This window comes from Mustela nigripes, chromosome 3 (assembly GCF_022355385.1).
Source record: "Mustela nigripes isolate SB6536 chromosome 3, MUSNIG.SB6536, whole genome shotgun sequence".
NCBI lineage: Eukaryota > Metazoa > Chordata > Mammalia > Carnivora > Mustelidae > Mustela > Mustela nigripes.
Window position 1 is genome coordinate 155,477,456 of NC_081559.1, and position 144,179 is coordinate 155,621,634.

General features: G+C 38.0%; 3 protein-coding genes across 9 annotated transcripts; 2 read left to right on the forward strand and 1 right to left on the reverse strand.

Moving 5' to 3' along the window:
* The first annotated feature begins 7,511 nt into the window (after nucleotides 1–7,511).
* Nucleotides 7,512–37,195, forward strand: CIBAR1 (CBY1 interacting BAR domain containing 1). The gene is made up of 9 exons (XM_059394854.1): nucleotides 7,512–7,648; nucleotides 8,175–8,409; nucleotides 10,711–10,779; nucleotides 11,857–11,958; nucleotides 14,238–14,243; nucleotides 16,153–16,257; nucleotides 26,260–26,373; nucleotides 32,071–32,190; nucleotides 34,018–37,195. The coding sequence occupies exons 1-9, from the start codon at nucleotides 7,623–7,625 to the stop codon at nucleotides 34,105–34,107; spliced, it is 867 nt and encodes a 288-aa protein (XP_059250837.1). The 5' UTR covers nucleotides 7,512–7,622; the 3' UTR covers nucleotides 34,108–37,195.
* On the reverse strand, nucleotides 25,578–46,871 carry RBM12B (RNA binding motif protein 12B). Of its 6 annotated transcripts, XR_009403229.1 has the most exons (7): nucleotides 46,651–46,871; nucleotides 43,089–43,208; nucleotides 42,952–42,999; nucleotides 29,402–29,509; nucleotides 28,377–28,405; nucleotides 27,559–27,640; nucleotides 25,578–26,139 (listed from the first exon to the last, which is right to left on the reverse strand). XR_009403229.1 is itself a non-coding variant. In XM_059394849.1 (4 exons), exon 4 carries the CDS (start codon nucleotides 42,351–42,353, stop codon nucleotides 39,324–39,326), a length of 3,030 nt encoding a protein of 1,009 aa, XP_059250832.1. In that variant the 5' UTR covers nucleotides 42,354–42,381; nucleotides 42,952–42,999; nucleotides 43,089–43,208; nucleotides 46,651–46,870; the 3' UTR covers nucleotides 34,555–39,323. The 6 variants fall into 6 exon arrangements, 4 of the variants coding, with proteins under 4 accessions (XP_059250832.1, XP_059250835.1, XP_059250833.1 ...); XR_009403230.1 differs by lacking the exon at nucleotides 25,578–26,139 and having other exon boundaries at nucleotides 26,380–27,640; XM_059394849.1 differs by lacking the exons at nucleotides 25,578–26,139; nucleotides 27,559–27,640; nucleotides 28,377–28,405; nucleotides 29,402–29,509 and adding an exon at nucleotides 34,555–42,381 and having other exon boundaries at nucleotides 46,651–46,870.
* A 13,359-nt stretch (nucleotides 46,872–60,230) lies between these two features.
* On the forward strand, nucleotides 60,231–111,629 carry TMEM67 (transmembrane protein 67). Of its 2 annotated transcripts, XM_059394855.1 has the most exons (28): nucleotides 60,231–60,809; nucleotides 62,435–62,523; nucleotides 64,558–64,651; nucleotides 72,517–72,616; nucleotides 74,359–74,428; nucleotides 74,524–74,598; nucleotides 80,459–80,521; nucleotides 81,628–81,782; nucleotides 81,893–82,001; nucleotides 82,748–82,834; nucleotides 83,098–83,163; nucleotides 85,279–85,435; nucleotides 85,661–85,784; nucleotides 87,294–87,399; nucleotides 89,884–89,940; nucleotides 91,198–91,296; nucleotides 93,276–93,374; nucleotides 93,621–93,707; nucleotides 94,848–94,947; nucleotides 95,038–95,177; nucleotides 97,215–97,355; nucleotides 100,700–100,780; nucleotides 101,269–101,385; nucleotides 104,107–104,223; nucleotides 104,330–104,434; nucleotides 105,342–105,444; nucleotides 108,925–109,067; nucleotides 110,344–111,629. In XM_059394855.1, the coding sequence occupies exons 1-28, from the start codon at nucleotides 60,584–60,586 to the stop codon at nucleotides 110,422–110,424; spliced, it is 2,991 nt and encodes a 996-aa protein (XP_059250838.1). In that variant the 5' UTR covers nucleotides 60,231–60,583; the 3' UTR covers nucleotides 110,425–111,629. The 2 variants fall into 2 exon arrangements, with proteins under 2 accessions (XP_059250838.1, XP_059250839.1); XM_059394856.1 differs by lacking the exons at nucleotides 60,231–60,809; nucleotides 72,517–72,616.
* The last annotated feature ends 32,550 nt before the right edge of the window (nucleotides 111,630–144,179 follow it).

The following is a 144,179-nucleotide window of genomic DNA, read 5'->3' on the forward strand; positions in this document are numbered from 1 at the left end:
GATATAATACCAATTTATTTAAATGCCTCAAAATGGGTACCTGGAATTCTGGATCCTAGATTGCCTCTATTGCCCTTAGAGGAGGGTACAAATAATTAATCTTACCTTAGGATATCAAAATAGACCAAGATGTATCAGCAATCATTCCAGTTGTCTTATCCCTGATGATCAGAGATGGTTGGTTGGTGGACTTTCCTACTGATACTTATCTGACTAAAGTTCAGTTACATTTACTCTCTACTAAAGGATTCCTAGCCAATGAATATCGGGGTCCTAGCTATAACACAGCAGCACCCTCTATTCCCAAATGCAAACTAACACAAATATGGTCTGATGAGGGAATTCGTCCTTTATGGGAGGATTGTCGAGCTTCTCACTCCAGTATTGTTATTAATGATTCCTATGGAATTGTATGGGACTGTTCCCCTAAGGGAATGGCAGTCACCAATTGCACTGGGAGACTCTGCTCCTCTCATTGAAATTTAAAATGGCAAGTTTTTGATGATCTCCTCTTACCACAAACCTTAACCTCAGGAGATACACCTCTGTTCTGGCTTGGGCAAGGACTTTCTATGCCTTCCCCTTTTGTTAATTAAAAAGACAAAAGAATTTATGGAAGGTCACCACTGCTTTAAATCCCATAAGAGTTTGGAACTGTTCTTATGATCATCATCTAATGGCTATGCATTTTCTCTTTTCCTAATGGATAAAGAATGAGTAAAAGCTTGTGTTAGAGATTCCTATGTTTTTGTTATTGGAAAAATGACTTTTTATCATCGCAATAGAGAAATAAACTCTCTCAAATGTAAAATGTTCACCTGTGTATATGTGAATGTTTATACAGACAATTCTATCATTCTCATAGCTAGAAGAATAGGCATTTGGTTACCGGTGAAAGAAACACCAACGTGTTTGGGGAAAGCTCTCCAGATATACATACACTTTTAACAGTTTTGAAGGACTGGGTCCATAGAACGAAAAGATTTCTTGGGTTGCTTGTAACAGCTACTTTAGGAATCATAGGCATTACTGCTACAGCTACCACTGCGGGAATAGCCTTGCATCAAACTGTACAGACTACACAATTTGTACAGAAGTGGCACAAGAATGCTAGCAAGGCTTGGAATCAACAAATGGTCATAGATCAAAAATTAGATGAAAGTATCTCTGATTTAGGAACAGCCATGATCTATATGAGATTATCTTAAAAATATAAAGCTTAGACTTCATATGTTATGTGACTGGAATGTTGTTTCTTTCTGTGTTACTCCCCATGCCTATAATGAATCAAATATCTTGGAGCAAAATTCGCCGGCATATTACTAACCATTATGGTGATAATCTAACTTTAGATATTAGACAACTTCAAGATACTATTCTAAGTATTACTCACTCATAATTACAATCAGTTCCAAGAGTGAGTTTTACTCAAAGAATTAACGATACTCTGTCTGATTTAAACCCTTTCACTGGGATCGAACAAACTGGTCTCGCATTACAGGTGGAATGATGATTCTTACCGTGATAATCTTTTTATGCTTAGTCCTTAGATGCATGCGAAAATCCCTCCGATAACTGAAGAATCAAGAAGCTGCAAAACTAACTTTTCTACTTCTTCACAAACAGAAAGGGGGAGATGTAACTGCCCCTCAGAACAATGTATTACTTAAACTATAACCCCTGGATGATTTTACTAGTCACCAAGCACATTTAGATACGGCCTTAAGAAAAACATACACTGGCAACAGGTCTTTGGGGGAAAGGACGATATATGACCTTGAAGCTGCGCAGCTGGGGATGCCCGGCTAGCTCAGCGCAGAATGTCGCCTGCTTCCCTTTTCCATTGTCTCTCCTTTCTCCTCCCCAAAGCACCTGTTAGTTAGATGTGTCCTTTGAAAATATGCTTGTTTAACTATAAACTTTACCCCCACTTCTTGTTTGTCCACAAGACATGTGACTAATGTTTGAGCTTCATCGACTCTTCTGTTGGTTATGGTTTCTATCTAATAAAAGCGAGACTGAGGAGTTGCTTGGTGCAGCAGTCGTTTCGATTGTTGTCTCCTGCTCCCTTTCTCTTGCAGCTGACTTCTTTGTGCCTAATTCTTCTCCCGTTCAGTGACTGGAAGCGGCACTATCTAATACAGAACAACTATATCTGAAGTTACATTGTTTTTGGCATAAACAATGGCCTATAAATGCACTACATTATGGTTATTCACTTAATATTTCTAAAATGCAACAAAGCGGAAAGAGCTAAGATTAAGAAAAGAATAAGATGCCTACCTAGGTGGCTCAGTCGGTTAAGTGTCTGTCTCTGGTTTGGGCCATGATCCCAGGGTCCTGGGATGTCCTGCATCAGGTTCCTTGTCAGCGGGGAGCTTACCTCCTCCTGCTGCTCCCCCTGCTTGTGCGCTCTCTCTCACTCCCTGACAAATATATTTTATTAAAAGTGAATGCTCACATTAAAAAATGACATATAAAATAATCTAATTCAAACTGTATTATCACCTCAATAACAGATCCAGTTACGTGTCTAGCTGTCTCCTTCCACCTTACACAGGGCACTTGGGTTGAAGAATGGTAAATCCTGGTACATGACAAGTTCTCAGCAAACAGTGCTGAATAAATGAAGTTAATGTAACTCTTTGCCTCCACTGGACCTTTCTTTAACCCACTGAGCCACCCAGGGGCCCCTCCACTGGACCTTTCTTAGAGCAACCTCAATAAACTGGCATTCATTCAATGTTATGCAAACTAAGATTGTGCTATTTTCACTATGAAGATACATATATGTAATAGTCTAAGAAAAGTCAGTGAAAAGGCAGGTTATACTTCTTGTAGCTTGAAACAGTAATTCCAGAGATTTTGGAATGTTATACCTCTGACGTACTAATCACTGACATACACCCTCCTTATTCCATATATGGAATGTCGTTCATTGGCTACTTAAACTAATTGATGTAATGTTTCCATTTAAGAACTTTGAAAAAAAAAAAAAAAAGAACTTTGAAAAAAAAGTGTGTGTGTGAAAGATCGATTTCTAGAGAGACCAATCTTGGCACAGTGGAAAGAATGCTGGAAAGAGAAGACAAAGGACTTAATTCCAGCTTCTCTACGATTTTATTTTTTTCTTTACAATTTTATTATGTAACTATGGCCAAAGCCCTTGGTCTTCTCAGGCCCCCAGCTTCTCTTCTATAGCATGATGTGTACCAGGAGAAAGTATAGCCTATTCAAAAGTGCCTCCAAGTAGTGAAAAGATTTAAAAACAATTATGTTGATACATGTTTTGAAATGTCTGTTAACAAGAAAGTGAGACCAAAGGGCCTGGAGCTCAGGAGAAGGGTTCCTAGAACATAGTTATTTCATATGCTGGGTGGAGGCTGAACATATACATATTTGTTAAAAAATTTTACGTGAGGCATTTGCTAAATGATTTAAAAGTTACCTAATGAATAAACAGTGGTTGCTATAACATATAAATACCTTTACATCAATGCTAAGATAAGGACTGTGATCCTTAATTTGCCTCAACTTGACTGGGCCACAGGATGCCCAGACTTTTGGCCAAACATTATGCTGGGCATGTTTTTGAGGACAGTTCAGAATGAGATTAACATTTGAATTGATAGACTGAGTAAAACAGATTGTCCTCCTGAATGTAGATAAGCCTCATCCAATCAATCAAAGACCTGACTAGGAACAAACAAGCTGAGAAGGAATATTTCCCACTTGGCTGCTTAAACTGGTATATGGCTTTTTTTCCAGCCTTTTGACTCAGCTAGAAATATACCAGCTCTTCTTGGAGTTTCCTGTCTAACAGCTTTTGGATTGGAATTCATACCATCAGCCCTCTGGGGTCTCCAGCTTGCTGACTGCATATCTTGGGACTTAGCCTCCATTATCACATGTGCCATTTCCTTACAGTAAACCATACAGATAGATAATAAAAACACATATTTAGGGGTGCCTGGGTGGCTCAGTGGGTTAAGCCGCTGCCTTCGGCTCAGGTCATGATCTCAGGGTCCTGGGATCGAGTCCCGCATCAGGCTCTCTGCTCAGCAGGGAGCCTGCTTCCTCCTCTCTCTCTCTGCCTGCCTCTCTGCCTGCTTGTGATTTCTCTCTGTCAAATAAATAAATAAAATCTTAAAAAAAAAACACATATTTATACACACACTATATTTAGAATATATATACCTATACACTATTGGTTCTGTTTCTCTGAAGCAAGGATGAAATCCTTAGCATGGCTAAAAATGTCTTACGTGAGCTGACCTCTCCCTACCTCTCCAACGACATCACATATCTTGATCCCACCACCTCCACTCCAGCTTCATTGATTTTATTCCATTTCCTCAAACACACCATGCTCTTGCTGTTGGGGGGTTTCACTCATTTTTTTCATCGGTAAATTCAACGAATTACTGAGCTCCTACTGTGAATAAAGGACTTTGGTACTGTGGAGAATACAATGTGAACAAGATAGCAAAGTGCCTATTTTCATGCAGAATATATTCTAGTCACGGAGACAAAAATAGCCTATAAACAAACAGGTTAACTTCAGGGAGTGACATGTGCTTCAAAGGAAACAAAACAGAGTGATATGCTATAACAGAGTGACCAGAGAAAACCTCACTCCATGCCTACAGAATCCATGTGGTAAGAAGGGGACAGCCATGTGAAGATCGGAGGGAAGAGTGTTCTCGGCAGAGAAAATAACAAACACAAAACTGGTTCTAAAATGAGCTTAAGGGTGCCTGGGTGGCTCAGCGGGTTGAGCATCTGCCTTCAGCTCAGGTCATGATCCCATGGCCCGATCGAGTCCCGCACAGGGCTCCGTGCTTAGCGGGGAGCCTGCTTCCTTCTCTTCACCGGACTCGTTGCTATCTCTGTCACTATCTCTGTGTCTCTCAAATAAATAAATAAAATCCAAAAATAAAGAAAGAAAGAAGAAGAGCTGGATATGCTAGGAACAGAAAGATATTGTACCTCTAACAGTGGGGCAGTGAAAGATGATGTGTAGGCAAGAATGAGATAAAGGCTTTATAGCCAGAGTAAAGATTTAAAATTTGATTTTAAGCATAGTGGGAGTCTGTCTTAATCTATTTAAGCTGCTATAGCAAAGAAAACAAAACAAAAAAACACAAAACACTATTGTAAACTGGGTAGCTTATAAAAACAAACCAATCCATAACTTTTTACTTCTCACAGTTTTGAAGGCGCTAGCTGATTCGGTGTCCGGTGAGAGCCTGTTCCCTCCTGATAGCCTTTGTCTCAGTTAACAAGGCAAAAAGAGCTATGGAGCTCTCTGGAGTCTCTTTTGTAAAGAGCACTAATAAAGTACCCCTAAGGCCCCAACTCGTAATATTGTCACATTAGCGGCTAGGCTTTCAACATATGAATTTTGGGGAGACGTAAACATTCAGGTGATTCAGCAGAGGCTTTGAAAGGTTGACAGGATCTGATCTACATTTTTTATTTTGCATTGCCAGGTGTAACTGTGGCTGTGGAGAGACCAACAAGAGGGCTGCAGTAAAAGGGAATGGGGATAGTAGCTTGGATTACCGTGATGCCGAAGAAAAGAAAAAGGATGATTCAGGATATGTTTGGGAGGTGGAATAGATGGAAATTGTCAGTGTGCCTGGGGAAAGGAAAGGGTGATTCCTAGGTTTTTGACTTGAATAATCAGTGGGACGGTAGTTCTGTTTTCCAAGACACGGAAATTAGGGTAGATGGGTATGGGTTGGGGGTGGGAGGGAAGGAATCTGCCTATACTGTCCCTCTCTCTGGACTGGGTTTCCAACCTTCTTCACCTAGTTAACCCCTCCCCAATCTTTGGATCTCAGTTCCAATGTCACTTTCTCCATGAAGTACTTTCCCAACTAGCTCAAACCAGACTTCTCTATTAAGTATATGCTATCTTGGCACCATGCACTTCTCCTTACTGTGTTGTACTGCAAAAGTAGTCACTGACATGTTGCCTCTGTTGCCCTTCCTGATGGCCTTCTCACCCCTTCTCATCTCTAGTGAAACCATCCTTGCTCATCCAGTCACCGGCTGACCCACAGATGACCAGAAAGATATAAAAGAGCCCACTTGAGCCAACCAAAATACAAGAACCACCCAGCCCACTCACAGAAGGCTGATGAGTTAGCTAAAGAACTGCTGTAAGCCACTAGGTTTTGCCATGGTTTGTTACATAGCAAAAGTAGGTACAGGAGCACATACCTCAATTGTAATTTTACATCTATGTGTTTGATTAGTGTCCGTCCCTCTGAGGAGACCGTGAGCTCTAAAAGAGCAAACACTGTTTTGAGTTTACCACTCCACGATCAGAGCCCAGCATAGTATCTGGAATACAACAGGCATTCAGCAGGCACCTTGCTGAATGAATGCAAGGGCGAGAAGAGAGGAATACATTGTAACTTAAGAGAATAAGGGGAGTTTCCTGAGCGGAAACAAAGGACGGGAGACATCCATTTGTCCAAAGCAAAACTTTTTATCAGCAAAAGGCACTGGGGAATGTAAGACCAAAATTACATTTCCTCTGCTTCCAAGAGCTCTGTCTAGACTAGAGGAGGCAGTACAAAATCAAGAAAATATACTACCAAGGAGGAGACCCCTAACCCTGTCAGGATGACAGAAATGTCATGGTTGTCAGGAGAGGGTTCTTGAGAGACAGAAAGTTCGAATGCAGTACTAACAGTATTTTCTTGGAAGAACAGCCCAAGGAAAGGCCAAAAGAGCCCAAAGAACACGGGTGTTCAAAGGCAAAAGAAAGTCTCCAGCTCGTTATATATCTCAGGGTGTGTTGTTCAACCATTTAAGCGGCTGTCACCTCATCGAACTCTAAGGTCCTTCAGAATGAGGGTCTCTTCTCATCTGTTAGTCCAGTGTCTAACGCGATCTTTTCCAGAATACAGGAACTCAACAGATACCTGCTGAAAAAAAAAGAAAGAAAGAAAGAAAGAAAGAAAGAAAGGAAGAAAGAAAGAAAGAAAGAAAGAAAGAAAGAAAGAAAGAAAGAAAGAAAGAAAAGTTAAAGATGAGACGTAAGCATTGCTCCTACCAAAGGCAGCTTTCCAAAGAGCCCACATTTTCAGATTCAACACAGGGAAGCGGACACTCCGAGCAGATGTTCTCAAGCTAAATGGCGCAGAAGCAGTAACTGGGCCCCATTGGCGTTTAGTTTTACGTCTCCGTCCTAGTTACTGGTTATTGGCTTTTTCCCTCCGTGGCTCACAATCCAGGCTGGAAGGACTGCCCGGAGGCGGTGTCTGGTAAGCGGCTCTCCGCCAGGATCAAAGGCCTGGCAGCAGGCACCGGCCTCCGCGGCGCACCCAGACACACGCGGCGGGAGGGAGCGCGCCAGGCGAACGCGCCGGCGGGTCTCGGGGTGGGCGCCGCGGCCCCCGGCCCTCCCTCGCCGCGCTCCCGCCGACTCCGGCCCTGAGCGCGGGGACGCGCCGCGTTGCCGTAGGAACGCCGGGGCCGGCGCGGCGGCGCGCGGGGCGGGCTCTTAGGCTCCGGGAGGTGGCGGCTCGCGCCCCGGCGCACGTTTGGGCGCCTCCGAGCCCAGGTCGTTGGGCCCAGCCGGGTTCCCCGGCGGTGCGCAAGCCAAGATGTTGAGGCGCAGCTTGGAAAACCGGTAACAGTCCCGGGGCCTCCGCTGGCCAGGGCCCCCCCACACGCGAGGGCTCGGGTGGGGGAAGTGGCGCCTCTCTCCGGGGGGCCTCCGCACCGAATTCGACCCCCGGGCGGGGTCTGGACCGAGACCTTTGCGCTCTGGGGCCTACCTCCCCGGGCCGCAGCGAGCCCCGCAGGCCAAGGGTGGGATGGGCGATCGGGGCGTCACGCTCCCGGGGCCCCGCACTGCCGCGGGCTGTGCAGACGGCTGGGAGGCAGTCGGGCGTCCAGGCCTCGCGGAGCAGCCTGAGCCGCCGCCACCCCGGCGCGGCTGGCCAGAGCCCGGCCTCTTGGTGCGCCTGTACTGTCCGGATATTAAAGCCAGGCCCCGAAGGGAGACCTAGAGGACCAGAGTCCAATCCCCAGAGATGGTCTGTGCCTTCGAAGCTGAAAAATGCCCCGGGAATGTTTGCATATCAAATTAACGGATATGAAGCCGTCTCATCTCGAATGAGAATGATTGGCGTTTTGTGTCCTCTTTTCCCTAGGGACTCTCAAACCAGACAACTGCAAGATGCTGTCACAAATGTGGAGAAGCATTTCGGAGAGCTGTGCCAAATCTTTGCTGCTTATGTAAGGAAAACTGCCAGACTGCGAGACAAAGCAGACCTACTGGTGAATGAAATAAACGTGTATGCCTCTACAGAGACCCCAAATTTAAAGCAGGGCCTGAAAAACTTTGCCGATGAGTTTGCCAAACTTCAGGATTATCGACAAGCAGAGGTATGGAGGTCTCAGCGTCATTGTTAGGAATGAGCCCTGAAGTAGTGGATGAAGGACCGGTGAAGACTTTCACTTGTAATCCACCTAACTGCAGTAGCGAACGCACCCTTGATGACAAACGTACATTTTCATGTAACGTTGTGTGAGTCTATTAAAGGGAAGATTCCTGTGATTTGTGATTTTACCGTTTTCAAACTAAACTTCAGGGTATCCTGAAGTCCTCAATTTCCCCACTTCATTTGCCAGCTTTTGGCCAAGGGGTGGCTATTAACAGGGGGTAGTAAACATAGTACCCATGGGGAAGAAAAGGAGCATGACTTGTGTCTTGTATGCACGTAAGTATATTTTCAGGTATGTCTGGAGATGGTTGAGTGGTAATGTGAGTGGATAAGTAATAAATGGACAAGAGATCTTTGTTGCTTCAGTGCTCTGGAAAGTTGACCAATATGGCATTGACAAAAAGAATATCAGCACTGATGTACTGATTTATATCGCAGATACTAGTGAGACTTTGTGGGGTGCTTTTGTTTTGTTTTGCTATGGAAAGGAGGGAAGAAGGTGGTGTAATTGCTTTCTTCCTAAAACCTCATTTTTTTTAATACCTCAGAAACACCTTCACTTATATTTATTTTAGGTTTCAAGATACAGATTAAATATTAGAAGTTTCCCAGTTAGAAGCTGCATTACTTCTCTTGTGCTCCTCTCATGAGTGCTTTTGGTACCTTTAAAAAGCCGAATACAGAAATTTCAGGCATCAAAAAACTCACAAAAACAAAGTGGAGATAATGATCTTTGAACCTATACTTGCTATTCATACAGAAATTTGAGTAGTAATTACATTTGGAGGTACTTTTTGAGAAAAGTTGAGTTCTTGTCATAAGATATTCTGTAATAAGAAACTCAGTAACACATTCACTGGAGACTTCAAAAAAAATTTATTCTCACTGATAACCCTAAAATCCCATGTCACGACAATAATTTCAGTGCCCCCTTTTAGAAAACCTTTATGCTATTTATCAAATAGCAAAGTGAATTGATTTACATTTGTTCTCCTTTTTTATTTCCCTTGCTTACCAAATGGTGGAGGTGCTAATGAACAATGAGCAAAAAGGTAGGCGACAAAAAGGAGAACAGGAAAAAAAGACTTGAATAATCCTTACACTGAATAATCGGTGTGTGGATTATTTGAAATGGTATAGGCTAAACTATCCTGAGTATTCATGGTTTTGATTTTAGGATTCCTAATATTTATAAATGCTCAATGAGAACTTGATTTTTTTCATTTTCCTAATAAGTGAAACAATCATATACATCTTGTTTATAGAAAAAATCAGTATGAAATGAAATGTACTATATAAACATGTATCATCCAAAAAAAAGCCTTCTTCCTGCTGCAAAAATAATACATGTTCATTTTAAACAATTAAATAATGTCATTCTGTATTACTTGTCCTGATGAAGAAAATATTAATGTCCAGTAGTTATTTTTCTTTTGTTATATTTGCCTTTAAAAAACTCATTTCTTCATTGCCTTCCACTAGTGCTGTTAATTAAAGGAAATAATTACTCAAAATGTGATAAAAATTGTAATGTATAAGAAAAACAGTTTAATTGTAAATAAAAAGATCAACCATGCAGTTTGACAGCTCAGCAACACTGAGACCATTTATCTTTTTCTCCGAACTTTGGTCATATACAGTGGCTTCCCAGAAAAGAATTGCAGCTAATACAATTCTTTTTCGCTTTTGAGGATTGTGTTGCTTAAAATTTTTCCAATATGCTGTATCTTTCAGCTTCAATTTTCTTATCTGGAAAGTTAGACTGTTACATTTCGGGGATAATTTATGTAAAATATCTGACGCCGTCCTAAATACACTGCAAGTGGTAGTAGCTGTACTAAAATTTGAGATGTCTTGAAACTTACGCAAAAGCTACTATAATGAAGAAAAATAATACAGAGATGATCGTGTGGCAGAGATGAATTTCTTAGAAACCTGAGATTGTTTTCTTTCCATATTCCATACTAGGTACTTTTCTGCTTGTTTTTTTTTTTTTTTAACTTTTCTGCTTTCACTGTTACTCTACATCTTAACAGCTTTTATTGTGTTTGACTTTAGATTCTGCGTTTTATTAATTTCTGGTAATTCTTTTATTTATTAACTGTGATATTTTAAACATTTTAAAACACTCTATGTAGTAATTAATTATGTTCAGGTTAAATAGCCCAGGTTTTATTTCAGAATTTAAATTTTGATATGTCTATGTTTCTTTACAGTTACATTTTATAATAATTTTCAATAGGTTGAAAGACTTGAAGCCAAAGTAGTTGAACCTTTGAAAGCTTATGGAACCATTGTAAAAATGAAACGAGTAAGTAAATTCATTTTTCCTGCTATTATTAACTCTTACGGCAAAGAATGTGAGGTTTCTAATCTGTCCTCTTGATAAAAAGTACAGCGTTGTTACCCAGTTTTATTTTTACACACTCTGTGATGCATCATTTCTTAGAACTTTGAGAATAATGGGGGCACCTGGGTGGTGCAGTTGGTTAAGCTTCTACCTTCAGCTCAGGTCATGATCCCAGGGTCTTGGGATCAAGCCCCGTGTCCCCACAGCATCCCTCTAGCTCAAATAAATAAATAAAAAACTTAAAAAAAACTTTGAGAAAAATGAAATATTTTTAGTGAGCTTACTAAGTAAACCATAGCAACATGAAGCAGTACTTTATTACAGAAACTTTAAACTATTAATATTTATAAACATGAAGAACTTATTTTACTAAATGAATATGTTTATATTTTTCTTTTTAGAGCAGGCAATAAAATGTATACTAAAAGTGAGTGTGACAAAGTTCTGTGGGTTTTTTTTGAGGTATAACTGACATATTAGTTTTAAGTGTACAATATAATGATTCAATAGCTGTGTATATTGTGCAATGACCACCATAAGTCTAGTTAGCATCCATCACCATACATTGTTAGAAATTTTATTTTCCTTTGATGAGGACTTCTAAGATGTAATCCTAACAACTTTCAAATATGCAATCCAGTGTTAGTGACTATAGTCACCATATTGTATGATACAACCCTAGATTCTATTTTTTCAACCAACTTGGACATATAATTTACAGGCAATAAAATTCTCCTGTTTTAAGTGTTCATTGAGTGTATACACATACATATGTGTATACATATATACATACAACTACCACCACAGTCAAAATTTTATATATGTGTTTAGAGGTTTGCATTGAAATTATCTTGTCTGTGTTATTATTTGAGAGGGTATTAAAGAAACACACATGCACACACTCACACAAAGACACAAACTAATTTTGCAGTAGTAATAATGCCTGGACCAAACAGTGTTCTCCCATTCTTAAAACAGAGTATGTGTATTTTATTTCTTAAATCAGAGATTTTCATTAATCAGAATGCTTATTTTCAGGATGACCTCAAAGCAACATTAACAGCAAGGAATCGAGAAGCTAAACAGTTAACTCAGTTAGAAAGAACACGTCAGCGAAACCCATCTGATCGACATGTCATTGTATCCTTTGACTTTTGATCTTTAAAAATATGCTTTGTAAGGTATGCCGTACAAAAGTAAATATGTATGGAAATTAGCATTTCTACTTTTAAATGTGCAGAAAATTTGAATATAATGGTTGAAAAACACATGCATTTACAAATTCTAATTATATAAAAATCAACTAATTTTAAAGAGAATAACACCACGTAATTCAATTCCCTCATACTATTTTCCATAATAGATATTTTAAAAAATAAAACAGTTAAAACCAATGATGTTTGTATAAAAAGTAAGTTCAAAATTCTGGGTTTTTTTTTCACATAGCTGAATATTAATTATAAAATTAACTTAAAGATCTGTTGTGAATCCTAATAAATAGATCAATGCCCTGTCTGCCCCACTTTTGAGAAAAAAGAGTCATTTTGCTGCAGTATAATTCCCTTTACCTTTAAAAACAACAACAACGTGAAACCGCAATTAACAACTAGCAGCCAAAGACCCCTAGGAGATTCTAGAGTAAAATTGAGGTTCATAGCTGGACACAAAAGGATCTAGATAGGACTGTCTACTGTAACAAGGTGTTAAGAATGACTGTTACCTAAGCTAGAATGTACCCTGTTCATGACTAAAGAAAAGAATAGAAAATAGTGCCTGGCTAATTGCCAGCAATTGGGGTAAGTGCAGTTGTATAGAAAGTACTTGTTTATCCGCTGCCTCTCTTTCCCATTCCTTCTTACATCTCCTTCCTACTTCCTGGAGGTTTTTACTGCCCAGCTCAGCCAGAAACCACATGAGGAGTGGCTCTGTGGGGGCATTTGAGGTTCCAGAACACCTCTGTTCCTGAGGGGAATCCCTTGAGCAGTGATTTCGGGCTGCATCAATTGCCTGGTCCTTCTTCCTTTGGACTAAAGGTACATATGCCCAACCTTGCAACAAACAAAAATGGGCAGCCATAGGTTTCGGAGTGCCCAATGGAGTTTGGGGCAGGAACATCTCATTGAGGCTTAAGATCTACAACTAGATTATGGAGTCTGGGTTTTAAGCAAGTCAGGCAAACCAGAGAAGGCTGGAAAATTTATGACTGACAACTAGGGACTAAGGGAGAAACCAGGTTGTCACCAGTTTTTAAGAAATCAGAGGTCAAAATGTTATTGTTTTGTTTGGAGGGAAATACATAAAGGCAGGAAAAAGGTCACATCTGGTATCCTGAGCAGGTTGGTAGGATTGAATCAGGGGTACTGGTCTGGAGACTCAACACAGAAATGAATATCCCTAAGACAAAAATGTTTCTGACTCAGATGGTCTGTTGTGAACACTGCCATGGAGGAGTCTTATACTGTAGATGAAACTAGATTTGGGATCATGTGGGGAAAAATAAATACAACAAAGGAACAGAGAACTGTAGGAGAACTGCTGTGCTCACTGGGGAAACGAGTGGATTTTGACAACCTAAGACTAGAAAATAAAGGACAGTCTAGATATAAACATACTCAATATAAATATAAAAATGTTCAGTCATTGCATTACAGAATATTTACCAGGATGGACCCTTAAAATTCATGTGACAATTCAAAAGAAGCATGTTAAAGTTCAGTATGTAAAATAACATGGAGTAGCACTGCTAGAAGAAGATGGGGTAAAGAAGAATCTCAGGGCTCTGGCTCAAAAGCCCTTTTGCAGGGGCGCCTGGGTGGCTCAGTGGGTTAAGCCGCTGCCTTCGGCTCGGGTCATGATCTCAGGGTCCTGGGATCGAGTCCCGCATCGGGCTCTCTGCTCAGCAGGGAGCCTGCTTCCCTTCCTCTCTCTCTACCTGCCTCTCCATCTACTTGTGATTTCTCTCTGTCAAATAAATAAATAAAATCTTTAAAAAAAAAAAAAAAAAGCCCTTTTGCATTCAGGACTAATTTCATTAAATACACTGACACCTCTACTCATAGAGTTGTAGCATAGTATCATAATCAAAAGCATTTCCTACTCAACTTGATCCATTATAGGATTTTGAAGAATTTTCAGAAAAAAGAAGAAATAGAAACCCATATCCTCTTTGCTAAAAATAGCTGTGTAATTTTGGGTGAGTTGCTATCCCTAAGTAAAAGGATTTGAGACTTTCAGAAATGAGTAGTAGTTGCTGGAGGGTCGTGGAAGATTAAGATGGCCCAACTGTAGCTTCTGCTTCCCCACTCTCCCCTGGTTTAGCTAATTCTACCTACCTGTCTAAATTTTAAAACTTTTTTTTTTTTAAATGTGAAACTTCTGATAAAATGGGGAGGGTAAAGACATAAGTCAAAAGGAAGTAGTCACAAGTAAAGAACTGTATGGGTCCCATGTAATATTAGTAAGAAATTAGTCTGCTAGAATATTCTCATTAGTAAGGTAATGAGTATCAAATAACTTAGAAATTTTTCATGCAGATCTATAAAGGAGCTCTATTTTACTTTAGAATTTGCTGTGATAGTTACATTTTTAAAAACCTCAAGCCCAGTAATAATAGAAAATTATTATTATATTTTTTAAAGGTTTTATTTATTTGAAAGAGAGAGACACAGCAAGAGAGGGAGCACAACTAGGGGGAGTGGGAGAGAGAGAAGGCAGGCTCCCCGCAGAGCAGGAAGTCCGATACAGGACTCGATCCCATGACCCTAGGATCATGACATGAGCAGAAGGCAGACGTTTAATGACTGAGCCACCCAGGCACCCCTAGAAGATTATTTTTGATTACTGGGTATGGTTAAAAGTTTATATGATTTTAAAAAACTTTACACCCTATATGGCAAATGTACACATACAAACGTGTATTAAAATGTTTTTTTACACCTAGTATCTTAAAATCGTTCATTTGAGTTAATCTAAATGTAAGAATAATCACCATGAAGCTATAATTAATGTATAATCTAATTACAAGATTATATAATTCAGTGAGCATATGATTTTATTTTAAAAAATTGTTCTCCTTGAAATGTATTTTTTCCTTTATGAAAAATTTCAGTCACAGGTGGGTAATAAAGTGGTGTGTCAAGAAATGGATCCTTAGAGTAAACCCTTTTACTTATTTCAATTTATATCTTTTCTTGAAAGCAAGGGCTAGATATTAGAATAATATGTCACTACACTTTGATGAGAAATGCATATTTTCCCCATGGATTAATTATTAAATGATGATATTTGATACTTTTGAGTAAATATACTACATAAGTATAGGAAACAAAACTATTAGAATTTAATCAGATAATTAGGCTATGTTTTTTAAAACCTCTACTGTTTAACAAAATATTTTGGGGCAACAACTGTTTTAAAGTAAGAGATAATTTTTAGGAGAAATACATGGGTAGATTGGAAGTGTTCTGCCCTTTATTATAGCCACTAGCAACATATGGCTATTGAGCTCTTGAAATGCAATTAGGATAAATGAGGACAGAGTTTTTAAATTTTCATTTAATCTTCATGTAAACAGCCACATGTGGCTACTGGCCACCATAATGATTATACAACACAGATCTAGGTAGTATGAGTGCTTGTGGTTACAATATATGAAGCAAAGCATTAGACTTGCCATCTAATTTGTTGCTGGTCTGTATATTTTTTGTACTAAGCACTAACTAAATGGTAATAGTGTAATACTATGAGCTTCTAAGAATATAAAATATACCCTGTGCTGAAATAAATATTTGTAGTGTATATTCTACTATATCTGATTAGGATATTACAAGATTAGAAACATAATGCATTTGGAGAACCAGAAAATTGAAAATAGTTAAGTCACAGGTCCTTTTTTGGAGAGAAGAGATTAAAGGGGAAAGAATGAGAAGAAAGAGAACAAATGATAAATGGCATAGAAAGTGAAATAGGTGAGAACAGTAGAAAATTGTTTTACAGTAAATAATCCAAAGGTGAGAACAGTAGAAAATTGTTTTACAGTAAATAATCCAATAATGATACAGGAGAAAAAAATCGTTTTGTAGGAAGAAAGAGGAGTTTTATTTTCTTTGGTTTGAAGTCAGGAATCGTGTCACTTAACAGATTTAAAGTTTCTTTATTCTGCACATGCTTATTACATAGATCATCTTATTTTATATGGTGAAATATATTACTGAACAGTTTACAGTTGTTGTGCCAAAAAGCCAGTAGTGCGTTGATAACATTTACGAATAGACTCAGTTGAATGGATTCTAACTTGAATTTTTTTATATCTTTGGCTGGGGAATTCTTTTGCAGGCAGAAACTGAATTGCAGAGAGCTACAATGGATGCTACCCGAACAACTCGTCATCTGGAGGAAACTATTGACAATTTTGAAAAGCAGAAAATAAAGGATATAAAGGTAAATAAAGTAACTGTTAAAGTTCAAAACATGTTTTCTAACCTTTTTTTTTTGTTTTATTTAAATGTATGAAAAATTTAAACTACTGATTTTTTTAGCCCATAGTCTATATGAAAAAGATACTATAAATAAAAAATAACAAATGTTATTTTCCCATTTCCTCAGATATTCAGCTTATTACCACAAGTATTATTTAATCAAAGGAAACTAACATTTATTATATTTTTGTACATCCAGTGCTGTTACAGGTACTATATATGTATTATCTTTTAATCTTTATAGTAACCTCATAAGAATTAGGTACTATTATCCATATCTTATGTGAAATCTAAGCAGAGATATAATTTACCCAAAGTATCACGGCCAAAAATCTGAACTAAAAACCAATAATGTATTTTAAAAATCTGTGCTTTCCATTATAACACACTCTCATTAAGTGCTCTCTTGTAACTACACGTTACCAAGTAAATGAACAGGTAAGAGTAGCCAGTCACATAAAGTTGCATCTGCCAAGCTGCATCCACCATGATATGGTATCACAAGAATTGCCTTGTTTTATTGTAAAAAGCCAGTAGATTTGACACCTTTGGGATCATGGACTTCAGAAGGTCTTCAGTGACTTTGTCATAGGTGCCTGGACAGATTGGAGGATTGCTTGTGACCAAATTAAATTAAGTCCTTTAAAGCAAGTCATCTAGGATGTGTTTTGGCTCACTGCAGATTTTCCAGGATCAAGCTTTAAAGAAAAGTATTTTATCATTTTATAACTATTAACAAAGAACACATCCTTCAAAAGTTATGTTCTCATCAATAAAATAAGCATCTGCCACTTAATAATCATCATTCCTTTTTATACTCCGTTAGTCAACATTCATTTGCACTTTTTCTCCCCCCATCATAGTTTCAAACAATTTCAGAACTTTGATATTTCTGATAGCCATGTTCAGAGGTCTCTGGTTTGGTCCTGAAGACGCAAACCCTCTTTCCTAAAGCCTCTCGATTCACTTGGTACTCTGCTGTACACTGCATGAAGAGCATCTCAGAAAGCTGCCCTGCGACAGACTCCCATTTACTGAGGTGGGAGAGTGTGGGCAAGGTAGGATGTTTTACACTTGCTGACATCATATCTTAACCTGAAGGAGAAAGGAAGGAAGGTTATTAAAATAATTAGCTTTAACCTAAACGATGAGAATGGAGACCTGTGAAGTATGCTTGATTCCACTGCCACCCAAGGGCTTTGTTCGTGATGGCAGTCCGATTCCCCTCTCCTACTGCCCCGCATGCCTGCAAGATTGTCTTTCACACGTGGCAGTCTGTGTCTCTGATCTTTGGGCTCACCTCAGGCTCGGACTACCTCTACAGATGTTTTTAATTCCCTGTGCAATCACCAGTTACAAAATGGGCAGAGAGAAAGTGAGTGCAGAATTCCCAACTGCAGTTCTACTACCTGGGATTGGCTGAAGCATGAGGACATAGAGGGACTGCACAGTGGAGGATGCACAAAGAAGAAAAGGGTTTTCAAGCTTTTCTTTTTGCCTACTGTATTATGCCCCTGGCAGGAAGTCTTTTAGTGGTCACCAAAAGTATAAGACTTTTTAATAAATTGAGATAGAATTCATACACCATATGGTTCACCCATTTAAAATGTACAACTCAGTGGTTTTAATGTGTTCCAGTATGTGCAGCCTTTACCACTCAATTTTAGAACACTGTTACCATCTCAAAGTAGGACCTAGTACTTTGCTGCTTCCCACACCCCTACCCTCCCACCACCACCCCCCCCAGCCCTATGCAACTACCACTAATCTGAAGTCTCTATGGATTCAGCTACTCTGACCATTTTATGTGAACGGAATCATAACATGGTTTTTGTAACTGGCTTCTTAGCATAATGCTTTTATTATTAGCTATATATATGTGTGTATGTGTTGTATATATATTAGCTATATATATGCTTTCATATCATAGTATGTATCCTGTGTCATGCATTCCTTTTCATGGCCAAATATTTCATTATATGGCTATTTATAAGACAAGAAGTCTTTGTTTGGATATATATTTTCATTTTTTTACTCATGTATCTAATTAAATTGCTGGATTCTATGGTAACCCTATCTTTAATCATTTGAGAAACTTTTTGCACCATGTACATTCCAACAGATGGTATATGAGGGTTCAAATTCTTATGCATCCTCACCTGTTCATCAGTTTCACTACAGCCATCCTAGTGGGTGTGAAATGGTATCTCATTGTGGTTTTGAGCTGCATTTCGCTGCTAATGTTTATTGGCCATTGTATGTCTTCCTTGAAGAAATGTCCATTGAGATCATTTGCCCATATTTTAATTGGGTTCTTTTTTGAGTGGTAGTTGTTCTTTTTCTATCCTGGATACAAGTCCCTTTTCAGATCTATGACTGGAAATTATTTTCTCCTATTCTTAGGGTTCTTTTCAGTATCTTAATCGTATTCCTTGAAGCAGAAAATTTGTAATTTTGATGAAGACCAATATATGTCTCTTTTGTTGCTAATGTTTTTAGTGTCAAATATAACAGTCCACTGCCAAATCTTGAGATCTCCCTATTTTCTTCTAATAGTTGTATAGTTTTCATGGTTCAGTTAAGCCTTTAATCCATGAGTTAATTTTTATGTATGGTGTGAACTGAAGTTTAAACTTCACCTCTTTGCATGTGACTGTCCAGTTGCCCAAGCACCATTTGCTGAAGAAGCTATTCTTTACCATTGAATAGTCTTGGAACTCTTTTTGAAGACTGGTTGACATGATTTTGTTTCTGGTTTGTCTTCCATTGATCTATATATAGGTCTCTCTTTATGCTAGTACCACACTTATCTTTATTAGCATTGCTTTATATGAATTTTAAAATCAGAATGTATGAGTTTTCCTTTGTTCTTTTTTAAGGTTGTTTTGCTGTTCTGGATCTGTTGTAATTCTGTATGAATTTTACAATCAGCTTGTCAGTTTCTATAAAGAAGTCAGGTGGGATGCTGGTACAGATGGCATCAACTCTGTACATCAGTTTGGGGAGTATTACCATCTTAAAATTTTTCCAATCCATGAACATGGAATATTTTTCCATTTATTTAAATAGTCCTTAATGTATTTTCAACCATGTTTGTAGTTTTCAGAGTGTAAGTTGTGCTTCTTAAACTTTTTCTTAAGTATTTTAGAATTCTCGATGCTATTGTAAATGGTGTTTATTTAATTTCATTTCTGGAAATGTTCATTGCAAATGTACCCAGAAAGAATTTATTTTTGCACACTGACCTTATATCCTGCAACCTTCCAGAACTCACTTATGAGCATTGATAAATTTTTAGTGGATTCCTTAGGATTTTCTACATATAAGATGTCATCTGTCACAACCTACACTTTATTTTTTTTTTTAAGATTTTTTTATTTATCTGACAGATCAGAAGTAGGCAGAGAGGCAGGCAGAGAGAGGAGGAAGCAGGCTCGCCGCTGAGCAGAGCCCGATGTGGGGCTCGATCCCAGGACCCCCGGGATCATGACCCGAGCCGAAAGCAGAGGCCCTAACCCACTGAGCCACCCAGGCACCCCACAACCTACACTTTAAATGCAGACTCCCGTGATCTAGCAAACTTCCAGAAATGGTTTCCAGAAGTCAACATTAAACTCTGTTACGGTTCTAAATCTCCATTCTATACATCTTTCCTCCTTAGTATCAAATTGTTTCTTTTCCAAGTCAGGCCTCATTTGAGATCTTTTATGATGAAGAGGGATGCACAAATCCCATACCAGAAGCTTCAAAGACAAGTCAAAAAGAGTTAGATTACTGCCTGCCTTTGTTGTTGTTAGTATGTGTCACATTTCTATTTACAAGAAAAATTCTTAGAAAAGTAAAAATCATGAATGCCACTCATAATTTTGAGAGAAACATAGAACATTCTTATTCTTACCTGTAATCAGGCTACTGCTTCAGATGGGAACAGACCTTCTGGCTCCTTCCTTAACCTCTCTGGGGGTAGAAATGAGTGAGTATGTTCAGGGTGGGTTTAATTTATAACTCCATCTGAATTTTGGTAGTGTTAATTGGCAGGGTAGCACAATTTTTAGATACTTTTCATAGGAACCTTGCAAAATATTTGTCTGAGAAAAGTTATGGAACTTACTACACACAATGTGAATGAAAAATCAGTCCCTGGGGTGCCCAAGTGGCTTCCTCAGTTAAGCAGTTAAAAATCCCCACTCTTGATTTTGGCTCAGGTCATGATCCCAAGGTCATGAGATGGAGCCCCACAGTGGGCTCCATGCTGGGCATACAGCCTCCTTAAAATTCTCTCTCCCTCTCTGCCCCTCCCCCTGCTCATTCCTCCTCCTGTCTTTCAAGGAAAAAAAAAAATCACAATCCTTTTGTTTCCCATGTAATTGGAAAATGAATCTCAAGGGAATTTCAGACCTATAGAAACGATCTTGACCAGGGTTCATGCCTGCAACAGAGAGGGACAGGAATGCAGTATGTGGCAAAGTAGCTGACATGAGTGAGAAACATCTAAATTTAATTTTTAAAAGCTTTATTTTTCTTACAACTGAATATAAAGTCACCATAAATTTTTTATAGAAATATTGAGAAAAATGCAACAATCCTACCAGTCAGAAATAATCAGTTAGCATTCTGGTTTATAGCATTCCAACTTTTGTTTTCTATGCATATATACACAAGAGATAATAACCAGTTTTCTTAGATATTGACTATGTCACATATTCTACACATTTTATGTGGATAAACATTGATTCCTCAAACATCCTTTTAAAATTTAATATATATCATGGACATATTTGCTAAGAAACCGATGCATATCATTCTTTTTGGTATCTTCATAGTATTTTGTTATGGATATATTATTGTATCTAACCATTCCTTATTGGTGGATATCTAGGTTACTTTTGCAATTATAAATCTCATTGTATCATTAAACATTGGCCTTTTTTTGATCCAGTTATTCTCTTGAGATAATTATCAGAGTAACACTTCTGACTCAAAGAGCATACATCTTTTAAATTTTGATACTCTGTCCACAAAGCTTTAAATTTCTGTCCACAAAATTTTAACTAGCATTTCTATAAAACCTTGAATGAGCAGCTTAGTATACCAATGAAATGTAGCAGTATTTTTAATAATAACTAATCCGACAGGTGAAAGAATCAGTGTCATCTTAATTTATAGTTACTACTATTAAGACAAAATTATTTTCATATAATGACACATTTATTTCTTCTTTAGTAAATTGCCCACACTTGCCCTTAGCTTGTACTAATATTGGTAGTTTTCTTATGAATTTATAAAAAGTCTTTATATTGAGAAAATTAAACTCTTAAAGAGAAGCTATGTTGGAAAAGTATTTTCTCATTTTGTTGTTTATGATGTTTTTTTGCTTTAAAGTTTCATTTTTGTAGCCAGATCTGTTGGTCTTCTCCCTTTTGATTTCTGGCTTAGTGTCATGCTTACAAAGGTTGTTTTTATCCTTAAGATTATATAAATGCTTGTGTTTTCTTCAAGTATTTGTGATATCTAATAATTTTTAAATATTTAAGCATTTTATCTGGTAGCTGTGTTTTGCATATGGTTACGAAGTATATATCTAATTTCATTCTTTTCAAGTAGATAAAACTAACTCTTGACATCATTTATTGAATAGCCTCTAATCTGGAGAATCGTTACTTCCCCTTTATTTGCCAAAATGTTAGTAAAACCTTTTATGACTTTTTTGCTAAAAGTCTTGCTTGCTAATTAAATCAGTTGGAGGCTTTAGTATTAGGAAAAAACGTTTTCTAACCTAGCAAGTGTACTTCTTGAGTAATAAAAATAGCTACTTGCTTTGAGCACCCAGTTAGTTACATACTAGATTAGGTTATCTCATTTAGTCTTTAACCCCAAAATCTATGAGGTTGGTACTGTTGTTATCCCCATTGTACAGATGAAAAAGACTAAAGAAAAGAATAGATAAATTGCTTAATATTATATAGCCCTTATGTTTGCATGATTGGAACCCAGATTTATCTTAATCCAGAGCCCATAGTCTTTACTCCTATACTCTCCTGTTTTACAGAACATTTGTCAACAGGTAAGAATTTCACATCAGCTCTCCCCCTACCCCCACCAATGAAAATTGAGTATGTGCCCAAATTGCCTACAAGTCACACAAAATAAAATTGAAGGGACGCCTGGGTGGCTCAGTCGCTTAAGCAGCTGCCTTCGACTCCCGTCATGACCCTAGGGTCCTGGGATGGAGTCCCACGTCGGGCTCCTTGCTCAACAGGGAGCCTGCTTCTCCCTCTGCCTCTGCCTGCTTGTACTCTCTCTGACAAATAAATAAAATCTAAAAAATAAATAAATAGGGCACCTGGGTGGCTCAGTGGGTTAAGCCGCTGCCTTCGGCTCAGGTCATGATCTCAGGGTCCTGGGATGGAGTCCTGCATCGGGCTCTCTGCTCAGCAAGGAGCCTGCCTCCTCCTCTCTCTCTGCCTGCCTCTCTGCCCACTTGTGATCTCTGCCTGTCAAATAAATAAATAAAATCTTTAAAATAAATAAATAAAATTGAAAAGGGGAAAAAATGATTAATGCTTCTGTCCCTGATCATACTGACCCATTCCAAGTAAGATTACATGAGATCACTGAAAGTTAGCTATATTTATTTGAGGAAAATTATTTCTAAATATAATGGTTCTTAGAAAGTTCCACCACCCTTCTGGTCATTCACTGAAAATATTTTATTTCAAAAACATGCTTTTTATATTCTTTCTTACTACATTAGTTGTCATCTAACTTTTACTGTTCCTTGCTGTTACTCTCCTTCTGCCTATTTTCAGATATTTTGTGAAATTCTAACTAGAAAGAGTATGATTGGCAGTACTCTCTTCTGATTATACTTGAGGATTTAACTTTCCTCTGTGATAATCTTTAGGCTTCATGACTCCTGAGTCAAAAGTTCCAAGTCTGGATACCAGATTACCGTACTATTGATTTCCCATTACTGTTTCTGACAAAAATAAACAGTATAAACAATCAGTAGGGCCATTCTCCTCTTATTTAGGTGTTATAATACAGGTTTTGTCAAATAAAAGTTTGGGTGCCTGGGTGACTCAGTTGTTAAGCATCTGCCTTTGGCTAAGATCACGATCCCAGGGTCCTGGTATCCAGGCCCACATCAGGCTCCCTGCTCAGCAGGAAGCCTACTTCTCCCTCTCGCACTCCCCCTGCTTGTGTTCCCTCTCTCGCTGTGTCTCTCTCTATAATAAATACATAAATAAATAAATCTTAAAGAACAAAAAGTTCAAACCATAGAGGATTAAACCAAAATATCACAAAACTGGAGAATGATTCCTCCCACCTTCCACATAATAAATAATACCCATTTATAAAGATAATTTGTAAAGTAATTATTGTTAATTGAAACTAAATTTTGAGATTGGAAAATGGTAACAGACTAAAAGCTGATCAGTGTCTTAAAATGAGAATGTAGTAGTTTCTCTTATCAGGGATAATGAATAAAGAAAAATAATGTATTGCCAGACATACCTACATATTTTTCAGGGCTTATGAACTAAGGAGACTATAAATCCTATAAAATGCAGTATTAAATAATTGTTAGTTCAGAGATGACACATTCAGAAATTCTGGCCATCAGGAATTTAATAACTATGTTCACATATTTGAAAAATATTTTAATATGCTGGCGTATTCTACAAAGTTACCACAGTGGAATAGATTTGAATTAGACCTAAATCTGCAGATTTAAGTGTAATAAGGTTGTAAATGTTTAGATTTCATTAGTTACTAAGCAGTATGTCTGTTAAAGATTTAGAATATACATCTGTGAAAATATTTAAAAATAGGAGTAACACCTCACTTGATTAAGCTTAAATCCCTTATTTGAGGCTATTCTATTTCTCAGATACTTTTATAGCATAAGATAAATACCTTCTCTTTCTCTCTCCACATAAGTAAACAGATGGTCTGTAAATATCCAAGAAAAACTAAAACATAGTTGACTATGTAACATTATAAAATCTGCTTCTCCACCTCTCCGTACTTACCTGAAACAAGTTTAAGGGTTTATTGTATAATTCTAAGCGTAACTAAATGAAAAAGGTTTCTGTTCCAGTCTTGAATAAAAATAAAGTCCAACCGGGGCACCTGGGTGGTTTAGTGGGTTAAGGCCTCTGCCTTCCGCTCGGGTCATGATCCCAGGGTCCTGAGATTGACTGAGCCCCGCATCAGGCTCCCTGCTCAGCGGGGAGCCTGCTTCCTCCCCTCTCTCTACCTGCCTCTCTGCCTACTTGTGATCTCTATCAAATAAATAAATAAATAAATAAATAAAATGAAGTCTTAAAAAAATAGTCAAACTACGTATTTTTTATATAGTTCTTTATTGACTAAATGTAGAAAATCTCTAAATTTAAGATTCAGAAGGAAAGATGCAAGGTTGTGCTTGATTGTTCCATTACCTAAAATGAGCCACAGACCAAGAACCAAGTAGGAGTCTTCAGTGTTTTGGCTTATCATTGACTATTCCACCGTTTTCCCTCTAGGAGTTTCCACACTTCTAAAGGGCACTTGATTCCTTTCTAGCTAGGCAGCTTTCTTAGGAAGACAGACAACTAAGTAAGTCTCAGTCCTAATCAAAAGCCAGTTTACCTCGAAGGTATCTCCTGGGTATCTGGAGATTCTTAGGCATAATGCTGTTTATTAGTTGCCATTACAGTATACCACAATCCTCTGTGACCTATAGGAATTGACAGTAAAGGTCACTGTTGAGTCATAATTGTGTCTCACTTCTTGTCTTCCCAGAGCCCAATCTTTGTAGACCAGAAGGGACACTTTTCAACTGTTTATATTTACAATGTTTACATTGAGTAGCGATCAGAAGCTTATCAGTACTCCCTAAAATAATTCTTTTAATCCTTAAGAAAGAATGGGGATAGGGGTGGGGGAAATTAAAGAACACTAAAGGATATCTGTGACACTGTCTTCCAAAGTGCAGGACCATTTCTATTATTTGACCCTTGTCTTCTATAACCCGTCTCTTCTCTCTTGCCCCTTTAAGGACAATGCTTGAGTACTCATTTTCTACCTCGTCCACTTCTTTAGGTGTTATAATACAGTTATTATTTTGATAAGGGACAAGTTAACAAAAAGGAAAAGATCCTATTTTATTGAAAACTTGTCTGGTTTGTATCCTTTCCTTACCTACCGATGATCTCACCCCTGCTTAGATCAACATGTACATCTTCATTCATTCTCCTGGTGCATCATCTTCCTTGTCATAAGTTGTTATCAAGCTTAGAGGGTTTACATGCAGTTTATTTATGAAAGAAACGATTGATTCCAGCAAAAATAGCACAGTACAATAAGTACGAACTGTAACCACTGAAGAATCAGACCCAAGTTTCAACATTCTAGCTGTGAGCAACACTAGACAAGTCATGTTGTAAACTAGAAGGCTATGCAAATGCATGATACTATCATCAGTGGTAACAATAGATTTACCAAGTAATTCCTTTGTGGTTAGAGAGTACAAGAACACATAGAAATATGATGGGATAAAATTCCTGTCTAAAAAACATTCTATTGTTTAAACATCAGTTGGAATTAGAAAATACCAGGTTTAGAACTGACCTGCTTTATCTAATACTTATAGACAAATGATAACAGTACATAATGGTATATACATTTCAGTCAGATCTTTTTATCACAAATGTCAATTACAAGGTATACAAAAAAATAACTTAATAAGTGGGAAGTAAATAGTGAGATAGGAAGTATTTTGTATAATTTCAAGGCTGTGCTGTAAAAGGTCTTTGCAACTGTTTTTATTCCTGTTCTCTTTTGTACTTCATTCGCCCTGTGGAAAGAGATACCTCTGTATTTCATAAAATGCCAAGACTGCAGTAAGGAATAAATTGACTGATTTTACAAATTGATGATTGTTTAAACTCAAAATCTTTGTTTTTTTTTTTTTTAGACTATATTTTCAGAATTTATCACTATTGAAATGTTATTTCATGGCAAAGCTTTAGAGGTCTACACTGCTGCCTACCAAAACATACAAAAGATTGATGAAGAAGAAGATCTGGAGGTAGGACTATGTCTATCCAAGTTCAGTTCTTCTATTAAGAGGGAATTATTTAAAAGAAAGCATTAGGTTGTGTGGATAAAAATACCTTAAATTTGAACTACAGTGGTTTATATTACTGTGTGCAGTCCCAAATAGCTAAACTTCTATGATTTTCTAAGTATGCTTTAACTTTTCAAATTAACCATGGTCAAGTTCCAAGAGTTGATTTATTAATAGCTAGTTAATAAGGCCATTATGTGAAACAGTGTATCATTTTTGACTGGTGATGTCACTTAAGTATACTAATCATGACACTGATTTGTGCTAACATTTGAGTGCTTATGCTATGCAGAATACCCAAAGCTTCACATGCATTTTCTCATTCACTCCTCACACAATCCTATCAGAACAGGTTTAGAGGCTTTAAGTAACTTAACTTGACCATAGCTGCTTAGCTATAAATAGTAGAATCAGGATTCTGACCAGTTTTGTGTGATTTAATCAGTATGCTATGAAATAAATGTAGATTTATACTAAAACTTGCTTCATACTGAGAGTTCAGTACAAATCCAGCTGACCAGCTAATGTCAGAACAGCTAAATATCTAAACCTGGCTTCAGCAAGCACATCTGAAAAGTAAATATCTTACCCTCCCACATTCTAAAAGGGAAGAAAAAAGAAAAGTATTTTTGCTAAAACAGATAAAATATTGGAGACATACTTTATCCATATTTTATCTCTGTAGTAGAAGTGGAAAAGGCCAGGTAGTTTCAAGATAAAACCGGAATTCTATATTAATAAGTGACAGAATTTGGGAGTGTCTGCCATTTGACAATTGTGAAGATTCCCCAAGTTGTTTATTTATTAACTGTCCATTATAAAGCAATCACCTGGGCCTTCTCACTACTCCAGTGGTTCCAGGAAACTAAAACAGACTACAGCTTGACTAAAATGAAGAAAGGCACATTTTTTAATATGTGTATAAATGTTTTCCAGTGCCAACATCTCATCTCCCAGTTTCAGTTATGCATATATGATATTTCTGTTTATCAATAGATGGTTTCCTAAGTGTCCATTCTTTCCAAATACTAAAGCTAAGGTTTCTTAATTTTCACTCCTTTCATGTACTATGTTTTTAAAAAAAAATAGACCGAGCTTCTGTCATTTGTAAAATAATAAAATAGAAAATCTTTACACAGTGATTACCTGGACAGCTACTGATCTGTGCATTTTAATTATATTTTATTTCTCCCATCAACTTTGATAGAAGTACTTATTGTCCTCATATCTATGGAAGAGAAAAGTGAGGCAGAACGAGGTTAAGAAACTTCCCAGATGGTCCCATAACTAATAAGTAATAGAGCTAGGACTACACCCGGAAGTCGGACTACTAACACTGTTTGTATTTCCCTTTCTGCCCTGTGCAGAGTGTGCTTCTTGGTGAGTGATGTGCACCATTCCCTACAAGAAACAACACTGCACTAAATGGCAGGTGCAGAACTGATCCCCCACTTTTCCTCTTCACAAGTATTTTAATTCTCCTTTTTCTAATGCCCTTGACGTGCCACTTGTTAACGGTCACTAAAGTTCCTTCATTTCCTTTAGACCCCAAGATCTTCCTTCTCATTCCAGAGGTCCTAGCTAGGTTTTTTTGTCACACTATTTCTCTTACTAATATTAATCAGCTAGCGAGGGAGCTCGAGAGAGGAGATTCAAGAAAACCTAAGGATCTCAGGGCTGTGTGGTAGATATATTTTCAACAAAGTATCAAAGTCCCCACTTCATAGTGAGGCAATATTGAGTAAGTTTTTCATACTTCAGCTTCCTTATCCCTAAAATGGAGATAAAGTATTTGCCTCATTAAATGTTCATTGAACAACTATTTATTGAGCACCTGCTATATGGCAGGCAGCATTCTAAGTTCTGAGGATTTAGCACTGTAAGTTAGAAATGATCTGATCTGTCAGAGCAAAAACTTAAAAATCTACCTTGGAGTTCACACATTAAAAAACATACAGGCATACCTCAAGAGAGATTGCAGCAGTCCAGACCTCTGCAACAAAAGGAGTATCACAACAAAGCAAGTCAGATGAATTTTCCAGTTTTCCAGTGCTTAAAAAAGTTATATTTATACTATACTACAATATGTTTTTTAAGTTCTTAATTTTAATTCCAGTATAGTTAATATATGGTATTGTATACTATAGTCTCTTAAGTATCCAACAGCATTAGATCTTTCAAAAAGTATACAAACCATTAAATGTTTTATGGCTAAAAAATGCTAACCATCATCTAAGCTTTCGGTGAGTCATAATCACTGTTCACAGGTCACCGTAACATACATAGTTGTAGTGAAAAAGGTTAAACTATTACAATAATTATCAAAATGTGATACAGAGATACGAGGTGAGCAAATGCTGCTGGGAAAATGGCACTGACAGACTTGATTGAAGCAGGGTTGCCACAAACCTTCAGTTTGTAAAAAACAGAGTACCTGAACTACAGTAAAGTGAAATGCAATAAAACAAGGTATGCCTGTGCTGTGCAACTATTTAAGTTTTATAATATGACCAGTCTCATAAAAAATATAGTATATTTTAAGCATATATGATAGAGGATTCTAAATAGTGTAGAGAAATCAAAGAATGATTTCTCAATGAGAAGTTTGAGGGATGTGTTAAGAGAACCCCTGGCAATACCGTTCAGGCAAAGGATACAGAGAGCTACACAAAGATCCTGAGGCATAACAGACTATAAGCAGAAAATGTATTGTGGCTATCGAGACTGGCATGGAGAAGAGAGGAGTTAAGTCTAGGGACAGCTGTGGGACCAGGGGAAGTAAAATGATACCAAACAAGTACCAAGGAGAAAAGTATCCTTTAAATAAACGTTTCTTGGAAATAAGTAGAGAAAATATCTGAAGAAGAACAGAGAAAGAACTTGCTATTTTTCTTAGGTAGTCCATGCTTTACAAGAACTGCTGAGACTTATTCTGGTAGCAGCTAATTTTTTGCAGTTGGGCATCTAGTTATATTACAAACCATCTTACCTTATTTGTTCTTCACATAAAAAAGCATTGTTGGGCTCATTTCCCCTTCAAAAGATCAGCTCTGTGCAATCACTTCAGAACATCTTGAGACTTACTCCTAGAAGAGATCTTGGACCATATTGGGAAATGCATTATTGCCAATAAATATTCCTGTAAATCCATTGTTTTGCACTGAGATTTTCATTATTTACCTGGTTTGAACTTTAGTCTCGTGAATGTATACTGTCTTCCATTTCCCACTTTGAACCTCATCTTTGCTAGGGCAGTTAAAAAAGGAATGTTTTTCTAACAAAAATATATCCTTTCCAAATACTAGTTGATTAATGAGTCACCTAGTTTTTATATCATACTTGGGTGCCAGTGTTCATATCTGGCACCAAAACGTTATTCAGTCCTCAGTAACATGTAAATAATCTAACTAGCATGGCTGAAGTGCCCTAAAACACAAGTCTCACCTGTGGAGCTAGGTTTCATCCGATTTCTTTGGTGTCTTGCACTGCTCTAAGGTTTAAAGAAATGTGCAGAGACATCCGTTAGTTTGAGGTTTTCCCCCCCAAAACATGAGGATTAAGGTCATGTTAACATCATTGACTTATCATGTTACTGTTTTAAGCTGGGAGGAGTTGAAAAATCAAATAAGGCTCCTTGCTCTAGGGTTACTTAAAACTAGTAGGAGAGATAGATATGTAATTACAGAACAATGAAATGAAAGCGGTGTTGAAAGTATGAACAACAGGAGCTAGAGAATAGGAGAAATAGACTGGCTAGAGGAGAGGAGAAACTGGAAGATGGTGTTTGACTTGGCTCTTGAATGGTGAGTTTCTGGGCTGAGAAGTTCTGGGCTGAGAAATCAGCATTGCAAAGGCAGAGTAGAATATGTTCTACATGTAGGTTCATAGGCTAGAAGTGAAGAGTAATAAGTACGTTAAGTGGTCTTAAGCCTTGGATATCACATAAAGAATTTGGATCCTGGGTAGTCAGGAGCCCAGAAGGTTTTTTAATAATAGATTTTGGTCCTCAGTAAGATAATTCTAAGTAAGCTACAAAGAAAGATGTGTAAAGTCAATAAATTAAAATAGAAGTACCTCAGATGAGAAATTGAGGGACAATGTCCAGGGTTTAGTTTGCTTTACTAAATGTATGGTAACATCTTTCATTGTAAAGGTTAATGTAGAACTACACTGTCCAGCACAGTAGCCACTAGGCATATGTGGCTAAAGTTAAACATTCAGTTCCTCATTCACATGAACTACATTTCAAGGGCTTAGTAATCCCATGTAGCCATTTTGGATGGCACAAAATAGTAAGCATTTCCATCACCTCCAAAAGTGCTACTAGACGGTATTGGTCTGTGAGAACAGAAGGTAGTTGGGCACAGAAGTATGGCTACCAGGAGAAAGCCTATAGAGAATTCATTGAAAGGTGGGTATTAAACACTAAATAGATAAGATCTTTCAGAGAAAGGTGTAAAAAGAAAAAAAAATTGCCTAATATTTAAGGTATAAGCAGTAGAAAAGGAGATGTGAAGAAATAGGGCAGCTACCACATGAGGAGTTTAGAGATGGCATGCATGGAAAAGAAGTTTCATAACCAGTAAAGATCAAGATGTCCTTGGTGATTTTTTCAAGAGCCATCTCAGTGGAAGGTGAAAGCCTACTTATATGTTTTTGACAAATAAAGATGAAGTAGAGTATTAAAAAAGACGATGTTGAGCTTGTTTGCTGGGGGAAAGAACTTGTGGAGAAAGCAAGTGTTTTTGGTTTCAAGTTTTGCATACAGGAACTATGCACTGTGAAAGAATCAGAATGACATTTGCTTAAAAGGGGCGGGAGGAGGGAAGGGTGAAGAGTTGAGGAAAAAGGGAGTGAAGTTGAAGAAATTCACATATGGTAACCGTACCTATTTGTATGTTAGAGAAATGGGAGAAGACAAAGGTATAGACAGGCTTAAGAGAGTGGTATTTGGAACTGCTGCGTTAAGGAAAAAAACTGACAAAAGTATTCCAGTTTCTAGTGAAATTGGAATGCATAAATTATACTGGCTCCAACTTAGGTGATGTACTAGCAGAATACTGCAGTGAAGTTAAATTGGTAAGAGTTGAGATAGGCAGAAGACAAAGAATCAAAGGTATGACTGAATTGAAGCCTCAGTACTGGCAAGAATCCTGAGGGTAGCAACTTACACATTACCTCAGCAAAAGCTCTCATGTGATGGTTTTAGGACCCATTGTCACTTTACTTGGCTCAAATAAACTTTTTAGCTTTCATCTTTACAACTGAAAATAGTTTGTTTTGGGGTATCTGGGTGACTCAGTCAAGTGTCTGACTCTTGATTTTGGCTCCGGTCATGATCTTGGGGTCATGAAATGGAGCCCTGAGAAACCAGCTTCTTGCTGGGCATGAAAGCTGCATGGGATCCTCTCTCTCCCTCTGCCCCTCCCTTGCTTGTGCATGTACTCTCTCTCAAGTAAATAAATGTTTTAAAATATACATTTTTTTGTATTTAATTTTTTAAATTAACAGTAATAGAAATTTTGTCCTGGGAGGTGGAAGTGGGTGGGTGGATGTGGTTGCTTAAAAAAAAAAATCTTAACTAAGAGGAACTTAATGTGGCTTTCTGGACTCCCAGTGTTTTGTATCTGTTATAATGTTGCTTTATCATCCCAACAGGTTTTCCGAAATTCTGTGTATCCACCAGATTATTCATCCCGTTTAGATATCGTAAGAGCAAATTCAAAGTCACCTCTTCAAAGATCACTCTCGGCTAAGTGTATATCTGGAACAGGACAGGTAAGCTAGAAACCATACATAATTTTAAAGGAATTTAAGCAGCTGCCTTTGTTGTTCAGTACTAAAAATGTTTCCCTTAAGTTCTGATTTAATATTTACCCTCCTACCTTCTTATATAAAATGATGGAAGATTATACTAGGTGCAGCTGTCTTCTTTTTTTGTATACTACAGCACATAATACTCTCCAAAACAGAATATTTGAGAGCAGAGGTGGAGAGGACAGGAGAATGCTAATCTAGATTTGTTCTGCAGTATAATATGAAGAGCCAGATTCTGAAATCAAACTGCTTAGGGTTTAAAAATTCCACTATCATGACTTACTAAAAATTATTCCTAAAAAAGATCTTTTTGCTGAACATTATCTTAGATACAGAAGCACATATCTTTAGGTAAGAGACAGTTTTCTCATTTCTTCCACATCAGGAAAGCCTGAGTTACCTGAGATCTAAAACGGGGAGGGCTGAACAACCTTGCTTTCTAAGAAGCTGTAGAAAAAATGGGCCATATGGTCTATGTCCCTAGTAAGGGCAGCCATAAACAATACGTTAACAAGTCAGCGGCTGTTATAGTAAGACTTCATTTACATAAACAGGAAGGAAACTGGGGTGTAACGCTTGTCAACTTCTGATCTAGAGATCTATACCCTTTTTCATATCCAGTATTCAGAATTAAAATAGAGCAAAATACTTTCAAAATTTAACTTTTTGGTAAACGGGACCCAGTACCTTCTATTTTCATTTGGTTCTCCTCTACGCATTTATTTACTGCTTTATATGTATGCCTCTCTCCCAGAACCAACTTACATTTTTATTATTCCAGCGTAAAGTTTCTTACATGTTGAGTTCCATATACCTAGTATCATAGTACATACAAAGTTTGTTTCTATTTCCAGGTACTAATGTTACCAAAATGAGCTAACATCTGTGTAGTACTTTAAAAGTACATCATTCTAGGGTTTCTTGACCTCCCACTATTGACTTTGAGCCAGATAGTTTGGCAGGGGAATGGGGAGTAATGTCCTGTGCATTCTAAACATGTTCAGCTGCATCACTAGCCTCTACCCACAAGATACCAGTAACATACACAAACACACCCCCCTAGATGTGACAGCAGTGACTCCAGACATTACCAGATGACCCTCAGAAAGGTCTGAAGCAAGACGACCCAAGTGGCAATGATCAGGACTTAAAGCCAAGTAGTGAATTCAGATTCTCAACTTATTCCATTTAAATCACAGTATTAAGTTTTTTCCTATACCTTTGATGATTCTCACTGAAATGCCGGTTTACAAAAACCTTGTGACCGAGGAATTACTTAACCTAAAATATATTTGACATAATATCCTGAATCTGTACCCTTTCTCTGAAGTATTTTATGTTATTGAAGTGCTGGTATCCAACTGAAATGGAATGGTTAATTTCCTGTTTTTGCTCAAACATAACATGAAAAATGAATGAAGAAACTCTGTGACTGTTTTCAGCTTTAGAATACAGTAATTTAGGGGCACCTGGGTGGCTCAGAGGGTTAAGCCTCTGCCTTTGTTTCAGGTTATGATCTCAGGGTCCTGGGATCGAGCCCCTGCATTAGGCTTTCTGCTAGGCACTCCCCATCCCCTGCCTGCCTCTCTGCCTACTTGTGATCTCTGTCAAATAAATAAAATCTTAAAAAAAAAAAAATAGAGAGTAATTCATAGGAAAGCTTCATTACTAAAAATTAACTTCCTGAAATATGTTCTATGTGCCCTTCTCTGTAGGGGCATATTAAAAATATAAGCATGTGAAAATATTTTAAGTTAATATATTTTTTAATGTGTTAACTTCTAACAGGTATCCACCTGTCGACTAAGAAAGGATCAACAGGCAGAAGATGATGATGAAGAGGATGAAGACTTAGATGTCACAGAAGAAGAAAATTAATTTTCTTAAGTAAACTCCACCTTTCAGTTTTCATCTTAAATGACTTGGAATCCAGAATTAATACAATGTAAAACTTTATACTGGCTTCATACATGATAAACCTCAAAATGAAATCCCACTGGAAATGAAAATTAAAGGAAATTTGTGCTGACAAAAACTGAAGGTTTTAAAAAATATTACACACCAGTCATTTCAACATCCTATCCAACAGTATGTGATTTTTATAGGTTCCATTTTTTAAAAAATTATGTATTTCAAAAGTATTTCATATTGATGCACTATACGTAGTTGACGTTGCAATATAACTAGGTGACAAAAAAACAGATCTAACAATTTGACTTGTTTCTTTTGCTTTCATTGCCAGAAAAGGGTCTTTAGTCATTCTGATTAAATACAAATTCTATTCCATAAAGCCTTAATAAAAAAGACAAGGGTCTTTTTCCTTTCCTCTTTTTCACTTTTACTATAACCTTAAGTTTCATTGTTTGATAATTTACTTTTCAACAAGAGTGTTATTACTTCTGATTAAAGGTAATGGGCACTAGGATATCAGTGTCTTAAATTTTAGGTGAAAATTTAGCATAAATTTTAGATTGACAAAGAAAGCTACATTCAGCCTGATTCAGGTTTCAGAATGAAAATGCTATCATACTACAGAATTATACACAAAACTGCAACTTTTGGAAAGCTGTAATTTGGTAGAATGTTGCTAAGAAAACATCATGGAAAATCATTAAACCAAGCCACCATCTAATTAATGAAAGAGGATAGAGTTACTTTTATTCCTGAAAACAATTTAATCAGAGCCTTTCAGTATGCCCATTTGTTTCTTTGGACGGGGACTGCACTTTTGATATTTCATGGATATTAGGCATATAAAAATAATGAAATTTTTAAATCATTTGGGATAACACAAAAAACAATTATTCATAAGAGACAAATAAAGACTTTACAGAAAGCTTTTTGACTGTTATTCATGGTTCTGTTCTTAACAAAACATTGCTTCCTGAGAATAGTCCTAAGTGATAAAATTACTTTAGTACTTTTTAAACAAAATATTAAAAATGTTTTAAAACCTAAATGAATTAAGACACTCAAGCTATTGCATTTTTATTTTTTTGGTATGCAACTGTGGTGTTGTAGCTGGGAGGAATAAAAAAGTTACAGTATTTCTTGTTTGTAATAGCAACTCATGTCTCTTGAGCATTAGTTGCCCTATCTATAAAGTTAAAATAGTGCCTGATACATAAAGCAGTCAGCAAATAGTTCTGATATAATATGAATTCTCTGCCTACTTCAATGAAATATTCTAGGGCACCTGGGTGGCTCAGTCAGTTAAGCGTCTGCCTGTGGCTCAGGTCACGATCCCAGAGTTCTGGGATCCAAGTCCTGCATCAGACTCCTTGCTTGGTGGGAAGTCTGCTTCTCCCTTTCCCTCTGCCCTTCCTCCCTGCTCGTGCTAATAAATAAAATCTCAAAAAAAAAAAAAAAAAAAGACAAAAGGATTACTATACATAATACTTCCAGCAATGTAAAGTTAAGTTTCTTGTAGATCAGATTTAGGTTGGCAAACTTTTTCTTAAAGGGCTGAAGTATTTGTGTGCTGAGAAAACATAATCAACGCTATTACGTAGGTACTTATGTAATCATTTAAAATGTAACCACCTTTATACCCTAGGTGGATAGGGTGGATGTCTTTTATGATAATCACCTGTGACCAACAAAAAAAATAAGCCCCTAAAAAGGAAGTAAGCCATTGAAGGTGTTATCAATGAGATGTTAAAAAAAGATCCAAGTTCCCTGGTTATCTTTCTATAGAAGAGGCAACCCTGTTGGGACACCTCTCACTCTTGAGAGCTTTTTCTGTATCTTCACTTTAATAAACTTCTATTGCTTTACTCTCTCACACACACACACACACACACACACACACACACACAAATGTAACCACCTTTAAAAACGTAAAACCTCTTTCAGCTTCCTTGTTTAAAAAAAAAAAAACAGGTAACCTAACCAGTTACTTTTGGGGTAAATGGCCCATAAAGGCCTCCATTTCTTCTCTCCAAAATAATTATTAGGGTTATTGAGAATAAATGATAGTTAATTCATAACTATAGATCATAAATATGTAGTATCTAATGCAGCTCAGTAATAACTAACATTTAATACAAAGATGGAGGTAATGGGGTCACTAAATAGGTGATACCAAGAGCCACTCCTCTACAGTATTCTCAGTAAGTGATAAAAGTGTACTCCCAATGTAATGATTAACTACCTGTTTGTTTATGGGATTATTTTTACTTTCTAGACATAAACTGTATTTTCCAGATACCTTCTGACAAAAACGTCTGGCTTTAAGATAATTAAAATGCTGCTGGATATTTAGCTGGAAAACCAGTATGGTCTTAGTGTACCTGATATATCTGGGAGTAGGAAAGAGGAGGCAAAACCGGCTGATATTTGAACTATGCCAGGGTCAGGGGTACTGACCCTGAAATCCACATAACTTTTGATTCCCCCCAAACTTAATAGCCTACTCTTGATCAAAGGCCTTACCACTAACAGTTAACCAATGTGTATTTTGTGTATTATATATTGTATTCTTACAATAAAGTCAGCTAGAGAAAACAAAGTATCATTAAAATCATAGGAAATACCTAGTGTTACACTGTATTTATCGAAAAAATTCTACGTTTAAGTGGTATTTGCAGTTCAAACCCAGGTTGTTCAAGTTAAACTGTAAAAATGGGTGTGTAAGAACTTAGCACAGTATTCTCTTCTATGTGTTTGAAATTGGTGGTGTGCTTGGTAAACTGGCTCTCCAACATGGAAAATGCCCTGATTTGTTGCATTTGCCAACTTCCGTGGCATCAGAACTCCTACCATGGCCAATTTAAGTCACTAATATACCACCACTGAAAGCAGAGTTGGGAAAAGATATGCAAAAATGGTTCCCAACCAGCAGAAGCCAGTTTTCTGTAATTAACTTTTAATTTTTAAAAGTTATGAACTAAATGATTATGGGGTAATGTTAACTGTTCCTATCAATTCATTTATTTTACAATCAAAATACAAAGCTTGTGTTTACTTCTGTTGACCTTTTATTTACTACCAGCCCATATTATGGGGTATTTCACTGTTAGGCTTCATCTTAGTTCTTACTGATATTTATTTGAGAAGTATTTTAAAGTCTTCCATACATTCCCCAAGAAGACTGACTGATTCATCTATATAATCTGAGCATTCAAAAATATAATTTCTTCCTATTTTGATGTTTAGTTTATTTATCATTCTAGCTATTTATAAATTTACTAAAGACCCATACTGATGTAATTTTACCAGTTTATTCATTCTACTAGAAGTTACATTCACTAGAATTAAACACACAGAAACTTGAGTTGGTTTCTCTTAGACTTCTTAAATCACTGAAGATTCATCCAAAATGGTAGTAAATAGCTAAGTGCTGACAGTATTCTACTTCTGCTATATCCTATTATTAAGTGACTAAACTACCATATGTAAATTCAAATTTTATTCTTACTTGCTCAGGAAATAAGAATAAATAGGAAACCTCTGGATCACAGAACTGAGAAAAATTAACCTGATTTTATGTAAACTAAAAGGCCAAAGCCAAATCATATTTGATAAACAATTTTTAATTAGAAGTCAATATCTAATGTTACTATCCAAGAGAAGCCCTGGATACATAAAAACTTTTAAAGTTAGTTTGTCTTTTATGAACAATGAGCATACTAATTTTGCTTTTAATGCTATTTTTAAAGCAGCAATGTATAAAGAAAATACTGATTTACTCTTCAAAATATCTTCAGCATGATCTTACTAAAATTAGAAGTACCACTTAAAGTTAGTAGGCAAAAGTGTTAAGAGCATGAACTGGAGTCAGTGGTCTGGGTTGAAATTAGCTCCATGATTTACTAGCTATGACTTTAGGCAAGTTACTTAACCTCTAAACTTCATTATCTCACTTGTTGAAATAGATATAATTGTCCATACTTCCTAGGGAATATTTAAACTGAGATTATGCATGTAAAGCACTTTAACTGCCTAGCATACAGTAAATACCTAATAAATGTTAGCCATTAATATTATTATGGGCTATTAAAAAAAGCCAAATCCAGTGTTTATAATATAAACACCCACACTAAATATCGAAGAAGTCAAAATTCAGTCTCATAAATGTCTGATTATATTTAGTTATTGAGTCTTTGGATTCAAAGTCTTGAAATTTAAAAATGAGAACCTAATAAAAACTACCAAAAATAAAAAACCTACTAAAGGACTAAATTCTAAATTCTTCCTAAAAACAAACTATATCCATTTATCAGATTCTTCCCCGCAGAAGCCTGAATGTCCTTTATAGCTACAGTTACTTTTTGTCTTCTAAGTATTTTGAGTAAAACTTAGCAGTTTGGTTGATGAAATGTAGAGGAAACCACAGATATACAGATAGCTCTCTATGCTATTATTATAGGATGTTTGGTCCATTCTATTATAAATACTAAGGTAGCTGTTGAGAACTTCACAGAAGCAGCTGTAATTTTTTTTATATGAATACAAGTAAAGTTAATTAGTGGTCTATACATTTGCAATTTTTTATTTTTATAAAACTTTGCAAAGTTATGAACATGAAAACTTCAAGAATCTCCTAAACTTTTTACATAAATAAACTTCAAATTCACAGTCTGTCTATTTTCAACTATTTATAATTAACGGGAGGCTAACACAGTAATATCTTGGACAAAGAAGAGGGCATTAATTCTGCAGGCAAATTAGCAATAAAAATGCTAAACCTGAACAATCAGTCACTGACCATTTCCTTATACAGTATAAGATGTAGACTACAGACGGGAAACGAAAAGTGAATATAAAATGTATCTTCCCCAAATACAGCTCTACTATACAAGTTCTGAGGTTTACCCATGACATCAACAAAAATTAATGCACTTGTAATTTTCTCCCCCACTGTCCAAAAAAAAAAAAAAAAAAGCCATATATAATTGTAAATGAGGAAGAGTGGCAGTTTGCAAGCAAAAGAAAACCAGATTCACATTGTAATATTTACATTTGTTCTACTCACAAGTCAAACTAAAATGTTCCTTTTCATTAGATCATTAAAAATAAACACTTAAAAAAAAACAAATGCATTTTACTGCATCAATACTGTGGGGAAGTAACTCTGAATTTAGAAATGCTCTCTAGAGCAAAATTAACTTAACTTTGCGAGGGCCAACTGGCCTATCATTTAGATCTTTAATAGCAGCCATAGCTTCATTATAGTTTATCATAGCAACAATGGCTTCCCCTGTAGGTAATCCTTGCTCATTATACTGTATTGAAACTGAATCAGGTATGATTCTATAACCATGGAAAAAGTCTAGAATTTCATTAACATTAGCTTTAAATGGAAGATTCATTATCTTGATAGGTGTTACTCTACCTGAACTACAATTTAATTTTGGATCAGGCATAAATCTCCCCTCAGGAAAACTTCCCATACTGCGCTTTCCAAAATCAAACTTGCCACCTTCTGGGCGACCAAAATTCACTAAAGGGCGATGACTTCTAAAGTCATCAGGTGGGTTCCTAAACTCCTCACCAGGAGGTCTAAAACTGTCAGGAAGTCTAGGGTCCTCCTCTGGAGGTTCCCTGAGGTCTTCCTCCGGGAGCCGCCTGAAGTCCTCATCAGAAGGGCATCTAAAATCTTCCTCCTGGGGGCTCCTGAAGTCTTCCTCAGGAGGATGCCTAAAGTCTTCATCAGGAGGGCCTCCAAAATCTTCATCCGGTGGGTGCCTGAAATCTTCCTCTCGGGGGCGCCTGAAATGTTCCTGGGGTGGCCTGCGGAAATGCTCCTGGGGCGGCCGGCGGAAGTGCTCCTGGGGCGGCCGGCGGAAGTGCTCCTGGGGTGGCCGGCGGAAGTGCTCCGGCGGCGGCCGCCTGAAATGCTCCGGGGGCGGCCGCCTTAGGTGCTCCGGGGGCGGCCGTCTGAAGTGTTCGGGGGGTGGTCGCCTGAAATCCTCCTCGGGAGAACGCCTGAAATCCTCCTCCGGAGAACGCCTGAAATCCTCCTCGGGAGGTCGCCTGAAGTCTTCCCCTGGAAGTCGCCTGAAATCCTCCTCAGGGGGCTGCCTGAAGTCCTCCTCAAGAGGTCGTCTGAAGTCCTCTTCAGGTGGTCGTCTGAAGTCCTCCTCAGGTGGTCGTCTCCATTCCCCTTGAGGAAGCCGCCTGAAGTCCTCCTCAGGAGGCCGCCTCCAATCCTCTTCAGGTGGCCGCCTAAAGTCTCCCTCCGGGGGCCTCCTCCAGTCCTCCTCCGCGGGCCGTCTCCAGTCCTCCTCAGGGGGTCGCCTGAAGTCCTCCTTGGGAGGCCGTCTGAAATCCTCCTCAGGTGGCCGCCTCCAGTCCTCCTCTCTAGGGTACCTGAAGTCCTCCTCCCGAGGGTACCTAAAATCCTCCTCCCAGGGGTGCCTGAAATCCTCAAGAGGCCGCCTGAAGTGTTCCTCCCGAGGGCGCCTAAAGTCTTCTGGGGAGTGCCTGAAGTCCTCTGGGGAATGCCTAAAGTCTTCTGGAAGGCTCCTATCAAGCTGTCGGAAATCCGCCTGGGTTTGCCTGAAATTGTCCAGTTGCCTCAAGTCCTCTTGCTGATGCCTAAAGTTTTCAGATGGGCCAACTGAGTATATTGGTAGATCACTTGAGTCAAATGAATGGGAATGGTCATCTCTATCACATGACTGTGAATGGTCTTGCATTCTCTCAGTGGGCATCAAGGAAAAATTTACACCAAACTCCTGCATTTGTGCCTCAGATATAAGTCTTAACAATACCTCTGTCCCCAAGAATCTCCGCCGGTTTAAACGTTCAGCTTTCATGGCCTGTTCTTCTGTTTTGAATTTCACCAGTGCTTCTCCCAGACCAACTCCTTTGTCGTCATAAAGTAAGTAAATGTCCTCTTCTCCAAGAGAAAAGTCTGCAAAGAACTTTTGCACTTCCACTTTTGTAACATCAAAAGGAAAATTTCTTATATATATACACAGTTTCTGGCCAGGGTAGCCTTCTTGAGGGTATTTTTGTGAAATATGTCCAAGCCTTTCTTTCTCTATTGACACTGGTCTTTTCTTTTCATAACATTCGATGAATTTCAGCATTTGTTTTCTAGAAACAGGATCAATATGAACAGGACGATACTGTAAGACAGTCTTATGTAAACCCAGAGCAGTGTTATAGTCTTTCAGAGTTTTGAACATCACAAAGGCGTATCTTGTTCTTCTTTCATCTTTATATAAAAACCTAATTTGTTCATTAGTCAGATCAGTATCTCTAAAGAAATTTCTTAAATCTCTCTTGTTAATACTTAGGGACAGATTTTTTAAGTGAACATAAAATCCAAGAGGAGAACGAGAACGTGTTCTTCTGGGAGATTTTGAATGAGATCGTTTTCGAAAATGTCGATCATTAATTCCTCTTGGTGGAGAATGTTCTTCAGTTCTCACAGGAATGTCAACCTCCTTAATTACATTACCACCAAACTCAATCCACTGTTGTTCTGAGCCTTGCATTACTTCTATGAATCTTGAACCCATAAAACTTCTATGACATTTAAGACCGCCTGAAGCATCAATACATGAAGCAAATTTTACTATGGCATCACCATTATTTCGGCCATCATGATGTTTCAAGAAAATCACGCCATCCACACACAAACCAGAGAAAAAGACACGTACATCATCTTCATTTACTAAGTAAGGCAAACCTCGCAGAAACAAGTAAGGATTCTCTGCCTTCAATGGCCGTGTCTTTCTTGGCCTTAAATCACCATGTCCTGTACCATTAGTATGAAACCCAGCATCTTGATTAATTGGAGAGCCATATCCAGAATTACTTGCTTCTTCTTTAATAGCCTCAACAAAGTTAGACAAGCTGCCAGCCCCCGACGCCCCAGATCCTGGTCGCTCTCTTCCTATGCGATCAGTTCTTTTCATTTCTATAGTCTTCTGCATTTCTGCCTTACTACTAAGAAAGAGCTCTACAGATGAATCCTTGATAAACCCTCCTGAACGACTTATGGCACGTCTTGCATCTTCATCTGTTGCAAAAATAATAAAAGCCTCCCCAATTTCCCCTCCAATTATATGCACTCCTCCATCAGGAATAGTCAATCCCGTGAAGAAGTGACGAATATCCACAGGCCCCGCAATAAAAGGAAGCCCCAGTAAACGGATGACTACAGCCATGCTGAGCTCAAACCACAGCAATAATGACCTGCAGACAGAAAGGTACACATAATAGCAAGTCTTATTTTTGAAGTACCTTATCCCAGACTAAACTTAATAATTATTTGGTTCCTACCTTCTTCAGCATTTATAAATGAAAACAAGGTACGAGTTCACAAAAAATTAACTATATCTAATTTCTTAAAGAATAAACCTTCTCCCATCTAAACATACAAATAAACCAACTATTTCAAAGATCTTTCATATCACCTATCCTATACAATATGAGCATCAAAAATATCAACTCTTCTTTGTAAGTCTGCCAAGCACTGCTTCACAACAAGACCAAACTATTTTTCACTTAGAAGCGTATCTTCTACTGAAGCATGAGAGAGAGCTTCGCGGGTTAAAGAATTTTACCAACCAAAATGAGTTTTACATATTTGAAAAGCCATCTATGGTCAGTATATAATTTTTGCTTATGATTATAAACGGTCTACCACTAGTGCATTACTGGCCAGAGGTAAAGTACAGAAACCACGTGTACCTACATGTCCTACTCTACTTTACATTTTTTTGTCAAGCTTCTGTGAAAAGCCTTAAGCTCTGAATATCTTACCTTTTTAAAATTTCTTGGAGACCTGTTAATTCTGTAAAAGCAACTTAACTGTGGAAAGAAAATGAAATATAATTAATCCTCGGACTCTGTAATTGATCTTAAACAACGCCAGATTAGGATATTCACTTCAGAATTACCTATTAAAAGTGAAGCAATAATAGGAACCACAACTATGGGCATTACAAAATGGTCTTCTTTGTTCCAGAGGAAATTAATCATCCTTCAGCAAAAACGAAGTACAAATTCCAAGTAGACATCTGCAAATTATTTTAAAACAAAAAAAAATTCTGGAAATTAAACAGCTCCTTGATTGGAAGTAGCAAAAGGAAAAGGGTGATAGAAATGTTATACATTTTGATTAGAGTGTTGGTTATATGGGTAAAAACTTATCAAAACTAAAGGAGCACTATTCTTAAGGTTTGTGCATTTCATGGTATATAAATTTTACATCCACTTTAAAAAAAAGGGCAGCTGTTCTACATGTAAGATGACAATTTAAAGTTACCAAAAATTCCCCAAAAGCCTATCACTTCCACTCAGGAAAAGAAAGACCAAACACCTAGCTCATTAAGTCCTACTCTCTTGCAATTTTCCTCCCTTTTAAAATGTAAGACCAAATCAAACTAGTAAGGCAACGATTCAAAATGATACAATAAATGAACAAGACACTAATGTTTTGAATTCAAAAACCAATTATTTTAAGCAATATATCCAAACCAATGACTACCCCTTTGGATACAATTTTAAGTTCTACACATACAGCTCACACTTTCAAACATGGAACCAAGTCTCCGGATTCTAATATAATTAAGGCAAATACTAAAATACCCCTAAAATTGGGGCACCTGGGTAGCTCAGTAGGTTAAGCATTCGACTCTTGGTTTCAGCCCAGGTCATGATCTCAGGGTCATAAGATCAAGCCCCTCATTGAGCTCTATGCTCAGCATGCAGTCAGCTTGCATTTTCTCTCCCTCTGCCTCTCCCCATTGATCTCTCTCTAATAAATAAAATCCTTAAAAAGAAAATAAAATACCTCTAAAACAAACAAACAAAAAAATCTCAGCTACTACTTCTTATCTTAAACTCCTAAAACAATTACTATTAAAATTCACTTTAAGCCAAATAGAGTGTTCCAATATAGAATCTTACTATGCTAACAAGTATTCCATTTCAAACAGTCCTGCATTGAGAAAATCCAAATGACATATAGAAAATAGAATAAAAGCACATTTATTTAGAATGTTTAGGTATTATCAGTATTAACTGCTGAAAAATTTTAACTTAGTATTTCCTTAAGGAAATTTATATCTAATATTTTCAGAGATATCCAAAGTAACAATATGCAATACAGTCTTAGTAAGTCTTTAAGAGGTGCTAAATAATTATAAATGTTTTTGATGTGCCAATAAATGTTGCTTTAATTCAGTATTTACACTTAAGTATCAGTCTTCCACAAAGTGTGGTCCAAAGACATATTCTTTGAAGTCTGCAAGGTTTATTTTCCTTTGAAAATGGCCCAATGATTCAACTTTTTAAACTACAAGCTAAACTAACAAAGATATCAAGAAAATGCTTGCATATTCTACATCTGAATTACCAATGCCAAATTGGTACTGAAATATTAATGACATTTATTATTAAAATATTTACATGAGGGGCGCCTGGTTGGCGCATTGCCCCGCGTCTGGCTCCCTGCTCTGCATGCCTGTCCCTCTCCCACTCCCCCTGCTTGTGTTCCTTCTCTCCCTGTGTATCTCTCTGTTAAATAAATCTTTTAAAAATATATATTTACATAATACACGTGTGGGGGCAGGGGTACATGGGAAATTTATGTATCTTCTGCTCCATACTGCTGTTAACCTAAAAAATTGCTCTAAAAAAATGGTCTCTTTAAAAAAATATGTGCACAGTACCAAAAATAAAAAATGAGTACAAGCCTGTTTCCTTCAATAAACCAATATCCACACCAACATTTTAAAAACTATAAATGGCTTCTATAATAGTCCCCACTAAAGTTTCAAGATTCCTTCCTATGCAAACTGACTTAGCTCCTTTACTTTTATATTTTAGAAAATAAGATACACACCATTTTCTCTCTCCTAAACTTTTTCAAAGATTTAAAAGGGATTTGCCCTGAGAACATATATATATCTACAAGATACTTAGGGATGTTTGAAGGAATATGTCAAATTCAAAAAATTTCAAAATTTCTTCTTCTCCCTTGCTTACAAACAGTATTTTAAATAGTTCCATGAGTACAAATCTCATGATTCCTATTCAAACAGACAATATAAAGTATTTTTTTCTAACTTGTCACGTATAACTAACACCTAACTTTTCTGCCCTTTGGATGGGAGACACACCTGAGAGACCACCTATAAGAGACCAGTTCTCAAAATGAGCACTTTTCCTGTGGTTCCATGTTATCTCTTTAAGCAAACTCCTCAGCAATTCCACCCTAAGAACATTACACAAAAATCGAAATACACAAAATACCCAAAGGTCACTGCACTTAAAATTTTTTCTACTTATGAAGGCAACACACGTATTCTTTTGACTGTGTTGATTTAAAGACCATGATGTTAGAACTACTAACCTATGAAAAGATAGAAGTGAGTCCCTAAAAGCTCCTTTAAGGGCAAGTCACTGAAATTTTTAAGTTCATTTTAAATAATCTTGCTGATTTTATCCAGGATTCATCCCACTTGATCACCATTATCCACTAAACAATACAAAATGTGCATCTTCTAATCAAGTCTGAAGGGCACAAGAGACTAAATTTAATAGGTATTATTATCTCAGACCTATCTGATTTTAACTAGTGAATAACAAGTCATTTTCCAGATATGGTGGGGGAAAGAAAATGACTGTTCTTTAAAACCCAAAGTTATGATGAAATCCTAAACACAGGAGTTTCCCCTGCCGAAAATAATCTGGCCCAGTCCGCAATTATTCTTTATGAAGATCTGCCTTTTATCATTTTATAATGTAGATGGTTAAAATAAAAACCAAAGGTATGACGACACAGAACCATAGTCCTTAACGGGAACTGGAAATGAAGACGAATCCACACGGCACAGGATTTCCCATAATATCCATCATCCTCAAATGGGGATCATCCGAAGGCATTGCTTCTATAGCCCAAAGCCTTTGTCCATACTCCCAGGGGTCAGAGCTTCCTTCTTTCGCGCCAGGCCAAAGTTGCTACGTGGGATCCGATGCTGTCGCCAGACCTTCAGCCACAATCAGCCTTCAAATTAACCTGGACCGCCCAACCTCCGTGCCTTTCCGTTACGCCGTCCCAAGGGCAAACACTCCACCCTAACTCGCCACACGGTGTACTGCCCCATACCTAACTCAAACACTTTGGGCCACTCTCATGCCTAACAAGCTGGGCCTTCAGCGCTTTTCTGCCACCACTGACTACGATGACATAGCAAAGAAAAAAAATACCTATGAAATCCTTCGATATCTTCACTCTTAAGAAAACTGGGCAGCGCGCACACAACACCACATGGGGACTGACGGGAGAGTCGGTGTTTAGCAAGGAATGAGGGTGCCCTAACGGCAGAAGCTACGCTAGCTCCTGGCGCGGCTGCGGGCCCCGCCTTTCCCTGTTCTTCCGTCCCCATCGCCAAACCCCTCCCCACCCCCGACGCCCGAAGGGTAACTGCTTCGCACTTGGTAATAAACACACACCACTGCTGCCGAGTCGGACACACAAGGCCGGAGTCGGGGGACACTCTTCGTCGCAGCAGCCTGCCCAGGTGGAGCCCTCAGTGAGCCTAGAAGAAGATGGCGCCCACTCTCCCCTCCGCTCCGGACAAACGGACGTACAGTTTGTCTGCCCATGCGCTCTCCAGGCGTAACCCACCGCCCCGGCGCCCCGGCCACGTTTGCGCAGGCGTCTTGACGCTCACCCGCTTCCCGTTGTCAGGGGAAGGGAGGCGGAGCCCGCGAGCGCGCCGTCCCGCCCTGGGTTTGGTGAGCTTTTGCGCATGCTCAGATTCCATCCAATCCGGGAGTCTCCACCAAAGAGAGGCGATATTCCTAGACAAAGTTCGGAGTCGATTCATTGTGGTAACGAGAAGCCTCAACAAATAACCCTTGAGGTACGTTGCACAAACGTTCGTGATTTCCAGCAGTTAAGGAAGGAGATACAAAAGCAGAGAAAAGTTGACGATTTCTTTCCGTCTTCAGCTCTGCAGTAATCGTGTGGCGCAAGCATCTTCTGAAAGGCTCTTTATAAAATCTGAAAGGGGATTAAAAATGTTTTATTGCCTTAGATGTTTGGCAGATACGATGCCAACACCCAGGGAGCTTAATAAATGCATGCCTATTTATATTATAGTAAATTGTGCCGAATTTATAGACACTAAGAACTTTACGAAGCAATTTTTTTTGTTTGTTGTTCCTACTTCCCAGTTTTTTGAAACATGAGACAGACCAATCTTGAAAAAATGGTAAGTGAAAAGCCTAATTACAGAAATGTTCTGTGATGCCGGCTACGTAATGGGTGGTGAACAACCTTATGTTTGATTTCATTTTTTTGCAAATAAGGCAGCCTACCAGTTTTCATTTTTTTGCAAATAAAGCAGACCATCAGTTTTATAACTACATGATGTATTTATGGGTGGAGTCAAAGCTCCCTAAGAAAGCAGAAACGATATCTTTAGAACACTTTGGAGATGAAAAAAATGAATTTTCCATCTCTCTGGTAGGATTGTGAGAAGAGATCATCTAACAAGTGAATAAAAGGTGGTTCCTGGAATGAGAGGGAATGAGAGCCACCATTTACTCACTTGGGTAAATTTTTTAGCCTCTACATGCCTCAGTTTCCTCATCTGTAAAATGGGGATAATAGTAGCATCTACACCATGGGCTTGCCATAAATATTAAATGAGTTAATATGCGTAAAACCTGAGACTAGGTAAGTATTAGTGGTTTCATATGTTAGGGTGATCCATATACAAGCAAAGGATAGCACTTGGGGAAGCTAGTTTCATTGAGTAGATAGCATTTGCCTTGATTATTCCCCACAGTCCAGGGTTTGGTCCTAGGGGAACCTGACCTCAAAAGCTAAAGTTTATGGAGGGCTTACTATGTGGCAAGCCCTGTGCATTATCCCATTGTATTCTTACAACTACTTTCAGAAGTAGTTACTATTATTTTTCCTATTTTACAGATAGGGAAATGGACATAAAGGATCACATAGCTTGTTCAAAGCTACAGGGATAGTGCAAGGTAAAGCCAGGAATTGAACCCTGGTCATTTGCTCCCAGAGGCCACAGGGGAGGATTCTGTCCTTGGAGGTAGACTCCCTTTAAACAAGCACACAACCTACACTCCAGGATGTGAATATTGTCAATATTAATTCACAAGAAGAAACACTGGCAAAGTGGACCTGAGGTCAGCTCTGGCTTTTTCTGACCTGTGTATGCTCTCTATATGAAGTCAAATGCTCAGAGAATTGTTTGCTAAACATGAAAATGGAATGAGGAGATACTTAATCTCAAAAAGTGGTTCTCAGTTAAAGGGTACCTGGAAACATTCTCACCTACATTAACAAAAATAATAACTATCATTTATTGAACACTTACTATAAGGCTAGTCCGAACAAGTGTGCTTAGATCAGACTGCCTCTTTTGGACAAGCTTAGACAGGTATTGCCAGCTTTTTTTTTACTGTTTTGGGATGACTAGCCCCTTCTACTCACACAGATTTTCTCCACAAACAAGACATTATAGTGAATGCCTGTCTTTTATAGTCTGCCTTCTGCCGTACTCAGATAACAATACCATTACAATCAAAGCCAGAAAATTCCAGCAGAAGTAATTGGGTTTAATTACATGGTATTCTGGTTATTGAATAGTTCTTGAACCTTTAGTATGTCGACATGGAAACCTAGTCATTTTAGAGAACAGAAAGAAAAGTAAGTTTCTGGAACAACAAAACCAAAGACTATCCTAAAATATGGTAACCACACTGAGCCGTGAGCATTCCATGGCTCTGCCTGGGCATTTAGCCTCTTCAAGCTTTTTGCCATATCTACATGACTTCCTACCCTCCTGAATGATTTTGATATCAGACGGTTTTTAGCTACCCTTCTAAGCTCTTCAACAACCACAATAAAAGCCTCTGTCACTGGGGTGCTTGGGTGGCTCAGTGGGTTAAAGCCTCTACTTTCACCTCAGGTCCTGATCCCAGGGTCCTGGGATTGAGCCCTGCATCGGGCTCTCTGCTCAGCAGGGAGCCTACTTCCCTTCCTCTCTCTATGCCTGCCTCTCTGCCTACCTGTGATCTCTGACTGTCAAATAAATAAAATCTTTAAAAAACAAACAAACAAAAAACCTCTGTCACTTGGTCTTAAGAGTTCCTTGATTTTCTCAATTTCAAGGACCTTTCCTCCTCTTGCACACCTTGATTTCCATTCAATTCCACTGGCATTTATTGAGCACAGACTGTGTATCAAGCACCTTGCCAAGGTTCCTGAGAGATTGGGGTGAAGAACTCACAGTCCCCTTTTCTCAGGATGCTTATACTATAGCAGAAGAGACAGGGCACATGCCATCACACACAGGAGGACATGTAGAGAATGGAGATTAAGAACTGGGTTTCTCAGTCAGGCAGATCCAAGTTCAGATCTCAGCTCTGCCATTTCATGACTGTGAATGAGTTCCTTATCCTTAAACTTTTCCATTTGTAGGGTGAAGATAACAGTACCCACCATTCAGGGCCATTTTTGAGGACTAAATGACACAGTGCTTGTAATTCCAAAGACAATGTAAGAAGAAAACCAAAGAGTAAAATAAAATAATGTAGAAGGCTCTGTGTTGGAAGTCTCCTGCAGGCAGTCTTTCAGCCCCCACTCAGCTGCACAAGAATGAGCCTTGAGTCTGGAACCCTTCCTTATCAAGAGTTAAAGAGCCCACACAGACTGCACCTGGCCTGTCACCTTATGTGGGAATAGCCTTCCTTGTTTTGGGCTCACTAAGTACTCTTGTATGTGTTTCAAAACATCTATTATATGTCACTTGGTCAACCCACTGTTGTATCTGTCCCCTGAGGAGAGGGACCAGGTTGCTTCCACTGCAGCATGAGAGGGGTATGGCACATAGGCCAGTTGCCTTGTGTCAGTGGCCAGGAGAGACCCACTGGCCACCGGGGACTGACACCTCTGTTGAAACTGATCCTGCTCTCTCTTTTCTATGTAAGTAAAGTGTTGTGGCAAACTTTTTACTTAGTGACTCCAACCTCAAGATGCAATGGGTAGAAATGTTTGGAGTCCTCCATGAGACTGGTTACTGGTGCATGTAACAAAAAAATTTTGTGGACACAAAAAAATTTGTCTCATGACTGGCTAGTGCCTACTCCAGGCTTAACCCACATTACATTGGTCCTCTGCCCCCTTTGTAGGCATCAAGTGAGAGAAGACAGCATTGAGATCCCCTCAGAGTTTAGAAGTTGGTAATAAACTAGAGAATGAAGGAATGAAGCAAGTTTTGATTTAATCTTTTCCATTGCAGCAAATTGTATTAAATGACAATGTATAATGCAGAACTCCAGATGCTAAGAGACAATGGGGAACAAAATTGGACATGGTTCTTGCTCTCATAAATCTGGTCATACAGGAAAGGACAGGAAAACTAGTGAATTATTCAACTGAATGTGAATTTATAGCAGGGACAAGAGCTATAAAAGGGAAATACATGATGCTGTGAGAGTATTTCATAAGAGGGCCTGGCCTGATCACAAAAGGTAGGAGGAGTTTCTTAAAGAAGTGGCAGATGAGTTGGGAAGAAAAGGGTGAGTTAACAAAGTAAATAGAAATTCCCAGGGAGGGGGAGGAAAGAGGGGTGGTTCATGCAGAGAGGTGCACTGGCTTAGCAGCATTTAGAAAACCAAAAGAAGACCAATGCAGGCAGAATGCATGAGAGTGCACAGGACAATGAAAGGATGAAGGAAGAATCAGACCCTGCTGGGAGTTGGGGTTCATGCTCAAGACTTTGAGCTTCCCCCTGGAAAAAACAATGAACTATTTTAAGCAGAGAGGTGATATATTAGACTTGCATTTCAAAAGATTACTCAGGCTGAGGTTTGGAGAATGGATTAGAGGGTGGCAAGAGTATGTGTATGAGGACAGGTTAACAGGTTTTTTTGATTTCCAGTTTAAGGTGACAGTTTGAATACAGGTGTTTACTCCTATTCCTTCCAGAAATCCTAATGATAGAAAAGGAACTTTTGAAAGAAGCAAAAACATGCAAATGAAGATAACAAGAGTAGGAGGCAGCAGTGATAAAACTTTGTGAGCAGGAAACAGATGGATAGGTCCTAAGTTCTTTTGTGAATCCAGGAGGGCTGAATCTTAAATTGACATAAAAGGTAAGAAGCAATCTGATGTGCACCAAATAAGTCCTAAAGGCCTTAGAAGCCCTCAGTATCTTTTGCTGGGGAAGGAGGTGAAAAACAGTTAGCTGAACATTAATTTGTAAAGCACTAAAGACAGGCACTTAAGACTCCTTCTTTCTTTCTTTTTTTTTTTTTTTTAAAGATTTTATTTATTTATTTGACAGAAATCACAAGTAGATGGAGAGGCAGGCAGAGAGAGAGAGAGAGGGAAGCAGGCTCTCTGCTGAGCAGGGAGCCCGATGTGGGACTCGATCCCAGGACTCTGAGATCATGACCTGAGCCGAAGGCAGCGGCTTAGCCCACTGAGCCCAAGACTCCTTCTTTCTAGTACCAAGAAACCTGTGTCTCCCCCACTAGAGCAGAAGACTGAAAGCTTATTCCCTGGAGAAAGTCTGACTAGGGGACAATGGGTACAAATGAGATCAGGGGTTCTATTATATAAAAGAAAGACAGTATGTAAATGATGAAACTGAATGATAAAACTCACACCCTCTTTCCCCACTAAACTGGGCAGCCAGGCTTTTCTTTCTGGGGAATCTGATCAGCACTACAAGAGAGAAGAAAGAAAAAATACTGACATGGGGGGATGCCCGAAGAAAGCCCAGGCAAATCAGGGTACACATTGTAGCCCAGTCAAGGAGCCCCACCTGTCCTTCCTTCACTTGATATTAGCCAAAAGGCTGAGAAGCGATTCCCGCTTGTCCTTAAGCTTCCTATTAGCTTTTTTTTTTTTTTCCAAGATTTTATATTTATTTATTTGACAGAGAGAGAGATCACAAAGAGGCAGAGCAACAGGCAGAGAGAGTGGGGGAAGCAGGCTCCCCGCCAAGCAGAGAGCCCAATGAAGGGCTGCATCCCAGGACCCCGAGATCATTACCAGAGATCACCACTGAGGCGCCCCCTAGAGCTTCCTATTATCTTTTAAGTGTGCCCCACTCTAATATGCATACATTACATATATATGAACATATGAACATACATATACATAGATATAATACACATATACATAAATAACAAAAACAACATAACTGAAAAAACAGAGATTGTGCAGAGAGAAGAAAACTTTGAAACACTATCAGTTAATGTCCTCAAAGAGATAAAATATTGCATTCATGAATACCGGGATGTTATAAATGAGATATAGTCAGAAAATAAAAAAGCTCTTAGAAATTGATTAATAATAGTGGAAATGAAAAATTCAAGTGAATGTTTGACAGAAAAATCTTGGAAATTTTTCCAGAAAGTAGAGCAAAACAAAATAAATGGAAAAAATAATATAAGAAAAAAAGCAAAATAGTCTAGGAGGTCCAATATCTGAAAATAGGGCATCCAGAAAGAGAGAATAGGAAAAATGAAAGATATTCAAAGGAACAATTAAAATCAACAAGTGCTCAACAAAAAGAAGACAATGACACAACCGTGGAGTTCCTGGGTGGCTCAGTGGCGTCTGACTCTTGGTTTTGCCTCAGATCATGATCTCAGGGTTGTAAGCTGGGGCCCCACATCGGAGTCTACTTGAGATCCTGCCTCTCTATCCCCTGACCCCTCAAATCATGCACATGCTTTCTCTCACTTTCTCTCAAATAAATACAATAAAATAGAAAAAGGCATTGAAATACCCCAAGACACAACACGGTAAAATTAAGAAAAATGAATACAGAGGAACAACCTTAAGACTTCCAGAAGGTAAAAAACAAATTTAAACACAAAAGAATCAAAATGGAAGATTTTTCAATGGCCATGTAGAAATAAAAAGAAAAAGAAGCAGTTTTTTTTTTTTTAAGATTTTATTTATTTATTTATTTGACAGAGATCACAAGTAGGCAGAGAGGCAGGCAGAGAGAGAGAGAGGAGGAAACAGGCTCCCTGCTGAGCAGAGAGCCCAATGAGGGGCTCAATGTGGGGCTCGATCCCAGGAACCTGGGATCATGACCCAAGCCGAAGGCAGAGGCTTTAACCCTCTGAGCCACCCAGGTGCCCCCAGTTTTTCTTTTTAAATACACCGCCAAAATTCTGAGGGGTATTTCCAAACTAGAACTTCATACCCAAGAAAACTATTAAGTAACTGTGAGGGAAGAATAAAGATACTTGCAAATATGCAGGTCTCAAAAATTTACATCACATGCATCTTTTTTCAGGAAGTTGATGAAGTATTTATCCAAAGAAAGAAGTAAACCAAGAAAGAAGAGAATATGCAATACACTTAACCTGAGATCTCTCTTAAACACTCATTTTCCCCTTCCAGTTTAATAGATTGCATAGTCTTTTCATTCTTGGTTTATGTGTTTAAGAGCATAGATGCCTGAGGGGCACCTGGGTGGCTTCTCAGTTAAGGGTCTCCCTTCAGCTCAGGTCATGATTTCAGGGTCTTACGATCCAAGTTCCATGTTGGGTTCCCTGCTCAGTGGGGAGTTATCAGCTTTTCCCTCTCCCTCTACCCCAACCGCCAGCCATCCATACAGTATGCATGCAAGCATGTACACGTTCTCAAGTGATTGAATAATATCTTTAAAAAAAAATAGATGCCTGAGGCAACTGAAGCAAAAATCAACAAGTTGGGCTACATCAGATTAAAAAGCTTCTGCATAGCAAAGAAAACCGTCAACAAAATGAAAAGGCAAACTACTGAATAGGTGAAAATACATACAAATCATGTATCTCATAAAGGGTTAATATACAAAATATATACACAACTATTACAATTCAACAGCAAAGAAACAATCTGATTAGAAAGGGGGCAGAAGGTTTGGATAGACATCTTTCCAAAGAAAACATACAAATGGTCAATAGGTACATGAAAATGAACTCAACATCACCAATCATTAGGGAAATACAAATCAAAAACCGCCTGGGTGGCTCAGTTGGTTAAGTGTCTGCCTTCAGCTGGGGTCATGATCTTGGGGTCCTTGGATTGAGCCCCAATCAGGTTCCCTGTTCAGTGGGAAGTCTGCGTCTTCCTCTCCCTCTGCCTGCCACTCCCCCTGCTTGTGCTCTCTCTCTCTCTTTGTCAAATAAATGGATAAAATCTTAAAAGAACACACACACACAATGAAATCTTACCTCACATCTGTTAGACGGGTTATTATAAAAAATAAAACAAGTTTTGGTGAGGATGTGAAGAAAAGGAAACCTTTGTGTGCTGTTGGTGAGAATTTAAATGGGTATAACCATCACGGAACCTTCCACGGAGGTTCCTCTCAAAACTAAAAAGAGAACTATTATATGATCCAGCAATTCTACTTCTGGGTATTTATCTGAAGAAGATGAAAACACTAACTCAAAAAGATATGTGCACCCTCACACTTATTGTAACATTATTTATAAGTAACCAAGATATGGAAACATTGGAAACAACCTAAGTGTTCATTGATGGATGAATGGATAAAGAAAATGTGATTATATGCACATACATAGGAATATTATTCAGTCATAAAAAAGAATACAATCTTGCCATTTGCAACAACATGGATGGACCTTGAGGCATTACACTAAGTACTTAGAAATAAGTCTGACAGAGAAAGACAAATACCATATGATCTCACTCAGGTGGAATCTATTTTTTAAAAAATGACAAACCCCTCTCCCCCAAACATAGAACAGATTGGTGGTTTGCCAAGGTGTGTGTGGGGGGATATAGAGTGGGTGAAATGGGTGAAGAGAGTCAAAAAGTATAAACTTCCAGCTATAGAAAAGTCACAGAGATGTAATATACAGCATGGTAACTATAGTTAATAATACTGTATTGCATATTTGAAAGTTGCTTAGAGTAGATCTTAAAAGTTCTCCTTACAAGAAAAAAATTTTGTGACTATATGGTGATGGATGTTAACTAGACTTACTGTTATGATCATTTCTCAATACATACAAATACTGAATTATATTATACACCTACAACTAATATAATGTTATATGTCAATTATACCTAAACAAAAAAATAAAATAATAATGCCTAACACTGAAAAATTAAGGTCTAAAATAGGTAATGGCAGTGATTCATAAGGGAGAAGGTAGCATTTTAAGGTGATAGTGATGTAGAGGTTAAGAAAAGTGAATTCAAGGGGTATTTGGGCAATTAATTCAAGGAATATTTAGTAGATTAAAAAAAAACAAGAAGTCTAGACTGAAATGGGAAGATAAAGAAAAGCATCGAAAGTGACTTTTAGATTTTTGGTCTGTATTTCAGGTAGGATGATGGTGCCATTAACTGAGATATAAAAAACTGGAAGAAGACAATGTTGGAGTTGGGGGAGTGATGAAGTTCGTAGGTTGTTTTAGAGACCTTGAATTAAAAATACTTCATTCCAGAGTGGAAATTCTGTTCAGAGCTCAGAAAAGATCCTTGGATATATATAAATACATAAGTCATCTCCCAAAACTGGTCAATGATGTCACAGATATGGTTGACATCATCCACAGGGAAACCAAAGTTTGAGAAGAGAAAAAAAGTCTAGGACTGAGCCTTTGGGGAATCACCATATAATATTTAGGTGAAGGAAGTTGAGCCAACAAAGGGCAAAGAGCAGGAATAACCAGAAAGTTTATTCTAGGAATAACCTGGAGAAAAGCTGCCTGTTCCATCATGGAAGCCAAGTTCAGTGTAGAATATATTGAATGTGATGCAGCAGTTCTAGTACAGACTAGAGTAACACCAAGAGTCTGAAGACTGGGAAAGAGAGCGGGGCTTAGCACACAAAGTGCCCTGATTTTAAGATCATGATTGCACTAATTCCCCTTTCTGACCACAACCTCCATTTCTGCACTTTGCATTTTTTCCCATCACATTATTTGTAATATTTTAATTAATTAATCCCCCTCATTGACTTACTTGCCTTTCCCCTTTCTTTATTCATGCCAAAGAAAGCACAGCCAGGGATTCAAGAGCAGCAGTAAAGAATCAGTGGGCTCTGGTATCAAATTACCTGAGTTAGAATCAAGATCCGAGCATGACCTTAGGAAGACATATATTGTTTTCTAAGTCTTGGTTTTCTTGTCTGTAAAGTAGAAGTGATTATAATGGTCCAATTTTGTTAAATGAGATATTACAGTGCCTGACACATGAAAACAAGCAATTAATATCAATTGTTTAAATTATTATATGGGCCCAACTCCCACAAACAGATAATTCCTATAACTTTATTTTTAAAAAAATTTTCATCCATTTATTTGAGAGAGAGAGAGAGAGATTGAGGGAGAGAGAGAATGAGCAGGGGTGGGGAGGGCAGAGGGAGAGGGAGAAGCGACTCCCTGTTGGGCAGGGAGCCCACGGTGGGACTTGATCCCAGAACCCTGGGATCATGACCTGAGCCAAAGGCAGACACTCAACCAACTGAGCTACCCAGGCACCCCAATTCCCATAACTTAAATTTCTACCTATATTTTTTTCTATATTCAGTCAGAAGATTTTATCTGTTCCCAGACCTTTCTATCTTCCTATAATGTCACAATCCACCTAGCCATCCTAGTCAGAAACTGAGTGATCCTTATTTTTGTTTCTTCTGTTTCTTTGTCCAAGTCATAACATTCTCATGATTCTTCCTCTGAAACAGCTCTTCCATTCATCCTCTCGTGCCTCTCCCTCCACCATTGCTTTAATTTTTTAATGTAGGTAAGGCATGGTGCAGCACCTATCTCATTATAGGTGTTCAATAAGCATTTGCTATCCCCTTTGAACTCATCCTCTCATGGATTTTGTAAGCTGACATTAAACCATGTTATCCTAGTTTCATCCATTTCTGTGGATAATTCTCTCACATTTTAGCTGAGTGATACTGGGTATGTCCTTAAACCTGGTAAATGCACTGTCTATTCATAGGGTTGTTAAAAAGATTCAAATAACGCATATAAGAAGTTTAGCACTATACATGACACAGAGAAAACATTTGCTTTCATGTTTTAAAAGAACCAGTGGAGGGATGCCTGGGTGGCTCAGTTGGTTAAGCAGCTGCCTTTGGCTCAGGTCATGATCCCAGCGTCCTGGGATCGAGTCCCGCATTGGGCTCCTTGCTCGGCGGGGAGCCTGCTTCTCCCTCTGCCTCTGCCTGCCATTCTGTATGCCTGTGCTTGCTCTCTCTCCCTCTCTCTGACAAATAAATAAAATCTTTAAAAAAAAAAAAAAAGAACCAGTGGAAATATCTCTGGTTCAGCTCAGCTCGTCTTCTTCCTGTCTTAAATCCAAATGTTGGTATCTGGTTTGAGGGAAACACACTCAACTAATAGGAAAAGCCAATGAAACTGCAGTGATGACTAACTGACATTATTGAAGGAAGACCAGGGACCACCTATCTCCAGACTTCTCATGTTTGTTTTTGTTTAAACCATTGCAAACTGGCTTAAACTATGTGATCTATTTACTTGCAGCAAAAATATCTCTAATGATACAGTCCCAATATATGTTTACAGTTTTAGCTAACATTCTTTCTGCTATCCTTGTATAAGTAGTTTATACAGTTGAACCCACAGTATCCACAGTTATGACAAACCTAACTGTATTTTGAATCTTTTCACTACAACTAAGGTCTTTATTTAGCTCTTTGGAGCAGGTTTTTTTTTTTTTTTTTTTTTTTAAGATTTTATTTATTTGACACAGAGAGAGCAAGAAAGAGAGATATGCAGAGAACAAGCACAAGTAGGGGGAACAGCAGGCTGGGAAGAAGCATGCTCCCTTCTGAGCAAGGAGCCAGATGTGAAGCTCTATCCCAGGACTCTGGGATCATGACCTGAGCCGAAGGCAGCTGCTTAACCAACTGAGCCACCCAGGCGCCCCACTTTGGAGCAGTTTTGTTAGGTGTAATGCCCAAAGGTCTTAGACAATCACAGTTCCAGTGTCCCTGGTATACAATGTCAGTATCATCTTATTAACTAAAGGCAATAGGTTTGTCCTACATGTAGAATGCCAACATTTTTCTCTGTCTATTCCACAAAGAACCCACTTAATAAACTAAAAACTTAACAGGCTGTGGAGTTGACTAGATGGAAATAAATTCTAGTTCCACCACTTCCTAAAATGCTTTCTTTTTTTTCCCTTAAGATTTAATTTATTTGTTTATTTGAGAAATGAGAGCAAGTGAGCAAGAGAGGGGGAAGGTCAGAGGGAGAAGCAGACACCCCACCACCACCACCACCTCTGAGCAGGGAGCCTGATGCGGGACTTCATCCCAGGACTCCAGGACCATGACCTGAGCTGAAGGCAACCAACTGAGCCACCCAGGTGCCCAGAATGTTACTTTCTTGATCTTTAATTTCTTTCATTGTTGTTGTTGTTCTTCTTCTTCTTCTTTTTTCTTAAAGGATACAAAAAGGGATAGTATTCCCTCAAAGGGTTATTATGAAGAATTAAGATTAATGCTGCCAAGAACTTAATATAGTGCACAGTGTGGGACACAAGGAAAACCATCATGAATGGAAGCTCTTTTATTGCTTTAATTACATTGGAGGCAATGAGTAAATATTGCCACAATCCCTTCCACAAAACATATAACAGTATGCACTTAATTAAAGAAAACTAGAATTAAAAATCATCCATACAAAGCTTTTGTAGATTAATCTCAACTATTCTGACCATAACCTTTCTGAGTCTGCATTAACATTTGTATAGTCACATGTTTTTTAAAAATCTTATTCAGATAAGTGATTTTTCACTATCAACTAGACACTCCAACAATGCATAATTACCCCAAAACGCTTTTTAGAATTCATCTTTAAGGAAGAGTTTTCAGAACATATTTTTCCTGTGTCCTCTACCATTGATATTAGTGACTGGGTTAATGCTGGTCTATTGGGGACAGCCACATGAGAAATACTAGTCCTGATGGGGGTTAATGGTTAAAGTTATCTAACTTTACTTAGATGTATTTTCAACAAGCATTAAGAATTGTGTATGTAGGGCGCCTGGGTGGCTCAGTGGGTTAAGCCGCTGCCTTCGGCTCAGGTCATGATCTCAGGGTCCTGGGATCGAGCCCCCCATCGGGCTCTCTGCTCAGCAGGGAGCCTGCTTCCCTCTCTCTCTCTCTGCCTGCCTCTCTGTCTACTTGTGATTTCTCTGTCAAATAAATAAATAAAATCTTTAAAAAAAATAAGAATTGTGTACGTATGTATTTTCCTTAATAGTGACAAATCATTTTTACTGCAAAAACATTGAGAAAGCCACATTTGTTTCAAGCTACTACTGATGACTAAGGGGCTAAAAATTACGCTGGGTGATTGTATTGGGAGAGTGGAGGGTGTGAAAACAAAATAAACAAAATGCAACAGAAACAGACGTGAGATTTAAATATTAAGACGTAAAATTTTCTTATACAATCTGTAAACTGGCTCTAAAGGTAATTCTAAAATATTTTTGTGGTAACAGCCTCCAAAGGTACTTGCTTTGAAAGGCAACATTCATGTATGCATAAATTAGGTTAAAAATTAGATTCCTTCTTTATTGACAAAAAACAATCTCATTATATATGCATGATTTTCTTGATCCAAAACAAGGAAACTAGAAACCCAAACAACAGTCTGCCAGGAATGATCTTGTTTTTTTAAGCCAGTCTAGCATTGCATATTTCAAATCAGTGGGTTTTCCACTACTTTTCTGACAAACGTGTTTTGACAAATACAGTGTTGTAATGTCTTCTTTCATGCGAAAATGGCTTGGTCTGAATAAATTCTCATGTAAACATCATTCAACAGCGAAATGAAACAACTCCACTCTTAATTTGTGTAATAAACTCAGACACTGCCTTTGCTGTGGTATTCTGTTTACCGACCTCCTAAACTGACAGCGCATCACGGCAATGGGTTTGAAACACATTTTTATTTTTTATTTTTTATGTTATTTTATTTTATTTTTTACAGACAGAGATCACAAGCAGGCAGAGAGGCAGGCAGAGAGAAGAGCAAGCAGGCTCCCCGCTGAGCAGAGAGCCCGATGGGGGGCTCGATCCCAGGACCCTGGGATCATGACCTGAGCCGAAGGCAGAGGCTTTAACCCACTGAGCTACCCAGACGCCGGAAACACATTTTTAAAAGCCAGTTGCGGCCCGCCAGCCTACAGGATTAGCTTGCCTCTGTAACCCATCCTTTCAGACCCGCCGGCTTCCCGCGGCTTTGCTCACCTAGCAACCAGGCAGCAACTTCAGACACTTCCGGATCCCCAGACGGAGTTGTCCAATCGGCTCTACAGATTCGCCGCAGCGGCTGATGGGACGCCACAGACTGCGCGGCCGCGGGCGTCTGCACCATGGTGACGGGCAGCGGTGGGCCCGGGGTAGCCATGGCGGCTTGGTCTGTCTCATCCGTGGCTGCTGCGCATGTATTCCTTCTGCTGGTCTTCCCGCGAGTCTCACACGCCCAGACCTTCTCCTTCCCATTCCTGCAGCCAGAGTCCTGCGGCCACAACCAGTACTTCGATATCTCCGCGCTGTCCTGTGTCCCGTGCGGAGCCAACCAGAGGCGGGATGCCCGAGGTGAGATCGTTCAGGGTGGGCCCGAGCCAAAGCTCGAATACTCCGCCTTGTTGCTGCCCTCAGTCCCTGGCACGTGTCTCTGAAACACCTTTTTCCGCCCGCGGGAAGAAATTTTCAGGAAACTTAACCGCCGAAGCGTAAGGGATGGGTTTCCTTGGAGGATTGCAGCTTGCACCCAGTTGAGGTTGGGGAGCCCAGAGGAAGCTACGCCGTGAGCCAGCGCCAGTAATGAATTTCTCCGCGTCAGTCCCCCGCTTCTCATCAGAGGGGTCTTTCGGGAGGCATCTGGAAAGTCGCCTACCAGAGACAGAAAAGAAATAGGGAATTAGCGAAGTATAAAGGAGGAGGTCACAGGACGGGTCGGGGAGGGAACGCAAAGGAGCGCCTATAAACTTTGTTAACTCTTTATTTTGCTTTTCTAATCCTAGAGACCTAGAGCTATAAGGGACCTTAATCAGGATCAGGTCCAGTCTCCTCATTTTACGGATAAGGAAACTGAAGCCCAGTTGATGTTGTAATATCTTATTTGTCACCTAAATTGTGGATCGGAAGAACTTTTGTCTCCTTGCCCTCAGTTTCTACCCGTGTATTTTCCCACTATATCGTGTGTCCTTAATATAGATTTCCTTAGGACTTATACCTTTTATTATCGAATATTACTAATTGCCCTTGAAGTCTCTTTAGATTAAGCTTATTTCTTTTTTCTTGAAACTTCCACCATTTGATCTTAGTTCTCCTCACTGAAACTGCTCAGAATAAGACTTTTTCCATATTCTAAAGTCTAGGATGTTTTTCAGTCTTGATTTGGTCACCCATGGTGTTAACTTTTTGCCATCTTCAAACTTGATTGTCCTCATTTAAGTCATTACATAAGACTGGTCAAGGCTCCCCAGGTGAGGAAATATGAATGAGAAAACGTTTCACAGAGTCTTAAAGTGTAAGGTGGTAGCTTCGTACTTACGAACCCAAATATCCTATGCATTCTACCACATAGACTCCTATGGGATCGGCTTCCACTTGATGTATCCTTAGAGAATGCTGACCTTACCTATCCAGCAAGTTGAATAACGGTTATAAAGTCTACTGTCTGTTTAGAGAAAAATAGTCATTTATTTGAATCAGGATGATTTCGCTAATTAAGTTTTGTTTTGGTAAAGTAAATTTGAGATCATTTAATATATGTGTATGGTTGGATGAAATAGAACTGTAAAATTTCCCATAGCAGTTAGTGAATAGTTTGATTATTAAAATTAAAGTTCAGTACTTTAATAATTGAGTTCTGCTTGCAGTTAAAGTGGTAGGAAACAAAATACCTACTGTGTGCCATACACATTCTAAGCGCTTTCCATATAATAACTAATTTAATACTCATACCAAACGTAGGAGGTAAGTACTGTTATCGTTCCCATTTTGCCAAAGCGGAAATCTAGGCACAGAGTTCAGTAACTTGCTGAAGATCACACAGCTAAATAGCAGAATTAAGATTAGAACCCACATAGTATGTTTCTGGATTTGCTCTTAACAGCTATACTGCTTTTTAAGATCTTAAGAATATTGAAAGTTTACCTATTTGGAGTTTTATTATTTTTGTTTACCAAGGTCAAAATTGGCTCTTTTCTTTTTAGGAACTTCATGTATGTGTCTACCAGGATTTCAGATGATCTCTAATAATGGAGGACCTGATTTTATTTGTAAAAAGTGCCCAGAAAACATGGTATCAAATATTTACTTTAAAATAATTTTACTGTAAAAGGTAGTAAATTGAGTGTCTTTATTTTTTTTTAAATATTTTACTCATTTTAGAGCACAAGTTGGGTGAGGGGAGAGGGAGAGAGAATCCTTGAGCAGACTCTCTGCTGAGTGCAGGGCCCCATGCAAGGGCTCAATCCCAGGACCCTGAGATCATGACCTGAGTGGAAATCAAGAGCCACCTGCTTAACCACCTGAGCCACCCAGGCACCCCTTAACTGTCTTTATTTTTTAAGCTATGTTTTAATGCCATACTCTAATATATTCCCCAACTTTAAAATTATTTAAATTATTTTTATTTTTACTAGAGTAAATTTTGGGCAATCAGTGAAATTTTATGCAAACTTGGAAAAAACAAATGTATTGCCTTGGTTTTTAAAATCTGAAATTAAAAATGCAAAGCTGTGAAATTTGTCTTTATATTTTCTCACAGAGTGACTTTTTTTTTTTTTAATAGATGAATGATACATATAAAGAGCAAGTTGGGATGTGTGTATATTTTGACTGGTACAGATTGAGTTCTGTCTTGGACCTGTTGTGTCAGCAGTCTTATAACAATTCATGTTCATAACGATACCTAAGGTGTAATAAGTTCATGAAATGCCAGTTGCATCATTAAATAGGTTAAATAATATCTGTTGCTGTCTTGTTAGTCATTATATCATAATTTTTGGAAAATTAGTGAATTAGTTACTATATATAATGATTTTTAATTAATGCAAATACATTTTGCAATCATTTTCAAAAATTAGGAGTCTTTGGATCATCTGGTGGCTCAGTCGTTTAAGTATCTGCCTTCAACTCAGGTCATGATTCCAGGGTCCTAGACTGAGCTCCACATCAGGCTTTCGGCTCAGTGGGAAGCCTGCTTCTCCTCCTCCCTCTGCTTGCTGCTCCCCCTGCTTGTGCTCACTCACTGTCTGTGTCAAATAAATACAATGTTTAAAAGAAAATAATTAGGAGTTTTATGAGGCAGTTATTTTGTAGTAATGTTTCTTCTCATCTGGATTAAAAAAATGAAATCTGGCAATTTAATAATTTAAAATACTATTAAATTAATTACTATTAAGTTGATAGTTTAATTTACCAGTTGTCCTGATTTTATGGCTAATTTGATTTAACTTATAAGTTTGATTACCACTTAATACTTATTTTATGTTTTTGGAAATAGTGACCATTGCTGAATTATCAATCATAAAAAGCTCCTAATATGAAATGGGTACAAAGCAAATTTATTCTTCAGTGAAATTACAAAATAATCATAATTTTTAAATAGTCCTCTCTAAATGTACTGCCAAATTTAGGAGCATTTCTTGATATATCCAGTCTTTTCAACCAAAATTAAAAATAATTTCTTATTGTTTTGTTATTACCATTTGTTCTTTTTGGTTACATCCATATTTGGTTTTGCCCCAGGTTAGGAAAAGCCATGTAAGCCCAATTTTGAATGATACCATATTTTATCAAAAACCTTTATTAATACAAACAATAGATAATTTATAATTTAACTTTATAATTATAATTTAACTTTAACAACTTATTTACATATTATTTGTATACCATAAAATTCAACCATTTTGAATCATAGTTTGATTTTGAAAAACTAATGTATTTGAATTATAAAAATTAGAATATGTTAGAAAAGGTAAAACCAAACAATTAATTGGCTATCTTTTGATTAAATCCTTTTGAATTTTGTTGTGTTTTACTTTTATAAATTGAAAAACTGAATGACAGTATTACTTTGAAAGTAAGGACTCATTTGAACTGAAAATCATGAAGAAGAAAGCAGTGTTGCCCAGAGTTAACAGTAGTCAGTACATAGTGATCATATGTAACTTGATTTTAGAATGTAAGCACTGTTTGGCTGTCCAGGAAATTTTTATGTAACTCATATGTGCATGATTTATTAGAATATTAGCTACAAATTATATACTATTGTGGCTTTTTGGAATTACATCACTGATCAAGGAGAAATTTTACTTTTGTTTTAATTTAGAAAGGTATTACTGAAGATGGCTGGAATTGCATTTCTTGCCCTGGCGGTATAACTGCAGAAGGAAAATGCCACTGTCCCACTGGCCATATTTTAGGTAAGAAGTAAATTCTTTATGAAAAAGTAGTAATGAATCTTCACTTAGCTGGTTTGAAAAGGACATTAATTGAAATAGCTAGGTGAACAGTATTTTTTTTAATTGTCTAAAATTTAATGATGTTTAAGACAATAGTAGCCATTGAGAAGAGAATAAAAAGCCCTCCTTAATTAAAAAAAATAAATTCTCAGGACACTTGGCTGGCTCAGTCAGTTAAGTGTCAGCCTTCAGCTCAGGTCATGTTCCCTGGTGTTCTGAGATCAAGTTCTGCATCAGGCTCCTTGCTCACTGGGGAATCTGTTTCTTCCTCTGCCTGCCTGCTTCTCCTGCTTGTGCGCACTCTCTCTCTCTCTTTCTCTGACAAGTAAATAAATAAAATCTTTTAAAAAAATTAAAAAATATTCTTTTTAATATATGATTAGATTGATACTTCCTTAAAATAACATGATAAAGTATATATGTTTCAATTCAGAAGCCAACATGATGCTTAATAGGGACAAATGATAAGCATTTCTATTAATGTCAGGACCCAGATAAAGATGTAAACTGTGCACTTAGGTAAGTGAAAGAAATAGATGATAGGGTAATTAAAAAGGAGGTAAAAATCATTAAAAATTAATTTTTAATGATTTGATTATATGTTTAGAAAACCCAAGGGAATTACTAAAAATCACTATAAATAATAAAGGTTTTATTTATTTTTTTTTAAAGATTTTATTTATTTATTTGACAGAGAGATCATAAGTAGGCAGAGAGGCAGGCAGAGAGAGAGGGAAGCAGACTTCCTGCGGGGCAGAGAGCCTGATGTGGGGCTCGATCCCAGGATCCTGGGATCACATGACCTGAGCGGAAGGCAGAGGCTTAGCCCTCTGAGCCACCGAGGCACCCCATAAAGGTTTTAGATACAAATTTATTTTCCAAAAATTAGCAGCCGCCTTCTTTCTAAACAATTCTTTAAAATGTATGAAAGAGGAAAAAATCTCATCTACAGTAGCAACAAAAAGAAAAAAATGCCAAGGCATAAATTTTAAAAGAAATGTATAAGATTAATCAATTGAAGAAATCTTAGAATGCTCCTGCAGGATACAAAAGTAGGCTTTAGTAAGTGAAATACGTAGGGTGTTCTTGAAGGGGAAAATTAAATATTACAAAGATGTCAGCTCTCCCAATACTAGTCTATTTATTTGATGGAACCCTGGTAAATTCTACTAGGATATTGTTTGTCTGTTTTAGAGACTACACAATTAACTCTAAAATTTATCTGGAAAAAATATGAAAAACCAAGAATATTATGAAAAAGGAGAGAGGAAACAACCCTATCAGGTATTATGCACATTTTATAGCCACTGTAATAACATGTATGGCTGGCATATAGATTACACATACTAATGGGTGGAACTTAAAGTAGAGAATCAAAATAGACCGAGTCTCAGTTGGAATGTGATATGTGATAAAAGTGGCATTTCTTGTCAGTGGAGAAAAGACTGATTAGTAGATGGTGTTGGGGAAACTTGGAAAATACTTAGTTGGGTTTCAAACTTATTTCTTAAAGAAACATAAATTCCAGGCCAGTCAAATATTTAAATACTAAATATGATTCTATAATAGATTATGAAAGGGGAGCCTGGGTGGCTCAGTCGTTAAGCATCTGCCTTTGGCTCAGGTTATGATCCCAGGGTTCTGGGATTGAGCCCGCATCAGGCTCCTGGCTCTGTGAGAAGCCTGCTTCTCCCACTCCCCCAATTTGTGTTCCCTCTCTCACTCTCTTCTGTCTGTCTCTGTCAAATAAATACAACCTTAAAAAAAAAAATCATAAAAAACAGGAAACATTTTTTTAGTCTTGGGATGGAATAGGCCTAAGAATAAGGAGAAACCCAGAACCTATAGAAGGAAATATTGGCAAATTTGACTAAATACAAATTCTAAAATATCATGTAGAAAAATAATAAAGAACATAAGGAAAAAACCTACAAACTAGAGAAAAATTTATAATGCATACAATTAATAGAGGTCTAAGTTCTACAATATATATATAAAAAACTTCTATAATAATATATGAACAAGAGGAAAAGCTAAATTTAAACAATGGCCAAAAATCATGAATAGACTGAATTCACAAACAAAAAAAACATTAAACAAGAGAAACAAGTTCAACATTGCTCAGAGAATAATATTAAAATTTTATTTATTTTTTTTTCTTTTAAAGATTTTATTTATTTGTCAGAGAGAGAGAGCGCGCAAGCACAGGCAGAGAGAGTGGCAGGCAGAGTCAGAGGGAGAAGCAGGCTCCCTGCGGAGCAAGGAGCCCGATGTGGGACTCGATCCCAGGACGCTGGGATCATGACCTGAGCTGAAGGCAGCTGCTTAACCAACTGAGCCACCCAGGCGTCCCTAAAATTTTATTTTTAAAATAAATTTTATTTTTAACCTACCAGATTTTATTATCAACTTTTTTTTTTTTTTTAAAGACTTCATTTACTTACTGGACAGAGAGAGACACAGCGAGAGAGGGAACACAAGCAAAGGTGGTAAGAGAGGGAGAAAGCAGGCTTCCTGCCTAGCAGGGGGCCTGATGCAGGGTTTGATCCCAGGACCCTGGGATCATGTCCTGAGCCCAAGGCAGATGATTCGCGACTGAGCCACCCCAGGCACCCCTCAACATTTTTTTAAAGATTTTTTTAATATGACAGAGGGAGAGAAAGAGAGTGTGTGAGAGAGCACAAGTAAGGAAAGCAGCAGAGGGAGAAGAAGCAGCAGCTTTCCTGCTGAGCAGGGAGCCTGATGCAGGGCTCCATCCCAGTACCCAGGATCATGACCTGAGCCAAAGGCAGATATGTCATTGACTGAGCCACCAAGGAGCCCCTATTATCAACCTTTTGAACTTTCATAGTGTTTGCAAGGATACAAGGTGGTAGTTATTCATATATTACTGGGGAATTATAAATTGGTGCACTCTCTGTGGAGAGCAACTTGACAGTATTTATCCGATGCAGATCATCACCCAGGTAGGCTTTATCTAGGAATTTCCTTTTCTAATGCAGGAAGATACATGTCTGAAGAATTATATGCATGGCTTCTTATTGCAACTTTCATCCTAAGACAAAATAGCATACACGATGTCAAAGTCTGTTAAGAAGATGTTAGTCAGATAAACTGTCATACGTCCATGCAGGCATGTAGGATGCAGAAAAATATGGATTATTATATAGAAAAATAATGCAGTTCTTCAAGTATTGCTAAAGAAACAAATCCAAGATACATTAAAAATGAAAAAAAGCATAGAAAAGTTTCTATGTATTCACTCACAAACGTTTATTTGAGTACTTGCTGTTTATTGGTACTGTTTTCTGTATTTGGTGAGCTACCATTTATGCTTTCTAAAAATTACAAATTCATATGTGCTATGCATACCCTATTTCTGGAGGAATTTACAAGGAACTGATAACAGTCTTGCCTCCAGGGTAGAGAATTGGGTATCTGGGGGAAAAGGGTAGGAAAGAGACTTCATTTTCAAATTCTTCTGTGCCTTTTATTTTTTATTTGTATATTATTTATTCAAAAATAATTTTTTTTAAAGATTTTATTTATTTATTTGAGAGAGAGAAATTACAAGTACACTGAGAGGCAGGCAGAGAGAGAGAGAGAAGGAAGCAGGCTCCCTGCTGAGCAGAGAGCCTGATGCGGGACTCGATCCCAGGACCCTGAGATCATGACCTGAGCCGAAGGCAGCGGCTTAACCCCTTGAGCCACCCAGGCGCCCCTATTCAAAAATAATTTGTAAAAGAAATAAAAACCCAGGCCATCAATTTATTTAAAATCTAGTTAGAAGACAGGATATGCATATGGAAAAATAATTTGCAGAGCAAGATAGCAGCAACAAAATATTTTTATAGAAGCACATATATTCAATCATGAAATGAACATTCTAGACAATAAATGTAAGGAAGAACTCACTTCAGCCAGGGTTGTCTGCGAAAGTGGGCATGAGGAGGCAGTATAATAGTGAGACCTTGAAGAATTAATGATATTTCAAAAGATAGCAAGAAAGAAAACATTTTGGGCAGGAGTAAGAGTACGAACAAGAGCAATGTTATAAATATAAACATATTGTTATATATATGAACATATTGTTACAAATATAAACATCCAGATTGAATATGAAGGGATTATGGAAATAACAGTTTGCTGAATTTAAAGGTGCATTGGTCCAGATTGTGGAAGGCCTTGAATGGTAGGGTGTTCTGTAGGCATAGGGGTTTTGTTGAGCTCCTACTAGGTGCTGGCCATGGTCCAGGGGGATGAAGGGTAAAGCAGTGAAGGAAAGACTGAACAGGAATGCAGTCCCTGTCCTCGTGAAGCTGATTAATTTAAAGAGTGGGGACCAGAAATAGAGCTGTGAAGAGGCTGTTGGGGTGCTGTAGACAGGTGGTGACAAGGACCTAAACCAGAGTTAGAACATGTTGTACTCAAAGGAGTAGATCCCAGAAATATTAAAAGGATGATAATAACTTAGATGAGTGAAGGAATATGGGGATGAGGAAAAAGGAAGTAAAAAATATCCTTGGAATTTCTAAGTGGGGATGAAGGCGATGATGTTCACAGATTCAAATACAGTGTGGAAGTCAGAATGGAATGAGTTCTGAAATGACTTTTGACAGTCAGAGATCACTGATGTAGAAGCTTCAGTTTTAATGAGTTTCTGAGAATGGAGTCTAGATGCCAGGGAGGCCAGATGGTGGCTCTGACACCTAGTAACCCCTTAGAGTTGGGTGACCGCCATGAAACCAGTATTTCACTGTTTTAGAGGTTATATTACATACTTAAAATTTTCCATGGTGTGAGCTCCTTAGAGCCATCTTGAACTTTTTCTCTTAATTTGTTCTGTGGCTTTGTAAGAGGCGCTGAGGGGGAGAGGAAGAATAGAAAGAGGGTGCATCTTACTTCTTACACAACTTCTTTCAACTCTTCCCATTTCTGACATAAGAAGAAAATGCTCAGATAACCAGGTAAATAATTTTTAAAAAATAATTAATACAGACAGTACATATCATTAAAAATATCAAATAATTCATGAGGCTATAAGATGAGAAATGAAAGTCCATACTCCCTACCTATTCCATTTCCCAAAAATTACCCTAGATAATCAATTATTTTTTTCTCTATCCTTTCCAAGTTTCTTAATGTATTGCAAATATTTTGGAGTGTTTATTTGCAGTGTATTTTGGAGAGAGTACCATAAGAGCACATGTAGATTTATTGCTTAAAAGGTCATTTATTTTTCAACTTTAAAATTTTACTCTTTGAAATGAAAGTCATGTATGTATATGGCTAGAAATTTAAATGGTATAGAAAAATAGTAAAACTAAGTGCTTTCCCTTCTTCCCTCACTCTCACTCCTATTCCTCTAATGTAGTCATTATTAAGTTTTGTGTTCTTACAAGAAAGCTTTTTTCTTTTTTTTTTTAAGATTTTATTTATTTATCAGAGAGAGAGAGGGAGAGAGAGTGAGCACAGGCAGACAGAATGGCAGGCAGAAGCAGAGGGAGAAGCAGGCTCCCTGCCGAGCAAGGAGCCTGATGTGGGACTCAATCCCAGGACACTGGGATCATGACCTGAGCCGAAGGCAGCTGCTTAACCAACTGAGCCACCCAGGCATCCCCCCAGAATGCTTTTAGTACTTATATGTCTCTATACAGTCCTGAAAATATTTATATGTTGTCATACTTATTTATAAATATTTGTTGACAAAATTAAAATAAATGTTAATAAATTTTTGAAACTTCATTTAACAAAAGGGCAGTTAAGCTAAAAGGCCATAGCTAGCCCCAGTTCAGTACGAGTAGACTGTTGTCATCATGTAAGAAAATAGGTCTCTATGAAATCAGACTTTCCTCTCCAATTTTAAGTTCTTCAAATTAAAAAAATGTTTATTGAGCACTAACTGCTAGGTGCTGGGATACAGCAATGAATCAAACTTAGGTTCTAGTGGCAAGAGGAAGACAATAAGCAAATGAATAGTGTATGCCAGGGGTGGTAAATGCTATGAAGACAAGGCAGGGCAAGAGAGAGAGAGCAAGTGTTATTTTACATGTATGATCATGGAAGACCTCTTTGGAAAGGTGATATCTGAGCATAGATTTGAAGGAAATGAGGGACAGAGCCATGTAGATGACCAGGGGACTCAGGCTAGCAAGTATGAAGATCCTGAGATGGGAAAGTGTTCAAGGAGCAGCAAATACCCCAGTGTGGCTGAAGCAAACAAGGGTGTGGAAAGAAGCGGATGATTCTGGAAAGTTGGGGTGATTGTGTGCTGATCATGTAAGGCCTTTTAGGCTGTGATAGTGACCTTAGAAATTACCCCAAGTAAGATGGAAGAGTATTGGAAGGTTTTGAGGGGATTGAAATGATCACACTTAGTATTGAAAAGCCTCATTCTAGCTCCTGCCTGGTGAATAGAACCAGGGCTCCAATTAGGAAGCTGTCATTAAAGTCCAGGTGATAGATGATAGCCCTTGGCCTGGGGTAGAGTTGTGAAAGTAGAGAGAATAATTCCGTTTCTGGATATAATTTGAAAAAAAGAGCTAATAAGATTTGCACATCTATTTTTTAAATTTTAATTTTATTGTTTTTAACATGCAGTGTGAAAAGAAATAAGGAGGCTCTAAGGACTGGGGCCTGAGTAAACGGTCCAATAGAATTGCCATTTAAGCCTGGGATGACTATAGAAGAAACAAGTCATTTACCTTTACTTTGGTTAAAATCATTTTTACCACTTTGTGAAAACTGAAAGTGTTATGGATAAAACATTATTGATAGCATTATGATTTGGACTAATGATCTTTGACTCATTTTCCCAATGCTGGTTCTCTGTTAATTCCCTTAGCCCCGAAGTAATTGTTGATCATTTTGATGTGTGTGCACATACATGTTTGTATGTCTGTTTCCTTCTAGAACCCTTTTTTCCTGTTTTTAAAATATACATTATAGCCACAAGAAATATAACTGGCATTTTTATATAAATGTTTCATACCAAAAATATTGTTCTACAGCATACTTTTTTCAGTTATCAGTATGATCTATAGATTACCTCATTCTTTCTAATCTACTCCATAGTATTTCATAGGTTGAATATACCATCATTTTGCTATTGTAAATGTTTAGGTTTTCCAACAAGTAACACTTTAGTAAATGTCCTTATGCACATGGACAAGTGTTTCTGTAGGTTGGATGTCTAAAAATGAAATTGTAGTGTTGAAGGTTATATGAATTTAAAATTTTAATAGGTACTACCCAAAACCCTGAAGTTGTAGAGACATTTCAGCTGTCTGTGAAACTACTACTTGTTTCTGCATACCCACTGTAATAGAAACATGCAGGTAAGAAGTAAAAAACAGGGGCGCCTGGGTGGCTCAGTGGATTAAGCCGCTGCCTTCGGCTCAGGTCATGATCTCAGGGTCCTGGGATCGAGCCCCGCATCGGGCTCTTTGCTCAGCGGGAGCCTGCTTCTCTCTCTCTCTCTCTGCCTGACTCTCCGCCTACTTGTGATCTCTCTCTCTCTGTCAAATAAATAAATAAATAAAATCTTTTAAAAAAAAAAAAAAAGAAGTAAAAAACAAACAAAACAAAACTAGAGAAAAAAATACTAATTTATTATTATGATTTGGAAAATTCGTTTTTGTGTTTCTTTATGTGGGAATGAGGAAGTCTTCACTTTTCTATACTTTGTTTTGGTGGTGTTTAACATGCCTCTTCTGCAGATCAGGTATTTTGAGAATTATTAGAACAATAATTACTAGTGGGCTTTACAAAGTATGTAGAAACTTATTTGCTGACTTTGAGTTACAATTTTGTTTCTAAATCTTTAGTGGAAAGAGCTGTTAATGGAACGTTGTTGTCTCAAGCAACTTGTAAGCTCTGTGATGAAAATAAAAACTCTTTTACAGTGGCAAATGCTTTAGGAAACAGGTAAGCCATGTGCTGGGTGCTGACTTTTTAAATATCATCTTACACTTATATGGAATCTGTACCTTTTAAAAATACTTCCTATGATACCACTTTCCTCACAATAACTCAAAGAAGGATGGAAATAGACATTGACACATAAAGAAGGTGAAGCCTAGAGAATGAAACTGATTAGAGGTCAAGGCTTGGCTCAGTCTCTTATCGGTTGTTTGACCTTGGCAAACTTAGTAAGTCAGTCCTCCTGTCTTTAGAATGGAGATAAACCACCCACTTCATAGGCTTTTATCACAGCTCAGAAATCGATATGGGAATTTTTAGCATAGTGTTTTAGAGTAAACGCTCAGTAAAAGGTAGCTGTTTTTGTTTGTTATTATGTAATTTGTACATAATATATTTTATATATATATATATATATATATACATATATATATATATATATATATATATGGCATTTAAGTATTAACTTCTGTTTATAGCATACTAGCTATGTGCCTGGAACTGTGCTTTGTAATAAAGTATATAAAGAATATATTACTAAGTAAATGATAATTATAGTAACCCAAGAACCCTGATTTATAGCCCTATTCTCTATCACATCCTGTTTCCCCTTCATACATGCATACCACATACACAAACACACACACCCCTGTCTCTCTCTAATTCAGACATAATATCCCTATTTTAACCTCTTCAAATTTTTTTTTTTAAAGATTTTTATTTATTTATTTATTTGACAGAGAGAAATTACAAGTACACTGAGAGGCAGGCAGAGAGAGAGAGAAGGAAGCAGGCTCCCTGCTGAGCAGAGAGCCCGATGCGGGACTCGATCCCAGGACCCTGAGATCATGACCTGAGCCGAAGGCAGCAGCTTAACCCACTGAGCCACCCAGGCGCCCCACCTCTTCAAATTTTTGTTGAGAGAGCTACATGATGACTTCCCTCTAAGCATAGTTTTCTCTTCAGTTTCCAAGATTAAAATAGAAAATAGTTGAGTAGCTTCTGCTGGGGATACTTAGTGTTGGATCACTACTTATCTTAGGTTGATATGGGCTGTGGTGTCCAAATATTGACTACTTGGCTGATGCCCAAGCCTTCCCTTCCAGTACCAACTCAAGCCTAGATCTGTGCCATGCCCCATTCCCTCCTTCCTGCTCTGTCTTACAAGTAGTGAGTACAACAAACCATTCAGTGTCCCCACTACTCTGGTGGATCCTCTTCCTCCCTGTATATCATACATTAATGAAAAATATATTTTCCTAAAATAAATAAGGGTAATGAATGGACTTTGAAAGTGTTTATTGTAGGTTTGGTGAAGGAGTAGATACACATATCTTTTTTAGCTTATGTTTCCTTTTTTGCGTTGTGACAGACAAAATAAGGAAATTAGATTTGATATAACTACATATGAAAACAGATTGGGTTTCATTTGTATGAGTTTTTTGGGCTCTTAATTGAGTGACTTAACCATCTTATTCAATATTATTTATGCCACTTGATATAGTTTCAAAAGAATGCTCTCCTATTATTGGTTAATTTTACTTATTTATTTATACCTTGCTTTGAAATAGAAGGAATGGTAATAAAATTAATCAAATCAATTTAATATTTTTAATTTATTTATTACAAGTTATTACTTAGCTGAATGAATCTATTCTAATTCAGCATTTAAAAGAAGACAAGTGTTTGATGAAATTAGGTCTAGCATAATTCATTGACATTTAAAAATTTTTTTGTTATGTTGACAGATGTGTCCGATGCGAACCAACATTCATCAATACCAGCAGGTCCTGTACCTGTTCAGCACCGAACATTTTAGTAAGGCTAATCAAATTAATAAGGCATATATTTTAAAATTAAGTTGGTAATACCTTTCCATAAACTATTTTCTTATTTATTTTTTATTTATGAAGACAGGGGGATTATGTTTCAGCAACACAGGGAATTTTCCTTCACGTGTAATTTCATCTGCCCGTTATGGAGATCTTGTGAGTATGTTGTAGTTTTTTTGTTCCATCCTTGTTGCGTACTTCCTTTGCTCATTATTCTGGGACTAAAATGAGAAACAGTTCTGATTAAGTCACTTTAAAACAGAAATTATCAATCTGAGAAACATTAACAACTCAGCGTTATTATTTTAAGTACCGTTCCTCTCTTCTCTACCTTGGCTCATCCTTTTTTGGTGATCTCCAAATGTGTAAGCTGGAAAGTTCTTTTATAGATCCTATAAAGATGCAGCAGTATTTATTAAGAGCACCAGAGACTCTTGGCTTGAACCCTGGATTTGCCAGTCATTAATTATATATCCTTGGACTTAATATTTCTAAACTTCAGTTTTATGGTCTGTACATTGGGTATATTAATCAGACTTACCTCATAGTACCTATACATGGTAATCACTGGAGAAATGAGGGTTATTCGTATCTGGCCAGGTTCTTTATTTTGTAGTCGAGAGCATGAGGCCTAGGGTTAGAGCCTTTGCAACAGTTGCTTGTCTATGTCTGCTTTGTAAAATGGGAAGAAGGTGAATGAACTTGAACTGTGGAGATCATGAATCCAAGGGAATAGGAATTAGATGACTAACTAGAAGTTAGTTAATGAGCACTGAAAATACCAAGTATGCCAGCAGAGCTGGGGGTGGACAGGCTAGGATCTGGTTGCTCAAATCATTCTTAGATCAGTGGGAGTGGTTAGGAGGAATTGGAGGACAACCATGATGAAGGTAGAATCTGGGCTCTTGAAAAATAAAGCAAAACTTCCACTTCTCCAGTATTGTCTTATTGGTGTGATAGGCAAGTACCAAATATTTGCAAAACAACAAAATAAACTAAGATAGGGGTATAGATACAGAGCTCTGAGATCACCCCAAAATTAGCTCCTTAGCAATAAGATAGATATCTTCTGCAGTGTTCTTCCCCAGTCTCAGGTTATAGTGACCTTCAGTATATCATTGTCAAAACTTGTAGACCTTTATTTTTATTTTTTTTTCTTTTTTCCCTTTTTAAAATAATTCTGTCAAAAGTGCCAATAAATTTCCTTTTCCTCTTTGGTATCAGATCAGTCATACAGAGCTCCCCTCTCTTTCAGTCTCTTGATCTGGAACATGTCTTTAGTCTTTTCCTGCCTTACATGAACTCAACAGCTTTGAAGGTTATAGGCCTTATAGTCTATGGGATGACCCTTGGCTGGGTCCATCCAGTTTTTCCTCATAATCAGGACGTGGTTGGCAGGAAACCATAAAAAAAGTCTTGCTTTTCTCAGTGCATTGTACCATAACAGAAGGCATGCAGCATTCATATGTCCTTTCCCTGGTGATGTTAACTTTGATCACCTGCTGTCAAGCTGCCATGTCTGCTCTAAGGGTACCATTTTTCCTTTTATAATTGATTAGTATTTTGTGAGGAGAATTTTCAAGATTATGCTTTGTCTTCACCAACCATTAACAATAAGTAACAGTAAGCTTTAGTCTCCTTTGGTGATGCTTGCCTTTATCAACCACTACTATGAGGTTGCCAAATGTTTCCATCATTCTTTCTACATTTATTAATTAACCTTCTACTTTAAGGAAGTAGTTCCCCTTCTTCCCATTTATGTATGTATTTGTTTATTAATGGCAGTATAGATTAGTGGGTTCCTATTTTATTCAGTTGGTTGTAATTCAATACATGCATTGTTTTGATATTCAGGTTGTCCTAGTTTTAGCCACTGAAGGCCCTTCAAGTTGGCTCCTATACCTTTTTGATATATGTCCATCATTCCTTGAGAATTTCTTTCCTTTCTGGCAATTTCCAGGTTCATTTTGTACTTTTCCTTCATCATTCCTGGAATCAACCATTCCTCTAAGAATTTGTGGAGGATAATATTTAGAAACCAGGATTACCACACTTAGTACACCCTTTTAGGAGACATAGCTAAAATACACACACAAACACACACACTTATATACATATATATATTTATAACTATTTATTTTATATATATATATTGAAGTAAATGAGTTCATACTGATACTTGCAATTCTAAAGCAGTTCCTCAGTGTTCCTTCTAACCTTTCATTTTGACAGATTTTCAGTACCTTCTCCAGTAGTGAGAAATCTGGGTCTCATCCTCACTTAATTTGTTTGTTCAGTCTAACAGTCTTTGAACCATACTGCTGTCTTCCATACCACCTCCACATCCTCCCTTCTTCATGCCACTGTGCAGTAGATCCAGTGCAGACTTCTCTGTTAAGAAAAGGTGGGCATGGGCCCCTGGGTGGCTCGGTTGGTTAAGCAACTGCGTCAGCTCAGGCCATGATCCTGGAGTCCCAGGATTGAGTCCCGCAAAGGGCTCCCAGCTCCACGGGGAGTCTCCTTCTCCCTCTGACCTCCTCCCCTCTCATGCTCTCTCTCACTCTCTCTCTCTCTCAAATAAATAAAGTCTTAAAAAAAAAAAAAAAAGGAAAGGTGGGCAGAGAAAGGCAATTCCCTTCTTAAAGTTAATCTGATTCAGTTAATGCATTTCTTCTAAACTTATCAGTCTTGGACACTGATGCTTTCCTAAGGACAAGTTTAGATACCTTGGTTTTAAGTCACTTTAAAACGAGCATTGAGACAGGGTCTGTGTAGTTGTAGGAGACATGTAAACAAATGTAGTTAAGATTATGTGACTATCTTGGCCCAGTCCTCAGCCTGGCAGGTGTAAGAACTTGGTTTTAGCGGTGCACCTGGAGGTTAGTCATGGCCTAAGGGACCACTTCAAAATAATTCAGCCCACAAGAGACTAGATAGATTGAAAAACCAGAATGCATGTTTATTAGTTTATGTTGACACTGTAATTGGCAGCTAGACTAAAGTACTTGTATGACCTTGATAATTTACACTTTTCGTAATTGGATAAGTGTGATTAGAACATGACATATCAAATGTTTTCTTGAACAGTACAGAATCGGAACATAATTAGTTTTGTATAAATTTATGAGAGGCATTTATACCTGCCAATCAATAAAGAATTTTCTGTGTACATGGGTCAGTGTCTTCCCATTATCTTTCCCCAAAGATAGTAATAGTGATCTAGCATCTTATATGTTTTTGTCAACTTTTATTTTGAAAATTTCAAATTCACAGAGAAGCTCAAAGTACAATACCATGACTGTACATATATCTTTCACCTAGGTTAACCAGTCATTAATGTTTTTCCATGTGCATGTAAAATGCACACACACACACACACACACACTTTTTTTTTTCTTTCTGAGCCACTTGAAAGTAAGTTGTAGATGTATGACACTTTACTCCTAAATATTTTACTATGTAGTGCCTAAGAACAAGGGGGTTTTCCCCTGGTATCACATCAAAGAAATTTAAAATTAATGTAATAGATCTACCTGATATATTGTTCATTTCCAAATTTCCCCTTGTTCCAATAATGCCCTTTATGCTCCCTCCCCTTTCTGCAGGGACAGGAGAGGGGGAGGTGAGAATCCAAGAATCAATTTAAGTATCCCACACTGGGGGCACCTGGGTGGCTCAGTGGGTTAAAGCCTCTGCCTTCAGCTCAGGTCATAATCCCAGTGTCCTGGGATTGAGCTCGGATCTCAGCTCCATCTTGGGCTCTCTGCTCAGTGGGGAGCCTGCTTCCCCCCCTCTCTCTGCCTGCCTCTCTGCCTACTTGTGATCCCTGTCTGTCAAATAAATAAATAAAATTTAAAAAAAAAATGATCCCATACTGCAATTAGTCTTTTAGTGTTCTTAATCTAGACCCTACTCTGTTTCGCTTTTGTGGTTTTTGTTGTTGTTTTTGTTTTTATGCCATTGACATGCAGAGTCAAGGCCAGCTCTCTTGTGGAGGGTCCCACAATGTGGACTTTTCTGATTGTTTTCTTATGATTAGACTCAGTGAAACATCTTTTTGCAAGAATATGATAAAGTGTTGTGGGCAGCCATTGCATCGTAACAAAGAGCACATGTTAGGTGGTCCAGTTCCTGGTGATGCTAAATTTGATTGCCTGGTCACCATGGTTATATGCCACTTCTCTTCATTGTAAAGAGACTGTGGTTAATAAGTTAGTCTGAGGTTTTACTTTGAGACAATGTAAATATACATTTAGTGGCCATTGATGAACGAATCTTGCCTGAATCAAGTTTTAAATTGGTCATTTCAGAATAATTTCACAGTTCTCTTACTCCATCTACATTTATTAGTTAGCAGTCTTCTGTAAAGAGTGCTTTCCTTTCTCTCTGTGCTTTTTTCTTTTTACTTTTTTGTGAACTCATGAAATCTTTGTTTATTCAGTGTGTGATAATTGTTTACTGTTATTTTTCTTTTTGAAGCTCAAATTGTCCCACATTTTGAGATAAGCTCTTGTGTTATTTTGACATGTCTCCTTCAGTCCTTTTGTACTTCCTTGGTTTCTCTGTACCACGCTCCAGGCTCACCCAATGTAATTTTTAATAGCTACCTAACACTCTCATTAATACACTGAAATTTATATAATTGTAGTGCCTTTGAATATTTAGGTTTTCTATTATTAATAATATTGCTGTCAACCATTTTATGCAAATAGGTATGTTTTTCCTTTTGGAGAGATTATTTCCTAAAGATAAATTTCCTAAGTGTTTTAAAATTCCTGGTTTAAAATGTGTGGATATTATTTTATGAGAGGATCATGCAGCTTTAACACTGCTGCTAAAATTGTCTGTGGGTTTATTTTACATGAATTTCTGAGCACTGCTTGGAAAATCATTGCTTTCCATTATTTTACTAAAAAACTAAAAAAACTAGTTTTTTTTTATGTTATCTTCAATTTTATACGCAGATGTGGAGTTTTTTTCTTAAAAAGGGAAAATTTTTCCTCCTTAAAGAAATGAAAATAGTGGGGGCGCCTGGGTGGCTCAGTGGGTTAAAGCCTCTGCCTTCGGCTCAGGTCATGATCCCAGGGTCCTGGGATCGAGCCCCACATTGGGCTCTCTGCTCAGCGGGGAGCCTGCTTCCTCCTCTCTCTCTCTGCTTGCCTCTCTGCCTACTTGTTACCTTTGTCTGTCAAATAAATAAATAAACTCTTTAAAAAAAAAGGAATGAAAATAGTGACTTATGATTTTATTTTAGATTTTTTGGGTAGCTATGGTGCAATGTTCCTTATAATTTGGCTTTATCTCCTCTGTACATGTCCAGTAAATTACCCTGACTGGTGTTTCTTGGTGTGTCATTTTTTTAGCAAGATACACAGATAAGCTCCAAAGCAGTGGTTCTTAGCCAGAGATTTGTATCTGCAGCTTTCAGAGCCCATACATGCCTTAGTTCTTCCTGGAGATTGATTTGAAATGTAGCCAGGCATTTTTTGTTCTTAGGAAATCCCACAGGTGATTATAATGTTCATTGTTGAGAATCACCACTTTAGAGATTTTAAATGTTAGTTCTATACATATCCCCAATTTCCTGTTGCTTAGAAATCATTCATAAATATTTCTCTTTTATTACTGGCCAATTTAGTGCAGCATAATAATCCTAAATCAGCAAATGTTAACAATGAAATACTAAATCAGTATCTAGGTTTTCTTTTATTTTCTTACCATTTTGTTCTTTGTTTTTTGTATTACTAAAATGGGCATAGTATTTTTTTTTTATTATAGTCACACTTTGTTTCCTTATATCTTTTGCCTAAGTGACATGATTTTGCAGTACAGTCCCTATGTGTAATAACTGAGTTCAGTGAAAATTCTTATATTTCCATTAAAACTATTTTCTTACAACATTGAGAAGGTAATAGCCATTTCCCACTGGAAAATATGCATACTAATGTTTTCCTAGCGATGTACGTAAGAAATCTTCATTTTAATTTAAAACCAAAACTTACCTTTTTGTGAACAGGGCATGTCTTTCACTTCAGAATGGTTTGCAAAGTATTTGCAGTCATCAGCAGTTGCTTGTTGGGTAAGTTTGAATTTTTTAAAAGTAACTTTATTTCATTTTGAAGACTTGTGCACCTTCTTTTCCCCCAGATAATCAAAGTCTTCTCAGTAGATATATCTCCTTGGTCATATAATATAAGAAGAATAAGTCATTTCTAGTGGAAAGAAAATACACAAAATTGAATGTCTTCCAGTTTGTTTGGCTGGGATTGAGTGTTGGGGGCAAGTGATTCATGCTGTCATTTAGTAAATGTTTATTAATGACCTACTACGTGCTAGGCCCTGTTCTCAAATCAGGTTATATATTTCAGAAAGAGACAGGAGAAAAAAAGTCCCTCACAGAATTATATTCTAAGTAAATGCAGGTGGTTCTAAGTGCTATAAAGACAAATAAACCAGTATAAAGAGCATAGAGAATGGAGGGAGTACTATTTTGTTTAGGATGGTCAGCATATGTATCTCTGAGGATGAACAAAGCCCTGAAGGAAGTGATAGTGAACCATGTAAATATCCAGGGAAAGAATGTTCTAAGCAGAGACCACAGCAAGTGCAGATGTTCCAAAACAGGAGTTCTCTGGTATGTTCATGCTTAAGAAAAGGAAGGAGGCTAGAGCAGCCAGAGCAGAGAAAGTGAGGGAAAGTGGAGAGTTGGATTTGGAGATGAAGGGGGTGGCTATGGCGAGGACCTAGAGTTTACTGTAAGGGGTATAGAAGGATTTTGTGCAAAGGAAAATATGATTGAACTTCAGGTTTTGAAAGGCTCACCAGCATGGAGAGGAGATTTGCCAGAAACAGGGAGACCAGTGAGCAGAGTATTACAGCAATCTGAGTAAGAGCTTGGACCCATAGCCAAGAATGGTAGCATGGAAATGAAAGAAGTTCACTTTCTGGATATACAGTGAAGACTGAGCCAACATGGTTTTACTGAGGAGTTGGGTATGGGAAGGGAAAGAAAGATCACTGCAATGTTTGATTTGAATAACTATAAAAATGGAGTTGCCTCTTCCTGATGAGGAAAACTGAGACGTTTGAGAGGCAAACAAACTCAACAAATTAGTTTTCTTTCAAATATAGTTATTAAAGTTATTAAGGTCCATGTTACATTTCTTTGCCATGGTTCTCTCATAGGTGTATGCCAATCTAACATCTTGCCAAGCTCTCGGAAATATGTGTGTGATGAACATGAATTCTTATGACTCTACCACTTTTGATGCATGCCGACTGTTTCAGTTTATCTTTGAAAATGCTGCTGGACTGCGCACCGTTCATTCTATTTCATTTTGGTAAAGATATCCTGATTGATGAACTGTCATTTTAGCCAAATTCAGTGTAGGTACTTTCACAAATATTAACATTGGTACCCCATTATTAAAACAACTGTGATTGTTTACAGGAGACAGAATCTTCCATGGCTGTTCTATGGAGACCAGCTAGGACTAGCACCTCAAGTACTCAGTACCACACCTCTTCCTACAAATTTCAGTTTTAAAGGGGAAAACCAGGTATAAATCACTAGATTATTAAAGAACAACTATATTTTGATTTACAGTTTTAAAAGGTAGTAAGAATGTTGTTAATCATAATTCTTGATTTTTTAGGTTGTTTCTAAAAATGTGATTACTAAACTAAACCTAAATATCAGGTGCTTGTAGGAATTAAACGATATAGCAGTTAGCAGTCTTACCTGAGTCTATGGATACCTCTGGATGATGTAGTTGTGGTAGCAAGTAGCACTTGTGGGCCTGGGAAGGTTGTTTATATCACCAAATGCCAGACAGACCCAGTCTTCCTGTATCTCTGCATTTCTAAGAAGTGCTTCTAAAGGTTGATTGGGACTCTGTGCCATTTCCTTAGCACTTCACAGATCCAAATTTTTATCTTTTTGACCTTCTAGAATGATGGAATAGATGATTCTTTTACCTACTAACTCCCCAACCATTTTACACATGTGAACACATGCAAACACACACAGACACACATACTCGTAACAGGTGTGAAAGGAGGTTATCCATCACTAGCATTGCCTCTCAATTCTGGAATAATAGTTTTAATGCAAAACACCGCTCATTTATTTTAGGTGTGTTTAATAATAAAGATACTTAGATTAATTTTGCTTCTAAGTAAAGATAGTTGAATATTTGATCTTTGGGAAAAGAAAGGATCAGTCAACATTGACTGTTTCTTTATGGAATACTGCACTGCTTCTAGAGTCTGTAATGTTAATTTATTCTTGTTTTTACTTAATCAGAATAGAAAACTGAAGTTTGTTGCTGCTTCCTATGATGTAAGAGGAAATTTTCTCAAGTGGCAAACTTTAGAAGGAGGTATTTTACAGGTGAGCATACTTCTAGCTGAAGAATTACTAATGTGCCTTGTTTTTGCCTCAGGCAAAAGTGAGGGAAAGACTTGATATTTACTAGATTACAGTATCACTTACATACTATAGTTGGTTTTTATCTTGTGCTTTAAATGGGAATTTCTTAAAACTACTTTAAGTGGTATTATATAAAGCGTATGTTATGTCGGGGTTTAAGAACTCTTGACTATAAGTGAAGAAACATTATTCTGATATTTATCAGTTGTGTTCTTTTGCTATAGCTTTGTCCAGACACAGAGACAAGACTGAATGCTGCTTATTCTTTTGGAACAACCTATCAACAAAATGTAAGTTTCAACTATACTAGTCTATATTTTAGCTTCATTTTTCACATCAGCAATAATTGGAATGATCTTTGAATTTTTGAAACCTTTTTAATAGTAATGAATAATTTCAGAGATATAATATTTTATTATTTGGATACAGAAAATCTTGGTATCTATAGAGTTTAAACACATAATGTAAGATTTTCATAATTATTATTTATCTACTTCTAGGCATATAGGTCTTAAAAATAATATTTATTTCAAGCATTTTATTATATTAATTTTTTAAGATTTTATTTATTTATTTGTGAGAGAGTCAGTGTGAGAAAGAGAGAGAGAGAGAGATCATAAGCAGGGGGAAGGGTAAAGTGTGAAACAGACTCTCTGCTGAGCAAGGAGCCTGACTTGGGACTTGATCCCAGGACCCTGGATCATGACCTGAGCTGAAGGCAGATGTTAGCCAACTGAGCCACCAAGATACCCTATTCCTGAGCATTTTAGAAAAAAGTAAAAATGTTAATAAGTTAAAGTGCTTCTTTTTCTGTCCTTCCATACTTTTTCTCCCCTCTTCCCTCCCTGGCCTTCCTTCCTTTGGGAACCCATTTTTGAAATTACAGTATGGTATAAAGGAATATTATAAGCCATTAAACTTTTGCAAGACATTTGCTTGTCTACAAAAGTACTTCTTGATAAAATGCATATACACACACCATAGAACAAAACTGTGATTTCAGTTTTGATAAAACTACAATGAAAAATGTCATCATGGAAACCAGATTGGAATACAATAAGTCTTTTTAACAGTAGTTATCTCTGGATGGTGGGATTACAAGTGATTTATTTTTTAATTTTTTATATTTTTCAAGTCTATATCATGAACATGAATTTACTTTTTTTTATCATAAATGATTTAGATGTTATTTTAAAAAGAAGAAAGAAATACTATTATATGTTTACCATGAGCCAGGAGAACCAACCCTGATTAAATGTCTGCTGCTGGATGTTCAGCATTTTATCCTTGTTATCTCATTTGATCTGCAGAATAACTGTGAGATATATATCATATGTGTGTGTGTATATATATATATATATGTATATATATATATATATGCACTTCATAAATGAAAAATGGTGCTCAGTGAGATTAGTTAATTGACTTAAGGTCTTGGATCAGGCAAATTGTGGAACCAGTGTTCAATTAGGCTTAAAATCCCTGGTTTTTCCATTGAACCTGGCTGCCTCTGAAGTAGTTCACAGCCTACTAGAGAAGACAGCTATATAGACAAAGAATTGCAAAAATGTGGAATGTGGTGTATTTAAGGTGCCATATTGTTACAAAGGAGGAGTCATCAGCAATCCCTGGGGAAGTATTAAAAGACTTCTCAGGATGAGTGACATTTGGGCTTATAGAACAAATATAAATTTACCAGGGAAGCTCAATGGGGAAGGGAATGTCAGGCAGGAATGTTTGCAATGTCAGAGAGAAATAGAATACTGTAGTGTATTTAGGAAATGCAAGTAGATTAGTATGAATGCACTGGTAGGGAATAGTGGAAGATAGGCCTGACTCTATTAAGGGAAGCTGAATCATAGACAACATAGTACATCAGGAGAAAGAATTAAGACCTCATCCCATAGGACAGTGGTTTTCAACTTTTTCACTGATGTACACTTAATGTTGAGAATGAAGGCATACCCTCTCCATCTGTGTTAACAGGACAAGAACCAGGCAGTTCTTTATTCTCAGTTCTTTTGGCCCTTAAAAAGAATCATATTTCGGGGCATCTGGGTGGCTCAGTGGGTTAAGCCTTTGCCTTCAGCTCAGGTCATGATCCCAGGGTCCTGGGATCAAGCCCCGCATCGGGCTCTCTGCTGAGCATGGAGCCTGCTTCCCTTCCTTTCTCTCTGCCTGCCTCTCTGCCTGCTTGTGATCTCTGTTTGTCAAATAAATAAATAAAATCTTTAAAAAAAAAAAAAGAATCATATTTATAGTATTCAAGTTTGGAAATCACATGGAAATGCATGTAAACAATATAGCTTAAAGATACTTTATTTTTCAAAATTAAAAAATGCTTTAAAAATACTAAATATGCTTTCTAATTTTCAGTGCTTTCATTTTTTTCTTTTATTTTCCAGTGTGAGATTCCTCTTTCTAAGATCCTAACCGACTTTCCTTCTCCTATATTTTATGATGTGTACCTTGAATATACTGATGAAAATCAACACCAATATATTTGGGCTGTACCTGTGTTAAACCTAAATCTTCAATACAATAAAATACTTGTGAACCAAGGTAAGACATCTGTATGCTCTTTCTCTGAGCTAAAAACCAATAAATAAGTCAACCAGCATGATAATTTAGTAAACCATGGGTTATAAAAAAGCCATCTTACCTAAAACAGAGTGCACTAATTTTGTGTGGTAAATTTATTCAGTAAACTTCTCGAGAGCCATCTTGAACAATTTGAAGGTATTTTTTTTAAATGCCATCTTTCTTTCTTTCTTTTTATGAAAAAAGACAGTAGCTCTAGCAAATGGCTTCTGACTCGGCGCATTTTCTTAGTGGATGCACTAAGTGGACGAGAAAATGACTTAGGAAGTCAGCCAAGATTAATTCGAATTGCCACTCAAATATCACTGAGGTAAACAAACATCTGTTGCACTAAATTAAGCTTGGAGTGTACAGGATTTTAATGAAAGTGTTTACTAGTGATTATCCAAGGAAAACAGTAAGGACAACTGAATTGGAACAATAGGTAAGGTTTTTTAGATACCTGTGTCGATTGGTATACACCAGTTGAAGTGAGGAACACCAAGGGGAAAATTATAGCAGAAGAACCAAGGAGTTTTGTCAGAATTCATACTCTGGCCCTGCTGAATTAGAATGGGTTGAGAGGTAGAGAGGAATTGAATAGCAGTGGGCTGAAATGGGAATGTTAGAAAGAGCCCACCCAGTGTTTGCAGTGGGTAGGCCTCCTGTGTGTTTTCATCTCCTTACTGGTCTGTGTTGGCCCAGATTAAGTATCAACACCTCCATCTTCTTAGGAAATCTTAATGATGACCCTACCTTAGAGTAGTGCCATGCAGCTCTTATTTCTGTTTTCATTATGAGATTGCTACCTCTAGATCATCACAGACTTTCCCACTCTCATATTTTTTGATGTGTACCTTGAGCACTGGTGAAAATCAACACCATCATCTTCTATGAGTCTGGCACTTGGAAGCACTTCAGTATCTTTTTTTCATTGTTACTTCATTCTGATTTTCATGTTAGTCTTATGAGGTATAAGCAGTACAGAAGCTCTATTATATATCTCGCTGAAGTCCAAATGTACTGTTTTTAGCATTCCCTCAATTTATTAGTGTATCACTAGTAAAAATGAAATGAGACCTAGTCAGGTCTGACCCAATTGTGGTGAAACCATGCTAGCTGCTAGTGTTTGGCACTCTCCTTTTTGAATTTACAAATTATACCCATCCGTTGAATTCAGCAAAATATATTCCACTATGTGCCATAAACAATACGGGATATAACACACATTATTTTGTTAAGAATTTATATTTCTCTCTGGTGTTTTTTTTTTTTTTTTTAAAGATTCTGTTTATTTATTTGACAGACAGAGATTACAAGTAGGCAGAGAAGCAGGCAGAGAGAGAGGAGGAAGCAGGCTCCCCGCTGAGCAGAGAGCCGGATGCGGGGCTCGCTCGACACAGGGCTCAATCCCATGACCCTGGGATCATGACCTGAGCCAAAGGCAAAGGCTTTAACCCACTGAGCCACCCAGGCGCCCCTGTATTTCTCTTTTGAAAATCAGGATGTTATCTCCCTTTTTCTAGGCTTTAACACTTCAGTCTTAACTGTTGCTCAGAAAGGGTTCACAGGGCTTCAGTGATTTCATTTGTGAACTTCATAAGACCTAGTTCAGGAAGAGTTTCTAATTTATCTCAGATGGTATATTTTAATATTAAAGTTTTTATATTACTTAAGATAGCTTGTGTTGGTACCCCTAGTTTATGTTGACCTTCCCTAGTCCTTATTAACTGGTTGGTTCTGAGGTCACCAAGACTATCCATATTAAAAAAAAAAAGTTAAGTGTATGTTTAAAAACTTAGATATATTTATAACTAGAAGTGTATTTTCTCATAAACAGCATCCACCTTGTACCCAACACGAAAAATGGAAATATTTACCCTCCTTTAATTACCATTGCGTACAGTGACATTGATACCACAGATCCCAGCAGCCAGTCTGTGAAGGTGAGTCCCATGCTGCTCAGTGCCTCTGTATGTGTTAATGTGATACTGATGCAGTGTACATTATAGTCAAAGGCTAGTAGTCCTTTTTCAGGTTTTAAATAAATACTGCACTTAATATAATCAAGTCTTAAATTACTTTTTACTAATAATGATAAAGGTGAGTTCCTGTGGATCCTTCAGGTAAAAAAAAAAAACAAGAATTAAGTTTGTTTTCTAGACACCATTGGCAGCAGTCAGGCATCCCCGTTCGGGATCCTGGGGTATGCTGGGACACACAGCATCTGCTTCTGTCCTCTTTGGCCAACTTGTTTGCACTAAGGTTTTGTTTCTTTGGTTAATTAAACCAGAAGTTCAAACTTTCAGGAGGCACGAGTGGTCTCTTCTCATCAGGCTTGCTCATTTGGTGGAAATCTACTTCAACAGGTAGAAAGAGATTCAAAGTATCAGTAGTTTATAACTAGTAGTGCCGAAGTGAAGTAGAGAATACAGTTTGGACCTGCAGCAACATAGGCATCCTCCTACTTCTCCAACTTAAAGTTTAGAACTAAAGGCCTCCGTGCCTGGGAGGTCCTTTGTGGAGGAGAGACCGCATACACCCTGAAGATGGGCTACACCAAAGGGTATGAGCCTATAAAAGGCTGAGTTCCTTCTCCCAACATCACTAGTTAGATAAAGCCTCTCTGCTTTGAGGAGGGGTTCATGACAGAGGGATAGAGAAAAAACCAGAGGTAATCCTTCTATACTTTTTCCTCAGAGAGATTAAATAGATATTCCTTTCCCTCTCTGGAAACATGAGAGCTGTATAAGCATTCCCTACCTCCAAACCTCACTAACAGCTTTTAATTTCCACTATTTTACTTTTCTAAATTTTAATGTTCTAGTTCCTGTAGCCAGTTTTGGCTTCTCTTTTATGCTTTTACTCTTTTTCCACTTGTACTCAGCTGCTACTGGATTTAGGCTTTCATGAAGCAAAAGGTAGGCACATAGGATAACTTTTCTCAAAAGGATTTTACATCCTCATTTGTATGACCTAATTGGATGTTAAAATTAGTTTCCATTGCCTGAGCTTTTATGCACCGTAATAGGAGGAGAGAAAAATCCAGAATCAGGTTTAGTAACAACAAAAGACTGGCTGGTTTAAAATTTCCTGGGTAACCAAGAGTATATTTATTTTAAGATTAAAAACACTTCTGGTTCTTTTCTTTAACTATTTTTGTGTTGTTGTTTAAAATATTCCAAGAATGGTCTTGATAAATTAGAAAATAACAGATAGAAAAGGAATTGAGAGAGTCATGAAACTATACTGATGAAGTCCACCTCAGATTCATTCTAAGTGTAGAGTGCACAATTCTTTCATCATTTCTTAGTTTTTTATGACAGTTGTTGTAAAAATTCTATATTAGTTAAGCATTCACCTACATCTCTGCTCTCTCACCAACAGCAAATAACTTCTCTCAGATTTTCTGAGCAGATCAGGCCAATTCCTTGGATTTCCCCTCAGATGAATTCCCTCAGATTTCCTCCTTAATGCTTCAAAATCTCTGTCTCATTATCCTTCCTGTCTCTTGTTCTCATTTTTAAGAACAAAGGACCTTCCTCTTTTCTTAAACCAATCTTCCACCTGTGCTTGTTTGCAGTATTTCTCCAGTATCCTGTTTCATCCCTAATCCCTTTTTCAGCCAGCTCCTCTCCTTTGCTTATAATAACCATCAAGTTGTCCTATCTTAAAAACAAAGTAAAATCACCAAACAATAAAATCTTTCCTCAATTCTGCCAGCCTTTTAGCTTGCTATTGTTTATCTTTCCTTGATTTCCCAACTGTTTACTCTCATCATTTGCAGTCTGGCTCTAGTCATTTTGCTTCTTTGAAAACCTTTCTGGAAGGCCAGCAATGAATTCCACATACACTGGCTTTATTTCTTTATAACTTGACATTCATACAACATTTGACATCATATTTCAAGACTCGTTCTTGAACTTTTGTTCTGTGATCTTGGTGAGACTTTGGTATGTAACCTCTCCTACCTCTCACAGTCATGTTTTTCTGTCCTTTACTGGTTCTTCTTTCTCTTCTTATCTCTTAATACAGCGGTATCCCTAAGATTCTTATTCGGCTCTTTGAATAATCTGCCTTCTTAGGGTGTAATTGTTGAGCCGGTTGCTAAATTCTTGGTGTATAAGATTGGTCACATTCCTCAGTTATAAAACCTACCAGAAAATGAAATATCATTAGCTTGACTGCTGTTAAGAACCTAAATGAGTTCTTAATAAACCCCTCTTTCTTTTACGTATGTTCAAAAGGGATATTCAAAGCATCATGAATAGTTCCTCAAAGTGTTTCCATTTATATATAAGTGAGGGTCCACTCTAGTAATACTGATAGATTAAAAGTATGGCATTTATATACAAATACATCTTTATAGTAAAAGTGGCTTTGTGTTACATAATTTCAGTATGGCTAATTTGCTTTCTTTTAAATATCAGGTTTCTTTCTCAGTCAAATATGAAATGAATCAAGGAGAAGCACAAGTCCAGACAGATGTAAGTTTAGTTTAACTTGTTAAAATATTTACAGGGGGCGCCTGGGTGGCTCGGTGGGTTGGGCCGCTGCCTTTGGCTCAGGTCGTGATCTTGGGGTCCTGGGATCGGGTCCCACATGGGGCTCTCTGCTCTGCGGGGGGCCTGCTTCCTCCTCTCTCTCTCTCTCTGCCTGCCTGTCTGCCTGCTTGTGATCTCTGTCTGTCAAATGGATAAAATCTTTAAAATATATATATATATTTACAGTATATTTCTTAATTTAAAAATGTTTACATATACAGGGGAATTATCAAAATAGTTCTGCCATGTATCCTTCACCCAGCCTCCCCTAATGTTACCATCTTCCATAACCATAGTGCAATGATCACAGTAAGGAAAATAATACTGATGTAATCGTGTTAACTGATCTACATACTCTGAATTTCACAAGTTTTTTCACTATCCTTTTTCTGTTTTAGACCCAACTCAGGGTTGCATATTGCTTTTAGTGGTCACGTCTCCTTAGTCTCCTTTAATCTGTGACAAGACCTCAGGCTTTCTCTTTCTTTTAGAACCCTCCTACACTTTTGAAGTGTACTGGTCATTTTGGCCTTCGATTGGTTTTATCTGATGTTTTCCCACAGTTAAATCAGGTTCATGTAGTTTTGACAGAGATACCACCAGTAACGATGTTGTGTCCTTCTCAGTGCATCATTTCAGAAGGTACATGGTGTCAAGATGTCTTATTTCTAATGATATTAACTTGGATCATATACCTAAGGTGTTGTCTGTGGGGTTCTCCACTGTATTAAGTATCTTGTGAGAAGATACTTTGGGAGGATGCAAATAATCTGCTTCTCATTATCCTTTTGGTCTCTAATTTTAGTATCCAAAGAAGATTCTTGTCTGTAAAAAGTATTACTGTAATGTCTGCCTGATACTGATTTTTCTATTTTTGCCATTTTTTCTATATTTGTTAAATGGAATTCTAAAAGGAGCTGTCCCTTTGCTCACATAGATTTACTTATTCAATTATTTTAAATAATTGAATAAATCAGAATGAATTCCTGTATATTTATTTTATTCTAGTGATTATAGTTCATTACTATCTGTCTTCCTCCTCCAATTGTCCTAGATTTAGCCATTGGGAGTTCCTTCACCTTGGCCTCTATGTCCTTGCAGCACACCCTCCACCACTTTTTAGCACATCTTTATACTCTATTTGCATATTTGAACATGGATGAGGAAATTATATAAACCCCAAAATGTTCTTTTTTTTAGATTGCTTTGGGTGTTTTGGGTGGGCTGGCTGTTTTATCATCTCTTCTGAAGACAGCAGGATGGAAGAGGCGCATTGGGAGTCCCATGATTGATTTACAGGTATGAGCTCAGCAGTTTTAAAAGTATATTTTCATCTTTGACTACTTTGTATCCTCTTTTTAAGATCTAGCTGGAGAACAAGTAAAAAATCGCCTTAAGTTTCCCTGGGGTATATAACTAGGAGAGGTGTATGCATACCTTGTTCCCCTCCCACGTTGCTGTGTGCCAGGCTACACTCCCACCAGCCACGCTGTTCTGGTCTCCACACATCCTCACCAACGCCTGGTATTTTTCCAGCCTTTCCATTTTTTGCCAATCTGCAGTATAAGTAGTATATCATTGTTGGTTTCATTTTCACTTCTTTGCTTTTCATATACTTTATTAATCATTCGGGTTTCCCCTTCTGTAAACTGCCTGTTTATAGCCCTTGCAAATTTTTCTATTAGGTTTCCAGTTTTCTCTTGTTTATTTAAAGGAGTTTTTTGTGTTTTCTAAATACAATGTTTTCTAAACCTTTTTGGTTTTTGATATTAAAATATCTCTTCCAAATATGACCCATCTGTTATCTTTATCTGTGTGTTACTTTGTTTGACAGAAACTCTAAATTTTGATATTGTCACATCTGATTAATTTTTCATATCCTTCTGGAATATGAAAATTTTTTAGGAAAACCTTCCCAATCTCAAGATCTCCTCCCAGTTTTATTCTAGTAACTATATAGTTTTACTTCCAATAGTCTTTTTTAAATTGATCTTTATTTTTATTTTTATCTAACGTTTATTGAATATATGCTATATGCAAAGTGCCTTTTAAAGTTTTATTTATGATTTGTTTAATCCTCACAATAGCTCTGTGAAATTAGATACTATTATTATCATTTCCGTTTTACACAGAATGAAATTATGGCAGAAGTAAAATAAACTCTCATTTAAAAATTTTTAATACTTTTTTTAAGATTTATTTATGTGAGAGAGAGAGAAAGAGTGCAGTGGGAGGGGCAGAGGATGAGAATCTTCAAGCAGACTCCCTCTGAGCATGGAGCCTGATGTAGGGCATGATCTCACGACCATGAGATCATGATTTGAACTAAAACCAAAACCAAGAGTTGGACAATTAACTTACTGAGCCACCCAGGCACCCCTCTACTCATTTAATTTTTACAACTCAGTAATAGGTGCTATTTATTTCCATTGTGCTGATGAAGAACTTGAGAAAGGTAACATAGTGACTTCCTTGTACTAGAATATCTTCCTGACACCAAAGTCAGTGTGCCAAGGAATCAGAGGAGTGGGGCTTGGTTTACTGTTCAAAATAGAAAGAAAGGCTTTCCAGAGAAGTGAACTTTAGGCTGCGTTGGGTTATCTGTGCATTGCACAAGTAGTCACTGAGGACCTATTTTCTTATTGCCAAGAATGCTACCAGGTGTTGGGGGATGTGATAGCAAAGACAGATCTGGTCTCTATTCTCAGAGCTCATGTGAGTTTGCCATAGAGAAGAAGGAAAGAATATTTGATGAAATAATAAACAGTGCCCATTTCATTCCACAAAATATTTGAAATGCAAGTTAATCATGGAGTAATTGGTTGGAAATGGCAGATGAGGCTAAAAAGTCCACTTTGGTCTAGCTTGTAAAGGACTTTGTGGATTTGGAATTTATTAGCGAAGAGTCAGTGTACATTTTTAGGAAAGGTAGTGACACAGTCCAATTTACATTTTAGAAAACTAACTCTGGTGGTAGTATGAAGGGCTGATTGGGGTGGAGGACTCCAAACTAGGAAAGAATTAGTAAGCAATGTAACTTTCTTAGGTGGTGAAAAATGAGAAGGGTTGGATAAGACAGGTGCTTTTGTGAATAGACTGAAAGGTACAAATCCAAAGGAATCCAGGAGGTGGCCACAGTTGGGCGTTATAACTGAGTGATCATGGATACATCAAACAAGTCTTCAAGCTTAAGAAACTGGGCAGAGAATATATTACGGAAAGTGACAGTATAAATAGATTGAGTCTCTAACAATTATAATTCTCTTCTTAAATTGCAGACAGTTATGAAATTCTTGGTGTACTATGCTGGTGATCTGGCCAATGTTTTCTTTATCATCACTGTGGGAACAGGTCTTTATTGGCTTATTTTCTTCAAAGTAAGTGAGTTCCTGAATTTAACTTAAATATTAATACCTGAATAACTGGTAAGCTGTCCATATAATGGATCTATTTTTATTTGGGGGTATTTCTGATGAGTATTGAGGCAAGTGCTAAACCACCATTTCTTGAATGTGATATTTATTGAATATCACCACCTTCCTTTTTTATGCTTCTTTGGTTTATAAATTATGTTTATTAAAAACCTTGTGTGGTCCTATTTGACAGTGTAATTTTTATCATAGGCACAGAAATCAATCTCTGTTCTGCTACCAGTGCCCTCTCAAGAAGAACGTCTTGTTACTTATGTGGGATGTGCTTTTGCTCTGAAGGTAAGTTTCAAAGGACAGGTTCCTGAATTTAAAAGACCTGCTAATAAAGTTATAAGTCTTTAAAAATTAAAATGCTTTCAAAGTCTTGGGTACAAAATTTAGTTTGATTTTTAAAGGAAGCATGAATTATTTTATTTTACCAAGGATGTCTACTTTTATCTATGATAGTTCATTCCGAAAATCAAGGTTAAGTGATTTTCCTAAGAAGCCATAGTAAGTATTTTTGGATTAATACAAGTTAGAGCTAATTTGATAAAGTGATAATTCATTTTATGACTCTCTTTTTTAAAGTCTGATAATGCATTCATAATGGGATAAAATACCTTTGGGCATGAATTTTATCTCTTTAGTGGACTGTAAAAGGTACCACCCTGAATAACATGATGAATTGGTCTTAGAATTTGTTTTCTCTTCCTCCATATTCCTTTTCTCCTCTTCCCATGGCATTCCCTCTCCCTATTTCATTGTTCTGTCAATGTATGTGAAGCTCCTTAACATGCCCCTGGTATATCCCATCCCATGGTCCTGTGATTATTCAGTGTCTGCTTTTCCCATTGATCTGTGAGCTCCTCGAAGAGCGGAGTCATCCTATCCTTATCCTTTTATCCTTTGATGAATAATGCATCTACTAGAAAGAACACCCTAGATTAAACGTACTTACTTCTGTTAAATGAAAAAGATGTGTTTCAACAACACATTTTTAAAAATTAAGTATCTCAATTCCAGGAATAGAAAAAAAAGATAGAGAAGGCATCTTAAAGCTTTAATTAGGACAGCAAATTATAGCTGAAAAGTACTTTTACTTATAAAGAAATCAGATGGACTAGAAAATAAAGTATGCTTTTGGAAACCTTGGGAAAGCGTTAATTAAGCATGGCCCTTGTATGAAGAAGAGGTTGGATTTTTACTTTTTTCATATCCCTATTTTAAAGAAAGACAGAAGAAGGGAAGACAAATTAATGTGTATGAAAATTTTGTGAATTTGGTGATTCCGTGTTATTTGATGAGCTTCTAGTGATCCCCTAATGATATTATAACTTTGTCATTTGTGAAAATTGTATATTCTTGTGATTACAGGATATTTGTTTCTTTAAAAAAAATCATTATTTTCATAAGAAATGCTTTGTTTGTCATTTGCAGGCTCTGCAATTTTTGCATAAGTTCATATCCCAGATTACCATAGATATATTCTTTATTGATTGGGAGCGACCTAAAGGAAAGGTTCTTAAAGCTGTTGAAGGTAACTGAAGTAACCATTGTACCACAATTCTTTGGCTACTTTTTCAGAACAAAGATGAAAACCTTTTACTTATTTTATCTCTCTGACCAGGTGAGGGTGGTGTTCGGAGTGCCATGGTTCCTGTGAGCATATGGAGAACATATTTTGTAGCAAATGAGTGGAATGAAATTCAGACTGTGAGAAAAATTAATCCACTCTTTCAAATACTTACTGTCCTCTTTTTTTTGGAGGTATAAACTTTTGTAATTGTGTGAAACTTCTGTGTACCTCATAAATACTAATTTTGTGTAATTCCAGCTACGTTTTCACATAAGTGGAAGAGTTTTCTAAAGAGTTTCAAAGAGTGCCTTTTAAAAATTGCGTTAAAATACACATAATATGAAATTTACCATCTTAACCATTTTTAAGTATGCAGTTCAATCCTGTTAGGTACATTCACATTATTGTCCACCAACTCCTAAATCTCTTTTCATCTTGCACAACTGAAACTCTGTACCCATTAAACAGCAACTTCCTATTCCCCCTTCCTGGCCCCTGGCAGTTACCACCATTCTACTCTGTCTCTTTCAGTTTGACTGTTTTCGGTAAGGAACAGCTTTTTTTCTTTTTTTTTTTCTTTCTTTCTTCCTTATTATTATTATTATTTTTTAGATTTTATTTATTTATTTGACAGAGAGTACAAGGAGGCAGAGAGGCAGGCAGAGAGAGCGGGGAGGCAGGCTTCCTGCTGAGCAGAGAGCCCGATTTGGGGCTCGATCCCAGGCCCCTGAGACCATGACCTGGGCCCAAGGCAGAGGCTTTAACCCACTGAGCCACCCAGGTGCCCCAGGAACAGCTTTTAAACGACTGGTTTGTATCACAGTCCCTTGGGAAACTTTTATAAACTACTGTGCCTGGCCTTACCACTAGAGATTATGTTTGATTCAGTAGCTCTAAAGTAAGCCTAGTTACCTATGTTTTGGAAAAAACTTCCTCCCTCTCTAATTTACATTCTTTTTTTTTTTTTTTTTTTTTAAGATTTTAGTTATTTATTTGACAGAGAGAGATCACAAGTGGGCAGAGAGGCAGGCAGAGAGAGAGGAAGGGAAGCAGGCTCTCCGCTGAGCAGAGAGCCCGATGCGGGACTCGATCCCAGGACCCTGAGATCATGACCTGAGCCGAAGGCAGCGGCTTAACCCACTGAGCCACCCAGGCACCCTCTAATTTATATTCTTATTAGAATTAGAATTCTGCATTAGAACAACTATTATTGGTGAAATTTTTCAACAAAGTATCACTGAACGCCTACCATGGACTATGTTCAGTGCTAAGAGCTGGAGCTGACATATGCACAGAGAATGGGTACACACTTATGATACCTTCACGGTTATCTCACAGATCTGACTGGGATTATTAAAGGAAGTCTTCTCTACTGAATATGAGACTGAACTATGAAAACCGTTTCTGTGGGTAATAACTTTTCCTAGGAATTCGCTGCTTATATAAAGTTAGATATAAATCGTTAACTCTTATGTCTGCCTTCTGTTTTCCTTCTTTTCTTCTTTCTCCCTCCTTTGCTTTGCTTTCCTTTTTTAAAGCCGATAGAAGAATATGCGTCTCTAAGGCATATGAACAATTTTTCAAAAAGTCATTGATAGTATTGTTTGTTAAGAGTGTTTTATAGAGCTTAAAAGGTATTACATGAAAAAGAATTTTTTTTGTTGTTAAGCACATTTGGGAAACATTGGATTCAATAAAATCATGTCAATTTCTTCACTGTAAAACTTTCCAGAGCCTTTATTCTGAGGGAGTGGAAGGCATGAACATGAGTATAATGTACAGACCACACTTACTTAACCATGGTTTCCTTTTATCAAAGAAGGTACCTTCCTTAAAACACATTTTGGAAAATACTTTTTTAAAGTATAAAAAAGTATCTTACATAGTGTCTGGTATATGTTAAAAGTGTGTGAAATTCTGGTTGTTCATTGGTAGTTTACTGAATAAAGTTTTATCCTTTTGACAAATTTTTGAGTTTTTTCAGTGTATATAATAATAAGGTTATATTTGGCCTTTAGTCTTATTGAAGAGAATTCCAAATGAGCTAATTTTTTTTCTTTGTAACTAAAAGTACTACATAATTATTTTTACCTAGATTTTCTAGTATTTATATAAACTTACATAAATATTTTAGTTTTTAAGGTAAGATATAGGGAGGAATGTCTCATTTTCAGAGTAGAGCTATTTTCTTTATTTATATCTATTTAAGTTTTGCCTTTTTACTCCAGGTTGTTGGATTCAAGAACTTAGCATTAATGGACTCATCCTCTAGTCTTTCTAGAAGCCCACCTAGCTACATAGCTCCTTACAGCCGCATTTTGAGATATGCAGTGTCTACTGTTCTTTGGCTCGTCATTGGAATTATACAGGTAACAACAGATTATACTTTTCAGCAACATTGCCTTTCTATATTTATAGCTGTTTACATACTAATTATCTTCAGCTGTTGATCACACCCTGGTTTCTACAGCAGAAAGAAGATAATGGCGAGAACAACAATAATAGCTAATAGCTAATTCTTACCTAGTGTTATAAGCCAGGCACTGTGTTAATCAATTGCATGGCACATACTAGCTTAATCTTTACAGTAGCCCTCGTAGATAGGCTTAGTTAGTATCCTCATTTTATAGATGAGGACACTGGAACACAGAAATGCAAAATAATTGGCTAAAGTCATGCAGTGAGAGATTGGCAGAACCAGAATTTGAACCCCGGCAGTCGTATGTCAGAGTTCATTCACTTTCTTATCCATAGTGAGTTCTGAAGGGTCTTTGAGAGCCTGCAGCTTTCTAGTCAGAGGATGGACTCCATAGCCTAGTTTATATAAACTATAGGGATTGCTAAGCTACACTTAATATTTTCTTTCTTTTTTTTTTTAAACACAACTTACTGTCTACATTTATTTATATATCATTAAATTTCACTCAGATTGCTGGTACTCCTTGTGAAATATTTGTTGAGGAAATTGAAACTTAAAATAGATCTTCTCAGATTCAGGTCCTGTGAAGGACAGGGCAGGGGATTGTTTCCTTTTTTTTTTTTTTAAGGTTTATTTGTTTGAGAGAGAGAGTGTGTGTGTGTATCTGTGTGTGTGTTTTTGCGTGCACAGGGCAAGGAGAGGGAGAGGGAGAGAGAGAACCCCAAGCAGGCTCCATACCCAGCATAGATCCCAATGCAGGGCCCTATATGGGGCTCAATCTCACAACCCTGAGAACATGACCTGAGCCAAAATGAAGTGTCAGACCCCTAACTGACTGAGCCACTGAGGCGCCCCACAAAGGATCTTTTCTATGTTTGCTTCCCTATCTTCTTAGATCTTAAAGAAAAGAGAGAGGAAATGGAAGGAAAGCATTAGCTAAAGAACTTAACTCTAATATCTGTACTTCTTTCTCTTGCTACCAGACACTCTCATGAATGGAAAGAGCCTTTCTGTTTGATTAAAAATTCCTTGACCTTTTAAGTCAGCAAATGAACATGGGACCTCTGGAAAGATTGGGTTAAACTGCCTCTAACCTGCAAACAAATTTCTGCCAAAAACAGCCCAAAAATTCCTACAGAATTGCTTCCAGTTGGCATTCTGTAACTTGAGAATAGACTTTTAAAATTTATGTTTATTTTAAATTGGTAATATTTGTTTAAAATGGAAACTGCAGGGATAGATCCAGTGTGGGATAGTTTAGTAATCAGAAAATAAAGCCAAACATTAGAATTTGAATTGAGATTAGGATCAGAAGAGTATGGGGTTTGATGTTTATCATCAGTATGATAGTGAGAAAATAATTCATTTTAAAGATATACCAGTATACATTTTTCTGAGTATATTGGATATAGAGAATTTAAAGGAATGCATCTGAAGCTTTTCATATTTGGTTGAGTACAACAAAAACAAACCCCAAGATAGCAGTGGCTGCAACTAAAATAATCGTTACCTCCTATGAGAAAGGAGAGTGGAAATGTGCAGTGCAGGGTGGCTACGTATTGCTGCCAGGACTCAGAAGCTCTGCCACTCAGGACGTCCATCTCTCATGTCCCCTTATGGTCCATGAAGGCTGTTGGAGTTGAAGGAGGGAGTTGGGGAGAACGGTTCACCCTCTTGTCTTTGGGAGCTTTTTCGAAAGTGCCGCGACAACGTGTCATCTCGTTGTCTAGAACTTCAGCACGTGGCATGATTCCCTGAATTGGGGTCTCTTAGCTGGGCAGCAGTGTGCCCACTCCAAGGAGGGGTCTGTCACCAAGGAGAAAGGGGAAAGGATTGTTGGGGCAGGAACTAGTCATCTCGGGCACCACCATCTCACCTCATTCTTTGTTTCTCACCCTGCTAGTATCCTGGTAGTATTTTGCATACATGTGTGCGGGTGTGCTCTCTCTTTCTCTCTCTCATAAGTAGATAAGTAAATAAATAAGTAAATAAATAAATAAAATCTTAAAACAAAGATTCTTGATTTTTCAATCAAAAAAATCTTCTTGATTCTCATAATATTAGTCTTTATTGTTTATTCCTGTTATTTGCCTAAACCCAGCTTCTTCAACTTTTAAGTGGTATCCTTTAGTTTTTAAATTTTGTTTAAGTTGCTGTTTTTCAGGGACGCCTGGGTGGCTCAGTTGGTTAAGTTGCTGTTTTTCAGGGCCTTTAAAGGGATTTAAAATGAGACGTATACAGAATGTTGGGGAAGTGTGTTCAGTAATCAACTGCTGTAGATTCATTTATTTACTCATTCACATATCTGAGTCCGTTTTGTGTTCTAAAATTTTATTTATTTATTTATTTATTTATTTATTTATTTGACAGAGAGGTCACAAGTAGGCAGAGAGGCAGGCAGAGAGAGCGGGGGAAGCAGGTTCCCTGCTGAGCAGAGAGCCCAATGTGAGGCTCCATCCCAGGACCCTGGGATCACAACCTGAGCCGAAGGCAGAGGCTTAACCCACTAAGCCACCCAGGTGCCCCATTTTGTGTTCTAGGCACCGTGCTGAGCTCAAGGATATGGTTAACAAGAACAAGCTACAGATTGTGTCAAGTGCTGTAAAGGACATGTAGGGAGATGAGATACGGGGTAAATGGAGGTGAGGCAGATGGGAGTTAAGAATGGGGGACACCTTTCAACTGGGTGTTTAGGAAATATTATCTTTCTCTGAAATATATCTAATTAGGTCTAGGATGTAAACTTTTCTCTTTTGAGTTATAAAATAATTTCCTTTTCCGGTATTGTAAAAGCTAAGAACACTTGAGACCATTCCATTTGAATCTTTAATGTATTATCTGCAGTTGAAATAGAATTTTTGATGTATGCTTTTTATGTGCTACTCTGTCAGGGAAGATTAATTTGAAAGCAGCAAGTTTTCTAATGGCTTTGGAATTTAGGAGATGGGTAGGAGTACAGAACCAGATGTAAATCTGGCTATTAATACATTGGTTTATGCTAAGTTTTGTAAAGCCTCTCCCCCCCACCCCGTTTGTCCTGTTGTGTTTTAATGATACAGGAAAGTTTTTAAAATTCAAAATAGGCTCCCTCAATAAATCTTAACACAATTCCAAAACCTTATTTCTTTGACAGAGGAATCAGAGATAATAAATAGGATTTTATCCCACAGGGACCATTTTGAGGCTACTGTGTTCCTCCGTGGACTTTCTTTTTTCTTAAGATACTACACTGTGGCTATAAAAGAAAATTAAATTTTAAAAGCTAATAAGCATGAACTTGGCTTTATGTTTCAGATCATTTTCTTTGTTGTCTTTTATGAGAGATTCATAGAAGATAAAATTCGACAGTTTGTGGATTTATGTTGTATGAGCAATGTAAGTACTTTCTGACTTTATCTTGCAACTGTTATTTTTCCCTTTTTAAAGGTCATCAGTACATTAAGAGAGGCTTTAAAAGTGATTTGGTATGATTGAATTTTTTAGTCCAATTTCCCACTGATTGTTAATTCCAGAGATAGTTATAATGAGCTACAAGTTAATGTTTACTGCTTTAGTTTCTTCTTCATTTGTAATTTCTTAATTATGAATTCTTTATCCAACAAATAAATTCACTCAGCAGAGTCCCTGACAAATAATTTTCATACATCAATCCTATTTCTTCCTTTCTTAGAAAATATCTTCCATCTCTTTTCTGTCTACTTTTTAAAAATAATATTATCCTTTCTCCTTTATTGTCCTATTTATATATTTTCCAGGAATTCAACCCTCTTTATTTTCAGAGAAAGAAAGCAGTTTTAAGAAAAACTTAATTTTCATTGTTTTCTATGTGAGTTACTAATTATTCTTTTTTTCTCTTTTTATAGATCTCAGTGTTTCTGTTATCCCACAGATGCTTTGGATATTACATTCATGGTAGATCAGTGCATGGGCATGCAGATACTAATATGGAAGAAATGAATATGAACCTTAAAAGAGAAGCGGTATGAATATATTTAACATCTTCTAGTTTTCAACTGAGAAGAGATTGACAGGGAGCTTTATAATGAGCTATCAGGTTGACATAATCAGCACACTGGCTCAGTCTTACTACAAGGGGAAATTGGGAAAACCAACATTAATCACGTCCAGTTATGATGCAGTAGGAAGTACATAACATTACTTATGGAATATTCTTGTCTGAGAAAATGGAACCTGAATGTAATCAAGCCTCTAGATCTAACCACCAACTTACAGGAAGTAGAGGAGATAGAGGGATCAATGAAATAATGCCATAGGAAGCAATCAGTCATCCCCAGAATGCAGAATGTCTCGCAGGACAGATGACCCAGTGTCTTCAGCAAATCCAAGGCACATAAAGAGGAGGGGTGAGTGGTGGTGGTGGAGGAGGAACTGTCAGATGGTGAGAGAGATTTAGAAACAAAACAATCAAGTACAGTGTGTAGACTTTGGAATCTGATTCAAACCAAAAATTTTTTAAAACCCTTGGGAATAATATGGAAGGTTTAAGAGCTAAATATTATATTAAGGAATGATTAATTTTGTGTGAATTAATAATGTGTGAAAATGGCATGGTGGTTTTGTTTTGTTTTGTAAGACCTTATTTGTTAGAGATACAGATTCACAGATTTGGCATTGGGTGATGGATGGTTTACTGTTCTCTGTACTGTGTACATTAGAAAACACCCATAATAAAGTTTAAAAAGAAAAATAAACACTTGAGAGGAAAAATCAAGAGAATTTATGACTAAAGGACCATACCTGTGACTTGTAAGAATTTAATATATGATAATAGCATTTCAGAGAAAAACGATTTATTTAATGTATGAACAGGTTGGTTAACTGTTAGAAATTATACCTGATTTGAAAGGTTAAATGTAAAAAAAGAATATTTGAGATTGGGAGATGAATTTTTAAGCATAAAGAATAGAAAGCATCATAAAGGGAATATTAATTTATTTTACTTTATTAATGGAGAACATTTACATAGCCAACAATCATATAAATAAAAGAGAATTTGACTAAAATTCCCATAATAAATATGATAAAGATATTGATAACAATATTGAAAGTCATATAAATCATTAAGCAGACACTTAAAACCTCAGTGGAAAAAAGACAATTATTAAGTACATAAATAAGAAATGGAAGAGACTAATAAACCCCTTAAAATGTATAACTCATAATAAATATATATAAAAATAATATTTTTGCCCTCTTCAAATTAGCCAAGATTTTTTTTTAAAAAGCTAATACTTAATAGTTCCAAGGACATGGTAAAATGGGCACCCATAAAACTACTGGTCTCAGGATAATTTTTACAAATCTTCTGGAAAGCATTTAGAAATATATATACCAAGAGCTCTTAAAGAATTCATTTTCTTGGACTCACTAATTCTGTGAACCTAACTCAAGGAAATAATTAACAATATGAATAGCTAATTAGGCTCAGGATCTTCATCACAGGGGTTATTTATAAGGGCAAAAAGAGTATTAAAGCAGTGGGTTTTCATACACTGAAATTCTTAAGTAGACATAAAAATCGTATTTTATAGAATACTTAATGACATAGAGAGTTGCTCTGATATAATGTTAGGTGAAAAAGAGGGTGCGTGGGTGGCTCAGGTCATGAACCTGGAGTCCCAGGATCGAGTCCTGCATCGGGCTCCCTGCTCAGCGGGGAGTCTGCTTCTCCCTCTGACCCCCTACCCTCTCAGCTTTCTCTCTCACTCTCTTTCTCTCTCTCAAGTAAATAAATAAAATCTTCAAAAAATAAAAAATAAAAAAAGAAATTAGTGTGATTCCAGTTTTATGCCATTTATATCTATATGCCTGGACGAAGGACTGGAAATAAAATACCTTAAAATATTTGTATCTCTGGGTGTTGAAATTCATAGGTGATTTTTCTTTTCTTTCTTTTTTGTACCTCTCCATATTTTATAAATTCTCTGCAATAACATGTGCTTTTTTAATCAGGAAAAAAGAAAGATTTTATTATTTTTTTAATAGAGAAATTCAATACATGTAGACTTCAGTCTGTAGAAAACCAAGTGTTATATTGTGTTCGCAGATTAAATTTGGACAAAGAGATTATTAAGCTCTGGAGTAGGCAAATAAAGCAAGAGAAGGGAGACAGGACTGGAGCTGATCCTGAAGCATAGATCGGAAGTAGGTAGGGGGTGGGGTAAGACAAAATTTTACATGTTTGTGGTTGTCAGGATTCAAGTTGTGTCAGGGAAACCTGAACTGGAGATCTGGTCCATGACCATGACATTAACTGTTTGGTCATGTATCACATTACCTTTTTTTGCATTTAATTAAGGAAGTGTTCTTTAGGTTTTTAGAAAACAAAAAAGACTATAATTATAAAAATAGTTAATCTAAGACTAGACTTTTTGGCATGCATTAAAGAGCAATAGAGTTAATCATAAAGAAAGCTATGAATATCAATATACAATGAATTTAGTATGGGTTCTTTTTTTAAAGTAGGGTAAAAGAAGATGATATAGAGACCCGAACAGCATAGGACAACACAGAAATGAGTAAAACCCAGAGAAGAGTGAGAATGTTGGATAATGTCAGAAGCTCTGTCTCAAATACAGTTTCAGTATCTTGTGATACTAACTAAAAGAAAAATGTTGTATTTTCTTTTTGAAATAGGCAAAACTTCCATGATCTTTATTTTAATTTTTTTAACTTTTCAGGAAAATTTGTGTAGCCAGAGAGGTTTGGTACCCAACACAGATGGTCAGACTTTTCAGATTGCAATTTCTAGCCAGATGAGACAACACTATGACAGAATTCATGAGACACTCACAAGGGTTTGTATAAAGTACAATTCGGGTCTATTTTGCCAGTATTGCATGTTACTTAAAAACCAAGAATGTAAGACATGTTGCATTTATTCTTATCTCTTTTCCACATTAGAAAAATGGCCCAGCCAGACTATTGAGTTCATCAGCAAGTACTTTTGAGCAGAGTATAAAAGCATATCATACTATGAATAAATTTCTTGGCTCTTTCATCGATCATGTATGTATGTCAGTGTTTATATTTCAACTAGAAGCAAAATACAATTTTTAAAAAGTTAACCAGTAATTCCAGTTATTTCTTTAGTTAACTAAGTCAGTGGACTTAGAGACCTTCTTTTTTTACCTAGCAAAATTAATACTGTGGCTTAAGAATAGAGTGAGGTTATATAAAAATAAAGTAACATTTTTATGTATCTGTTAGCAAAATGATGATTCCCCTAAAGTATGTCTGCTGGAATTTTGTTAGCTAATTACTAAAATATTATTATATTTATTAAATACAGAAATATGCTATGCTATGGTTATACTCCTGAAAAGCTTGTTATAAATTAATTTTAAGTATATTTAGCCCTTGACCTTTAAAACTTAAAACATTTCTTGGGACGCCTGGTGGCTCAGTCGGTTAAGTGTCTGCTTTTGGCTTGGGTCATGATCCTTGCTCGGCAGGGAATCCGCTGCTCCCTCTGCCTGCCAGTCCCCTTGCTTGTGCGTGTGCTCACTTGCTCTCCAATAAAGAAAATTTTTTAACATTTCTAAAGAAAATTTTGTTGTAAAGCCCACTGTAGTAAAATCAGGCTTTTTTTTTTTTTTTAAAGATTTTATTTATTTATTTGTCAGAGAGATCAGAGTGAACGAGCAGGGGAAGTGGGCAGGCAGACGGAGAAGCAGGCTCCCCACTGAGCAGGGAGCCCAATGCAGGCTTGATATCAGGACATCATGACCTAAGCCAAAGGCAGATGCTTAACCGAATGAGCCACCCCAGGCACCCCCCCGCAAAATCCGTCTTTTTTAAAGAAAAGATTTTCTTCATGTGTTATTCACTTTTCATTTTCTCCCTTTCTGATTTTACATTAAATGGGAAACATTTCACTGCTATTTTTGAAATGACTCTTGTCTTTTTATATTAGGTTCATAAGGAAATGGACTACTTTATAAAAGATAAATTGCTTCTTGAAAGAATTCTTGGAATGGAATTCATGGAACCAATGGAAAAAAGCATCTTTTACAATGGTATCCTTCAAATGCCTTTGCTGCACTTGATTCCTATTTTCAAACTTTGAAAAAAAAAAAGTACTTATGGTTATTTTCTTTTAATTTTCTATAAAAACAAAGGAAACTTAAGGAACTGGTTAACTTCTTGGTATTATAGTAGTTTTCTGTGTTTCATTTTATTATGTCATATAGCAGGAAACAAAAATATAAAAGATAATTATTCCACAAGAGAATAAAAAAACTGAATTTTAAAATTAGTCGTAGACATGGAAGAGATAGTAAAACACAAAATTCAGATTTTTAAAAAATTTGAATATAATTGACAGATGATGTTACATTAGTTTCAAGTATATAACATAGTGATTCAACAAGTCTGTATCTCCTCTGCTCACCGTAAGTGATCACCATCTGATCATGAAGTGCTTTTGCAATACCACTGACTACATTCCGTATGCTGTACCTTTTATTCCGGTGACTTATTCATTCCATAACTGGAAGCCTGTATCTCACACTCTTCTTTACCCATTTGTTCTTCCCTCTATCTCCCCACCCTACCAACCATCAGTTTTCTGTATTTATAGGTCTGATTCTGCTTTTGGTTTGTCTACTTATTCATCTTTTTTTTTAATTCCACATGTAAGTGAAATCATATGGTATTTGTCTTTTTCGGACTTACTTCACTTAGCATAATACCCTCAAGATCCATCCATGTTATTGCAGATGGCAAGATATCACCCTTTTTATGGCTGAATAATATTCCACTGTGTGTATGTGAATATATATGTATTACTCTTCTTTATCCATTTATTTATGAATGGATACTTGGGCTGCTTTGATATCTTGGCTACTGTAAATAATGCTGCAGTAAATGTAGGGGAACATGTATCTTTTTGAATTTAAGTATTTCTGTTTTCTTTGGGCAAATGCCCAATAGTAGAATTAATTGCATCATATGGTATTTCTATTTTTAATTTTTTGAGGAACCTCCATATGGTTCCACAGTAGCGGTACCAATTTATATTCCCACCAACAATGCACAGGGTTCCCTTTACTCCACATCCTCATAAACATTTGTTAGTGCTTGTCTTTTTTATTTTAGCCATTCAGACAGGTGTAAGGTTTTCACTGTGGTTTTGATTTGCAGTTTCCTGATGATTAGTGATAAGCATCTTTTCATGTGTCTATTGGCCATCATTATATGCCTTTTTTGGGAAAATGTCTCTCAGTTCCTCTGCCCATTTTTAAATGGGATCATTTGTATTTTGGTGTTGAGTTGTGTGAGTTCTTTATATATTTTGGAAATTAACCCCTTTTTAGTTATGTCATTTGCAAATACCTTCTCCCATTCAGTAGATTGCCTTTTGATTTTGTCGATGGTTTCCTTCACTGTGTAAAGCTTTTTATTTTGATGTAGTCCCAATAATTTGTTTTCGTTTTTGTTTCCCTTGCCTCAAGAGACATACCTAGGAAAAAATGTTGTTATGATCAATATCAAAGAAATTACTATTTATGTCTAGGAGTTTTATGATTTCAGGTCTCAGATTTAGGTCTTTGATACATTTTGAATTTATTTTTGTGTTTGGTGTTAGAAAGGGGTCCAGTTCCCTTCTTTGCGTGTAGCTGTCCAGTTTTCCCAGCACTATTTATTAGATTGTCTTTTCCTTATTGTATATTCTTGCCTTCTTTGTCATAAATTAATTGACCATGTAAGTGTAGGTTTATTTCTATATTCTCTATTCTGTTCTGTTGATCTATGTGTCTGTTTTTGTGCCAGTACCATGTTGTTTTGGTTAAAACAATTTTATAACATATCTTAAAATCTGGAATTGTGATACCTCCAGCTTTGTTAAATCTTTCTCAAGATTTATTTGGCTATTTGTGCTGCCATACAAATTTTAGTATTATTTCTTCCAGTTCTGTGAAAAATGCTGTTAGTATTTTGATAGGGATTACATCAAATCTGTAGATTACTCTGGGGAGTAAGAATTAACATTTTAATGTTAATTCTCCCAGTTCGTGAGCTTGAAATATCTTGCCATTTGTGTGTGGCATCTTCAGTTTGTTTCATCAGTGTTTTATAGTTTTCAAAGTACAGATCTTTAACTTCCTTGGTTATTTATTCCTAGGTATTTTATTATTTGGGGTATAATTGTAAATGAAAGTGTTATCCTAATTTCTCTTTCTGCTACTTCATTATTAGTGTATAGAAATGCTACTAATATTTGGGTATTAAGTTTGTATCTTAAACTTTACTGAATTCATTATTACTTCTGGTAGTTTTTTGGTAGCATCTTTAGGGTTTTCTAAGTATGGTATCATGCCATCTGCAAATAGTGACCATTTACCTTCTTCCTTATCAATTTAGATGCCTTTTGTTTCTTTCTCTTGTCCAGTTGCTGCGGCTAGAACGTCTAGTACTATGTTAAATAAAAGGGGCAAGAGTGAAAATAAAATTCAGATTTTATGGGAATGTGCAGTCAGTGGAAAACCAATAAAACACTTAAGGAAGAATAACATTTGTGATTAATCTTTAACATTTAGTTTTTCATTTTATCCAAGTTCTTAAAAAATCATAGATATCTAAGACAGGAATCGTGCCTAAATCTGGTTTCTTATCATTAAAAAGGTAGTATATATGTCACTTTTAATGTGATTAATAATCTCTTATATGGGTTGGTAAGAATGGAAATGGTGTAACCTTTGTCCTGGCCTACATATCACCTGTTCTTGCATCATTGGGTATCATGTGTTGTGCCAATCCTGGGATACACGGCATAGACCAGGGGTCATCTTGAATGGAGGAGTGGGGTGATGCTAGGGAGGAAGTGTGTGTAGGCACAGGTTAGGTACAGAATAGTGAGTGAAAAATCTAACCAGACGTAGAGTCAAGCAAGAAGAGGCCACATGGAGAAGTTTGAACTGCATCCTAAAGAAAGTTGCTATTGTCAAGCAGGAGGTCAAAGAAAGAGAGGCAAAGACATTTGTACAGAACATCAGTTTTTTCTAGATATGTCTCTTTAAGGCAAGGGAAATAAACACAAAATATGAAACTAACCTTAGAGGACTATTTAAGACACAATTACAGCTCACTATGCACTTTTCAGTCCTTGCACATTTTGTTCTTTGTTTTTGTTTTTTAACTTTATCTTAGAGAATCTTTGTAAGATTCCTCAGCCTTTTGTTATATAAACAAATAAGGGGTATTCATTACCTGGTCTTTGAAAGATATTGACTATATACTTAGATTACTAGCAGTTACCAACCCTTGGTACAAATGTTAGAATTACTTTTTATGAGCAGAGTTCCTTGACTGACTTTTGAGATTAGCAAATTTTAATCCCCCTTTATTTTTTTTGAAAACCATGAAGTATTATAAATAGTAATTTCTGTTATGCTATTTTTAAATATCCAGATTTTATCACTGGAAGTTTATCAGAAGTTTGTTCTATTTTAAAGTTTCTAATTCATATCTTATAAAATGCTTTTTTCAAAAAACAGATGAAGGGTATTCTTTCAGCAGTGTTCTATATTATGGAAATGAAGCCACTCTTCTTATTTTTGATCTGCTGTTCTTCTGTGTTGTGGATTTGGCTTGCCAAAATTTTGTTCTAGCAGCCTTTCTTACATACCTACAACAAGAGGTAAGTTTAAAAATTTTTACTGGAGGGACGCCTGGGTGGCACAGTCGATTAAGCCACTACCTTCGGCTCAAGTCATGATCCCAGGGTCCTAGGATCACATCCCACATCAGGCTCCTTGCTCAGTGGGGAGCCTGCTTCTCCCTCTGCCTGCCACTTTGTCTGCTTGTGCTCTCTCTCTCTGACAAATAAGTCAACAAATAAATAAAATCTAAAATAAATAAATAAGTAAATATTTAAAAAAATAAAAATTTTACTGGATTTCCTTAAAAACAAATACTTTGGAAGTAGCTATTTTATAGCAGAGAATAACAGTGTCTGCTTTTCACTAGGAATTTGTTAAGATTTAGAATATAGTTATCCCAACCAAAATAAGAAGAAAGATTTCAACCAATTACACTCTACTTCATTGTCATTGACATACTGGGGTATTGTGGAGGGCATAAGTTATTTGAGCAAATGTGAAAGGAATCCAGTAGGAAGATAATGAAATTGATCTCCCAGATGCCAGAAGTAGAACCTGAAACCAATTTTACCATATATGTTAACTAACTAAAATAAGTTGAAATGTTTTTAAAAAGTAGCAGTAATATGAGTTCCCTTCACCCTCTGTGCCAGATATTAAGGTAACAGAAAGGCAGGCTCCAGAGAGCTCAGGACTTAGCCACAGAGAAGCCCCGTTACTGGAACTGTCAACAGATTTTCTATCTGTGTGGATAAAAAAACAACTGCTCGTTGGGAATGGAGCCTGAAGTGGAGATTTTTTAAAAAATGACAAATCTGTTCTGGAAATGTTGTTACTAATATCACTCAGGTATTCCCCCATGTTGAGGAAGTATATGAGTTAGTAATATATAATATATTAGTCTTTGACAGAGATCTAAAATTACAAACAAATTCTATCCCTAACAGTTCTTTTGATATTTCCATAGCTTTTAGGGCTAGAGGTAAGTTGCCTTGCAAAATATTTGATGGTGTATCCCTGTGAACATGAGCAGGTTGTATTAGTAACTCATCAAGATATATTCTAAAGAGGACTATGTACTTCTTTGATATTGTGATCTTTGTGTTATTGTGATCTTTGATATGTAATCTTTAATACTAGGAAAGATGATAAATACTCTTGAAACAATTTTGTGTATCACCATGGAATACAGATGCCTAATAAATGAAAGTAAATAGTTGAGAGAATTAGCTAGTTTAATTTAGATCTTTAAATTGATGTGCATATTTAATTTTCTTTCTATATGTTTCATTCTGAATTGTTTTAATTTTCCAGATTTTTAGATTTATACGGAATACAGTAGGACAGAAGAATTTGGCATCCAAAACATTGGTGGATCAAAGATTTTTGATTTAATTTTTTGAATAGATAACCTAAAGACAATATAGTTGTGTCAAAAACAGTCATAATGATCAGGTTAGTTTGCTGTAGTTTTTAAAACTTTTCATACAGATTTTTCTATTTTTATTTGTTTTCTGATCTAAAGAAAGATTTATTTTTGTAACTTGTGGATACATAACTTCTTTGTGAATATATAATGTGATATCATGAAAAATGTTGTTTTTTCATTTGTGGTGGTATTTAATTCACCAACTCATAAATTAGATACACTGACAATGAGGCAAAAGAAATCTAAGTGTTGCTGTCAGCAGAACACTTTTTTTTTTTTTTTTTTTTGTGGCCCCCCAGCAGAACACTTTTTAATGATACAATAGTCTCCATTGTTGGTCTCTCTAGATAATTTTATAAACTGGGATTTGCTTACATTTTCTCACATTGACAAAATTATTTAATTACAAGTTCAAACCTAGTTTTCAGTTTAGTATTTTCTAATTTTTACATATGTTATGGTAAATAAATGTTGAAAAATGTCTTCAGGTACTTAGAAATTCGAAATTATATATTGTTGACTCAATTTGCTTTATTTTAATTGTTTACCCTGTTTGGCAATTGACTAATTCACTATTGGATTAATAGGTATCTCATGAAATGGTCTATATTCATTCCTTTGTATACCTGTACTGTTAGGTCCATATGTCCTTCCCATCAGACATGTGTATACCTTAAATATCACTTACATTTTAAAAAAAAGTCACAGTGTATGACATTTTCCCCAATATAGTTTTTCATACATTTTAAATTACTTAACATTTTAAGAGCACTCCCCAAATTTTGCTTTTTAGTTATGTTTAAAGATTATAAATAATAAACTATAAATTTATCATGTTATAATGACAGGGTGACTTATTGAAAACAAACTTAGGCCTCATAAATCATTAGGCTTGTATTTTTTTTTAAATAAGAAAAAAATATATTAGGTTCCAGAATGTAAATTCTGAGCCATGTAGTTAATAATTTTCCATGATATGATTTTCATTGTATACCATGTACTTGAAAGACATCTTATATTTCAAGTATAATAATCATTAATTAACACCCAAACCATCATTTCTTACTGCCTTTTCTGTTAATGCTATGTAAATACTTAAATGTAATGTTATGTAAATATTGTTTTTGTTTTTGAATTGAAAATATGGAGTAAAACATTTGATGTCTCTGTCTCCTGTTTTATTAATGTGTATTTCATAAACTAACATTTAGGAATGAACAACACCATTGCAGTCCATGTCCCCAGCCTTTGCCAGAGTTGAATCTTTTACATTTCTTTGAATTGTAAGGATGACCGAGGAGAAAGAAGTAGGGCTAAGAAGTCAATATTTCAAACTACAGTTTCTGAAGGATCAAATTACAGGATTGCCTTTATAAAAGCTGCAAAAAGAAATAAATGTAATACTATGGATTTTTAAAACCACTTGCTCAGAAGCGTGTGAAATAAATTCAACTCTCATCCCACACATGAGAAGTCAATATTAGTGTGAATGTTTGAAAACAGCAATTTCAAAAATTAGGATCAGTTGGCTCACCTAATAAATGCACAGAGAGAAAAGGCATTTTAAAAACCATCCTACACTAGTTTTATACAATATTATTTTTTATTTTGGTTAGATACATAAAAATGTTCAGATTTTCATATACTGTGGATTCCTTTGTTCACATTGCTACAATTTAAATTCTGTAATCGGGTGCCTAATTTTCCATTAGATCCATAATCTTTTGTAGCACCAATTTACTGTACTTTGCATCTTATACCTCCAGTTTTACTGACTACCTAGAAACATTTGTTAAGTCTCCTCATCATTTCGTAATGAAGCAAACTCTAGGTTCACCTAGAGTTTGAACATCTAGGTCTGAACATCATTATAAGCTGGTGTATCCCCCATAGAAATGCATAGGCAATCACCTCCAAAAAAAAAAAAAAAGAAAGAAAAGAAAAGAAATGCATGGGCCCCTAACATAATTCTGCAGATCAGTCTCTGTGTTATGAGATGTTTATATTTGCCTATTTCTTGCACACTGCTGTCCTAACAGCCCCTTCAGAGAAAGCTCTGCTGGTTCCCAGACTGAGAAGCATTCACAGTGACCACTAACTCAGTGCCTGCAGGCATGAAATACGAAATATGGATCCTTTTTGTTGTCTACAAATACTGACCAAAGCTGAGGGGAAATAAATGTAAGTCAAGGAGCCATGTGTCTTAATGGAAAATGTTCCAGATTTAATAATGAGAGCCCTGAATTCAAGTTAGAATTTTGCCCCTTTCACTTATTAGCTTTGGGACCTTAAAACAAGTCATTTGACATCTTTGAGCTTTTGTCTGCATCTCTACAATGGAAATAATACCCTCTGTTTACTACTTACTGTAAGGGTTAATTCATGAAGATAAACTTACAGCAGTGAGTGAACTATGAACATTAGAATTTTTATAATTTTTAGTTTAAAACATCTTCCTCCGGGGCACCTGGGTGGCTCAGTAGGTTAAAGCCTCTACCTTCGGCTCAGGTCATGATCTCAGGGTTCTGGGATTGAGTCCCGTGTCGGGCTCTGCTCAGCGGGGAGCCTGCTTCCTCCTCTCTCTCCGCCTGCCTCTCTGTCTACTTGTGATCTCTCTCTGTCAAATAAATAAATAAAATCTTTAAAAAAAATTCTGCCTTCAAATATATTTTCAGTCTTGCTAACGAAATAATTTCATACTATTTGACCCAGGTTACTGATCTCAATAACTGACCAACAGAAATTCCAAGACTTACTTCCACTTCAGCCCCGCAGCCTTACCAGGAAGGGGCCCTCCCTGGTAGATGTCACAGCTGTCGGTGACCTGAGGAAAGGCGCTGTCATCACACCATGTTATAGACATGGTTTGTGACACAGATTAGAAAAAAGGGAGAGAGTGGAATATTGTCTTTGGAAGGGAGAGTTTCATTTACTCATGCCTTTATTCATTCAAACGATATTTCTACCTCTTCCCACTAGACAGCCCCTCAGAAGGGTCTTAGAATTGGTACAGAAAACAGGTGTATTAACCAGTGATTCCAGCGATCTGAAAAGTGCTACAGCCACCAAGGTGTGATGGGGAAGCTCTGAACTGTGCATCTGTGATCATTAGGACTTCTACCTGAGAAAAATGGTATTTGATCTAAAGGAGACAAGGGGCACCAGGCGCCAGGGGCACCTGATGGCTCAGTCAGTGAAGCATTGGCCTTCCGGTCAGGTCATGATCCTCAGGATCATGGATCTGGCTCCCTGATCGGCGGGGAACCTGCTTCTCCCTCTCCTTCTGCCACTCCCTCTGCTTGTGCTGTCTCATTCTCTCTCTGTGTCAAATAAATAAAGTCTTTAAAGAAAGAAAGAAGCAAGAACAGTCTGTACTCTGAGATGAAGCACATAGCAGTTGGGCACTACAGGTATACATATGTTCTTTATATTAAAATTTGCTGTATGTTATGATGTTTTGACACCTTAAAATTTTTTTCTGGCTAGGGAGACTCAAACATTTTTGCTGGGATTGAAATTTCAGTGAAGGGTCTCGCCAGGAGCATGCTTTTGACATGCAGACTTACCCATCCAGATCCGTATCTCCATCTGGCCCATACACCCAGTATCCTCTGCAATATCCCTCTGCCTTAATCACCACTGGACCAGGTACCAGGCAAACAAGGACCACCCCTTAGAGTCCATGGTAGCTTAGAGCCGCCTGGAATTATTCAGGCTAGGCAATCCTGTCTACCCTGGCCTGCCTTGCGTTCTTGCAGAAATGGAGAAACTCATAAAAGCTGTGACCTAAACTGTCCCCTTGTTCCTGTTTTGCCTCCTGACCAACACTGGTGCTTCCTTATGTGGCTCCGGGTGATGTGAGTACCCGCATGGCATGCCTCTTATTTTTAGGACCTGTGAGTATAAGCAAGTTCATTTTCCTGAGCCTCTCCTGTGTCTCCATCACATAAAAGACATTCGGGAGTTTTGGAGGGAGAGGAGTTTGGAAAGGAAAATAAGAGCTGCATCGTTAAAAATTTTTACATCAAGCCACAGTGTATAAAGACTTTAAGCAAGCGAAGTTTACCAGCTGACTACATTAACACCCCAAAGAGGGAATGAATGGACAGAGGAGGCAAGAAGGGATCTGCCACAGTCAAATCACTCTGGAATGATGGGTGGTCCATGGACTTGGAGACTGGTGCTTCCACCCTCCATTGCCTGGCTGCATGTTTTGGTTCCTTACAAAAAAAAAAAAAAAAAAAAAAAAAAAGCATTGCCTATAAGACAGGCACTAAAGGGTAGTGGTCAACAACACAAAATCCAGAGCCAGACTCAGAGTATTCAACTCCTGGCTCTTACTAGCTAAGTGATTCAGAGCAAGTTACTTATCTCTCTGTGACGAAACTCCCCCCCTCTGTAAAAGGGGGTAGTAGTACCCACCACTTAGAGTTTGGGGGAAGATTGAACGAGTTAATGAGCATACAGTGCTTCAAGGAATGCCGGGCACATAGCTAGTACTACACAAGTGTTACCGTAGTGGAAGTCACAGGAGTAAGTCCTATTAATATTTAATTCGGAAAGAAAGACCCAGATTTGTCTCTGGGGCCAGCTGGAAGGCAATGTCACATTGTTCGGAGTGCTAGAAGTAGCAGGGGACAAATTGCCCAACATAAAGCAGTCTGTAGGCTTAAAACAATAACTTGGCATCTATTATCAGTACAAAAAAGACCACGGCTGTGGGTCTGCCCAGGTCAAAAAAACGGCACTGGAGCGGAGTCTAGAAACGGATCTACAGTCCCTTGATCTGTGATATGCAGTGCAGTGAGGACAGCGTGGTTTTTCAATGGTCAACTGAATATCACAGCAAGAAAAAATAGAATCCTTATCCCTATGCCGCCCTTACCCAAAACCCAATTTCAGGTCGATGGTAGATATAAATGTGAAAGGCTACACGCTAAAGCCTCTAGAAGATAACACAAGAAAATAGATTTAGAACTTTGGTGTAAGTCAAGATTTCTGAAGACCCAAAAAACACTAACCTTAAAGGAAAACGTCGGTAAGTTGGACAAGAATGAAAAAGCAAACCTCAATAGGAAAAGTATTCAGAAACACGTTCTCTGACAAAGCACTTCCATCCAGAATAAAGACCTCATCAAATCAGTAATGAAAAGTCAGACAAACCCAACAGAAAAATGGGCAAAAGACTGCAGTATGCATCTCTGAAAAGAGGATTTCCAAAGGTTCACTATGCAGGCATGGAAAATGTTCTTTCGGGTGGCTGGCCATCTCGGTTGGATAAAGTCGCCACTAACAGCACCAGCGCTACATGTCTGATCCCCAAACAGGCCAAAAGGGACATTCGTTCTTGTATTTAATAAAAATCAGTATTTAAAAAGTGCTCCATCTTACTCATCCTAAGAATACAAAGTAAAATCCATGAGGGAGTTCTCACCACAGAACCGCCAAAATGGCTACCATTAAGAAACCCAGCATGGCTGCTGAGGATATGGAGCAAACGAACTTTCCAGAGCTACGTTTATTACACTAAGTGGAGGCGATCAGTCTGTAGCTTTCCACTGGATTTCTTTTTATCTTAAACCATGAAAACATCTCTGCTGTGTGTGTGAAGCGGAAGGGGGACAGCAGATGGCAGTAGAGCGCACCCTAAGCCTTCCCAGGTTTTCCTCCGGGAAGCGCGCAGATCCCCAGCCCTGCAGAGTCCAGAGACTACCACTTCACTCCTCATTTCTATTGACCCAGTTGGGGGTTAGGGGATTCCGATAATATCGTGCACTACTCTCAGGTTTTCAGCTAAGGTTTAGGAACTGAATGCTAAAAACAGAAATACACTTTCATCTTTCTCCTAGAGAGAAAAATCCTTTATTAAAATCCTTTAAAATATCCTTTAAAAAAATCCTTTTAAAATCCTTAAAAAAAATCAAACCATTATTCAGAGTATGTAATGCCTCCTTTACAAATCTCCCCAAATGGGGACTCTATGGGACATTTTCTTTACATACCTGCCCTTCTCTTTTCATTTGTAAGGATTCCTGTAATTATGCTGGGCCCCCCAGATAATCCCCAACTCAAAATCCTTAACTTAATCTTCCAAGTTCTCCTTACCATGTAAGGTAATGTATTTACAAGTTCTGGGAATTAGGATGTAGACATCTTCAGGGGGCCCTTATTCTGTCTGTCACAAGCACTAAAAAGAAAATCTACAGGGTATAGGAACATAAAACCTGAAATAGTTTGAGTAGTCTGGAAAGGCCGGTGGAAAGGACAATTCAGCCAAGACATAAAAGATGAGCAGAAGTCAGCCAGGATGATGGGGTGGGAACGAGGGTGAAGATTTCTACACAGAAGGAACAACTTCTGCAAAGGTCCTGTGGTGGGAGCAACCTCATTTACAGAGGTCCTGGGAGCAGCTGTTTCACAGAACTGATCGTAAAGAAAGGATTTCTGAGAGTCAAAAGTACAATTTTAAAGCAAGAAAAAAAAAAAAAAAACCCAAGTGCTTGCTTGTATCTAATTCCTATTTTTGGCTTCCCCTTCGTAGCAACCAGAGCAAGATTTTGTTTTTAGTTTTAGGTAGCTAAATTTGGTTCCACACAATGAACCAATTCTCAATGAACATTTCTCATTTTCTGGAGTCTCTCTCAAAGTCATTGTCACGTAGAGTTTGAAAGCATTGTTACTTAGAAGGTGGAGGAGACAACAAGCTCAGAAGACAAGGCTAAAGCCAATGTCTTCATCTTATTTGGGCAAGGCCTGCTCCTTGCTGGGGACCGATCCTCATTCTGATCCTGTTTTCACATTAGCTGTTTCTTTTGCAGCTGCTCTTGTTGTCAGTTACTGAGGGGCAGAAGAGACGCAGCAGGGAAAAACAGCTGTTAGCTGAGCAGGGCATTAAAAAAAAAATTAGTTTACAAATCAGTCATAGAGCTCTTTTCCTCCTCCTGTCAGTCACTATTGAACTTTTTTCTCAAGCCTGCTCTGACCAGAAATAATTGTAGCCTATTGTCTGCATGGCACTTTGATTCCCAATATTTTAATAATTATTTGGGTGTCATTCCATAGTATTCTTTTTAGCTACCTCTGTCATAAGCCTAGCAATGCCAGTTGCCAGAGAGACTCATTAAATGGACATTTTCAATGATACCTTTGTAAGTTGCTAGACCACTTTCACTCTAACCCTTGGAAAGAAAAGGATCATGAACTTTAATGTTCCACAGTATTTATCTTGGACATTAACCAAACCAGAACCCCAAGCCCATTTTTCCCAGTCTGTCTGCTCTTAATTATTATAAATTTGGTAAGAGCCCTCTTTTAATGGCTTGTTTGATGTTTTGCATGATTAGATAAAGAGGCAGAGTGGAACTGTAGCTCAGAGCAACAGCTTTGAATTCTGAGGGATCTGGACATGAATTCTCCATTTCTTTTGTGTGTGATTATAAGCAGATGCTTCAATCTCTGTGAGCCTGTTCCTCATCTCTAAAACTGCGTAATATCTGTCTCAAGAGGGTCATTGTAAGGCTCGAGGGAGATAATCCTGATCTGTTACCTGGAATAGGTAAGGGCAAAATGAGTGTTGTGCATCATTGTGATTGAATTATTATTGGACCCCCACAAAACAAATTAATGTGACATGTTACTTATTTGAATGCTTCTGTGGTATACCCAAGGCACGTGTAGACAGGAAAATGCAGAGGAGAACTGACCCAGTATAACGTTCTGGAAAAAGAGTAAGAGTTTGAACTGGCCAAAAAGCTCAATATGTAACGACATCGGGATGAGGTTGTTAATGTAATTTATGGCCCCATTAGTTGAGTATCCAAAATAAAGGAGGAAATGGCCCTATTATGTGCTGTTCACATCTTCTCCATGGTATTGTGTCTAGTTCTCAATGTACTTGGTTTTAAGGAGCCTGATAAATTGGATTTTTTGGAGGGTGGTGATCAGGATGGTAGAGGATCTAAAGATCTAGGAAGAGTAAGAGAAGGAGCTAGGAAAAAGATAAACCAGGACCATGACGGCTTTCTTCAAATATTTGTCCTATGGAAGGTGGAGTTAATATCCATATAGCTCTGATGTACAAACCAGGATCAATAAATGGAAGCTAAGAAACAGTGGATTTCAGCTTAAGAGAGGGAAGAACTATATGGTATTTCAGAGCTGCCTGAATAATAGTGGTCCCTTGTCATTCAGGTCTGCCTACAGATGCCTTAAGGCAATAAGTCTGGGATACGGAGGTGGGTTACCTGCCTTGGAGGAAGGGATGGGCCACATGGATTCCGTGGTTCTTTCCTTGCCTGCCACTTGGGTGCGCACACCACACCTTCCCAGCCAAAATCATGCAATCAAAAAAGGATGTCTTTTTGGCCTCCAGAGGGTGAGCCTCAAGAACTGAAATACCAAAAACATTCCAAGAAAATTGCCTTGCACACAGTATAAACTCAAATGTCAGAGACAAACTAGATCATACCAGGCTTCCAGTTATATAGTTCTACCATTCTGACAAATATAATTTATTCAACGATTTATGTGTCTAAGTCCATAAAGGGACAAACCTTGTCATTGGGTTTGTCCTGAGGGGTCCTGTAAATAAGAACTGTTTAGGGAAGAATCTGAAACGGAGGCAGAACAAGTGAAACCTCTGTGACTCTTCTTCCCCGTGAAAGAAATGAGTTCCAAGTTTAGACATATATTTTGTAGGCAGGTTTGAGAAAGGAGTGGAAAGTATACTGGACTGGAAGCCAAAAGTTTGGGCGTTAGTCCTCTCTCTGTTGGTTATGAGGCTTGGCTAAAGCAGGTATGATTCCTGGGCTTCTGCCCCATTAGTTGCTGTCCTGGTGATCTCTTGGGCCTCTTCTATCTCTGGTTCCAAGACCCACAATGGATAATTTTCTACATGTGAAATGCTGGGTGAAGACAATTAATGTTCATATTGAGTCCAATTGTCACTGGACAAGTCATTTCACCTAAAGTTCAGATTTATGTATTTTTCAATGATAGATAACAACCTTGAGAGGACAGGTGGGCAGGATTTATAAGAAGGACAGCAGTTTAAACTCAGACAATCTAGGTGAAAAGAATGTTAATGACCTTGACATTTGAACATGACCTGTAATGTAGAGTATTCCACCACAAAGCTCTGAATTACTACCCTAAAATAAGTCAAATTGCAGAAGAGCATTGCTAGCTGGTTCTAGACTATTCTCCTCTTCTTTTCTACAGAACGTTGGGCTCATTTGGAATGGATGGAATGTGTTCAGCTTCCATTGTGTAAGTGGCCATGTTTCATGGTGGTCGGTGAGAGACAAGCAGAACTCCACTAAACAGGGCTTCTGAAAAGACTACCAATTTCCTCATAAAAACATAGCTGGCACATGCTTTTGGTCCTCCCCTCTTCACACCTAAAATGTGGTCATGACACCTGGAGGAGCTCAGGCATGAGGATGAAGAGCAGGGCAGTATAGAAAACAGGGTCCTCTTTTTAATTTTTTTTTTTTAGATTTTATTTTTAAGTAATCTCTACACCCACTATGGGGCTCAAACTTAACAACCCCACCAAGATCAGAAGTCACAGGCTCCACTGACTGAGCTAGCCAGATGCCCCAAAAAACTGGGTCCTTGATGACTATCTTGAGTGGCTCTATCAGCCCAGGGGTGCTTAAACTTATTACTGGAAACCATAAATCTCTATTTGTAGACAGGTATCTATTACACGCAACCTAATACAATCCTGATTAATAAAATACTCCTAAACCACTGTTTCCCAGTAAGCCCATATTATTTACATCAGAGTATGAATTTTGTTTGATACCTTCCAGAATGTTCTACCTCTTAAGCGATAGTACCCATGTAACCATCTCAAGTCAATGATACAGTAGAGGTTCCTCCTCTTGTATCTTCCTCTCTGCTTCATTCTTGTAAATATGCCATTCAGTGTCAGAATTATCAAGACCCCCCAAAACAGCAAGAATAAAAGGTGCATCAGCCATGTTCCTTAAACAACTTTTGATTAACTGACTGACTTCCAGCAGCATTGCTTAATTCAGACACATTTTACAAGAGAAAAGAAAGCATTCACTCAGTTTCTTGGGATAACCCTTAAGAGTTATACTTATCCCATAAAACTACATTTAAGCGCTAAGAAGGCAAAGAAAATATTACTAATTATTTAATTGTTATAACTAATGTATTTCATGTTAAATGTATTATCTAGTTTCTACAACTATTTACATTATAGCATATTGGATGGAGTCTCTTACAAAACTCTCTTACATTTATGCATGTTTTACAGAACTCAAGAATAATTTGACAGTTTGTGTGCATACCTATTTTGCTTTGATGACATGTGATTGGTTTTATTTACGGTTTATTCAATGCTGAGTCCTTGGTCCCGATGCTCTTTTGTTATAATAATTTTCCTAGGGGGAAAATCGGTTCTATTTTATAGCAGTCCACTTAGTGATGTCGTTTCCAGAAATGCCTGCACTGCATTTAAGAACAGATGATAGGCATATTTTTCTTCTTCCTATGAGGATTTGGTTCCTATGTCCCTGCTGGAGAAAACAAGCTGCCGTCCAAATAGTGAGATCCCTTTTATCTGTGCTTTCTGTCTGTACCCTTCACTGCCCATCCCCATTCCCTTCCAAGTACTGAGGCTTGCGGCATTGCCGCAGCTTCTGCTCCCTGGGCTGGTCCTCAGACTCCCTCTGAGCATGCGTGCTGGCCGTGTCCCTCCAGCGCAGCCCCGGGCTTCTCTTTATGACTGCACAGATGCTAGCTAGCTGCTTGGCTTCTCAGAGTGTCTTCAGGTTTCCACAAGAAAGGCAATCACACCAAATATTCGGTGATTTTTTTTTAACTTTCTGAAGATTCAGGGGGTCCCAGTCATGGCGCAGCTCCCAACATCTCCTTCCTCATTTTGTCTCTTTCTTTCTCCCTTTCTTCTCTTCCCGAGTCCTCCCAGATTCATCGAGGAGCTCCTTGCGGTGTGACAAGCCGAACTCCAGCCTCTGCACCCAGCTTCTACCCCAAGGCGGGAAGGGTGTTTCCTAACGAAGGCAAGCGCTCCTTGGGAGGAATTCTTCTACCAATAGCTAACCAAATATGTTTCCGCCGTCTTATTACCCTTGCAATCATCACACCCCAAGAGTAGTTGCTTGCATATTTTCAGGAATAACCAGAATAAGTTCCGGCTCTCAGGATCATTGCACGATCTCGTACTTTAAACTTTATTTTTACAAGTGATAGTGCAGTAAGGGTACAGACAGAGGGCTTGGACCTTTCTTCAGCTTGTGGTGGTCACAGAAGCTAACAGTCCATAGGATAAAAACAGATCTGTGAAACTCAACCCCCATCTGGTATATTTATTTCTGTTACGGTCACATGTTAAGTGTTCCTAGTTTTACACACTCCAAATGAGGGAGCATGGTATCAGAGACACAGCATCTGCTACTGAAACTCAGTCGTTTCATTTCATTTAAATGAAACAAACAAACAAACAAACAAAAACCCAATGACAAGAAAAGATGGCCCGAGTGGGTGGATCAGACACTTCTTAGGGTCCCTTAAGAGCAAGGGTCTCAGGAAGGATCCAGGAGAGACAGAGGCCCCCCAAGGCTGAAGGAATGGCCAGATTAAGAAAATTTTGTAATTACAAGATGGGAGTTGAGCTCTGAGCTCAGGAGTTGAGCTCAGCAGATAAGCAAGAGGTTAAAATAGAAACCAAACACCAGAAATGTTGCCAACAACTGGAGAAGCGATTTCTACTACAATGGAGGTTTGTTACTCTCTTTTAAAGAAAACAATTGAGCCAGCTAAGGCTAAATGTTACTAATATTATAAAAATGTGTTCTCTGTTAAAAATTACACATTCAGGGATGCCTGAGTGGCTCAGTCAGTTAAGCATCTCCCTTTGGCTCAGGTCATGACATCAGGGTTCTGGGAGAAAGCCTCACCTGAGGCTTTGCTCTCAGCAGGGAGTCTGCTTGGGATTCTCTGCTTTTCTTCCTCCCTCCCACTCTGCTCTTTCCCACTGGATACGTATGTGTGCAAGTGTGTGCTCTCACTGCTGCGCACTCTAAGATAAATAAAATCTTTAAAAAAAATGAATTACACATTCGAATGAAAGCCATTCACCAATGTTATAATCTTCTGAAAACACCATGTCCTAAACTATTCAGATGAAATTATTAGCTTCCAGCTAATATATTATAAGTCCTGTTTCCTGTCAATATTTCTAAAGATTCCTGGTAGGGGTACACAGTGTGTGTGTGTGTGTGTGTGTGTGTGTGTGTGCGCGCGCGCGCGCGCATGCTTGTGCATGAGCATGCGTTTGTGTGCGTGTGCTCACGTGTCACAACAGAGGGCCAGAGTGTGTGGGAGGTGGGGCGGCTTCTGTTCTTCAAATCGCCTCTCACACTGACTGATTCTGCCAAATTCCTGTTTCTCATCTTCCCTCCTACAGCTACAGTTCTTGCTCTTACCTTTTTGGCCCCATAAGAACCCCTTCAATCCCCCAAAGAACTAGTAGTTCTAGACAATAATATGTAGCGAGCTTCTGCTGAAGGTCTGGAGTAACAGGATGGCTATATAGCGAGGCAGAGATGGAAGTCAACTTCAAGTTGAAAAGCAGGCCTTCCTGTTGGAGCTCTTTGGCCAACTCTCCCCTGTGAGGAATTTACACTGTTGTCTTTCCTGTCAGCCCTGGCTCCTTGCACTGCTGAGTCCTGCCTTCCCTTCTGCTCTGACCCTTCTCTCCTCTGTCCTCCTTTCGAGAAGCCCTCAGAATTTTCAATCAGTTCTCCCGCCAGGCGTGAGGCTCAGAACTTTTACATGGATGAAGAGTCTTAGGGAGAACAATCTGATTGGAAGTTAGGGCTAAAGGTATTATTTCAAAATCTCCTTTGTTTAGAAGAATGCCTCTTGGACCTAGATTGTATGTGGCTTGGAGTGGGGTGGGGGTCTGATAGAGGGTAGAAGAAAGGGCTGAGACCACTTTTCCTCATACAGCCACTCCTCATTTTACCACAGCAAACCCACAATCTATGTTACCTCCAGAACTATTCAGTTCTCTGTCAAAATACCTCTTTCTGGAATATACCTTGCAGAAATCACCTTTAAAACCCAAAGCCCCCTCCAGGTACTTCTCAAAACAAAAGACCAGCCTTGTCTCCTCCACCTTCCTGAATGCATAAGCAGCCTCAGACATTTCTTTTTAAAATAGCAATTGTTCCTTTTCAGTAAAACACAGAAAATAAAGATGATTCGTATTCAGAGTGTGTTCAGTCTTCATTATGTTTTTAGGATGTTGTCAAGTTTTACCATGGGGAAAAAGAAATCCTCAAATCCTGGACTTCACTGGGCCTGAGCAATCGTAGCTTACCTCCCTCGTTAGTGAAGCACAAAACAGGCCCTAAGAAGTTCTGTGGGAGGCCCAAGGTCACTGGTAAGCCCCTCCATAGAGAGCTGGGGTTAAAGCCTCTTCCACGGCTGCTGTGATCATAGTTCAATAGAGACAGGATATAATTTGTTCACCCTGCTTGCTGAATGCAATGAGTATGGCTCAGAATTCTTATAAACATGACTTACGGCCTTAAATTATATGCAAATGACACGATTAGGCATGCAAAATATGTGCATATCTATTAGCTATACTGGGGAAACTTTTCTGCCAATAGGGAAATTTGTGTTTGCATTATCAAAAGATAAACAGAGCTTTCTTTACTGCTCTGCAGATTACAATTTAAATTGCTACAGAAAAACAGCAGTAAAATCTCATGGGCCTTTGAGTCCCATCCAAACCTCAGAGTTGAAAACATGGAGGACATTAGGAGAAGGAAAAGAAAAGTGAAGTGCGGGGAAATCGGAGGGGGAGAGGAAGCATGAGAGACTGTGGACTCTGAGAAACAAAGGGTTTTGGAGGAGGAGGTTGGGGGGACGGGTGAGCTGGGAGGTGGATATTAAGGAAGGCACGCATTACATGGAGCACTGGGTGTGGTGCATAAACAATGAGACTTGGAACACTGAAGAAATAAAATTAAATTTTTAAAAAACCACATCCGGGGTGCTGGGTGGCTCAGTGGGATAAAGCCTCTGCCTTCTGCTAAGGTCGTGATCCCAGGGTCCTGGGATAGAGCCCTCCATCGGGCTCTCTGCTCCTCGGGGAGACTGCTTCCTCCTCTCTCTGCCTGCCTCTCTGCCTACTTGTGATCTCTGTCAAATAAATAAATGAAATCTTTAAAACAAAACAAAAACCGCATCCTATAAAGTTTGAAAAGAGGAAAAATAAATTTGTTTTTCCCACCAAATAGCTGCTTATCTCTCACGTCATTAGGATGCTAGGTGACCTCTGACCCTTAAGACACTGTTCTCTAACACACACTTCTTACCTATTTAAACATTTTTTCAGATCATAAAAATAATTTTTATTCACTGTAAAAATTTTGGACGATACGGAGTAGTATGAAGAAAATAAACACTACCTTTAATTTCATCACCGGAAATAACCACAGAATCTATCTTGGTATTCACTTGTTAACCCAGACATTTTTCTTTGCAGCTTACATAATATATACCATACTTACACTTTTTTTTTCCATATTGGGATGTGCATTGCATTGTTGTGTAGCCAGCTTTTTAAAAAAACCTAAACTGAATAAACATATTCCCATTGTGATTAAATATTCTTCAGAAATTTATTTTAAGCTTGAATTCTAAGCCATCTTGGGAAGTTACTAATTTTTTCCTTGGGTGTCTATCATGTATACTTAAGGTATAATGTTAATAAAATTATTTTTCTCTTGTTAATCTTTTATCACGGGGGTCTCAGCTAAGAACTTAGACGGAAAAAGGGAACATTATTTTCCCTACAATAATCTTCCATAAACATTTTTTCAATCCATCTCCTATTGTTAGACCTTTAGATTATTATTTATATCTAAATCCTCAACTATGTCCTAACCTCTTAGAAGAACAGACAAGCAGTTTTAGGAGCAGAGGGGAAGGGCCATCTGGTGCACATACATGTAGATACCAGAAGGTGACGCAAGAGAGCACTTTCCTCTTTCATCCTCCGTTGTCCGCTAGGGTTTCGGGCCCCACACCGCCCCCACGGCCTCCCCTCCTCTCCTTTCTAGCGTTTACCTCTCCTCTGCTCCTTTGCCCCGTCCAGCTACTTGTTCCTCATACCTTTGGCTCCGATTTTTAGATGTTCCATTTCCCCGGGGTTGTCCCGTAATGAAGCTGGTCAGGAGGTAAAGGAAGGTCGCCCTGCCTGGTTTGATCCCGGAATGATTCAGCTGCAGGACTTGAGTCCCAGTCACTTCTTTAGTGACTAGACGTTTCTTCCCCGTTGTGTGCCCAGTCCACAATTTTTACATAGTAGTAGCCTTAAAGCATTGTGCGACTTGTTAGAAAAATGACACTTCCTAAAATCCACAAACATTTAATGAGTTTCTTTTCCAGTCTAAGTGCTGAGAACCACCATTTAGCTAAAGCTTTGCATCTACCCTTGATTATTTCTTTAGAAGAACTTTCTAGAAGAATAATTTCTCGTTCAAATGCATTTTTTAAAATATGCTTTTCTAAGTCTGGTAATAAATGTTGCCAAGCCGCCCTTTTGGTATAATATTACATTTCCACCAGTGCTGTCCAATTATGTCCCCAGCATTGAAATAATCAATTCTCTGTGGTAGACAATTTGTGGTATCTCGTTGTTGTGTTCATTTGCATTTTCTTAAAATATGTTTCAAAATTTTAATAATTTCAAATAATTTCTTTTTAGTATATCAATAGATTTTTTTAGGTTTTTTTTTTTTTTGGTCTATTAATTCTGAAATCATTTGAGACAAAGAGATACCAGGGTTTTTAATTATATTTCAGAACTCTACACTCCATATGCTTGGAAGTGAAAAGAAACAGTGATCATCTAGGAAATCTTCTTGTTTTACAGATTAAAAACAAAATTAAGGTTGTGTGGTTAGAGAAAAAATTAATCCATTGAAAGCCATGATAGTTGAGTCAAACACAAAATGGGATCATTTTTCGGCAGCAAAACTTGAAAAACAGCTAAGTATATTTCTTTTTTTTTTATTAAAGATTTTATTTATTTATTTGACAAAGAGAAATTACAAGTACACTGAGAGGCAGGCAGAGAGAGAGAGAGAAGGAAGCAGGCTCCCTGCTGAGCAGAGAGCCCGATGCGGGACTTGATCCCAGGACCCCGAGATCATGACCTGAGCCAAAGGCAGCGGCTTAACCCACTGAGCCACACAGGCGCCCCAGCTAAGTATATTTCAATGTAAGCAATATTTTGTGATATGCACTTTGTATAAGGTTGTTCAACAAGGTACCATAAAAAAAAACTATACAAAGAGTTCTTTCAAGAAATGTACAATTATAAGGGATTAACATCAACAACGTTCATGGCAAAAAGCAAACAGTTAACCTTGAAAATGCATAAAATGAAGCTAAATAAATAGATTGTTGATGGAAATTTGACATAGTCAAATTTATAGAATGCTGTCAACAAGTAATGGCAAAAAATGAGAAAAAACACTGCAGGTGAAATGCTTTGTATTTTGGTGGAGAAAAACACTACAGATGATGTAGTTATGTGTACTTTTCATTGACTTGAAGCTGGTTGTATAACAGGAGTTTCAGAGGAGTGAGAGCACTATCAGATGCCCCTGTGTGGTCTTAAGAACTTAGACAGCAGAAGCCCCCAAGACACCCAGCCTCTTGTTTGGGGAACAATAGTCTGTTTGATCAACAAGCAATTATTAAGGGTTTATTCTGAACCAGATGCTACAGAGTATCTACTGAGATCAAAGACTAGATGTCTCCATCTTGGAGGAGTTCGGTCTGACGGATGAGAAAGACAACACAAAACTGGTAAGATGTGTGATCATCCTATCTGAATAGTTGTTGGTCAGTCCCTGGGAGTTGTCACCTCCAGAAAAGCTAGAAACAGGAGACAGACTGAGCACAGATGCCAGAGAGAGACAGACAAGTTGCCAAAGCCTTGCCCTTAAGTGGAACACAGCACTGGCATGGAGCTGAGGTCAGATGGCCTTCAGCAGGGCTAAGTTAGGGCAAAGGCAGGCCTGGAAGACAAATGTGACATCAAAAGTGGCAGGGGTTAAGGGAAAGACAGAGCAAGGGAACAAGAGATCTAGGTCCGGAGACCTGGGAGAGCTTAGGGAAGAGAATTCTGTAGTGGGGACTTTTTCCAAGACCTGCTAAGCCCTTGCAGGAGATATTTCATTGTTGGTCTTAAGGGCTGAACAACCCAACAGAGTATCTAACTATAGAGGTGTGTACAAAGTGGTGGGGAAATCACCAACCATGATCTTCAAGATTTCATAGAGGAGGTACCAAAGAGTGTAGGTGGGCTGCTTGAAGGGTGGTAGGATAGGAAAACAAATGCTGTGAAACACATGACGTGTGCCATCTTGTTTAAGCCCCACAGCAATGCTGTGAGGTAAATTGTTATTAGCCTTAGTGTGCACATTAGGAAACTGAGGTTTAGAGAGATTATATAACTTATTCATGAGTTTAGACTGGAATGTGGGTTCTAACTCCAGAGCTGGACTCTTAAATAATACTATTAACCACTAAAACTCCCTGGGGCAAAATTATAGAGAGCCTTTTCAACGTGCTAAAAGGTCTGGTCTTTCTCTTATAGCCAGTGGTGAGAAATTGAAGGTGTTAAAACCCAGGACTGACATGTGTTTGGTGGTGTGGTTTAACGTCATTAGCATAAACTTTAGAGTCCTCAGGTTCCAACTGACAGCTTTTTGACTTCTTGAGTCAAAGATAATTTGATCAAGATAATTTCTCAGGCCTCAAATGTTTGTTCTAAATTAAGAATAACTGTGTCTTCTTGCTGGAATGCTAGGATATTTAAACATGAAAATGTACCTGAAAGCAACTTGTTAACTGGGAAGCTAGAAATAAATATTAACGTTTATGATTTCCACTGCATTTTAGAAAAAGCAAGGCAGCCAGGCATAGAGTGGTGGGAGAGCCACTGAGGAGGACTGTCACGGTCCGGATTGAAGGAGGGTGACAAGGCTTTCGGGCTAAAGCGGTGACAACGAGGGTGGGAAGAAGAACATATGTGGTGGATAATTAGGACAGTTCACAACTGGACTAAATGACTGATTGGATCTGGGGATGGAAGGGGAAGAGGGTCAGGATGATTCAGAGTTTTCTCTGAATCACCAGGTGGATGGTGATGCCATCAGTGCAGGAAGAAGGAGAAGCAGGATAACGCATTCTATTTCTGGAATATTGTGAAGAGGTGGCTATGAGGCATCCAGCGAGTGGAGGTGGTGAAATATGAGTGGGACTATGAGTGGGGGGGGTGCCCAGAAAAGACGTGTGCTGTAGACTCAGATTTGGACCTCACTGGGTATTTGTGTTACTAAAACTATTAGAGTAGGTGTGATGTCCAGGCAGCACATATAAAGCTGTGGCTTGTAATCTTATAAAGCAAAGGAAATTTCCCAACTCACACCCTAAAATAAATGCTTCTGTGGAAGCCCAGTTTGCGAAAACAGATCAAAAGAAAGCTTTTCTTGTCAAATCTGGAGCCAGTTGCCTGGAACCCACTTCTTGAGACATCCTCTGAATGGGCTTCACAGAGCCCAGTTTGAGAACCACCAACTTGGAGCAGGAAGAGAAGGAAAAGGATGACTCTCCATATTGAGTCTGAAAGAAAACGCCGACACAAAATCAGATTGGGATTTTCATTTCAGACTCTTTAAAAAGCCATTTTGAAACACTTAATTCTTTTGGAAGCCTCAGCCAGGCATATGTAGCACTAATACTTTTTCTGAGCTGCTCTTACAGATGCCTGACACGGTACAATGTCCATGCTTGCCTACTGGAAGCCAAGGTGCCATGCAGGTCAAGAGAGCTGCCCAAGGGCTTAGGCTAATGTCTGTTTTCAAGTCCTTGATTTTACTCTTCCGAAGGTGGTTGTTGTGTCCACATCTGCTGGGTCTCCCAGCACTGAGATAATCATATTTGTCACAGTTACTATGAGACTCTCACGTGATCTCTAAACTTGGTAATGTGACCCTTCACTCAAAGAGTTGTTGACTAAAAAGTATCCTAACATGCAAGCTTTTTAGAAAGTTAAATTGATTGAACATTTCCTCCTAATTAAATGAATTGGGTCTGCTTATTATTTCAACACGGTGAAGGCCTTCACACCAAATCCCATAAAAACAGGTTGGTTTGGTGGTTAAATCAGAAAGACCTAATCACACGATACACAAAGACAGTGAGAGGAAGGCAATGAGGCAAACAGAAGGAGACCGAGAAAGAGAGAAGAAAGGACAATGAATGGCATGTTTAGTGGCTACTAAACAGCAACAACACAAAATGAAAACACTCTGAAATCTCAGTGATTTCCTATGATGAAAGTTTATTTCTTACTTATTCAGAGTTCACAGTTGGGAGTGTTTATGCTTGGCTAGTGGGCTCAGCATCCTTGCCTGGATCCTTTGCCATTCAGGGAGAGGAGTGGATTGGAGAGCTTGTCTGGGCCAGGCCTGAAGGTGAGGGCACCACAGCTGTCCACATTCCACTGGCCAGAGCTAGTCTGGAGGCTGCGCTCAGCTGCGTGCGGGGGCTGGGAAATATGGCGGAGGTGTGTGCTTGGGAGAAGGCGGAAGAGGCTAGCCAGTCTCTGCTACAGATGAAACAGGAAGTGCCTGTGCTGAGGTTTTGTGAAAATTAGGAAAAGTTAATCCCTCGCATACAAATTTCCAGTCTCTTTCTTCTTTTATGAAGGTCTTATTCCGAAAGAATAACCCCGCCAGAAATATCAGACAGTTCCTATGCAGAAGTTAATTACCACCTTTTCAAAGGCACCAAAGAAAATGTTTATCACTTTTGCAGGTAAGCCTCAATTTTGAAAAAACATTGTTTTCAAAACACTGCATTTCGAATAATGAAATAAAATGTGTTTGTATTCAGTGCAGCTCAGCATTATTATATAAACCCTTCCTTTACAAACTTCTCATAAAAACTTCTTCACATTCTTACCCAAAAAAAAAAGAATTTTTAAAAAGCTAGACATATACCCACTGAGTCATAGAATAATTGGAATTCTGACAGGAAGATAACTGTAAAATAGTTCTTTAAAAAGGAACACCACTCTGCTTTATTTAAACTCCAAAGTAGGTAAGCGTTTTATGGGTCGAGATTTTCTCATACGGGGTGTTATGCAATATACAGCTCAGCTTTGAATACTTTTCTCCTTTGTTCTTCTTGCACACCACGCACATGCCATTTGGTGACATCCTGAGGTCTGGGAGGCTACTGGATTAGACTTTCTGAAAAGAAAAGGTTATTCTACATCATGTATAGAAAAAAGCTTTGATGATTCATAAAATTAAAGCCTTTTGGTTCCTGGCAGGGGAGATCTCCTAGTCAATGTGTTGAAAGCAAAGTGGCTGTATTAGAACTTGCCCCCTGACAGAACCAAAGATCTCAGCTGGTTTTTTTGCAGGAAGGACACGAGCGTTAGGCCAACATTGATGAGACGACTTTTAAACAGCACAAAGTAGACAAAGACATTGTCGGCCTCCAAGAAAGAAACTGAGGGAGTGCCCGTGTGAGTTTCGCATGTTACGGAAAGTAGAAGGATTGTTCCAGTAAATGTTTTCTCCTTATGGAATAGTGTTTGAATAAACACACATCGGGCTCGTGTGCTGCCTAATTTGCCCTATATGGCTGGTCCATGCCATGGAGGACTTTCTGAGACCTTCTGCCTCAGAAAATACAAATGTGTGTTGGGAAAGGTGGTTTAATGAAATGTGACTCGGCTGAGAGTCCCAGCAGGGGGACTCCATCCCTTTCCTATCTTCTGTCTTCATTCTTCCCATGGTTTGAGCTTTTTCTGCCTGAAGAAAGCACTGAGTAAACGTGGACTTGTTTATCACCAGCAGCAGAACTTGGTGACTTAACATTCGTAAGGAGCTTTTGACTCAATAAAGGAAGTTCGTGGTGAGCTTTTCCTTTAGGGATACCAGAAGAAAGTTCTGTGTTTTCCTTTGCTTCCCCAAAGTATGCAGTTCTTTTTCTGCCAGAATTCTACCCTTAATGTATTTTGATCTTTAACCATTTTGATTAGATGCCATTGCAAAGAAAGCAGTGGATCCAATGACGCGTGCAGTGTGGCATTCTAGAGTTTGCGATGTGGACCGCTGTGACATTCAAGGCAATTATAGGCGCTATGTGGACACAGAGTTTATGAGTCAATAAAATAATTAATTAATTTCTCCAGAATGTATTATTTGACTCAGTTAGTAAAACAGTTCCTCCACTTCAATTCTTTTTTCAATCCTCTTGTGAAGGAGAAAGTCTCAACTTCGTGATAGTTACATGTTTATTCCTCTTCATGACTTTTCTGTCCTTTTTAAGGAAAGAACAAGTTTCAGGCTGAGAATCTTCAGCAGGCAATTTTTATTTTAAAGATTTTATTTGTTTCTTTGCAGAGACACACACGCACACACATACACACACACAAGCAGGGAGAGCAGGAGAGGGAGAGGGAGAAGCAGACTCCCTGCTAAGCAGGGCTAGATCCCAGGACCCTAGGATCAGGATCTGAGCCGAAGGCCAACACTTAACTGACTGAGCCACCTAGGCACCCCTACAGCAGGCAGTTTTAACTAGTTAAAACTTAGTCATGTTCTGGGGTGCATGGGAGACTCAGTCGTTAAGCGTCTGCCTTTGGCTCAGGTCATGATCCCAGGGTCCCGGGATCGAGCACCACATAGGGCTCCCTACTCAGTGGAGACCCTGCTTCTCCCTCTCCCACTCCCACTGCTGTGTTCCCTCTCACTGTGTCTCTCTCTGTCAAATAAAATCTTAAAATCATTGTCATGTTTTAATATCATTATTTTTAGTTTTAGTTCTTGTCTGTGAAACATTTTCCAGCTATCAGCTAATAAAAAATTTTCTTTTAAAATCAATAATTAAAATGCCAAAAAGGGAGTCACTTTAAAGGAAAATACTGAATGATAGGTCAATAGTTTGTGACTGAGTCAAGATTGCAAAGCACACATAGAGTAAGAAGAGCCCTGGTCTGAGAGGCAGATCATCCAAGTTTCTATCCTTTGCCACTCACCAGCTGTATGACATGTGGAGTCAATGAACTTCTCTAGGTCTGGACTTTCTCATCTGTAAAAGGTTGCAATGTATCAGTGCTTCTCTGCTTGGCTACATAATAGAACTGCCTGATTTAATGGAAGAGAAGCTAAATAAACGTACTGCACTATTTCTGTGTTAGAGAATGTTGGAGAAAAATGGGAGCACACAGGAGGGACATCATCAGTGGATCTTAATGATCTAAATCTTATAAGTAAAAATCAAACATTCCTCTGTATGGTTGACATTCTTTGTTACCTGGGCCGCCAGCTCATGGTAATGTGACACATGCCATATAGAAAAGCCAGGGTGTGAGAATTTCAGGCTTGAGGTTTGCTGTCTGTTCTGCCCATTGAAACTCTTAAGCTGGCATGGGCCATCTGAATAGTCCAGCCACAAAAGCAAGAATAAAATCTCCGTCCACTCTCCTTCCTACCCAGAAGGCACTTTATATTGCTTGTGTACAATTTAAAGACTTTCTTCTATAATCTGCTTGGACTCCGAAGAACAATAAAGTGGAACCCATATCAAGGATTCAACTAATGATGCATGCCATTTCATTCAAACAGTAAATATGCCTAACTTCTGATGTTCTTGTCCCTGGGAGAAATGATCAACACTGATTGACATGGGGAAAAAAAAAAGACATAATTTGAAATAAAAAGAAATCCTTCACTCCAAGAATAACTCTTGCATTAAGTAATTTTTGCCAAAATAAGATAAAAAAAAAAGCTTGGAAGGATAAAACCTTGTGACCATTGCTAAATTATATTAATTCCATTTTAGCTTCCAAAAATAATGGGTCACACTGAAAATATTGGGGGGCCCACATTAACACTTTTTTTTAAAAGGTTTTATTTATTTATTTGGCAGAGAGAGAGAGAGATCACAAGTAGGTAGAGAGGCAGGCAGAGAGAGAGGGGGAAGCAGGCTCCCCTCTGAGCAGAGAGCCAGACATGGGGCTTGATCCCAGGACCCTAGGATCATGACTGAGCCAAAGACAGAGGCTTAACCCTCTGAGCCACCCAGGCGCCCCCACATTTAACACTTTTAAGGAACATGTGAGAGAAGGATTCTAAATAATAACCAAACAACCTAGAAGGGTAAAGAGAATTTCCAACCAACTATGTGTTGCCTGTCAGGATGCTATCTGACAGATCAGTGCTGTTGCATTACCTTTATGTTGTAAATGTCAGTTGTAACTGACACACGAGGAACATGTGGATCATTGATCAGACCAGGCAGGTGGGCATGCCCAGTTTTCCATGACAGCATCTTCCTTCCTCCCGCCATAAGTATCGATCACTTAGCACTTGCCCATAGCTGTGGGATCCATAACCTAGGAAAGCAAAGGACCGCCACACAGGATCCTGTGGTTCGGGGTGTTTGTGGGAGCCCACACAGGAAGACAAGTACACTGCTTTTCTGTTACTAGCTCCAGACAACAAGAGTTCTTTGTATGAGGAGTACTGTTGCCAGTTCATTCAACCCAAATCTACTCTTGCTTTGCTCTTTCTTTCAGGCATTCTGGGCTTTTCCCACTTTCTCTGGTATTAATTCCCACTCAGTCCATGTATGGAAATCCAACAGTTTTGTCTTACTTTAGTGTCTATCATCGCCTCAATCTCAGCATACCCAGAATTGACGTAAGCAGCTTCCCTCCGGCATTTCCACACCCCACCAGCTCCCCTTTCTTATTTTTAGTTCAAGACACCCATGTTCCCACCCTCCTCCTCCTCACTCTGATGAGACAGGCTGGTGTTGGTACTTCCCTCCCGAACTTGTGCAAGTTCTGTCATCTCTTCCTTCAAAGAGCCTCTTGGTCACTCTTCCCTCTTCCATCCAGTCACATGCCAGGAACTAGAGGGACCTCCTAGACTCCTTTGACCTCCGTCATGGCCCCCTGCAATCCAGACTGCATGCTGTTGCGGGACAAGTCTTTCTAGACTAGCAGCCGCACTGTGTTTAGGGACTCCCAGGACTTGCCTGCTGTCTAACGCACTGATGAGGAGAGCTGTGCGGGAGGTGGCAGCAAGCACTGCTACTTGTACCAAGCATTGACCATGTGCCGGGCCCGAGACAAACACTGTACATATAGTATCACTTATTCTGATGACAGCTGAACCGAGGACCTATTATCATCCCCACGGTACAAGAATGGAAACTGAGGATCAGGGTGTTTTAATGACTTAAATGGCCCAAGATTTTACATGTGAGGGCAAGGCAGAAACTCAAGTCCAAGTTTAACTCCATGCTGTATGTTATGCCGTGCTGCTTTTGAAAATCTTGCTTGGATTTCCTGTTCTGTTCTAATGTGCACGGGCCCTTCAGATCTAAACTTCCCTCCTTCTGCTCTGCAACAGACTCCCCCTCTACTCAATTACGAAAGTCTCCTCTCTGTCCGTCACATATTCCACACTGACTCCCTCCTCCCCACCTTTGCCTGAAATAGTCCTCACCCTGGGAATGCCCTCCCTTCTAACTTCTGTCTGTTTCCATGCTTCTCATTCTTCAAGGTCCTGGTCACGTTCAATCTCCAACACAGACAACTCTGAAGTCACTATAGCCCGAAATGTTGCTTCCCATTCTTGAGATTTAATGTAGGATCAGCGCTCAATAATTGACTCATTCACATCTCTTTTTCTGCAGTTACCTGTGAAACTAGAGGATACAAAGGTTATGGAAGTGCCTAGTGGACCAACAGAACTGTGTTTCCGTTTTTTGGCTGTGGGACCTCAGACACACTGTCTTCTCTGAAGCGACTTTCCTCCTCTGCAAGGAAGATAAGAACCCTTGTTCGGCAGGGTTGTAACACAGATTAAACGACACCAAAAACTGTTAAGCCCTCTCTGAGGCCCAGCACTCTGTGGTCTCTAAATGCTTGTGAGTTTTCTCTTCTCTCTAAGGGTTGGGCCATGACTCACGTTTAAAGAACTCTTGCGAGAGATTAGCAACAGCTCATGTGTCTTCAGTTGTATAACGGGAGGTCGAGTTGTACATTTTTACTGAGACCTTGAGATACAAGAGAGAACATTCCAAATATCCAAAACCGATTCTGGGACACTAAAATCCCCTCATTCCAAAGGCACAGAGTAAAGAGTAAGAGAGGATGTGTGAAGCGGATAAAGAATTTCTCTGAAGTCAAAGCAGAGACTCTAACAGATATTTGCCCCCTCATGTTTGTCACATTATTCACAATAGTCAAAAGGTGAAAGCACCCCACGCGTCTGTCGACCCATGAACAAACAAAATGTGATCTATACATACAATGGAATATCCATCAACCTTACAAAGGAATTTAAAATTCGAACACATGCTACCGCATGGTGAAACTTTAAGGTATTTTGTTAAGGGAAATAAGCCAGTCATAAAAGGGCAAATGCTGTATGAGTCCATTTGTATGAGGTTCCTAGAGTAGTCAAATTCACAAGAGACTGAAAGTAAAATGGTGGTTGCCAGGAGCAGAGGGGTAGGAGTGGGCAGGTAGTGCTTAATGAGTATGCGGTTTCAGTATGGGAAAACTGAAAAGTTCGGAAGGGTTGTGGTGGTGATGGTTGCATAACCAGGTGAATGTACTTAATTCCACAGAGCTGTACAGTTCAAAATCACTACAATGGCATATTTCGTGTTACCCCTATTTTACTGCAATATACAAAAAAAGAAGGGAAGGAAAAGTCCCGGGGGCTCAACCAAATTTTCCCCAGCTGGCAAAAGACTGCAGAACTGAGCAGGTTTCTAAGGCAGTGAGGGTCACAGATGAAATCACACTTGTCTTTATACCCCCAGAGTCCTACTGGTTCAAGATGCAGGTGACACAAGTACCAGAAAAAGCCCACTCAAACTGACTTAAACCAGGAAACAGATTTATTGCATAAGTAACTTCTCTAGGTCATTGGTTCTCAAACATGAATAAAAGCACTTGCATGGCTTGTTAAAACCCAGACTGCTGGACCCCACCCTGTGCCTGATTCTGCAGGTCTAGGGTGATGACGGAGACATTACATTTCTATCCCATTACTGGGCTGTGTTTCAAGAATGCGGATGAGACCGCTTTACCAATGCATCACGCTCACGTGTCATCTCTGTCTTCAGGGCTGTGGCTCTGGATCTCTGGCAGTCTCTTTCTCTAACCAGCATCATCCTCCAGCTTCTCTTCAGGCTAATTTTCCCCACGAGAGCTAAAACGCCTACCCCACTTCCAGGTCTTGCATCTGTATCCCACACAGTTCAGAGCAGGAGCAATGCCCCGTGTCCCAACATTCCAGACAAAAATGCCCAATTGGAACAATTAGCACTTGTTAAAATGAAAATCAAAAACCCGAACACAATGTCTCTGATAGGTGGTTTCCTACGTAGAACGATCCTGATAACAACAAATAGGAAAATGACCCTCTCCAGAGTGTCTACTTGCCTGATGTCTCTTCTTCTCACAGTCATTTGCTCCCTTGCCCATTAATGACAAGGCCTCCCTCCAGCAGCTGTCATGGGAGCATCTCTGCCAGGAGAACTGAGCTCTCATGCTTAGCAGCTGAGATGGATTTGGCTAAAGTACGAAACCAAATTGGTTCTTTTTGTGGCCATAGCTCCTGCAGAGAGCCAGGCTGAGTTAACAAGGACCACTGCCAAGCAGCTCCAGCAGGGTGAGTGGCCCATGCTGGACATTCCCACAGCACCGCCGGGCCGGTAGGGCCTCTCAGGGCCACTCAGCAGCTCAGGTGGCCGCTGTTCAGAGGGTGAGGGTAGATCTTTAGTTTCCCCTTTCTCTGTTCTCGTCTACAAGTTTTATCTCTTCAGGCTCTACCTGGAAAGGCCAAGTTCCTTGGATCTTTCTTTCAGGAAATTTTCTTTTCTCATAAAATCACAGATTTTTTTAATAACCGGAAGAAATGTTTGACATCAGGCTAACCACAATTCACCACATTTGTAGGTAAAAACACGAAGTTAAGGGCTTTATTATGGCAGCAGACAAAGGCGATTGTTAATGACTCTGATGACAAAGAACATCTCTGATTTGTGGCGCCGGTCTGACCCAGAATCCTAGCAGCAAAAGTTGGATGGGTCCCAAAGAGAGGGCTGAGCCCTGATGGGAGAAACCTTTATCATGAGGTACCAAAGCGCTTGACACCTTCAAAGTCCTGCTCAAGCCATTCTCCCCCAAGAAGCCTTGGCCAGTCACTTCAGCCTAAGAAACCTTCTTGTTCCTGGAGCCCTAGAGCACTTGGTTGGAACCAGTTTATAATGTTGTAATATCTAGTATTTCAACATTCTATGCTTCATGACTGGCACTTCTCCTTTATCTCCCAAATTGAATTACGGGCTCTTTGACAACATAAACCATACTAATACCTATTTATAATCTTCATAGTGTACAATATCACTCTTGACATGGGATATTGGCTCAATAACTACATGTGGATTGGTGATCACTGGGACAGAAGAGTACCATGCCCTGTTCATGATGAGGCAGGTCTATCTTCTTTACACAGGACATCATTTTACTAAGACGTGATGTATCCAGTACTGAAAATCATCAACATTCAGTATCAGAAAAGATCCGAGGCCTCTGAATAGCTTCCACAGCTTTCTTTGGTATTTGATTTATTTTATTCCCCAAGTAGACAATACTTTTTGCTTTATTAAAATAATGACATTTTACCATTTAAGTTAATAAGCATTTATTGAATGCATTGGAGAATGTACAAAACATGGTTTCAGGTAATTTGGGATCAAAGGGAAATGCAAAATAACCTCTGCCCTCAGAGAATTTAATCTACCTGAAGAGATAAAACATACATAAATTAACATAATAAAAAGCAGAATGAGATAAAATCTGCGTGGAAGAAGTCAAGCCGAAATACATTGGAAACAGAAGAATCATAAGAATATAGAATTCCTCAACTTCATAAAGTCTATCTATGAAACACCCATAGCGAATATCATCCTCAATGGGGAAAAGCTGATAGCCTTCCCTTTGAGATCAGGAACACATCACTCTTATTCAACATAGTGTTAGAAGTCCTAGCAACAGCAATCAGACAACAAAGAGAAGTAAAAGATATTCGAATTGGCAATGAAGAAGTCAATCTCTCTCTCTTCGCAGAAGACATAATTCTTTATATGGAAAACCCAAAAGACTCCACCCCCAAACTACCAGAACTCATACAGCAATCAGTAATGTGGCAGAATACAAAATCAATGTACAGAAATCAGTTGCTTTCTTATACACTAACAATGAAAACACAGAAAGGGAATTTAGAGAATTGATTCCATTTACTATAGCACCAAGAACCATAAGATACCTGGGAATAAACCTAACTAAAGAGGTAAAGGATCTATATTCGAGAAACTACAGAACACTCATGAAAGAAATTGAAGAAGACACAAAAAGATGGAAGACCATTCCATGCTCATGGATCAGAAGAATAAACAGTGTTAAAATGTTTATACTGCCTAAAGCAATCTATACTTTTAATGCCATTTTGATCAAAATTCCACCGGTATTTTTCAAAGAGCTGGAGCAAACAATCCTAAAATTTGTATGGAATCAGAAGAGACCCCGAATTGCTAAGGAAATGTTGAAAAAGAAAAACAAAACTGGGACATCACGTTGCCTGATTTTAAGCTTTACTATAATGCTGTGATCACCAAGAGAGTATGGTACTGGCACAAAAGCAGACACACAGACCAGTGGAACAGAGTACAGAGCCCAGATATGAATCCTCAACTTTATGGTCAACTAATCTTTGACAAAGTAGGAAAAAATATACAGTAGAAAAAAGACAGTCTCTTCAATAAATGGTGCTGGGAAAATTGGACAGCTATGTGTAGAAGAATGAAACTCAACCATTCTCTTACACCATACACAAAGATAAACTCGAAATGGATAAAAGGCCTCAACGTGAGACAGGAATCCATCAGAATCCTAGAGGAGAACATAAGCAGTAACCTATTCGACATTAGCCAAACAACTTCTTTCAAGATATGTCTCCAAAGGCAAAGGAAACAAAAGTGAAAATGAACTTATGGGACTTCATCAAGATCAAAAGCTTCTACACAGCAAAGGAAACAGTCAACAAAATAAAGAGGCAACCCACGGAATGGGAGAAGATATTCACAAAAAATAGTACAAAGAGCTGATATCCAAGATCTATAAAGAACTCCTCAAACTCAACACACACAAAACAGATAATTGCATCAAAAAATTGGCAGAAGACATGAACAGACACTTCTCCAATGAAAACATACAAATGGCTAACAGACACATGAAAAAATGTTCATCATCACTAACAATTAGGGAGATTCAAATCAAAACCACATTGAGATACCACCTTACACCAGTTAGAATAGCCAAAATTAACAAGACAGTAAACAACGTGTGTTGGAGAGGATGTAGAGAAAAGGGAACACTCTTACACTGTTGGTGGGAATGCAAGTTGGTGCAGCCATTTTGGAAAACAGTGTGGAGATTCCTTAAGAAATTAAAAATAGAGCTACCCTATGACCCTGCAATTGCACTACTGGGTATTTACCCCCAAAATACAGATGTAGTGAAAAGAAGGGCCATCTGTACCCCAATATTCATAGCAGCAATGGCCACAGTCGCCAAACTGTGGAAAGAACCAAAATGCTCTTCAATGGATGAATGGATAAGGAAGATGTGGTCCATGTATACTATGGAGTATTATGCCTCCATCAGAAAGGATGAATATCCAACTTTTATATCAATGGATGGGACTGGAAGAGATTATGCTGAGTAAAATTAGTCAAGCAGAGGGAGTCAATTATCATATGGTTTCATTTATTTGTGGAGCATAAGGAATAACATGGAGGACATTGGGAGATGGAGATGAGAAGGGAATTGGGGGAAGTTGGAGGGGGAGACAAACCATGAGAGACTGTGGACTCTGAGGAACTAACTGAGGGTTTTGGAGGGGAGGCAGGTGGAAGGTTGGGTGAGTCTGGTGGTGGGTATTGTGGAGGGCATGTATTGCAGGGAGCATTGGGTGTGGTGCATAAACAATGAATTCTGAAACACTGAAAAGAAATTTTTAAAATAAATAAAAATTTTAAAAATAAGAATATAGAATTTAGGGTTGAAAGGTCTTTTAAAACCATCTAGTCTAATTCTGCAAAGCCTCCTTGAATCACCTCTATGGTGTAATCAAATAACCATCCATCTAGCCTATGTTTGAAGAGTTCTGGTGATAGGAACTCATTATCTCCCAGACTCCAAGTTTTAAGCTTAATTAATTTTTCCCCCTCCTATCACAGATATATGTGAGCTCCCATGTCTGATTCCTGGGATGATTCCTGGGGTGCAATCCACTGTCCTGTATAGAACTGGGTACACCAATCAGTAATGCTGTATGTTTACGTTCAGGTTTATTTCCACACATGTGTATACTTCTATCCCTGTCCTGTTAAAACAGGTGTAGAAGCAGAAATAAAAATGATGAGATAAAGATGAAATATAGGATACTTCTGAACTGATCTCACATTTTATCTTATTAGTGTTTTCTACTCCCTTTGTTCTCATTATGACTATACTGGTATTAATAACCTTCTGAGTGTTTAGTTTTTAAATGTCCTGATAACCATGTGGCTTCCTACTATTATAGGCTAATATCACAATGCATAACATTCCCTACTCCTTGATTTATTATGTATAATAATGGATGTAAATTCATATTTCAGATAGTTATTTTGACATTTTCACCTGTGTTTGACCAACTTCTGGCCAAATTTGTTTATATTTTTACTTTATAATGTGGCTGACAAAAATATTGTTTTCGGTATTGGAGAAGTGCCAGCTCTGCGAGTTCTTTGAAGTTCTCTCATTCTTTTTTTTTTTTTTTAAAGATTTTATTTATTTATTTGACAGAGAGATTACAAGTAGGCAGAGAGGCAGGCAGAGAGAGAGGAGGAAGCAGGCTTCCCGCTGAGCAGAGAGCCCAACGTGGGACTTAATCCCAGGACCCTGAGATCATGACCTGAGCCGAAGGCAGCGGCTTAACCCACAGAGCCACCCAGGCGCCCAGAAGTTCTCTCTTTCTTATAGCTCTTGGTTGCAGGAATTATTTTAAGCCGCTTATCTATTTTGCTGGGATTACTTTATTTTTTAAATTTAAATTCAGTTAATTAGCAGACAATGTATTATTAGTTTCAGAGGGAAAGGTCAATGATTCATCAGTTTTATATAATACCCAGTGCTCATTACATGATACACCCTCCTTACTGCCCATCACCCAATCACCCCATCCTCCTACCACCCTCCCCTTCAGCAACCCTCAGTTTATTTCCTATGATTAAAAGTCTCTTATGGTTTGCCTCCCTCTCTGATTTTGTCTGTCGTTTCCTGATCTGTTAATTTTTTTTTTTTTTAAGATTTTATTTATTTGTCAGAGAGAGCGAGCAAGAGCGAGCACAGGCAGACAGAGTGGAAGGCAGAGTCAGACGGAGAAGCAGGCTCCCTGCGGAGCAAGGAGCCCGATGTGGGACTCCATCCCAGGACGCCGGGATCATGACCTGAGCCGAAGGCAGCTGCTTAACCAACTGAGCCACCCAGGTGTCCCCTGATCTGTTAATTTTAACCGTTCTGGTTGGTGTGGGGTGATATCTTATTTCCTGGATGCTGAGTGATGTGGAGCATTTTTTCATGTATCTATTGGCCATTTGGATGTCTTCTTTGGAGAAATGTCTGTTCATGAATTTTGCCCATTTCTTGACTGGATTTTTTGTTCTTTGGGTATTAAGTTTGGTAAGTTCTTTATAGATTTTGGCCACTAGCCCTTTACCTGATATGTCATTTGTAAATATCTACTCTCATTCTACCGGTTGTCTTTTGGTTTTGTCAACTGTTTCCTTTGTTGTGCAAAAGCTTTTTATCTTGATGAGGTTGCAATAGCTCATTTTTGTCTTTGTCTCCCTTGCTTTTGGAGATGTGTCTAGCAAGAAGTTGCTCTCATTGAGGTCGAAGACTTTGCTGCCTATGTGCTCCTAGAAATTTGAGGTCAAAGAGGTTGCTTTCTGTGTGCTCCTAGAATTTTGATGGATTCTATTTCTATATCACATTTAGGTCTTTCATCCATGTTGAGTCTATTTTTGTGTATGGTGTAGGGAAAATGTCATTTCATTCTTCTGCACGTGGCTGTCCAACTTTCCCAACACCATTTTTTGAAGAGACTGTTTTGTTTTCTGTTGCATTTTGGCATATGAATGAATTTTGCATATGAAAGAATATTTGCATATTCCTTCCTGCCTTGTCAAAGGTTAGTTGACTATAGAGTTGAGGGTCAATTTTTAGGTTCTCTGTTCTGTTCCATGGATCTATGTGTCTGTTTTTGTGCCAGTACCATACTGCCTTGATGATTATAGCTTTGTAATGGAGCTTGAAGTCCAGAATTGTGATGCCACCAGCTTTAGTTTTTTTCAACATTCCTTTGACTGTTCAGGGTCTTTTCTTGTCCCATACAAATTTTAGGATTATTTGTTCCAGCTCTATGAAAAACGTTGGTGGTATTTTCATAGAGATTGCACTGAACATGTAGATTGTTCAAGGTAGCATAACCATTTTAACAATGTCTGTTGTTCCAATCCATGAACATGGAATGTTTTTCCATTTCTTGTGGAAATTTCTTCCTCAGTATCTTTCCATTTCTTCCTCAGTATCTTTCATGAGTGTTCTATAGTTTTCTGAGTACTGATCCTTTGCCTCCTTGGTTAGGTTTATTCCTAGGTATCTTATGGTTTTGGGTGCAATCATAAATGGGATTGACTCCTTCATTTCTCTCTCTTCTGTTTCATTGTTAGTGTATAGAACTGCAATTGATTTCTATGCATTGATTTTATATCTTGCCACTTTGCTGAATTCCTGTTCTAGCAGTTTGGGGGTGGAGTCTCTGGGTTTTCCACAGAGTATCATGTCATCTGCAAAAAGTGAGAATTTGGCTTCTTCTTTGCCAATCTGAATGACTTTTATTTCTTTTTGTTGTCTCATTGCTGAAGCTAGGACTTCTAGTACTATGTTGAACAGCAATGGTAAGAGTGGACATCCCTGCCACAACATTTTAAATCTCTCAGTTTTTCCCCATTGAGAATGATATTAGCTGTGGGCTTTTCATATGTGACTTTTATGATATTGGGGTATCATCCCTACACTGTGAAGATTTTTATTCAAGAAAGGATGCTATATTTTGTTGAATGCTTTTTCTGCATCAATGGAGAGGATTATATGGTTCTTGTCCTTTCATTTATTAATGTACTATAACACATTGACTTGCGGATGTTGAACCAACTTTGTAGCCCAGAATAAAGCCCATTTTTTTGTTGTGGTGAATAATCCTTTTAATGTACTGTTGGGTCCTATTATCAGTATCTTGGTGAGAACTTTTGCATTCATATTCATCAGGGATATTGGTCTATAATTATCTATTTCAGTGGGGTCTTTGGTTTTTGAGATCAAGGTAATGTTGGCTTCATAAAAAGATTTTGGAAGTTTTCCTTCCATTTCTATTTTTTGAAGCAGCTTCAGAAGAATAGATGTTAATTCTCCTTTAAATGT

What these genes read in the sequence shown, in the direction of transcription:
- CIBAR1 (XM_059394854.1), top strand. Translation starts at nt 7,623, where the DNA reads ATGTTGAGGCGCAGCTTGGAAAACCG. An exon ending in AGGCGCAGCTTGGAAAACCG is followed by an intron (nt 7,649 to 8,174) that starts GTAACAGTCCCG and finishes TCTTTTCCCTAG; the next exon opens with GGACTCTCAAACCAGACAAC. An exon ending in CCATTGTAAAAATGAAACGA is followed by an intron (nt 10,780 to 11,856) that starts GTAAGTAAATTC and finishes GCTTATTTTCAG; the next exon opens with GATGACCTCAAAGCAACATT.
- RBM12B (XM_059394850.1), bottom strand. Translation starts at nt 42,353, where the DNA reads ATGGCTGTAGTCATCCGTTTACTGGGGCTTCCTTTTATTGCGGGGCCT.
- TMEM67 (XM_059394855.1), top strand. Translation starts at nt 60,584, where the DNA reads ATGGTGACGGGCAGCGGTGGGCCCGGGGTAGCCATGGCGGCTTGGTCT. An exon ending in CCAGAGGCGGGATGCCCGAG is followed by an intron (nt 60,810 to 62,434) that starts GTGAGATCGTTC and finishes TTTTCTTTTTAG; the next exon opens with GAACTTCATGTATGTGTCTA. An exon ending in GGTTCTTAAAGCTGTTGAAG is followed by an intron (nt 94,948 to 95,037) that starts GTAACTGAAGTA and finishes CTCTCTGACCAG; the next exon opens with GTGAGGGTGGTGTTCGGAGT.